This window comes from Alligator mississippiensis, chromosome 1, assembly GCF_030867095.1.
Source record: "Alligator mississippiensis isolate rAllMis1 chromosome 1, rAllMis1, whole genome shotgun sequence".
Taxonomy (NCBI): domain Eukaryota; kingdom Metazoa; phylum Chordata; order Crocodylia; family Alligatoridae; genus Alligator; species Alligator mississippiensis.
Genome location: NC_081824.1, coordinates 366,738,147 through 366,882,325, shown reverse-complemented (window position 1 = coordinate 366,882,325; position 144,179 = coordinate 366,738,147). Strand labels below are relative to the sequence as shown.

The 144,179-nt window shown below is 43.8% G+C and overlaps 1 long non-coding RNA gene across 1 annotated transcript; it reads left to right on the top strand.

Moving 5' to 3' along the window:
• Nucleotides 1-28,869: 28,869 nt before the first annotated feature.
• On the top strand, nt 28,870-140,850 carry LOC132247783 (uncharacterized). Its single transcript, XR_009459216.1, has 2 exons — nt 28,870-28,996; nt 134,841-140,850. It is a non-coding gene; the product is annotated as an uncharacterized LOC132247783 (long non-coding RNA).
• The last annotated feature ends 3,329 nt before the right edge of the window (nt 140,851-144,179 follow it).

Below are 144,179 nucleotides of genomic sequence, written 5' to 3'. Positions count from 1 at the left end.
TGTAAATTGCCCTGTTTTCTTTCTTGTGTAGTAAACTCAGGTACTCTGTGCCAGAGAAGTGATCAATTTTTTATATCAAAGTCTAAGTTGGTGCTCCTTTAGCAGTTTTACTTACAGAGTGAAATTTGGGAGGAAAGAGAACCATTTCCTGTTTACCCTCATGAATCCAAATCTTAAAATTAGCCTTAAAATCCAAGATATAGTCATTTTCAAAATCAGGCTGTTTGGCAGCTGGCTGCAATCTTACTTGGGCTGTTGGCTGATGGCAATGTACCTCTGAAGAATGAATGAGTAGCTCAGATCTTCCATACTGATTGCCTGACACTTTTGTAAATATAAGCCTTAAATGGCTGATAAATGAAAAAAATGCTGGGTCTAACAGTGAACTGCCTGTGTTCCTGATGCCACTGGGAAGTCCTAGCTTAGGTTGAAGGTTAACAGTTGTAAAAATGACTGTAGACTCTGACTGAAGTAGACTTCCAATGATGATGCAAGGAAAACCATCTGTCCTGTAAATGCATTTAAACATTCTATTTTTTTTACCTCCTTAGAGAGCTTATTGTCAGCTCTTGCCATCCTCTACTCTCCATTCACCAAATCAAACAGAAAACTAAAATAAAACTCATTTTGTGTCCCATAATGGATAGACGCTTGTAAAAGATTACAGGGGTGTAGGTTGTAGCTGTGTTGGTCTAAGAACATAGGCAGACAAGGTTCCTTGGGTGAATTTGATATCTTTTATTAGACCAACCCAGATAGTTGGAGAATAGTTATTAAGCAAGCTTTCAAGTTCAAAAACCCTTCGTCAGGCTAAGGAAGTTTCAGCAGTTGGTGTGTGCTCTTCCTGGATGGAATGAAAAGTAAAGAAGCCAGGGGCTGGGCTGGGGAGTCAGTTGCCAGGCAGATTATAATGCATCAAAAATCCAATGTCTATGTTTAGTCCATGATCTCTAGTATCCAGGAGGTTGATGAAATGGAGCTCATAGGCTCGTCTCTGGGAAGTGTTGTGTAAGTTTCCCTTGAGGATCAGGACTGAGAGATTGGAGAGAGAGTGGCCCTCCTGTGAGAAATGTGCCCCCACCGGTAATTGGGTATTTCTGTCTTTGATAGATTTCCGGTATGCATTCATTCTGGTGCACAGTTGTTGTTTGGTCTCTCCTACGTATTTTCCAGCAGGGTATTTGGTGCATTGAGATATATTACATTTCTGGAGGTGCAGCTGTAAGATCCAGGAATGCTGATGGCTCTGTTGTGGGGTGTAGTAATAGTGGGGGTGGTGGAGATGTGTTGGCAGGTTTTGCATTTCTTGTCATGGCACGGTCTGGATCTAATAAAAGATATCAAATTCACCCAAGGAACCTTGTCTGCCTATGTAAAAGATTACCACACTTGTATGAATGAGAATTGGTGATTTAGTAGAACAGTAATATTATTTGCTTTAGATGTTAGAAAAAATATATAACTGCATCAACAAGCCATCACACTAGCAATAATAATAATAATAATAATAAAGTAGATCTTGCAGGGTCAGGTGCTTTGTCTGCCAGAGAATGCATGGTCATTTTGCATCACTGGAAATGCAAACAATATACATGTGCACACTAGGAGTACTAAACTGTATGTTGGTTTGTTCCCAGTGAAGTCAAGAGCACAAGTCCTTTTGACTTTATTAGGAGCAGGACTGACTCCTAGTACAGCCTTCTGTATTTTCTTTCTTGATTGACAATAGTATCAGCTTCCATAAATGCCTATGAACTAGCTCCATCCCCTTTCAATGATAGGCATACTAGCAGGAAGAAACTAGTACCTGCTCAGTTTAAGCAAGTGTTTTTTAGTGTCATGTAGAATGTACAGACACTTGAGAATTGTATTACTTCACACGTTTAGGATCCTCCAGTCTTCTCCTCTCTGACCTTGTAGTCAGGTAATGAAACTCTTATTTTTTTCAGCAGTTCTGCTTGGCTGCAACAGAGTCCTGTGGCAATTTGAGGAATGGTTTGCCTGTTCTCTGATCAAAGCTTAAAAAGAGACTTTTCAGGTCATCTTTTCAGTTGACCTTCCTTTAGCAAAATTGCTACCCAGAGACTACTCTCAAGCGCTTTGTCCAGTCTAGCTTTAAATTACTCAGTTGATAGTTTCGCCAACATATCTCTTGGGAAGTTCTTCCATTTTAATAAAGTGTACTGTTAAGAAGTATTTTTGATACTTGGGAAAGCTTGATAAATATGCCACTTTGATGTACTGAACAGAAATCCTTTCACTCATTATTGTTGTTAACCTTTCAAAGTCAGGAATGATGAGATCATTTTCTACTTTAATTACCATTAATTTCTTTTGAATCAGCCCATCTGAACCTTTAATATTTTTTTCCAATTAGGACTTTTCTATGGTTTGGTTTGTCTATGTTTTCCTTTTACCGTGATACCATATTCTGTATTATTTTATTGTATTGCTTTAGACATAGTGTCACAAACCCAGAGAGAGAGGAAATATCCTCATATTTGTGCATGGCATGTGAAGGCCAAGGCTACACTGGCTTTCTCTGCATGGTTGTTTGTAGAGCTGAACATGATAGGATCATCAAAAAGCCTATTTGATTTTATATACCAAAACTAGGGTACACAAACACACCTGTACAGTAGCTTAAATCAGCACTGTTATGAAGTTTTCATGAGACGGACAAATAGTCCCTTCAAGAATCAGATGCCACCAGCCCCAAGGAAGACAACCTCCCAGCAAAACAATATGAGTCAATGCGATGCTGCTTCCTCCAAGAAAACCTAAGAACTAGTTTCTTCCTCGTCAGCTGATATATTGTGAGTTCAGCAACAACACTCTGGACACTGCTGTGTTGAACTATCAGTTATTTATTATTATAACTCTCTGGAATCATATCCAGGGTGGATCTTCAACAATTGCCCTCTGTATATGTATGCAAACCTTATACTCACTCTGTCTCTGACCTCGGCCCGGCCCAGTCCTGCTGTGTGAGAGGAACCAACAAAATGCCCCCCTGACTCCTCACAGCAGGGAACAAGGAGTCACGGGTGCTACAAAACTGCCACAAAGCAAACTGAACCCTACAGTGCTGAAAATGAGGGCTTTGGCTTTAAATGGGCAGTACAAAGAAAATACAATAAGACACAACATCAACATTTTCTGAGTTAGGTCCTTTTCTTCTGTCAGCTGTTGATGCTGACTAAAACTTTCAGAATTTGGAATCCTTTTTTTTTTCATTCAGGTTTTCATTGAGGAAGGATCGATGGCCAACTTTAGTTGCTCTGCTGAAGTTATCCTCTTCTTTGTTCAGACTGGTGGAAGTGACTCAGGAGCCCTTGGTAGGCTTAGGGTACCTTAGTCTCTCCCCCTCCCTCCTCCCAATTCCCAGAAAACCTCAGAAGCAGCAGCAGCAACCAGCTGTGCGGTCTGAGACAAGCTGCAAGCTAGAGACTCAGAAAGTAGCAGCAGCGGCAGCATTATGAAGTAAAAGAACTAAATATAAACTGGGGGGTGCAGACAGAAGTGACAACTTTTACCTGATCTGGCCACAGAAAGCAGTCTATAGCCATGACCAAACACAAGTACACGACTGCAGACTGCTCCAAAAATGGCCAATCAGAAGAAGATCTGAACCCTCATTGTATGAGGGTTCAGATGAAGACATTTCAAAACACATCTTCTGTAACTTGTGTCTGCCTGCTTGCTAGTCTCTGAGCTGTTTTCAGAACTGAAGGAGAGAAAGGGAGCAGAGGGAGTATGGTCTGGGCTTTTTTGGCTCTGCTGAAAGGTGGGGTGGGTGTACTGGAGCCCTCCAAGGTCGGGGGGGGGGGTGTCCATTTTACTCACCCGAACCTCCAGTACCTCCTGGGACACCCCTAGAATGAGCTCCCTCTGCTTCCTTTCCCCGCTCCCATTCTGGAAACAGCACGGGCTGGCAGGGCGGAGGGCTGCTGCTAGAAGAAACTGGCTGTAGGGTCACAGCCAACAGCTAGATTTCCCTTCCCCCTTGAACAAGCAGTGAACTTCTGTTTGGTCCATGGGGTTGTTGTAACTCAGAACATTTCCTGCAAAGTGTTCTCAGTTACAGTGGGGAGGTGCACTTCTATCTGCGTCCCAAGTGCTTTAAAAATGTCTCCTATTACTAATCCATGTTAGATTGGAAGTTGTGACACTTTTCTCCTCATCAATCAGTATTTTCTTGGCCCTTTTATTTTATCCTGATTGTTTACTAATGACCAATACGAATCACAATACAAAAGTGCCCACAGCAATATTTCCACAGTGAGTCATGAAATAGATGCACGTAGTATAAGTTCTGCTATGCAATCCGGTACAGGTTTGCTACATATGAAGCCCTTTTATGCTAATGTTCTGAAGAATAAAATTCAAACACTTGCTTTAATTGGAATTATGGCAGAGCATTGCTGTTTTTCAGGTGTTTCCTTTTTTAGTCATGGTTGTAACCTTTGTTCTACTACTGTAAGTCTGAGCAGCTTGTAGTAGTCTTGGACAATCCTCCTAGAGGCAATGTCAGGATGCAGGAAAATCATTTCTGATTTTCTCTGGCTTTTGTAGCCTACACTAATTTTGATTTGTTTTGAAATGGATTAAGACTAATTTGAAGTGAAGCGCCTTTCAGTTAAATAAGTGAAGGACTCGGGGTGAAAGGATCCAATAACACCAGAAGCTAAGAGGGCTGTTAAATTGAATAACTTATGCAAGAAGTTCTACAGCATTGAATCCCATTCCTGCAAACAATCATTCCATACAGTCCTTGAGAAGAAAGCCTGAGGATACTGAAACCATAAAAGCAAGAAAGATGAACACTTCAGCCAAATCATTGGAAAGCATAAACATGCAATGTGAAGCTGTGGTCATAGGGTCTAAAACAAGACCCAGGCTAGGAACAAAGACTGAACTAAAAAAAACTGGTGTGTAAGGAGGAACCAAAGGGGTCACCATCCTTTTTAACCAGTGGAGGTAATCTGAAGGATTGATATAAAACAACCCAGTCATGGGTCACTGAAGACGAAAAAATAAACACCACACAGAGACTTTGGTTTTAAAAAAGTTTGAAGTAAATGGCATGTTCAGCAAGAAAATTTATTGAAAACTGAACTAGAGAACAAAGGGGACTAGGGTAAGCGTACTGATAGTAAAAGTGAAAGTTGTCTAGCCCTTGTTCAAACAATATAGTACCACATTCAGTTGCCTACCTGATTTACATTTGTCATGTATAATTCTTTCTTCCTTTTACCCTTTTTCACAAAGGAAAGGTGGAATTACACCCTATTCCCATATCTTGTTCCTTTCTTTACAATTTTTATAGGCTTCTGAAGGCACTATCATGTTCCTGAATCAAAAGGCAGTGAAGTTTCTGTGTTACTTTGACCGTGTTAGAGTCCATCTCACAGCTTTGACTGGCCTCCAAGGAAAGTTTTGTCATGCACAGAAAAACTTTAACCGTGCTGTAATCATTTAATCCCCTGCCTAAATGGTAAGAGTTTGAGCAAATATAAAACTCCACAATTGGTTAAACTAAATAGGGTGTGTCTAGATGAGTGGGAACATGTGTTTACCCGGGAACAAATTGTTCAGTGGCACATCTTGTGCCAGCCAGGTTCCTGTTTTGGCCAGTGCATGCTGCCACCATGTGTGCCATACTGCTTTTTTTTGGCATGGGATTTTTTGACCCTGGGATCTCCTAGGGTTAATCCCCTCTGCCCATCAACCCTCCCCCCCAGCAAAGTAGCAGCATGGGGAATGCCTGCATGTACGGTGTGTGACACCGCATACAGGTCTGTGGCACCACATACCACACATCCACACTTGTCTGGACTGGCTATAGAATCTTATGTGATAAAATGGGTAATTAAGTAGACTTCGAGTTAGTCAAGATTGCCTACCTGGAAATGCATTGGAAGTTGTAGTCCATTGTAATCATCAGTACAAGTTGTTGTTGTGTCTTTGGATCTTCAGGCTTTAGAGCTGAAGCACTGTTTGGGCATGTCCACATAAGAAGCTTGTGGATACCATTTAATCTACATAATATAAACTAAAATAGTTTTAAAAGGAATTGTAATAAATTGGTGCTAATTATATGTATGGGCCAGACTTTATTTTGTATTTTTGTTACCAACTACCACCCCAAAGTGGGACAACTGCTGTTGGAGAAGACATTTTCTCTATCAATAATTGGACCTCTTTGGGAAAGTTTGAGAACTTCTGTTTTAGGTTATGCTGAGAATAATTATGTCTGTTCACCTTCAGGTGCTCATTATTTCACATCTGTAGCATTTTACATTTTTAAGGATGTATGAAGGAAAATAACACCCCGCTCAAGAGGGCTCTCATGATGAATGTAGGATTAGTCTGAGTAGGTATAATAAGGCATCATTTTGTCCTTTGAGGAAGAGATGGAGGGGCAGATTAAGGCCAGCAGATGGATAGCTGTGCACTAAGTGGATTAGCTCAGTGTAGCTGGCAGCAAGGCCAAGACGTAAATGATACCTGATCACCCAACTGCCAGATATCAGCCAGAAGGCTATTGTAGGAGGGCAAATCAAAAGCATAAGAATGTAGCTAAGCAAGGACACTATTAAAATTGTGGGTTGCCTTTTTTTTTAAATTTTTTTTCTGGTAAAGTGTAAATATGTATCCCCATGAGAAAGTAAGTGGCTTGTTTTGTTTTTTAATGTAGTCTTTCTGCTATAGACACCTTTCACAGCCATTTGGAAGATTTTCCTGTATACATTCAGTCATTTGTAATTTGACTTTATGAGAAGTTGAACTTTGTTTTCGGTGCATGTTTTGAAACTGGGTAATTTAGAAAAATCCCAGCTTCTTCCTCATGGAATACCAGTGTCTCCTTGCAAAGTGTTTCCTACTCCAGAAGCTGGTGATAAGTAAGCAAAAGGATGTTTGAGAAACTGAATCAAATAATATTTTGCAAAGATTACAGCAGCAATTCTGTATCTCTAGGCATGTCTACGTATACATTTAAAGTACACCTACATTTAATGTGCATTAGCTTAATGCGCGTTAAGCAGATTTAGGCAGGCGTCTGCACCTACAGGCATTAAAACTCATTAAGCGCATTTGCAGGTATCAAATTTAGGCACAAATAGCCTAAATTTTCCATTTTAAATGCATGTTCAGGGTGTACATGTATAGACACACACCCTTAATGTGTATTAACTTAGGGTAATGTACATTAAAGCATCACGTGTAGCCCTCTTTGTACCAGAAAAATTCAGATGTGTCTAGTTGTGAGTGGTACCTTATACCTTAGATTAAATGCGATAGAATAGATCAATTAATGCAGTTAATAGGTTATATTAAAAAGCTCAGGATGAGGTAACATTTATATGCTTTAAAATATTCTCAACTTTTGTTGTGATTAGTAACATAACTCCTTACTCCTTACTGTTTGAGAACCTCTGTCTTAGATTTCCTGTTCACTTGCAGGTGTTCAAAGTCTATGATGACAACACCTTTAGACTATGATTCCATTAGATTACTTAAGCTAAGCATTGTACAACTAACTTAATATATCTATGGAAAATGTGTAAGGAAAAACTCAACTATTTCACTAGGTGATACTGGTTATTTAGTATGTGGTACTTATTCAAGACCTGGTTGGGAATATTTTGCAGCATTTTTTATTAGAAAATTAGATTATTGATCACAAGCAAAACTTTTATTTATCAAGATAATTTTTTTTTATGTCTAGTGTGGAATTCTGGTCCAAAACAAGAGAAAGAGAATTCCTAGAATAGCCACTAGCTAAGTAGATAGGGCAATCACCTGATATGTGGAGAACTTGTTACATGGTAATTTTGGATGGGTCCTGGAGCTCTTAACCCCTAGATTGTCTTCACAGTAACGCCTTAAAGTGGTTTTAAGCACTTATTATGTGGTTCAAAGTTATGCCACTCCAGACGATTATCGCTCATCTGCACTACTCAGCTTCTGTTTCATTAAGGTGTAGCCATTCCCCACAAATGTGCTGCCCAAACTGAAGTCCTCCCTCCAGTATCCCAGCTTCTCTCACACCCACAGCAGGGTTAGAAGCTTGTCCTGGATCACCTGCCCTGTAGTGGCAATTCACAGCTATAGCTTCTAGTCCTGCCCCTGCTCTCCAGGCCTGTAGTGGCAAGTCACAGTTGTGCAGGTAGGAGACAGAGAAGCTTTGAAGCAGTCACACTTAGGGGTGTGACTGCTTCAAACTCCAAGATAGCACTAACACTGATCAATATTTGTGTGGCTCACAGCCTACGGTGTAACAAGGCCCTGGGAGACCCATCTTCAAGTTCTTGTTGTACCAACTACTAGGCTTTCTGTAATTCTGGAGTGTTTCTCCTGTTGGCACTGTTTCATTTTGCATAAATATTCATTGGGGTAGGAACTGGAACTTTGATCTTGCAGGTAAGCAGTCTAACTGCTGGGCTATGCAATTAGTCTCTTGGACAAAGCAGAACATCTCCAACAGAAAAGTTACTAATTTCTCCAACTCAGAATGTGGCATGGGCCATTGGGGAAGGTCATGTCCAGGGACTGGCTCCTTCAGGCAAAGTGCAGGGACTAGGTTCACAGGAACCCAGGAAAACCAAATGAGGCATAGTAAATCAAGAGTGGAGGCTGAAATTCTAGGTAAACCACGCACCTAAGCTGAAGTCAGGATGAGCCAGAAGTCAGAGTTGTGCAGGCCTCGAGCGATCTGGGCCCTTTTTCGCGCTGCGCGGGCTGTGGCCAGCAGCCTGGGCACGCTGGGTCAGAGAAAACAGGCGACACGCTAGAATTAGTTACGGACGCTTAGTGGTTGATTTAAAGATTGTTTACTTACACCGAAGATGGTCGCAGTGTAGGCTGGACAGTTTCCCAGGCACAGCTCCGCTTAAATCCTTGTTTGAGGACTCAGACAATATTCGATCACTCTCACAGAGTTGTTGCGGCTCCATGGATCCTTTTGCGCGCAGGGAGAGGGATACGTCAAGGATTGCGAACGGCGACGGGGAGAGGCTAGAGGCTGATCAGACCTCTGTTGCCTGCTTGAAATGCGCTGGGTCCGATAGGCTCCGCAGCGCTTAGAGATCTTCACACAGCATGAAGTCTCCTCCTCCTGGTGTTCATGGAGTCCTCCAACTTGGGCGGAAACCACTCAAGCTTTTTATACGGCTAGCAAGCCAATCACTAGCTGCCACGTGTAAATAATTTCACGCAAGCCAATAATGGGGCTCGAATTATCATACAAATGGCGGGAACTCTTTGCAACGAGCATTTCTTAGCTGCAAAGAAGAAATGCACACTGCAAAGAAAGCTACAATTTGGCGGGAAAATAATTCAGTGGTGCCAAAGCACACACAAAACAAAAATCACACCCTTGGGTTGTGACATCCCCCCTTGCTGAAGGCACAGCTGAATTATGCTGTATGTTTGTCATTCGAGTGATCCAGAGCTTTATCACGAGTCATCAAACGAACAAACAAACAAACAAACATAAAATTCCCCAACATAAAATTCGCTCTCCTGGGATTGAGTTGCATAATAACCAACACAAGTACACATAATTATATTCATAACAAAAACTACACGATCAGGGCTTCAGTGGGCATCATGGCGAAGTCGTACGTCAGGCCCTCACTTCTTCTGATCATGTTATCCTTCTCAGGGCCTCTCTTCACCACGCATTCTGAATTCCGGATCTGTAAACAAAAAACTCTCAAAAAAAAATAGGTTAACACATCTCAACATATTTACAAAGTTTCCATGGAACTCTACTATAATACAAGTATTTATCACCCTAAACTACCCTAATTTGTACACTCAACTAGATGAAATTGTCGAGGAGCCGTCGTCCAGCTTTTCTAGATAACGGAAACCTAACTCATAGGCCAGTTGCCATTGACCTGCATTCCCTAAAATCCGAAGTTGCCGCTTATTGAGTCCAGAACGCTGTAGAAGAAATCCAAACATGTATCGCTCTTCTGGTGTTCTCTGTGGCAATGATGGAAGATCGGATTCATGATGTCTTGTGCCTTGAATCTCGGTTGGGTGTCGACGGTCCCGATCAATAGATAATCTTGGCTCCATCAGGATACGCAGTCATGACAACTGACGAAGGAGATTACACACGGGTTGGTTCACCATTGGGTTGAGCAGAATCCAGAGGACGATGATGTTCTTTCGCCCATAAACTTCAAGACAACAATCTATGCTGTGAACGGTTACTGGAACGGTTCCAGGGTCTCGCAGATGATGGTGAGGCCATGGTCTTATTCGCTGGAGTGATGTCAGTCCCAGCGCACATGCTCTGGGGTTCCAGGCACAGTACAAGACTCTGATGATTGCTAGCATGAGATGTTCTGCGCCGGTATGTTCTGGCCGTCCTTCATGCCATACATGGGCTTTTTGACCAATCAGTCCTGCAACAAGCGCTGGCAATGGAATAGGCCAGTGAACGTTGACCGGTATCATGTCGATGTCAGCGACATGTCCTCTACTCCACAAAGCTTGTCTGACTAAGACGCTTGCTTCTTCCTGGTTCAGCAGGTTGGATCCAAGTTCCACGACTAAACGTCCCAGCCATACAGCTAGAGTCTCTTCAGGTTGGATTCTTGATTCTCTGCACAAATCCTGTAGTTCAGTTCTGGTGCGAGCATAGTAGGCAGTAGCAACTCGATTAGTCGCTGTTGTAGGCTGAACTGCCACTGCGGGAGTCACTGTTGCTGTTACTGCTTCAGGCAGGAGGGGCGGATGCACTCCTCCGCTTGAGTCTCTCTTTCATCGGCAGGAAGGCGTGGTCAGCAGAGGCGTTGCCACGTCGCTAGGCGGGGTTGCCAGAGACGACGCTGCGTCGATGGGCGGAGTCGCTGACCGAACTCTCGCGGGTTCCTCCGAAGCTCCGCCCTTCTCTTCCGGTTCTTCTATGCGGTCTCCCTCTTGCTCGGCGCCATCTTGGGCTGGCGTTTCAGGATCCCTTCTCTCAGCCGCTTCTTTGACCGCTTGAACAGCCATACGCAGCTGGGCCTTTAAACTTAAATTCTTGTTCATTAAATCAGCAATTGTACAGAAAGTTGCACTTAATTCTCCCCCCTTGTCGTACCGCGGGGCCACCCTCTCATCTGCGGCGCGTTCCTCCATCTCCAGATCTTTGCGGAGCTCGGATGGAAGCTTGCGACCCCTTAATCTAGACGCCATGAGGGGAGGGAACCGGCCGATCGGCACCGGCTCTTCACTTTCCCAAGCATATCGTAGGCATCGGGCACACTCCTGGGTGAGGGTCGGGTTCACTGCGCCTGCCTGGTTGACTCTGGCGAGGGACACAGTATCGAGGGGCCTGAACAGGACCCACTCGTCACTCATTATACACCCAAACGCTGCAGGGAGCAAATACACTTCTCTCTCTCTCGGGGCTCCGTCTTCGGAGGCTCCCTCTTCTCCCTTCAGCAAAAGGTGTCCGCTGACAAATCTCTCACCCATTCCGCCCGCCTGGTGGTAAGTGATATGCGCCTGCAGCTCCTCAAAACTTTTCACCTGGCGTTTGTTATTGCGCCAAGGGCAGTTCTTAACTAATTCTAGCTCTAGCGGGTTCTCTCCTGAACCCATCCTCGTTGCCATGTGAGGGCCTTGAGCGATCTGGGCCCTTTTTCGCGCTGCACGGGCTGTGGCCAGCAGCCCGGGCACGCTGGGTCGGAGAAAACAGGTGACACGCTAGAATTAGTTACGGACGCTTAGTGGTTGATTTAAAGATTGTTTACTTACACCGAAGATGGTCGTGGTGTAGGCTGGACAGTTTCCCAGGCACAGCTCCGCTTAAATCCTCGTTTGAGGACTCAGACAATATTCGATCACTCTCACGGAGTTGTCGAGGCTCCGTGGATCCTTTTGTGCGCAGGGAGAGGGATACGTCAAGGATTGCGAACGGCGACGGGGAGAGGCTAGAGGCTGATCAGACCTCTGTTGCCTGCTTGAAATGCACTGGGTCCGATAGGCTCCGCAGCGCTTAGAGATCTTCACACAGCGTGAAGTCTCCTCCTCCTGGTGTTCGTGGAGTCCTCCAACTTGGGCGGAAACCACTCAAATTTTTTATATGGCTAGCAAGCCAATCACTAGCCGCCACGTGTAAATAATTTCACGCAAGCCAATAATGGGGCTCGAATTATCATACAAATGGCGGGAACTCTTTGCAACGAGCATTTCTTAGCTGCAAAGAAGAAATGCACATTGCAAAGAAAGCTACAATTTGGCGGGAAAATAATTCAGTGGTGCCAAAGCACACACAAAACAAAAATCACACCCTTGGGTTGTGACAAGAGTTAATCAGGGTGAGCAAGGGGTCAGAGCTGGAGTTCTGATTGATGGATAGAAAATGGTATTTAGAGGTTTGCTTTTGGGAATTGGCTTGTAGGTAAAGTAGATATGCACTAGACCAGGGGTTCCCAAACTTTTTATGCTGTGGATCAGCAAACCACAGACTGGAAATGACCGTGGACTGGAAGTGACTGTAGACCAGAAGTGGCCACAGACTGGCAAACTGTGGACCAACAGTGACTGGCATACTGTGGGCAGGCAGCCAACCCTTTTATATACTCAGTATACTCAGTATATAATTTATATACTCAGTATATAAAAGGGTTGGCTGCTGGTCCGCAGCACGCCAGTCACTTCTGGACTTCCAGTCCAGCAGCCAACCCTTCTGCAGACCGGTAGACAACACTTCGCGGCCTGGTACTGGTACCAGGCTGTGGCCTGGAGGTTGGGAAGCCCTGCATTAGAACAATGGTCTGGGGCAACAGCAAGGGTTAATTTATTTATTGAAGCCTCTTTGTGAGTTTCCTTCAAGGCCCACTGTGACTGTCACAGGCAAGCAGCAAGCAGACACACAGGCTGGGAAATTGAAGACATGTACCACAGTGTTCCATAACAGAGATAAGGGACTCTGCTGTGTTGGCCAGGTCACAGTGACCAACCGCAGGGCCCTTAAGATTTCTAGCTTTGAGGAATAGACCAAATTAGGATATGTGCATGTGATGGGCTTGTGAAACAAAGGACTATGCTGACTGGACAGAACGTGGACAGTATGATGACTACAGAGAAACCAATCAGTGATCCCCAGAGATCAAGAGCCATCAGGAGGGGAAAAGAATGCAAAAGGAGGGATTTTAGAGCAGCAAACAGTCCCTGAGAGGGGATCATGAGGCCACCATGGACAGAAGGCACAGCACTAACCCGTTTCACTCACCCCACTGGGGAAGTAGAGGGCCTCAGCATCTAACCTTCAGGCTTCTGTCATCTGACATTCAAGAGAGAATTCATAGATTCATAGATTCATAGATGTTAGGGTTGGAAGGGACCTCAATAGATCATCGAGTCCGACCCCCTGCATAGGCAGGAAAGAGTGCTGGGTCTAGATGACCCCAGCTAGATACTCATCTAACCTCCACTTGAAGACCCCCAGGGTAGGGGAGAGCACCACCTCCCTTGGGAGCCCGTTCCAGACCTTGGCCACTTGAACTGTGAAGAAGTTCTTCCTAATGTCCAATCTAAATCTGCTCTCTGCTAGCTTGTGGCCATTGTTTCTTGTAACCCCTGGGGGCGCCTTGGTGAATAAAACCTCACCAATTCCCTTCTGTGCCCCCGTGATGAACTTATAGGCAGCCACAAGGTCGCCTCTCAACCTTCTCTTGCGGAGGCTGAAAAGGTCCAGTTTCTCTAGTCTCTCCTCGTAGGGCTTGGTCTGCAGGCCCTTAACCATACGAGTGGCCCTTCTCTGGACCCTCTCTAGGTTATCTGCATCCTTCTTGAAGTGTGGCGCCCAGAATTGCACGCAGTACTCCAACTGCGGTCTGACCAGCACCCGATAGAGGGGAAGTATCACCTCCTTGGACCTATTCGTCATGCATCTGCTGATGCACGATAAAGTGCCGTTGGCTTTTTTGATGGCTTCGTCACACTGCCGACTCATGTTCATCTTGGAGTCCACTAGGACTCCAAGATCCCTTTCCACCTCTGTGCCACCCAGCAGGTCATTCCCTAGGCTGTAGGTGTGCTGGACATTTTTCCTCCCTAGGTGCAGCACTTTGCATTTCTCCTTGTTGAACTGCATTCTGTTGTTTTCTGCCTACTTGTCCAACCTGTCCAGGTCTGCCTGCAGCTGTTCCCTGCCCTCCGGCGTGTCCACATCTCCCCATAGCTTTGTGTCATCTGCAAACTTGGACAGAGTACATTTGACTCCCTCGTCCAAGTCACTGATGAAGACATTAAAGAGTATCGGTCCAAGGACCAAACCCTGCGGGACCCCACTGCCCACACCCTTCCAGGTTGAAACCGACCCATCTACCACGACTCTCTGGGTGCGACCCTCCAGCCAATTCACCACCCACCGGACTGTGTAGTCATCCAAGTCACAGCCTCTTAACTTGTTCACCAGTATGGGGTGGGATACCGTATCAAAGGCCTTCCTGAAGGCTAAGTATACGACATCCACCCCTCCTCCTGTGTCCAGGCGTTTCGTAACCTGGTCATAAAATCTCAGAGTAAAGCTCATGTACTGGCCAGACATACCTTGACTCTATGAATCCTGGGACCAGTAGATATGGAATTGTTTGCATTATTCTTATTTGCTATTGCTATGTATCAATAAAATTCACCTGTTATTGAATGGAGAGGTTGTGGTCAGTCTGAGGGTTTGGGTCCATCCAGAACAAGGTATCCGGGTCATAAATCCAGTGCCAACACTAATAAGCAAGTCAAGTATTCACAGAGGGGTCAGGAGCAAGCACCAGAGTCTTTGCCTAGACAAGGTACTGCTGTCTCAGGCCAGCTTTTATAGACTGGAGTGGGTGGAGCCTGTTGCCTGTGGTGGTAAGGGATTGGTTGCCCTGGTTACTTAGTTGCGACTGGCCAGGCTCAAGACACTGATCTGGGCTTGCTGCATTTGGGACCTGTTTTTTGTGTAGCTTTAGCAGTTCGGTGGCCCTGATCATTCAGTTGGGACTGGTGAGACCCTTATCTGAACTTATTACAAGAATAGCCAGCATTCTGGTGGTCAGGGCACTCTCTTGGTATGATGGAGACCCAGGTTCAAGCCCCTCCTTTCTATCAGAATGAATGGGAGTGTCTACAGGTGAATTTAAGCAGGCTTAAATTTAATGCACATTAAGTGTTTTTTGGCAGGTGTCTACACATGGTGGGACTTGGGACTATAGTACCAGGTCAGTCCAGCTCTGCCATGTGCCCATATGACCACTGGAAGGAGCTCCAGCCTCTGGCCACGTAGCTGGCAGAACTTGGCAGCCAGACTGAAGCAGAGCCAGCTGCCAGCTCTTGGTAGCCATTTTAAAAGCACACCTTCCACACTATGACCTCTGGGCTGATGCTTTCTGTGTCAGAGCAGCAGCATGGCAGAGACACAGGCCTCACATGCCTGCTCTGCTCCTGCTGCAGCTGTGCTTCCCATCCCTGGCTGTCCCAGCTCCTGGCTCTAGTGCCCAGGGACAGGGTGTCCTGCTCCTCAGGGCTGCTGCAGCTATCCTGCTCTCCCACTGCTGTTCCAGGTCCTTGCTGCTTGGCCACCTGATTCCACCACCTGCTCCAGTCACCTGCTGGATTACTGGTACATAGCCTTCTGGGGCCCCCGCTGCTATGAATCTGCTCCCACCAGCCCTGGCGACTACAGGCACCAAGATGCCACTACTGGGACTGCTATTGCCCTCCTGTCCCACCAGCCCCACTGCCTCTGGGCCCGCCGCACCAGCCAGCACTGATGGCAGCTCATTGTGCTGAAGAAATGGGATAATGACCAGTGGGTCAACATGTTCTGGGTGACCTTTGAAGACCTGCTGCACTAGCTCTGGCCCCACCTGGAGTGCTAGAACATGGAGAAGCACCTAGCCATCTCTGCCGACACTCCAATGCCCACAGACCCCCTACACCCCTGCCCATCCCCCAGCACCACTCCAGGACATGCACATGTTCGTAAGGAAAACCATTATTACCCTCACAACCCTCACCCACATCCCACCCCACCCCGCCCCTTCAACCTGCCAATAAAAACCCCTCCTGCTGACACTGAAAACATCAGTCTCAGTCTTTCTCTGAGTCCTGGAGTTGGGGGCTGTGTGGTAGGGGTGCCTGGGGTGCATATCCTAATATCAGGTGGCTAACACCCTGACCGCAGACAGTTCCCTGTAGGTTCAGTGGTTACAGCAAACAGCAGGGGCTCTTGTGGGTGGGAGGCTGTGGATGCCAGTTGCTTCAAGACCCAGGTGGAGGCTTGATGTGGGGTGGTGGGCAGGACCCAGGGGCCCTGGCCAGTTGCTGCTGGAGCATCTCCACACAGTGCTGCTCCAGGCAGCCAGACCCAGTGTGCCCACTGTGCTTGGTCCCATGCCTCCTCCTGTGTGGTCTCCCAGGCAATGTCTTCATCCCACCAGGCCACCTTCTGCTCCTGCTGCTGTACTTGCTCCCACACCACACAGTTCTCAACTGCCACCACCAGCCGCTGGAGCAGGAGTGTCCAGTCTCTGGTGCACCACATCTGGCCAGCTCTGCTGGTGGGTGGTGGTGACCTTGCTGTGGCACTTCCGCAGTGCCCTGCAGTGTCTCTCCCACATCCAGATGTTGGCCCTGCAGAGGCAAGAGACAGAAGCCTTTTGTGCAAGTTTGCAACATAGCGGAGATAAGATGCTCTGCACCAGAGGCCCTATGCTGCCTGGCCTCAAATGGTTGGTAGGCTGCATGCAGATGCTCAAGGACCAAGGTAAGCTGTCCGGGCAGGGCTGGACCCAGCCAGCTGCCCACCAAGCTCCCTGGCCGCACTTGCTCTCCTCAGGCTGACAGCCTACTGGGTGCTGGCCAGAGGCAGCCTCCCTTCCCTGCCCCCATCCCAGGGTGGGCCAGGCCAGGCTGCTGGCAGCACCTGCTGCCACAGCTCCAGATCCCACCCCCTCACTCCCCCTGCAGGCCAACTGCTCTTCTGCGTTGCCGCTCACCCCAAGGTGCCTGGGCTCAGGGCATGCAGGGTTTCTGGACAACTGGTGTGAGGAGCTGACTGTGCCCCCACCCTTCCTTCAGGGGGCCTCTCTGGAGAGGCACCATGGGGCCAGCCCCCCCATGCCACCACTATGGCTTGTGCATGCCCCTGCTGCATGTGCCTTAGGTGGTGCACAATGAGCTGTTTGTGCAGACAGAGGGCTGCCCAAGCCACTGTGCCCTGCTGCTGCTGAACCTGCTGGTGCCCCTGCAGTCCTAATTCAGGACTCTGAGCTACAGTGGTGCAGGGGGCAAGCCCACGCTGCCTCACAACCTCCACCACTGCCTGGAGAGCTACCTATCACAGTGCTACACGTCCCTGTCCCCTGCTGTCAAGGAGGACATCATCACTGCCATCAACACCTTCCTTGGTGTGTAAGAGGCCTGCACCCACCCAGCTGCAGGGACACAGACTGCTCAATAAAGTTTTGAACCATGTCCCACCTCTCTGCATGCTATGGAGGGAGAACCTGGGGCCAAGGGAGTGTGGATGGGCCAACGTAGGGAGTGGGGTCTGTGGCAGGGCTGGGGACTGGGAGGGCTCTGCCCTAATGTAGAATTTACCATGTGTCCAGGGCTGGCGAAGTTGGCAGCTCTGTGCGGGGCTTTCTGTCAGCACCGGTGTCTGACTGATCCAGTGTTCACAGCCTGCAGTAGTAGGCTGGTGCCTGGCCAGGGGTCCCCACTGGGGAGAAGATGACACTGCTGGTGGCTGGCAGTGGCGTGGCTGGCCACTCCTCATGGAAGATGTAGGACTGGGCTGAGGGCAAGGTAGCCACTGGGCAGGGCTCCCCGAGCTGCCAGCAGATGTAGCAGCCAGGGAAGTGGGTGGAGTGGGGTGCTGTAGACCTGAGGTCCACTCCTCCAATGATGTATCATTAGAGGCATCAGGGTGAGGTACAGGCAAGTTCAGGCTACCCCTGCTGGTAGCACTTATAGAGGTATGGCCTGTCTCCTGGGACACCAAAATGTGGGTCAGCTCCTGTGCAGAGGGCATGATTTTTTTTTAATGACTGGACCAACAGTTGAAGTCAGTCATGGCCACCCACTGTGCCCACAAGACCTTGGCCTTCACTGCCGCACCATCTGAGAGTGGCCTTGTGCCCAAATCCTACTTGAAATGGACTCATAAATGTAGGTGTTCAAGTGCCCACCCTGAGGTAACTGCCTCTGGATGTTGGCCATGTCTCAGAATACCACAAAGGTAGTGCACCTCCTCCCGGGTCCAGTTGGGGCCCCAGGCACTCAGGATGGGTGTGGCATGTGAACGGGGCTAGGGCTATATGGGGACGATATGCTAGACATGTTCCCCTTGCCAGTCTCTGGGCCCTGTGCAGCTGTCCCTGCAATGCCGGCCCTGGAGGGCTGCCAGCAGCACCTAGGACAAGGGCATGGGCAAGGATGGGGAGCCACATGGCAGAGGCCTGCAAAGAGATGGAGTTGAGGTTGAGCAGGAGCAGGGAGTAGGTGCTGGCCCTGCTGCCATAGAAAGCAGGGCCAGCAGCCCTGGGGGGAATCTCAGGGCTGGACAAGGGACTGCAGCAGGCTGCAGCCCTTGGCAACACCCACCTGTGGCCAAAAACCAGCTCCAGCTGGGTACAAGACAGGCAGAGGCTGCCTGGCTCCTGTTCAGGGGGGCACACAAGGCCTTGTGGGCTCCTGTACACATCAACAGGCTTGTCCAGGCTCCTGGCGTGTGTGTCCCAAGGCACAAAATGGCTGGAGGCTTTTATAATCTGTAGCTAGGGGCTGCCAGAGAGCAGCCCAGCCCTGCAAGAGGAGAGGCAGCCAGCCAGGATCCCTGGGACTCAGCTCTGACCGGCCCCCCTAGGGACTGGGGAGACCCAGTATTGAAGTCCATGTATGAATGCGCATTAACATGTCTACACATTCATTAATGTGCTTTAACTAATCGCACCTAAATTTAATACTTACTTTATACAGGTATCAAATTTAGGCACGATTAGCCTAAAATAGCCATTTTTAAACATGTCGAGGCATGCCCTTAATGTGCCTTAAATTGAGCTAATGCACATTAAATGCTCATGTAGATAGACGCAGTATGAACCAAGTCTTCCACATTTGCAGGTGGGTGCATTAACCACCCAATGTATTCTCCGCGAGTAATTCTCCCTTAAATGTTCCTGTAGGAACTGTTTCACATTGTATATATTTTAAAAACTCAACCTATTCACGAACTTTGTACCAGTACAGCAATTTTAGTTAGTGGTTTGATTATACCAGCACAATCAGTAATATGAATGCTATAAAGGTGTCTTCTATATGCATACCTCATTCTCTTTCCTTTTTGGGAACAATTAATTTAACTATTTTAACTATTTTGATATAGTGAAAATAATACAGGTTTTTATGCAGTCAAATCTCAGGTGTGATCTTTTGTGAATGTGAAACTGAGGTCCTGGCCATATATTGTCAATAGCTCATGTTAACTCAAGTATTCCTGCCAAGTAGTTGTTTTGTTAATTGCATTCTCATTACTAAAAGGCCAGCCTCTGCGGAACTCAGTTTTACCATGCTCATTGACTTTCATGAGAGCAAACTTGGCTCAAAGTACAGAAGTAGAATGTTTCTACCTTGTGACTTATGACTTATTTTTGACCGGTCTCCAGCTAAAGACTCCTTGTTTTCCACTCCTTTTTTTTTAATGGAATTTTTTTTTAATTAACTGAGTCTCTGACATGAAAGTCCATTTAGGTTCTCAGTAGCTTCTGCAAAATTCTACTTACCAAATTTTATGCTCAGTTATTTTTGTGCAACTATTTTATTTTCTTATCCTATTGCTTACATGGAATTGGATTTCAGTGGAATGACTAAGGGCAGAATGTGGCCTTGCAATTAGAGGTATGTTAAATCTGAGGATGATTCATAAGTCTGAATGAAAGCTAGGTCCCCCAGATATAACTGCATTGCTTCTGCAATGCTGATTGGAGTAAAAGTTACTGTAGTCACAAAAGGAAGCAGATGTGACTAGGAATACATACAGGGAGAACAACCGGTGTGTAATAAGGTGCTGCTTTAACATAATTACTTTCCTTTCCTCCTGCAGTTTCACTCTTATCATGCAACTATTGTATGGTGTCACTGTGTTCAGGTAAGCAGATGGTGTATTTCATTGCAGTGGGGACTGCTTATTAGTGATGGATGAAGTGATTCTTCTCTACAGGTAGTAAAAGAGCTGCCTGAAGGTATTTAGCAACTAGAGTTGCTATTTACAGTATCTTAAATAGAAACGGTGGTTAATTTCTGTTTCTTTGTGTTTTGGACATGTTTGCCACAGTGAGCACTTATAAAAATGCAACGTAACATAAATCCCTAAATTCATCTATGGATGCTTGTAGCAGGCTTATGTGCGGGCTGGGTCAGACCCAGGCCCTTTGTCGCGCTGCACGCGGGCTGTGGCCGGCAGCCCGGGCAGGCCGGGTTGGAGAGGGCAGGCGCTGAGCTAGAATTAGGCACCGACACGTAACAGTTGATTTTAAGATTGTTTACTTACACCGAGATGGTCGTGGTGCAGGCTGAAAACTTGCTTGAGTTGCGGTTACAAACAGAAAGAACACGAACAATCACGTGGAGTTTGCTAGGCTCCACGCAGACAGAACTCCGGATGGCCAGGACAAGCACGCCTCAAAATAGAAAACTCGTCAATACGTCTTATAGAAAGTTACCGCTCGAAGACGGGAAGAGGTGGGCGGTGGATCAGGCCACCAAACTCCTCTGAGTAACACACAGGGCTTCGATGACCCTGCCGCGCACCCAGAGTCCCCACAAGATGGATGCGGAGTCCTCTTCGGCTTGGGCGGAAACTGCTCAAGCCTCTTATACGGCTAGCAGGCCAATCGCTAGCCGCCACGTGTGAATAATTTAGAACTAGCCAATAGCGGGATACAAATTTGCATACGAAGAGTGGGAACTCTTTGCACCGTGCATTTCTGTGTTGCAAAGAAAATGCACCCTGCAAAGACAGCTGCAAAGTGGCGGGAACTCTCTCCTTTGCACGCGGGTTCTCTGTGCAGCAGAACTCCACCATGCAATGAAGCTGTAAACCCACGGGGATAATTCTAGTGCCGAAGCACACACAAAAAATCAGACCTTTGGGTCATGACAGCTTATATCCTGCTCAAGTGAGGAGTTGGTGTATTTTATCAATAGCAGGATCTTCAGTATTCATCATGTCAGAGGTATAACAAGGAGGCTCCATGCCATGGGCATCCGCAGTGCATGGGTGTGTGGTGCCTGAGGGGAATAAACCTGAGGGAAATTAATTCCCCTGAGGTACCGGGGGAATAAACTTCCACCCTCTACCTCCCCTGTGCCAATGAAGTTTAATTTCTACCTAGGAGAACTTTTACAATCTTTGAATTGTCCTCAGCCTGAAGAAGGGTGTGTGTACCCAAAAGCTGGCAAAGAAAGAAATTGTTTTGCTACTATTTATTTGGTCTAATAAAAGATATTGCCTCTCACCTAAGAGTTTTATGACTACCTTCCAAGAATTAGATTCTATACATGGAAAATTATAATAAATTTATAAATTTTCCATGTATAGAATCTAATTACTGGGGTGTCGTGTTAAATTCAGAGTCACCTTGGATTCAGGTAAATGTGGTAATAGCTCATTACTGTCAAATTATTTCAAATTCTATTGCTGCAACTCTATCTTTCAGAATATTCCTGCACAATATCAACCTACACAAAATTTCCTTCCCATCCATTCTCCCCACATTTTCTTTTTTCACACTTTGGCTTTTATTTTTGTCTCAAATGTCTAAACTGTTTGAATACTTTGTCATTTTTCATACATTATTGGAATTACAAGCACCTAATTGGTTTCATGTATTTCTCACTTGCCAATGAATGCTAAAGAGTGATTAAAGGAATAAAACCAACATACGCTTCTGCTGAATTTATAGTCCTATGCTGTCCACTGTTATCTTCCTTCCCAGTTCACATAGTACTATCAAACTGGAAGGTGCTGGCAGTGTTCCAGACACAATTGTGACATATTGGTTTACACTCTGTGTCCATATTCATATCATCCTTATATGAATGAAAGAAAACTAGAGTTTTGATTTGTTTGATTTTTGCTTCCTCAGAATGGATAATTATGACAAATATATGAATTACCAATGTATACTGTTTTGGAAAAATGCAGATCCCACAGACAGCTAGAGAACATCAGCTGAGAGTAGGGTTTGCTTCTAGCTTTAACTAATTATTTTATAGAAATGAGAAATCAGAAGAAATGACCCTCACACAAAGTGAGTGTATCAGCATTTAAGCCAAAGAGAGTAATGACTTTTTGCACTAAGAGGTAGCTAATCAGAAGGCAAATGGGCTTATCTACTCCATTACCTTCTGAGAGAAACAAGATTTGGACCAACTTGAAGACAAGCTTTCAAGCTTGAGAAGCCCTTCATCAGGGCTCGGAAACAAGCAGTAGCAATTCAAGTGAGAACAGCTGGTTTAACTTAATTATGTTAATGAACTTGACCACTTGAAACTTCATGTTGCTCTCCCCTTATGAATTTGTATGCCACCACAAGGTCCCCTCTCAGCCTTCTCTTGGAGAGGCTGAAGAGGTTAAGGTCCCTTAACCTTTCCTCGTAGGGCCTTCCCTGCAGGCCTCTAATCAGGCGAGTGGCTCTTCTTTGGACCCTCTCCAGGTTGTCCGCATCCCGCTTGAACTGCTGCATTCAGAATTGGACACAATACTCTGGCTGTGGCCTGACCAGTGCTGCATAGAGGAGGAGAATCACTTCCCTGGACCTGTTTGTGAAGCACCTACGGATGCACGACACGGCGCGATTGGCTCTGCCAACTGCTTCATCACATTGCCGACTCATGTTCATCCTGGAGTCAACAGTGCCTCCAAGATCTTTTTCTCCCTCAGTAGAACTGAGAAGGTCATCCCCCAGATAATCTCAATTATCTTGATCCCAGATAATTTCCTAATTAATATTTAAGGCTTCTAATTTGTACTTCCATGTTGATCTTAAATGGCCCATTTAAAGTTTTCTCTGAATGTGTCATTGAAGTTTAATTTTAATCTTAATTGCTAAAGTGAAAAAAAAAACTTGTTTATTTCACCTATTGAAATACCAGAGATATTTTGTTGTTCCTGCTCTACTGTGACATTATTCCTTGTGGCACAAAGTGACTGATATTACAGCTGGTTATTCCAACATGAATGAGCTATTTCCTTTTGGGTTGTTGGAATTTAAATGGTTGTCATTCATTTTTATTTACATAGTCCCAAATTCTTATTGCTCTTAAATTTGGATTAGATTCATAGACTGTAAGGCCAGAAAGGACCTCGGAAGATCATTGGGTCCAGCCCCCTGCATCAAGCACGAAAGATAACTGGGGTCAAGTGACCCCAGCAAAGTGACTGTCTAGTCTCCTCTTGAACCAGCAAGGTAACTATAAAGTCCCATTAGGGGCTTTATAGCATTTTAGTCACTTTTCCAAGGCTCTTATCACTTTTCTTATATTCCCAAGAGGCTTTTGCCAAGAGTGAAGGTCAGTTGTTTATGGAGCTGGTGGAATCTCCATTACTAGAGGTTTTTAAAAGTGGGTTACACAAATATGTCAGGAACACTGTTGGTATAGTTGATCCTGTCTTCAGGCAGGGGGGATAGACGCAATGACTTCCTGAGGTTCTTTCCATCCCTGTTTTCCATAATTCTGTGCATCAGGTAATTTTTGCTACAGTGAGTCCTCATTGCATCCTTCGTGTAAATCTGTATTTATTTCTTAGAGTCCTCTATTATATCAAAATCCCTAGACCATTGTGATTATCTCTACAGACAGATATCTGTTCAATGATTAATTTATATCTGTTCAATAACAATGCTACCCAGTTGTTTCTCTTATAGATACATGGCTGTTTGACTGTCGGCAGTTACGCTATTAAAGTGGGCCAATTGTATGTAGTGATTGATATATTCTAATGCTCTGCAAGCATTCTTCAATTTCACTGCTATGCATATGCAGAGCCTTCTTCTGCCTTGGGCTCTTTCAGTAATCCTTAACTCTATATGACAGAATGTTTATATTTTAAGCAAGACCCTCACGTTTAGACTTAAAATCATTCATTGTTTATACCAAAGCAGTTCAGAATTTTTAACACTGCAGGCTTTGCAACTAATTTCAGTTAAAAAAGAAATGACTTGAATTCAGTTTGGTTTATACTGTTATATCAAGTCATAGTACGTTAGATTCAGTTAGGATCTTGGGTAGTTATCTTAGTGCTGTGCAGTGGCTCTCAACCTTTTTAGGGTTCTGGTATCCCTCCATAACTCCAGTGAATTGAGCGGCAGCCCAATTAAATAAGTAATTTATTTATTGCTGCACTCAAGTCTTGGTGGGGTTATGGGAGGGAGGAGCAAACACTTAGCTCCCCACAGAGCAATAGGCCAGGGACAGCCATGAGTTTACCTCCCTGCACGGGAGCCAGGACTGATGAGCCTGGGCTTAGCTCTTCATACAGTGAGAGGGGAGAAAAGGCGTGGGTACTTAATTGCTCGCACTGGGGCTGGCAGGGACAACTGTGAGCTTAGCCAGAGATGAACCTACCCTCACCTCCTTGCATAGGGGGCTGGCTGGGGAAGAGTGAGTGCTCATCTCCTTGCACCCTGTAGCATCCTCAAAAGGAGCTTGTAGCACCCCAGTGTGCTGCGGCACCCCAGTTGAGAACCACCGGTGTAACGATTTCTTTAATACAAAAGGCAAGCATCAGAAGTCTGCACTGCCTATAAAGAGGCCAGATTAACAATTTAGATCAAAATAAATTTAAAAGTTCTTGATAATCATTTAATATTTCTTTTATAAAAATACCCAAAGATTCCTATAGTTGCGTATACGCATATGCTCAATAAGAGTGTCAAGCTGGCTTCAAATATGACTGAAAATTGTCACCACTGCAAAAGCATGTAGAATCTGTATCCTCTCTTGGAGACCGAAAATTCCCAATCTGCAGAATCAGCTGCCATTTTGCTTCACAGATATGTGTCCTCAAGAGCAAAAGACGGTGTTACTCAGATTTTTTTCACAAAGCAATTATCATCTTTATACTATCTCTTATACATGTACTTATGAATGTACATATATATGCACAGTAGTAGAAAGCAATCATACAAGCCCTATAAAGGCAGAAAACAACGCAGTGCCAGATAATTTATAGAACACACTTTCTGGCTGCCATCATCTTCCAGGATTGGGTGCTTCTGAACTAGATAATAGCTACTGTGGCTTGAGTCCACCATAAAGAAGGAAGCCTTCTTCCTTTTATGGCCCTAACCTAAGACCAGTCACAAGGTCCTATTCCTTGCATTCCAGTTAGAAACAGCGTAGCAGCATAACAATGGTACAAATCTGAAATGGGAATGGGTACATAGATGACTCCTTTTATTGACACATAAGGCAGTAATGTGGAGGGTATCCTGCATACGGTATGAAGAGCTAATCCCTTTCTGAACACTCACTCTGAAATTGTGGTAGTGAGCACTCCACATGATCCAGACCATTGTTTGCACTATGAGAATAGAGGAAGACATAGCCCTTTGTGCTTGTAAGGAAATACGTGGCATGTTTTATTTGCAACTGTGAATTTCTTGTTTCTACTGAGTATCAGTCACAGTATGGCAGTATTGTATATATTTTGTCTGAATTGACTTGTGTTGACCCATTACTCGCATTCAATATGTGAGTTGACACAGTATTTTTTACAAAAGTACCTTAAAACCTTCTGGTCCTCACCACCTTTATATTGAAGTGTAAATCAGAAATCACTGGCACCTGCACTAGCAAAAGTGAAATTAAATCATGCCTGTGACATAAAGGGTAGCACTGAGAGCAAAATCCAGATTGGCTCTTTGTTGCCTCCAGCTTAGGTGTACGACACCTAAAATTAAATGCTTGGCTCCAGAAGACTGAGAATTATCCAGACAAAACAGGGTCAGACTTCTAGGATTCCTGTTCAGTCAGTGGTGAGATGTAGGTAGTTTTGAAAGATAAGGCAGTTCAGAGAGCGAAGATGCTAAGCAAAGAGGTGTTTAGAAGTAGCCAGTAGGAAAAGCTCAGCATAGGGACATTTCTGAACTACCCCATGCTTTAAAATTTAAGAGCATTTATAGACATGCTCTGGGAGTAGGGGCGGGAGCACTTTAATTAGAGCAACTCTGAGAGGTGTGTAGAGGGCCTCTTGGAGCTGCATTAATTAACGTGCCTGGAGCGCCATGTACATCAGCATCCCCCACTGAAAATGGCGATAGAGGCGCTTTAACTAAAGCTTAAACAAGCTTTAGTTAAAGCTCCCCCGCTGCCACAGTACAGGGATGTTGATGCACATGACGCTGGAGTCTCCTGGAGCACAAGTTATTACCATGCTCCAGCAGACTCGATTAATTGAGTGCTTAGCACATCAGAGCAGCCTCCCTGAATGTGTATAGGTGCTGTAGGTTACTGACTCAGGATCGCTTATTATCAACATGGCTTCATCCACATGGGATCTAGAGCACCAAGCATTCTTGCGAGCATCTGTGTCCAGGAGTGACAGTGCCCACCTTTGGTGTCCTAGTGGCTATATCACTCACAGGGAAGGCTTGGTCTCTAGGCCCTTCTCAGTCTGAGGAGATTAAAAAGTACATCTCCCAACTTGCAGGAGATTCCCTGACTACTATGCTAGAATTATCATTAGAGTAACCACCATCCTTCTATGGAACCTGGGCCACTGGGCAGCCAAGAAACAAAAGTCATAGGTCCAAAAGGAGAGCAAGCAAGACTAAGTTTGAATCTGTAAGGCACACATGAGAGCGCTCTCTGGGCAGAGGCTTCTGGTCTGTATACTGGTCCCTCCTTACAGGACTTTTTGTGCATTTTACCTTAGCCAGTTGTCAGTTAAAAAATGAAGCTAGCCCTGGGAGAAATGCTCTTGAATGCAGTGCACAAGAAATAAAGCAGAAGCCACAGATCAAATGCTGAGTAGCAGGGGATCCAGCAGCAGGAAAAGAGGAGAAGGGATAAGCATTGACTACACACAGCTGGGTATTCAGCAACTGGGTTCTGGAGTTGCATGAAATTAGAGGCCTAGCATCACTGCTACCTGCTTCTCCCCTCTTCCCCTGCTGCTGAATTCAGGGTAGGGGAAGGAGTGAGGAGAAGAGCACATAGCATCAGCTTTCACGTACTAGGCTCTGGAGCTGCTTGAGAGCAGGGCCTATGGGAAGACCCCATGCTGACCAGTGCATGAGCTTACACAGTTTACAGCATATGCAGAGCTCCCAGCAGTTGCTCTGCTGACATGCTGGTAAGCTCAGAAATCTCACTATGCATGAAACGCACAGCCAAAGAAGTGTGCAACTGTGCCGGAGCACCTTACACCCCTCCCCCCCCCCCCCCCCCCCCGCAGCACCTGTCTGCAGGCACCCAGCTCAAGCGGTCCCAGGGGGCAGCACAGCTGCAGAGGGAAGCAGTAGGCCCCCGCGCAGCTCAGGCAGGCAGGCAGGCAGGTTCCAGGGGAGAGAGAAAAAAAAGATCAGGCTTCCTGCTTTTCTTGGGCAGAGCCTGCTTTCCTGAGCTGCTGCCAGGTTGCCTGCAGGGCTTCCTGCACAGCCCCTGAGCTGCACAGAGCCCGGTGCTTCACTCCATGGCTATAGGGCAGCCAAAGTCATGACCCAAACTCATGTAAATGACTCAAAGTCATTTAAGGTGCATTATGTCGCCAAATTTCCTGCAGCGGCTGGAATTAATGCCCAATACACCGCTGAGGTGTGCAAACATTGACACCATTAAAACGGGCAAAAGCATTAAAGTGTCATGCAGACACACCTCTCATTTCATCTATATGTGGCCATAGATGCCAGTGTTGCTGGAGATTTTGTTAGAGACCTGTTGACTAGGACTATGGCACCCACCAATCTGTTGCTGGGTGATAATGATTTTTGCAGTAGAGTAACAAAGGGGGCACTAACCCTGAGGGGAAGAGGGGCAGACATGCAAAAATAGCAGCAGTTGTGCTGCCATCTCTGCTGACATCGATGCAACTCCTTGATGCTGATGCTGATGCTGCCCTGGGCGCAGCTACTGCCCAGAGTGCTCAAGAATCCTTACTACTCAGTTTATATTTGAATCAGGCCCCTAATGGGAAACTGTAACAATGCACATCCTGAGTCAATCAGTTCCTCTTCATTTGTTTCTTAAGAAACTAAACAGATAAGGTACACTATATTAATTAGTCAGTGAATTCTGTTTTAAAAGCATTGGCAAGAGTTTTCATTCAGCCAGCACAGGCGATAAGGGCCATAATGATCTCTTACCTCCCTGCAGGAACCACTCACATCAAAAGACTGGAAACAGCGGGCAGGGAGAGCAGCCTTTGTGGTGCTGCTCTTCCTCTCTCGTGCAGGTGAGCTGATGGCGAGTGAAGAGAACCTTAGATCTGCAGTGCACCATCCTTTCCCAACCTGTCTAGCAGCAAAAGCAGCTATTCTGTGCTTGGTAAAGGGTTGACACAGATAAATATTTCCCCCCTGGAGCAAGCGGAGACTGACTGCTTTTTATTCCTTCATTGGTTCCTAGAGGGCAACAAGCCACCTTCTGCCTCTTCCTAGAGAAGGTAGTGGGGTTATCATGTAGCCCTAAGCTCTTTCTGTTCTCACCCCCCAAAAAGGGTGACCTGCCAAGGTAACCTTAATATTATATCAACTTAAACACTTCAGCAGGTTTAGCCATATGTGCTGAATGCCCCCACCAGCTGCAAACAAAGAAGGGCATTCAACACATAATTACCTTAAAATTAACTTTTTTCTTTTTAGTGCCTATGAGTCTATCCTTGCCATGGCTGGCTGGTTCCCACTGCAAGTGATGGCTCAACATACCCCATACTGGTGATGCTTCAGTGGGCTCAGTGGTGGCTGTAACATGAGACAAGCTGTAGGGGGGTCAGGTAAGTGCCATTCTTCAACTGTATATTACATGTATTTTATTACTTCTTTTAATAAAAGAGATTCTTGCAAAATCACACAAAAATCTAATTTAAAAAAAGGGCACTTACACCTCCCATTCCTCCTCCCCCAACACATACCCCTTGACAGGTTCTCTGCTTACAGATTGTTTGATAACTGTTACTCAGGATGGCAGCTCGCTGCCATGGCTCTGATTATTTTTATTTGAAAAAGAAAGCTAAGTCAGTCGTAATTCATTATAGTCCTAGGCTGTATGTTGCTATTAGTCTAAGGGCATTCAACATGTCTAATTTAGTGGAATGATTTAATTTACCTTTGGCAGATCACCATTCAAAATCATTCCTGTTAATTTATTATCTTTATACTCAGATCATTATTTAAAAAAATCTTGAACTTTTTTTTCTTTGAAAGATGTTGCAAAATACTTGGGTGAGACAATATATGTCAAAATCCATTCTGTAATGATGTTTTACAGAAGAATTAAATCCCTCAATAAGTTTATAATAACATCAGTACAAAGACAGTGCTATAATAAGCTTGACAAGTGGCTGCTGGCTGTGCAGCAGTGAATTACACTGCACTGTGTGGCTTGGGAATAAAGGGTCTCCAGTTCTTGTTCACGGGTATGCTAGGGTCTGAATGCATTACGGAGGAGAAAGGTAACGTTTTCATGCCTGAGAACTCCTTCTTGGTTATCAAGGATATTTTGTAAGATCAAGTCACTTTCTGATGGGAAAGGAAGTCTTAAATATTTCTACATAGATTATGCTGAAAATAATGAGGGGACAAAAGGCCAGCTAGTATCAGCTGATAAAACTTCCATCGTTTCTGGGTGGGGGCGTGTGTGTGTGTGTGCGCGCGCGCGTGTGTGTGTGTGTGTGTGTGCGCATGCCTGCATGCAAACCAGAATATTCAGAGTTGCTGTGGAGATTATAAATGTCAGGACTCTTTGAAACACAGGGAATATTAGAAGACATAGGGAGACCAGCCTAAAACCAGGTGCCTAAAAAGATTTACATTAACAAACAATATTGATTATCCCGTTATATAAGTATTAATCATGTTGTCTGACTTGCAGTATTTATTTAGTTTCCAATGTATGATATAAAACTGAATTGCAATTTCACACAAGAAGTCTTATTGCCATCCTCTGGTGTTAATTAAATTCCTTTCTGATTATTTCAATGTGGAGGTGAACAATGATAAAACCAGGAAAGACAGTTTTCATAGGAAGTTCTCTCTGTTCCCTGTTGTGAATCACTTTTTATTCCAAGTAGGATTTTTAAAAATATTTTTTGAATGCGTTCTTACGATTATAATCCATATTGACAAACTGAATGCTCTTGGGCTCAGTGTTGTAAACTTAACCAGATCATATATGGATTAGCATTTTCTAAATGTTCTTCCAACTACATTTTCTTGTATGGTGAAACTATTATCTACTACAATACAAATACATAATTCCCTGCTTGTATTGGCAGCCTGCAAAATAAATGTCTTTCTTCATATGCCATAAGTTCCTGTACAGCAAGTGAATATCAGTATAATATTTCACTATACTTTCAGTCCCATGAGCCAGCAACTACTGTAAGTGATAATACAGGCATAATACTACAGGATCAATTAATTATTTTTATATCATCCATGCAGAAACCACATCTCCTGAAATGTCACTGAATGACAAGCTGTTAGTAAAATCCTATAATTAAAGTAGAAATTCCACTTAATATAAAGTGTTAGCTGCTGTTTGATCAGCATAATGAATTGAATGAAAGGAGATTGGCTCCATAATCAAGCTTCTGTGCTGCCTAAAGTTCAGTACTATTTCACATAAACCAAAAAAGCCTCTAGGTAGCCATCACTTTGTAAGATCTGTAATAAATCAGCAAGAACTATGTATATCTCATTGTTTGAAATGCAGTAGAAACATAGGGTCTAATTTCGTATGATTTATCATGTTAGTACTTGATGGGTGATTACAGTAAGAGAGTTGTGCACCTTTGAAACTATAGTACTGGAGTGTAATTTGTTCATCAGTAGTACCTGTAAATCATACTGATTTTACTCCCAAACTTCTACCTGAAACGAAGCAAGCAAGTCAGAAGTATGCAAATGCTGAAAGCCTGATTTTGTGCTTTAAAATAATCTTATTTTATTTTAGTGGAAAAAAAGACTGTAATTAAGTGGGTGGTTTTTTTCTTTGTCTAGGTTACAAGTGCCCAGATGAGAGAGAGAGATTTACTTTTTGCTGTTTTGGGGTTTTTTTTGTTTGTTTTTGACAAGTTACAGAGGAGAAATTGTTTTGTGATGACAAGCACAGCACAAGGAATCAGAAAGAATCTAGGTTTTGTTGCTAACTCTGCCACAAGTCTCCTATAAGGCTTTAGGCAAATAACATGTCTATTTGATTGCCTCATCTCTAATAACAATATATAGCTGACAGCAGTTTTGTGAGTCTTAACTAGTTTTTTGATGATCCAACCTGTAAAACAAAGCACAACTTTGGTATCTATTCAGCAACACATAATGACCTGGACAAGAGTGCAGTGGATATAGCAGATAGTGCAGGATTTGGAGATGTGGGTTCTTTTTCCAGCTTTGCCATTGCTAAGTCATTTTGGGGAAATCACTTGGCTGTGCTTGGTCAGGCTTTATTCCACCTAATAGGCATATAAGTGGACATAGGTGCCTAAGAGCACTTCTGTTCCACCCTGCTCAAGTTCCATGCAAAAGGTGGGGGTGTAGGTTCCTCCTCCCACTTTTCACTGCTTTACTGCAACTCAAGTCTTAAAGGTAGGATTGTGGTGTTTTACAAAAGTAGATGTATTCTGGATTTGGGGGATTTGAACATGGTACACTAGAAGGTACTCAAGTCCACTTAGAAACCGAATAAACAGGATAGAATCTGGCCATTTATGCTTCAGTTTCTCTGTCAGTAAAATGCAGGTAATGCTTTTGGCTATTGCAAAATGTTTTGTTTTCTATGGGTAAAACCTGCCACATAACAACTAGGTGTTATTATTATGCATTCTTAACAGAATTTCACTCCTCTGAAAAATTTTGAGATGGGAAAGATTCATCCTGAATCAAGATAAAATGCCAAGCCGGAAGGAAAAATCCCACAATAATTTTTCGCCACACTGCAAAGTTAAGGCGTCACATATTTCCTAAAGAAGTGGGCACTCTGACTCCCTGATAGCTCACCAAGGGGAAGCTGGCAGGAAACGATTTATTTTCTGCCAGAAATGTGCCTGGACTCTATAGGAATTTTCATCAAAATTGACAAGGTCAGTCTCAATGAACACATTTCACATGCTGTCATACTGGGGCTTTTTTTTGACGAAAAAAATGTTCCCATGGAAAATTTCTAACCAGCTCAACACACAAAAAATGTGTTGAGAGCAGGTTCGGGGCCACAGAGGAGGGAAGAGCTTAGCAGAAGCTGAGCCTCTAATAGCTTGTCTGTTACGATTCTGACCAGGCTGTTTCAGTGACTCCTGAGAAGACTACCTGTTTCTAAGTAAGTGGAGGCAAGCAACAGCTTAATTTTCCTGTCAAGCACAAATAAGCATTGTGTATTTAAATACTTCCGTTTAGAGGTATTATCAATTCCAGCAACATCACCCATTCCATAGTAGTTTCATAGATTCATAGTAGGTAGGGTCGGAAGGGACCTGAGCAGATCATCAAGTCTGACCCCCTGCCGTGGGCAGGAAAGAATGTGGAGGTCAAATGACCCCGGCTAGGTGATTATCTAACCTCCTTTTGAAGACCCCCCAGAGTAGGAGTGAGCACCACTTCCCTTGGAAGTCGGTTCCAGATCCTAGCTGCCCTGACTGTGAAGTAGTGCCTCCTGATATCTAGCCTGAAACTACTCTCAGTCGACTTATGGCCGTTATTCCTTGTTACTCCCGGTAGTGCTCGGGGGAACAGGGACTCTTCCAAAGCCTGCTGGTCCCCCTTGGCCAGTTTGTAGATGGCCACCAGATCCCCTCTCAGCCTTCTCTTGTGGAGGCTGAACAGGTTCAGGTCCCGTAGCCTCCACTGATAGAGCTTGCCTTGCTCCCCCGATCATACGAGTGGCCCTCCTCTGGACCCTCTCAACCCTTCCCACATCCCTCCTGAAGTGCAACACCCAGAACTGGACACAATACTCCAACTGCGGCCTGACCAGTGTTGCATAGAAGGGGAGAATCACCTCCTTGGACCTACTTGAGATGCATCTGTGGATGCATGACAAGGTGCAGTTAGCCTTCCTGACCGCATCCCCACATTGGCGGCCCATGTTCATTTTGGAATCAATAATGACTCCAAGATCCTTTTCTGCCTCTGTGCTGACTAGAAGGGAGTTCCCCAGCCTGTAGGTATGCTGCTGGTTCTTCCTCCCTAGGTGCAGTACCTTGCACTTGTCAGTATTAAATCCCATCCTGTTCTCATCCACCCACCCCTGTAACCTGTCCAGATCCAATTACAGCCTGTCCCTCTCCTCCAGCATGCCCACTTCTCCTCACATCTTAGTGTCATCCGCGAATTTGAACAAGGTGCTTTTCACCCCCTCCTCTAAGTTGCTGATGAAGATGTTGAACAGTGCGGGCCCAAGGATTGAGCCCTGGGGGACCCCACTGCCCACATCCCTCCAGGTTGAAAAAGACCTGTCCACCACCCACTCTCTGGGTGCGGCCCTCCAGCCAATTTGCAACCCATCTGACTGTGTAGACATCGATGCCACAGTCGCCTAATTTCTTAATGGGAATGGGGTGAGAGACCTTCCCCAGGACTAAGGTAAGACTAACGGGCCTGTAGTTTCCTGGGTCCTCCTTCCTCCCTTTTTTGAAAACGGGGACCACATTGGCCCTTTTCCCGTCCTCCAGCACCTCACCAGAGCACCATGAGTGCTCGTAAAGCTGTGCCAGGGGACCTGCAATGACCTCTGCTAATTCCCTCAGCACTCTGGGCGGAGATTGTCAGGACCTGCTGATTTGAACATGTCTAGACCCACCAAAAGTTCCCTGACTAGGTCCTTGCTGACCCTGGGCTTGGCAGCGCTTCCCCTGTGTCCGTTGGGGGGGATGCCCCAGTCCCTGCTCAGAAAGATGGGGGCAAAGAAATTGTTAAAGAGGTTAGCTTTGTAATCTGTTGTGACCACCAGATTTCCTAGCGTATCCTGCAGAGGCCCTACATTACCCGGTACCTTCTTTTTACCCCCTATGTATTTAAAAAAGGACTTCTTGTTATCCTTGGTCCGGGTCGCTAGTCCCAGTTCCATCTCCACCTTAGCCTTCCTAATAGCCCCCCTACAGTCTTGAGCAATGGAGGTATAATCCTCCTTGGTGATGGCCCCTCCCTTCCATTGGGTGTACGCCTGGTTTTGAGATGTTTGTGGATGCTTTTGGTGAGCCATGGGGGCTTTTGAGCACTCTTGCCCCCTTTGATCCACATGGGGATTGTCACCCTTTGGGCTTGGAGGATCATCTCCTTAAGGAACGACCACTCTTCCTGGACTCCCAACTCCCCTCCTCTCCGGGACCTCGGTGCCTCCCCAACTAGTCTACTTACCACCCTCCTGAAGTCTAGGGTTCATTGAAATCTGCCCTCCTGAAGTCTAGGGTTGTTGCCTTGCTGCAGGCCTTTGACACCCTGTGCTTGATGGTGAATTCCAGCAGGCAATGATCGCTATCGCCCAGGTGGTCAAGAACTCACAGTCCACTCACCAGGTTGTCACCCATGGCCAGGACCAGGTCCAACAAGGCATTTCCCCTGGTGGGACTGTGCACCTCCTGGGTTAAATGGAGGTCCTGTAACAGCTAGGAACCTACGTGAGCAGTCAGACCTGACTGACTGCTCTTCCCAGCAGATGTTCGAGTAGTTTAGGTCACCCACGATGACCATGTCCCTTGACTTAACTGCCTCCGCAAGCTGACCTGAGAATTCCTGGTCCAGCTCTTCCCCCTGTTTGGGTGGCCTGTAGTAAACCCCTACCGTTAAGTCCCTTTCCTTCTGACCCCCTTGTATACGGACCCAGAGCACTTCAGTCTGCCCTTCCTCTGACCCAGTGCTGTTTGTTGAGGATGTGTATTGCTCTTTGATATAAAGCGCCAAAGTATAGGCAATATCACTGCCATCAGTAATAATTTTGCAACTAGAATGAATTTTGTAATGCACCACAGCAGCAGCTTGGACCCTTGCAAATTTAGTAGCGCATGGTACAAGACATGTTAGGTGGGTTTTGAAACATAAAATAGGTCATGGGTGCCCAACCCATGGTACACATGCCACAAATGGCACAGGTAGCTTCCCCCTGTGGAGCACAGCAGATTGCTGAGGGGACAGGCACCAGAGTGGCAAATTGGGCAAGGAATAGAAAGTGGAGCAGGAACTCAAGTGGGGAGCATGGGCAGGAAGCAGCAGAGCAGCAGCTTGGGCGAAGAGCACAGGGTAGGGAGCAGAAAGCAGAGCAGCAAATTGGGCAGGAGAAGTGGATTGGAGTAGCACTTGTGTAGGGTGCAAGGCTAATTTGTGGCATGCCTGTCAGAAAGTTTGGCACTCTCTGAATAGCCCATAGCCAAGTGGATACTGTACATAGTTTTGCCAGAAAAGCAAGTTATAGTTTCATGTGCCAGCCAAGGTAGAACAGGTTTTGTGCTATAACCATGGTTTTCAACCTTTTTTCATTCGTGGGCCCCTGAAAAATTTTGAATGTAGGTGCAGACCACTTTTGAATTGTAAGTGTGGGTATTCACATACTTTTGATTGATCATAGTCATCTTTTGCAGACCCCTTAGACATAGTCTGCGGGCTGCCAGGGGTCCACGAACGACAGCTTGAAAGCCACTGTGCTAGAAACTAGAATTAGATTACTTGCTCCCAAAGCTGCAGAGTACCTTTGATTTGATTGGACGAAAAATGTCTCTCTCCTACTTTGTTATTCCCTTGCCTTTGTAGGTGCCAGGACCATACGGTTTATCTGTGGCAAATCAGTTATTGATTTACTTTGTATTTTAAACACATTTGTGAAAAACAAATAACTTTGATAAACAAACACAGCTGATTTGCATTTAAAACTGGGGTTAAAAAACATCCGCTTAATCATATGAGGGTAATATTAAAAATCTGAACCAACTGAGAGAAACGCACATTGCATGGACATGTAGGCTAAGCTATGTGAGAAACTTGAGCTGTCCATGGTTTCTAAAAAGTGTGTTCATGATCACTTGGTTTGCAAGTCAGAAAGATTATTTTGTGTAGTTTGGAGGAAGACTAGGAAGCTGTCTCATGAGGTGTGCTATAAGCAGGTGAATTTGAACATACAGTGCTAATAGAGGGAGTCAGGGAAAGAGTTCCCATGATACACCTTTCAATAGGTATTATCTTTGCTAGTCATTCATCCCACAGTGTTTTTAACAAGTAGGAGAGTGGGGCAATGACCTTGCTATTATCTAGTTGGGATACTACTCTGGGGCTATTATTGCAGTCAGCAAAGCCAATGGCTTCCCTTGCATTCCCTAACTGGCAGAGGATGGCCCAAGTGTAAATGATTGAGTGGTAGGTACAAAAGGGCTCCTTTCACTCTTTCTGGTGTTGTTAGTGGAGTTGTTGAAAGATTGGCATTGTTTAGTCCTGCGATTTAGATTCTTATAAAATGCCTGCAGTTCCATGGAGCCAGAGTGGAAGTATTTTTGAGCATTTTTCTGATCTTAGACATTTAGGAAGTTCGGCTGTTTGAAACTTATGCTCTTATTGGAATAAAAGGTTTTAGCACTATAAATAAGGGGCTAAAAGAGATACTGCTGTTATTGAAACCATTGGTAAAACCTCTGCTTGCTTCAAGCAGAGCAGCTCTGTACCAGAACACTTTTTTATTATTAACACTAATCTTAAAAAGCTTACTCATGATTGCTTACAAAACGCTAAAGAAAATTGAGGTTGAAGGTTCTATTAATATAAAATAAAACAACATTTTGGCAGCAAAAGCAACCTTACAAAAGCATACAACTTTTTACAGCTCTGTAGTAAACAGCTAAATGGAAGTCAGTGTTTTGTCATTGACTTCACTGAGAAATGGATCAAACCAGCAAACGTTATAGATTCATAGATCTTAATGCCAGAAGAGACTGTTGGATCATCTGGTTCGACCTTCTGTAGCACACAAGCTATAGGATTTCATCTAGTAGCTTCTATAATGAGCCAAATAATGTGTGTTTGACTAAAGTATATTTTTCAGAAAGGCATCCAGTCTTGATTTAAAGACATCAATAGAGAATACACTATTTTTCTTTTATTCCAAAATCTTAATCACCTTCAGTGTTAAAAAACTGATGCCTTACTTCTAATCTAAATGTATGGCTTCAGCTTCCAGTCATTCCCAGTTCTCTCCTGCACTTGCTGCACAACCAGCACAGCAATGTGCACTTTGGCTGTGTACTCCCTCGCAAATCACCTTTACCAGGCTGCCCGAGTACTGTTTACTACCGTTTCCTCCTCAAAGTATCAGGAGCTGTAGGCTCCCTGTTACAGGCAGCTACAGAGCTTGAGGGTAAATGTTATCAGATGACGCTCTAACTTAGAGATCTTGCCTTCTGGAACCATAACACACAAAATTATCAAATTATCCTGGCATGCTTAGAGGAGGCTTACATTCCTGTCATTACAGAAATTTGAATGCTGGACAGTCTATGTAAACTCTGTGATGTTTCATAGTGATGTTTCATTTTAATCATGGAAAAATGTAGATTTTGGGTTACTTTTTTTAAATCTGAAAATTGGGGATTTTTTTTATCAGAGCAAACCAGGATTCCTGCTTATCAAATAGAGGGCTGAAGCATGTTACCTATTTGCTGTGGTGGGGTCAAAAATGTTCTTCTGTAATATTAGTTTCAATTCATGCTTTCTGCTTTCTAGAAGACTACAATGCTTTCCAAGAGATTTTTTTGACCATTGTCTCCCTACATACATAAAGTAGGATGTATATACTTAGTAATACACACACTGAATTTTACTTCTAGATCATAATGTTCCTGGATTGTGTAATTTTTTTATCGCATTGCATTTTATGTTTTATTGTGCTGCTTTGTAAATAGTTGGGCACTACCATGGATGGATCCAGGAAGTACTTAAGGGAAGCCGCTTAAACCATGGGAGGATGGGGACAAGGTATGACTCAGGAAGCAGGAGCACAATATGGAAGACCTAACCCCCCTCCAGTACTATGCCGCTGTCCCTGGCTGGGGGAGGGACAGGGGCCACAGCTGTTCCTGCTGGTTCCTGCTGGTGGCTAGCATGCATCAAGCACCATCATGCATGGAGAGTGGGCAGCAGTGACATGCAGTTTCCTCCTTCCAGCCTGTGCTCCCTGCCTGCTCCCCTGCCCTGTCTCACCCTGCCCAACCTCCTGAGTGTATACTGCTGGCTGGGAGCAGGTCTGAGCATCTTTGGGAATCCCCATGCCTACATCAGCCTTGGACAGTGGCAGTGGTAGCATGCAGGTTCCTCCTTCCAGTGCCTACTTCCAGCCAGCAGGGGACATCTGTCCGGGGAGGAAAAAGAGGAAAAGCAGGGAGAGGAAGCTGGAAGGAGGTACCTTCATTTATAGGTTCTCTGCTGAGCCTGGCACCCCCCACAGATGGAGCAGTGGCAGGAGCAGCTCTAGAGCTCTTTATGTGCTTAAATCAGCCAGGAACTGAAGTGGTGGCAGTGGCAGGTGGGTGTTACCTCTCCTCTGCCCTCCTTCCCGGCCCCAGCCAGATCCACCCCTGGGCATTACCAAGAAGAACTGATCCCAGTGCACAGGACTAGAAGAGGTTTCCTATGTAATCAAGTCCGGTCCAGTTGACAAGCATACCCTCCTGGCCCCTCTCATATCACCTGTGTACTGGCTTATTGTACTGGTCTGGGCTTTGTTCATTGCACCTTCAGAGACCATAGAGTCCATTTGACATTGTCAGGTAGTTCTAGTTTTTTAATATTTGCTAGCAAAATTAGCGCACGTAAAGTAAAACATTTACAGTTTACATGGTATTTTTGTATGATATGACAGTCCAGATAAATAATTCAGTTTTAATCTCATAGTATGGAAGAACTATGAGGTTAAAACTGACTATAAACAGAGGTTTACAGTTGTTTATCAAGCAATTATAATGGAAGAGTTTACTTGCTTTGATTCCAGGTGTGCCAGGTAAATCCTCTAGTTTCACTCATTCTAGAAAAAAAATCTATCACAATTATACATATGAAAATGCTTCACTGTTCCACCCAAAAGGGGTAAGTTCAGTAGCAACAGATTGCTGCTGCACTCCTTCTTTATTAAAGCATGCTTTACGGTAGCTTGGATCAATAGTTCTCTCTAGCAATCATTGTCAGATAATTTCAACAGCTTTCCAGATTTAATGAACTCTCTGTGTTGATGATAAAAATATAAAGTGATAAGGAAAATAAAACATCATCATGTATTAGGTATTGCCTTAGGCATTGTTTTATGACCGACTTTGTGTTGTGTATTTTAATTATAAAGCCAGCATGCATCAAGCACCACCATGAAATTTTCTATCATTGAAATTCATTGCTTCCCTCCCAAACCAAGGGGATAACTGGCCTTTGTGTAAGGAACTAAATCCAGGTGATGGGGTTGATGTTTTCCCCACACTTGGGTTGTCATTTCCTTATGTAGGCTGGAGAAGCAGCCATTGCTCCTTTTGCCTTCATTAGGGAGCTCTGGCAAATGGATAAATGCCAAATCAATGCTCTGGTCCAGTTGTGCCCCCCAATAGTTTACTCCCTGGAAGCCTTCTGCAACCAGCATAGTTAGGAAAGATGAATGTGTAGTTGCCTGCTGCGTAAAATAAAGTAAGCATCCAATTTAAAATCCAGAACACCATTTTGTTTAGCTTATCCTGGACTGAGAAATAAAACTTCTTCAAAAAACAACCCGTGTATCTGAGACTGAGTGTTCAGGTAATACATGCTATTTAACATGTTTAGCCTTTGATAGGGAGGTATCAAACCATCTAAACAGGGTTAAGAAAGATTAAAAAGTTATTTTTTTCTAACAGTAGGCAATAACAAACAATTAAGTGTCACACTGTGAAAAGTCATTGTTTTGTTTTGTTTTTTTTCTAAATTTCCATCACAACTAAATTGGAAAGCCCATGCAGATCTCAAATGAGATTCATGACACTGAAAACATTTTTCTGCAAAATTAAAGCTAAAATACGTTTCACAGCACATCTATACATTTGTTTCAAAAACTGATGTTCAGAGAGGTGAGAAGATAATTTTTATCTCTTTATTTCCCTTTGCTCTCCAGATTAAAAACCACAAAAAAGCAACAACAACAACCAGACTAACAGCAGTGTCTTGAGAGCGGCACTTATTACAGTCTTCAAAAGTATTTGGGCCTCTTTATAATGTTTTGCCTGCTTGTGTCCTTGTCTATACTATAGCAAACTATAGAGTTTTGCCAACATAGATACATTGTCCAAGGGTGAGAAAAGGTCATATCCCCTACCAGACCTGGCTCTGCTGGCAAAACCACTCATTTGGATACATCTTTTTTTGGCTTAGCATATTCCATTTGGCATGAAGTGCAGTAGTTGGGCCACTTGACAAAAGATATCCTATATACTGTGTAGGTATTACACAAGTAGTGTAGAGAAGCCCCAGGTATACCACTTAGGTCACAGCCATCGCAGTACTGCTACTCATCTGTACTGCCTAGTTTTCTGCTAGTAAGCATGTACAAAGCAGCCTAAGCACTGATGCTAACCCAAAGCTCAGAGCCCAAGCACATGCTAGACCCCTGGAGGTCCTGAAACTGACTTCTCAAAGTAGGCATTCCCTGACTTGTCTCATGAGCATGGCCTGGTCCCTTAATCATACTTATGGCAAAACTGAGGAGGAGGTGACCACATTCTCCAGGCCTGTACTTGAAAGAAGCCTTACTGAGATTGCAGGAACAAACCATCCTGATGTGCAGGAAGAATAGCAAGTATGGCAGAAGACCAGCTTGACTTAGCGGGGAGCTTTTCAGTAAACTAAATCACAAAAAGGAGCTTTTAAGAAGTGGAAACTTGGACAAACAATTAGGGGGGAGCATAAGAGTATTGCTCGGGCATGTAAGAATGAAGTCAGGAAGGCCAAAGCACAGTTGGAGTTAGAACTAGCAAGGGACATGAAGGGTAACAAGAAAGGTTTCCACAAATATGTCAGCAACAAGAAGAAGATCAGGGAAAGTGTGGATCCCTTAATGAATGGAGGAGGCAACCTAGTGACGGAGGATGCAGAAAAGGCTGAAGTACTTAATACCTTTTTCACCTAAGTCTTCACAGGCAAGGTCAGCTCCCAGATTACTGCACTGGGCAACACAGTTTGGGGAGGAGGTGAGCTGCCAACCTGTGGCAAAAGAACAGGTTAGGGACTGTTTAGAAAAGCTGGGCATATACAAGTCCATGGAGCCAGACAGGATGTACCTGAGGGTGCTGAGGGAGTTGGCTGATGTGATTGCAGAGCCACTGGCCATCATCTTTGAAAATTCATGACCAGGGATCCTGGGTATTACTGGTGTTTCATTTTAGTCGTGGAAAATTGTGGATTTGGGGTTACTTTTTTTAACCCGAAAATTGGGGATTTTTTTTTTTATCAGACAAAAACATGATCCCTGCTCACTATGATCAGGAGAGGTCCCAGATGATAGGAAATGGACAAACATAGCGTCCATATTTAAGAAAGGAAACAAGGAGGATCCAGGGAACTACAGACCAATCAACCTTACCTCAGTCCTTGGGAAAATCATGGAGCAGAACCTCAAGGAATCCATTTCTAAGCATTTGAAGGAGAAGACAATAATTAGGAACAATCAGGATGGATTCACCAAGGGCAAGTGATACTTAATAAAGCTGATTGCCTTCTGATAAGATGACTGGCTCTGTGGATGTAGGGAAACCAGTGGATGTGGAATACCTTGATTTTTAGCTAGGCGTTTGATAAGTTGAATGTTGTGGCGTGTCTCCCATGACATTCTCGCAGACAAGCTAAGGAACTATGGGCTGGATGAATAGACTGTAAGATGGATAGAAAAGTGACTTGAGCATTGGTTTCAGAGAGTAGTAATCAATGGCTTGATGTCTAGTTGGCAGCTGGTATCAAGTGGAGTTCCCCAAGGTTTGGTCCTGGGGTCAGTTTTGTTCAATGTCTTCATCAACAACCTATGGCATAGAGTGCATCCTCAGCAAGTCTGAAGATGACAACTAGCTGGGGGGAGTAGTAGATATGCTGGAGGGTAGGGTTAGTATTCAGAGTGACCTAGGCAAATTGGAGTTTTGGGCAAAAAGCAATCTTTTTTGGGCAAAAAGGAGGTTCAACAAGGATAAATGAAAGGTCTTGCATTTAGGGCAGAACAGTCCAGTGCACCAGTAGGGACTGGAGGCTGACTGGCTGGGCAGCAGCTCTATAGAAAAGGACCTGGGGGTTACAGTGGACAATAAGCTGAATATGAGCCAACAGTGTGCCCTTGTTGCTCAGGAAGCTAACAGCATACTGTACTGCAATTATAGGAATATTGCCAGCAGATCCAGAGAAATTATTTATTCCCTTCTATTTAGCACTGGTTATGCCACATCTGGAGTACAGTGTCCAGTTTTAGGCCACCTACTACAGAAAGGATGTGGAGAGATTCCAGCAGAGGGCAGAAAAATTATGAGGGGGCTGAGGCGCATGACTTCTGAGGAGAAGCTGAGGGAATTGGTTTTATTTAGTCTAGAGAACATAAGACTGAGAAGGGATTTAATAGCAGCCTTCAGCTACCTGAAGGGGGTGTTCCAAAGAGGATGGCGCTAGACTGTTTTCAGTGGTGGCAGATGACAGAACAAGGAGCAACAGTCTCAGGTTGCATCAAGGGAAGTTTAGTTTAGATATTAGGAAAAATTTTCTCACTAGGAGGATAGTAAAGCACTGGAACAGGTTACCCAGAGAGGTGGTGGAATCTCCATTCTTGGTGGTTTTTAAGACCCAACTAGAAAACCTTTGGCTGGGATAGTCTAGTTGGGGATGCTCCTGCTTTGAGCAGGCGGTTGGACTAGGTGATGTCCTGAGGTCCCTTCCAACCCAAATTTTCTTTGATTCTTTGATCCTGTGCAGAAAGGGGCATATCTTTGACCATTGAGATGGGTACCTAAGCCTACTAAAATGGACTTTGTTTTCTTGCTGGGTATCTTTGCTAGGAGAAAAACTGTAGTGGCAAGTTTTATACTGGATGCATATACATTGCCATAGAAAAGCTAATGGATTTTACTCGTTGCATAATCCTTCGTACAATAATCAGTGTTTATTCCTGTTTCCATAGAAGTTATCCATGCAGTCTGTGATTAGAATTTTATACATACTCTTAGAATCATAGGGTTGATAAGGACCATAAGGATCATCTGGTCTAGCTCCCTGCACAAATGCAGGAATGCTACTACTAAATCATCCCTATCAAATATTTATCCAAACTCTTCTTGGAAAGCTCCAATTAAGGAAATTCCACAACTTCCCTTTGCAGTATTTTCCACTTTTAGTGTTCTAACAGTAAGAAAATATATTCTCATATAGAACCTAAATCTAATTTCCAGAAATAGAAAGGAATTGCTTTAGTTCCTTCCTTTTGCAGCAAGGGAGATAAGTTATCCTCTCTCTTCTTTATGGCAACCTTTCAGATATTTGAATACTGCTATCATGTCCCTCTTATCACCACTCCTTCTCCAAGTTAATCATCCGTGGTTCTCTCCACCTTTTCTTATATGGCTTGCCTTACCACCCTTTTATCATTTTTGTCAACCACCTCTGAACCAGTGGATCCCAGACCGTGCATAGTACTCTAGATGAGAAGTAACCAGTGCTGAGTAGAGTGGTGCTATCACGTCCTGTACCTTACATCTGCGTCCTTTGGAGATGTTAATATAAATGCATGATTTGGATTAGAGGATTTTTATGCCCAATGTCACAAAATGACATGTCCTGCAGCACCAGGAATGCATGGCAGGATGTGCAACATTAGGAATGAGGGATAAAATTCCTTTGAACCTAATCACGCAACTGCCATTGTGGAAGCCCATCACAGAGATCTGTTCCCTAGTGCCAGGCTCTCTACCCCCTGGCAACTTGAAAGATGAGCCACATGCTAGGATGCACACATGTTTTACCGTGATCCCAGTCCCTGCTCCCTGATTTATTTCTGTTTTTTAAACACTTATGTTCAATGTAAAAGGCACATACACTCCAGAGGACAAAACACAGGCCTGTCACATGCCATCTGAGTGCCCTAACGACTGAGCCATGGAGCCTGACTCCTTCTTGCTTGGTCTCCTCCTGACCCCATGATGCTTGTACTCTTTGAACAACTTCAGAGGAGGTGTGGAGAGAGCCCCTTTCCCTATTTGTTCTGTAGCCTGGTGTTTAAGGATACTCTTCTAAGTGGAAGAAGAAGATGCAAATTCCCTCAAGTTGAAATGGGCCCAGAACCAAGTTTTCCACTTCCTGAGTGATTGCTATAACCACTAGCCATTGGGCAGAAGGTATATGGTACACCACAGTAATATGTTAGTAGTCTTCTGTATAAAAAGGGACTCTATCCTCTGGATCCTTAAATGGACAGAAGCACCTGATGCACCAGCTGCAGCCCTTGGTCAGGTGTCTAAAACCTAGAAAGAGGCAGGAGTTTAGACATACTCCCGTGCTTTGTGTTCCTTTGTGTCACAACCTCTTTCTGGTCTCTCTCTGGAGGTGTCTGTCTTCTTGAACTGACTTTATAGGGAATCTAGGCACCTAATACCTAGCTTTTAGATCACCTTCCAGGCCAGGTGCCTCACCTTTAGGCATTGCAACATCTAACCTAAGGTACTTAGGACACATCCCCGTGAGCATGCATGTGTTTCCCTGGGAACGACTAGCAGCATCACGTATTTGTACCGCTGTTAGTAGTCCCTGGGAAATGCCCCTTCGTGCACACTCTGGCATGTGGCAAATTGCCCTGGGTGGGGTAGGGGAGGGTGCAGCCTTACCTGGGGCACTGGGGGTCTCCCGTGCCTGCAGCAGTGGTGATCTGGGCAGACAAAGCCTGGCCAGCAGCTGGAGCTTGTCTCTGGCCAGCCAGGCTCTAGTTTTGGGCAGCACACGCTAAAGACATGTGCACCACCTTGCTTTTTTTCCCCACACTTTTATTAGATACCGGGATTTCCTAGTATCTAATTTATGCAGCATGGCGAACCAGCTCACGTACATTGTGTGCATTTTGTGGTGCCTCAAAAGCCTTTGAGGTGCTGAAAAGCTTACTTTATCACTCATAGGGACATGGCCTTGGGGTCCAATGTTAGTGTTTGTCCTTTCTTCCGAGGAGCAGTTTTTCAGTGCAGTGCCAGGAGTTATGTTCAAAGGAACTGAAGTGAGACAGGCATCCCAGTCCCATTGAAAGTGAATAGGAGAAGGATGTCTAGTTTTCTTGGCCTCCTCTGACAAGAGCAGCCAAACAGTCTTTTTAGAGATAGAACATGATGGCAAAAGATTCTTAAGAAATAAGGCTACTTTTTTCTAGTAGAGGGCTACAGAACTCAGGAAGTTAACTGCTAGATGCCTGTTCATGGTCTTTTTTACTAAATACTGATACACTAACCTGAGGCTTATGGAGTTGGCTTTGTTTTGCAGCTCTTTCCCTCACATTGGGCAAATTTACATGAGACACTAACCATGCACTCACTGAATAATACTGCACGGTAGACTGTCACAGCACCAACAGTGCTAATATGCTACTGCATAGTATTATTAGGCTACTGGACAGTAGTGTTACTAAAAAGGCATATGTTGGTGCTACTGCACAGTAACTCCAGCTACTACACATTTATTTAGTATATTCAAGATTCTACAAGAACTAAATAAATGCTCAGTAACCACTGCACAGTAGTGTCTCATGTAGATGCACCCACTGATGAAGTTCCAGAGCTACAAATTGAGGGTAGGGTTAAAATGACAAAAAACATGCTATGCAGTTAAGTAGGAATATTATTTCAGGGTAGTTGATTTAATTCCTACTTTTGTGCCTGGTCTCTTAGGGCAGCTTCTCTCTTTTCCTTTTTTCTCTATTATAAACCCCTCCCTCACCATTTTGTATTTTACTCTTTCATTTTCACCCTTTTCTGTATCGCCTAGAAACTGTCCAGCCTTGTTAGATAATGTGGCCATTTGGTAGTTTCAGTGTCAAGACACTGAAGAAATCTACAGCCCTATGTCCTTTGTGATCTTTGAAAGTCTTAATCCAAGAAAAACCATGCGACAAAATGTCACTTTTAAGTCAAACACTTTTGTGTTAAAAAAAAAAAAATTCAGAAAGAACATAGTTGTAATGGGTAAAGTCAATAGCAGTGTTAGAGTGTAAGTAGTGTAAAGAAGAGAAGACTGAGTAGGTATTTGATAAGATTTAAAATAAAAAAGGGTTGCTATAAAGAGGAGGGCAATCAATTGTTCTCTACATCCACAGGGGACAGAACAAGAAGGAACAGGCTTAAATTGCAACAGGAGAGGTTTAGCATGGATATTAGGAAGAACTTTCTAACTGAGGGTGGTTAAAACATTTCTGAGAGAGGTTGTGAAACTTTTTTAATGAAAGGTTAAACAAACATTTTGATGAGATGGTTTATACAGGAATAAGAACATAAGGTATGCATCTACACATGCAATTACTGCAGCTGAATATACTCCAACTCAATTTGAGCTGGAGTAAACTAATACTGGCATCACCAACTACATGTGTATTTAAGCACAGCAATTTACTGCACTGCTAGATACTACTTGTATATGTTGGGACTATCTGGCAGCAAAGTAAATTAGTCTACTGCACCCTAATTTTCATGCATGTGTAAATGGTAGCAAATTAGTCTGCTGTGCAGTAAAGCATCTCATGTAGATGCACCCAAGAAGTTCCATACTGTGTCCATCTAGCCCAGTATTCTCTCTCTTACAGTGGCTGGGGCAGGTGCTTTACACAGAAGAGTTCATGTGGAGTGATCTATTCCCTATTCATTACCAGGGATCCTGGTTTTCTCTAATTAAAAAAAAATCCCTACTTTTCAGATTAAAAGAAGTAACCCCAAATCCACATTTATCCATGATTATAGTGGTGTTTCATTTTAATCATGGAAAAAAATGTGGATTTGGGTTTACTTTTTTATCTCAAAATTGGGGATATTTTTATCAGATAAAACCAGGACCCCTGTTCCTTATCCTCCCTGGCATCCGTCATAATTGGTTTGGAGATGACAGATCTCTGATTTTGCCTTCAGCAAGGGGCTGAACTAGTTGACCTTCCAGCACTTTTTTATTATGCTTCAGCCCCACATTTCCAGAGAAGCCAATGGATAGGGTTGATTGGCTCACAGGTGTTTAGTGGGACAGATTTGACACAAATACACAATTATTTTACATCTATATAACAAATTGCACTGGATTTACCAAACGTAACTTTCTTTCTTGGCACTACTTGTTCAATTTTTTTCTGAATCAAGCAACCTTCCTAGAAATAAAGTAGAACCTGGATACTTCAAAGGTTTGGTCCCTAATCCTCCTGTGAAGATGAGCATTTGCAAAATAAACTGGGCCATACAGAGCCACTGCAGACAACTGTATGGAACCACTGCAATGCTCCCGCTGTCTGCTGCTGCTTTCAGAGGTCACTGCTGCTCCCATCAGTTCCATAAGACTAGTGAAGAGTCCCAGCCAGTTGGAAGCAGCACCTTTTGAAGTAAAAGCTGCTGCAAACATCTCAGTAGCTCATTCTTAATTTGCCAGTCTGTTACAAACCACCCTGATCTGAATGATCCTAGTTCCACTTAACCTGGTTCTTAAAAGGTGTCTTCAGCAGTTTCACCAATTACAGGTCTCATTAGTACCCTCATAAAGAAGTTTTGAAGCAACGCAAAAACATAATATCCCCAACATGGGCAGATACAGGAGAGGGTACAGTGGTGCAATTGCACCCACCCCGCTTTGATTCCTGATCCACCTAAAGTTTAAAACCAACAGCAGCAGCAGCATTTCTATTCAGGCAGCAGTGAGGGAGACACTTGATTTCATGGCTTGTAATAGTCTACCTGATTTCTTCTAAACTGTTCATTCCACATCTGTTAATGACACTGTCTCCTCTTTGAATGGTCTCCCGGCAGTGGCACCAGGCCTTCCTATCCCACTCTCCCCTCCCATGTTGCATCCCACCTGCTGGGCTGCAGAAGCCCCTGGCAGGTAGGCTGCAGGATGGGGCACCCAGATCCCACAGTGTGCAACCTGCATCTCTCTCTGCCCCCTGGCTCAGCTCCATCTGTGCCACCCGCAGGGAAGGGGGAGCTGGGCTCTGCTCTCTGCTCCACTCTGGCCACAGGAGCTGCTGCCTCCCACAGGCAGCAGCTAGGCCTGTGTGAGTCGGCAGTGATCAGATCCGGAGCTCTGGACCGGGTTTCTGCCTCCATCTGGCCCAAGCGGCTCTGAAGCTTCAGAGCTGCCTCGGAGATCCGGCCATAGGGTATAATGGAGAATCAATGAAAAACCTCTAACTTTGTTGTTTCTTGTCCGATTTGGATGAAACTTGCGTAGCCTCTGCTGAAAGCATGAAACTTGCTAAGTTTCAAGAAGATCGGTGCAGGGGTTTGGGGGGAACTGTACCCCAAATTCTTGAAAGTCAAACTCATGTCACGGCTGTGTGTCACACCACAGGAGGGATCAAAACCGCAGGGGTGGTAGTTCTTACTGAGACCACAAAGCCTGCCAAGTTTCAAGGAGCTAGGTGCAGGGGTTTGGGGGGACCTGCACCTCAAGCTGCGGACAAGCAAAACTCGTGCCATGGGTGACACTGCATGTGTTAAGGGACAGCGGGGTGACAGCTGCAGGGAAGGTGGCCCCTGCTGAGGTCACGACGCCTGCCAGCTGTTAAGGAGATTGGTACAGGGGGGTTCTGGGGCCCTGCACCCCTAGCTGCTGACAGGCAAAACTCGTGCCAAGACTGTCTCTATCTTGGGGCAGTTGATTGTCTGTATTGATTCTTTCCTCTCCTTAGCCTGGTTTTGTAGGTGCTAATTGATGCTCGTTAAGTCGTTATGTAGTAGCTAGGTCCTGTGTATTGAGCTGGTCCCTGAGTGAATCATGATTGATTGGTAACTGGTAACACAGTAGCTTAGCAGCCGGGTCTGCAGTAGCATCTCCCCTGCCCCAAGACAGACACAGTCAGTCCCTCAAGCACCCATGTCACGAGTTTTGCTTGTCTGCAGCTTGAGGGGCAGTTCCACCCCAAACCCTGCACCGATCTTCTTGAAACTTGGCAGGCTTTGTGGCCTCAAAAAGAGCTTCCACCCCTGCAGTTTTGACCGCCCCCCCCTGTGTTGTAACACATAGACGTGACAGGAGTTTGGGTTTCAACAATTTGGGGTACAGTTGCCCCAAAACTCCTGCACTGATCTTCGTGAAACTTGGCAGGCTTTGTGGCCTCAGTAAGAGCCACCACCCCTGCAGTTTTTACCCTACTATATTGTAATGCCTAGATGTGACATGAGTTTTGCTTTCAAGAATTTGGGGTATGGTTCCCCCCAAACCCCTGCACCAATCTTCCTGAAACTTGGCAGGATTCATCCTCTCTATAGAGTCTACCATCCCTGAAAATGTCTTCCAAATAAGACACAAATCAACAAAGTTATAGATAGTTTATTGTTTCCCCATTATACCCTATGGCCGGATGTCTGAGGCAGCTATGAGGCAGCTCTGAACTGCTTCGGGAAGCCAAATGAGGCCAGTGCTGTGACCTGGATGTGCTGCTTCAGACCCTGAAGCATCTGAAGCTTCTCCAGATCCAAAGCTCGCACAGCCCTAGCAGCAGCCAGGACTTGGGTGCTGCAGGGGGGAAAGGGTTGTGGGCCCTCACACCCCACAGCTCTGGCAGCTGGGGACCCCTCTGGCACGGCTGGGGTGGGGGGGGCAGCAGGATTCAGGTCATAAGTGAGGGGCACCAGCAGGGCTGGGGGTGGGGGCTTGGGGTTGGGGAGTGAAGGGCTTGGGGTTGGGGAGTGAAGGGCACTGGCCCAGGGGGCTGTGGGTCAGGGGTGGTAAGGGGCACTGGCTGGTCCAGGGAGCTGTGAGTCAGGAGTGAGGGGCACCAGCAAGACTGTGGGGCTTGTGGGTTGGGCGTGAGGGGCATTGGCAGGGTTGGGGTGGGCTGTGGATTAGAAGTGAGGGGTATCAGTAGGGCTGGGGGGCTGCAGGTTTGCAGTGAGGGACCCTGGCAGGGCCAGGTGGCTGTGGGTTGGGAGTGAGGGGCAACAGCATGAGCAGGGGCTGGGGCAGGGCCTTGGCATATCATGACTGTTCAGAGCCACAAAGCAGGGTGGGGACAGCTGCAGCTGGATCCATGTCCTGGTGAAGTAAGGTGGTAGGGGAAGCTCTGATTTTCTATGATAAAAATTCCAAGATCAAATGCCAAAATATATATGTATTTAGAATTTATTTTATTATAATGCTTGAGGTACTGGTAGGCTTCCAATTTGCTTTAAAATGGTAAATATATCAATAAAACATAAATATATCAAGAAAACATTGTGTTCAACCGATATGTGTGTGTGTGTGTGTGTGTGTGTGTGTATATATATATATATATATATATATAGTGGCCTTTCATTTTAATCATGGAAAAATGTGAATTTGGGGTTTTTTAATCAGTAAATTTGGGATGTTTTGTCAGAGAATTTGTTATATTTAAACAGAGCAAGCCAGGATCACTGGTGATGATGCAGCAAATCATCTACACCCCCTTTTCAAAATTGTAGATCCTCCCATGGCCCCCAGTAACTTTTGGCCAGCTCTCTTTAATCAAAATTTTGCTTTTCAAATTTCCTTTTTCTTTCTTTTTTTTTTCCTTCTTGTCATTCAGAGAATTTAGAATCTCTTGAAGTTCAGGAGTCAGACTTACATGTCTGTTTCTTAGTTTTCCAGTATCTTCTTTCTCAAATCTGGATGTCATGGTCCAGAGTTAGAAAACTCTACTATTGATTGTGTTCAGTTGTTTGACCCTTTATTTTTAAATGGCTGGGATCCAGTTATCCAGTCTGGGAGGCTTATCTGTTTTAGGAGCTCAATTGCTTTTCCTCTATGTCTTCTGGCCTGACCCTTGGTTGCAGTAATTTTTTTTATAAAACTTATCTTTGATTCTGGCATATTTCCACCCTCATGGTGAATGTTGAAGCAAAGACTTGACAACAGCTGCCAAAACTTAATTAACAGCATCTCAGAATATCTGATATAACACAGAACTTTACGAGTGTGATTATTTGTTCCGAAGCAGTGTCAAATATTTTGCTTTGCAGTGAGCAGACAGCATTTACATTGCTGTCTTCAACTATAACAGCTAATCTGAAAACTAAAAATAAGACATCATATCTTTTATGGGTGATAACATGCAATCAGTATTTTCATACATTAATACCTAATCTGAGCATTATGTCCGTGCTCAAGGAGGCTGTGCAGTGTCAGTGTCAGCATTTTATGAAAGATAACTTGTGTATTTATTTTTAATGATTCTCTTCTCATAGCCCTAAGGGTATCTATGAAAGAAAATTTAAATGGAGTTTTTAATAGAACAGCAAATGCTTTCCCAGCTCTCTCACAAAAGAACATTTACTTCCCAATGAAAGAAAGTTTGATCATCTTACCATAGAAGCTAAATCATACAACTGAAGAGTTTAATTTGGAACTTGTGAGAACACAGAAGGAAAGGAAAACTGGCACTAACAAAAAAGGCAGGAACTTTTAAAATGACAACATGGGCTAGATGCCACTACATTGAATAGGTTTGCTAATTGTATTTTATTAGTTCACTATTGCTTCTTTAATATGAAAGATTAACAGCATATGTCTTTTTCCATGTGCAAGCAGGGGTTCTCTTAGGAGCCCTAGCCTGACAAAGTCATGCTAAATAACAGTTGTATGAGACTCAATTGGGTAAAATTTGAAGATGATTGATTATATAGTTGCTAATTGCCCGTGGGAATTCTCAAGTTCTCATACATTTGTGGTGACAGTTCTCTCAGCAATGCAGCTGTTGGATTTCTCTCAATCAAACAGTTCCAGAGACCCAGAGTGTTTTAAACATGCCCTATAACAAAAATAGCCATCATGTTCTAAAGATCATTTTACTGTATCTGGGCCTTTATCAAAGTATCTGTTACCCAACTGTATGGTTTTCTTTTGGAAAAACAAAATAATTATCATTAAAAAGCCCAAGCCTTTGCTATTTTATTAGGTGCATCTCATAATACCTCAACCCTACTTAATTAGAGTGGCCAGAAATGGCCTACCTTGGAAACTAACTTCAAAAACGATTTCTACCACTCCTGATTAAGTTACTACATAACATTTCTGGTTGGATAGGAAATTAAAATATTGTGACTAATTTCATTCTGAACAATGAAACCTTTGCACTGACCTTTACAGTATCTGAGATTGAAGCATTAACATATCCAACTTTTATAGATCCTTTTTTAATATATGTGCTACTGAAGATAGCTCTATCCAATTTTTGCTGAGCAAAATAAAAGGGAAATGCTTACAGAAGAACAGATAACTGTAACAGACCATGTAAGGTGACTGAAAGTTTAATAAGGGGGGAAAAATAAGGGAAATTTCATATGAATTGCCCTTCATATAAAACAAAAGCACATTTTGATGCACCCCATGGAACAGGTCGGGAAATGAACAAGATCATTATATAACTCATCAGAACATAGTTTCATAAGCATGTGTTTGATACTGTTAGATATCTCTCTTCATTACAAAATCACGTGTAATAGTGCATATGATACTAAAATGCAGTGTATTTACAGTTGAGATACATTGTTAGTAGTACAGATTGATTAATAAAGAAAACATATTCAGTTTGCTGAAAAATATGCCAGGAGATGAAGCTAGGGTGAAAATAGCTGTTAAAAATGTAATTAATAATCTCTAATTCTTGTAAGGTCCTTTCCATCAGTAGGTCTCAAAGTCCTTTACAAGGGAGATAAGACTCTTTTCCACTTCACAGGTAGGAAAAGAGAGTGAAAGACTTGTTTGTTCAAGGGTGTAGGTTGTAGCCGTGTTGGTCTAAGGACATAGGCAGACAAGGTTCCTTGGGTGAATCTGATATCTTTTATTAGACCAACCCAAATAGTTGGAAAATAATTATTAAGCAAGCTTTCGGGTTCAAAAACCCTTCGTCAGGCTAAGGAAGTTTCAGCAGTTGGTGTGTGCTCTTCCTGGATGGAATGAAAAGTAAAGAAGCCAGTGGCTGGGCTGGTATGCATACAAGACAGGTAGTCAGTGAAAATGTAGATTGAGGAGTCAATGGGTGAGAGACAGGCTGCCGGGGGGGGGGGGGGGGGGGGGGGGGGGAGAGAGAGAGAGAAGGGGGATGAAAGTAGAGAGATACCTGGGGAGTCAGATGTCAGGCAGGTTATAATGTGTCATAAATCCAATGTCTATATTTAGTCCATGATTTTTAGTATCCAGGAGGTTGATGAAGTGGAGTTCGTAGGCTCGTCTCTGGGAAGTGTTTTGTAGGTTTACTATGAGGATCAGGACTGAGAGATTGGAGAGAGAGTGGTTTTCTTGTGAGAAATGTGCCCCCACCGGTAATTGGGTATTTCTGTCTTTGATAGATTTCCGGTGTGCATTCATTCTGGTGCGTAGTTGTTGTTTGGTCTCTCCTACGTATTTTCCATCAGGCATTTGGTGCATTGGATGAGGTATATTACATTTCTGGAGGTGCAGCTGTAAGATGCAGGGATGCTGATGGCTCTGTTGTGGGGTGTAGTAATAGTGTGGGTGGTGGAGATGTGTTGGCGGGTTTTGCATTTCTTGTCATGGTTTTGCATTTCTTGTCATGATCCAAAAGGATCCAAAAAGATCCAGACCATGCCATGACAAGAAATGCAAAACCTGCCAACACATCTGCTGAAACTTCCTTAGCCTGACAAAGGGTTTTTGAACCTGAAAGCTTGCTTAATAATTATTTTCCAACTATTTGGGTTGGTCTAATAAAAGATATCAGATTCACCCAAGGAACCCTGTCTGCCTCTTGTTTGTTCAAGGACACCAAGACAGGCTCAAGGACCAGACGTATAGAACCTTCATTTCACAACTGCCAATCTATTGCTCTGTCTACCAGACCGCACAACTATCAGCCCTGGCTGTCTTCAGGAAGCCCTTGAAAGAGTGGTATATGTCAAAGTATAATACTCATGCATGGTGGCATTACTTTACATTCCTGTGTTTCATGTACTTATAGGGATCTATAAATTGAATTATAGTTCAGCAAAGTGTTTAAGTATGTTCCCTTTAAATACCTTTGTAATTCTCTCCCATTAAAGTAATTGGGGAATTATCTACCAGTAATATTTAAGCAATGAGCTGAATTAGAGTTCTTAAATGAAGAAAAATGGAATGATCAACTAGGCATTTAAGGGACTGCTGTAATATAGTCTGGGTGTTATTTTTTGATAACTTGTTAAGTACAACATAATTGCATGTTATTAGTCTTTTGGAACACTTGTCCTTTGCTTTGTTGACTGTTGTGGAACACCTAGGTTTCTGTTCTAAGAAGCTGCAGATATTTTGCTGCTGTCTGGGAGACGACATTTGACCTAATATTCCCCTCAACCTAAAGAAGCAAAAGCATCTTTTTGTTTTGTTATGCATGGTCCATAGGCTAAGCTCAGTGAAGGGGTGTTGCAACATCTCTTCAGTAGAGGTTACTCCAGCTGGAAGTGTTACAGGGAGTCTGTGGGGGGAGGATAAATAAGAATGAATCATTCAAAACATCACTGATTTTAAAGGATGTACCACAGTCCTTAATCAGACTTGAGAGAGCTGGGATATTGTTTGAAAAGGTCACTTAAAACCTATAGGCAGTTGGCAATTATTAATATTTATTATGTGTCTGAAGAAGTTTGCTTGAATATATTTACCCCTTAAATGTTGACAGTAACAGCAGATAAAGTTACAGGCTTTATCTGTTCAGGTTTTATTTTCCATTTTTAATTTGTTTTCCCTTCCAGAACTTTTGCTTGACATCATTTTTTTTCTAGGTCTGCTGAGTGAACTGGAAGTGAAGGGAATTATTATTATTATTGTTTTGGGGAGCTAAACAATTATACCATTAAGGTTAATTATACTAGCAATTAAAAAACATCTAGTTATTTGGAAGCTGTCAGTTGGGATGAATTGTTCTTTAATGTCTCTACACATGGATTCCTTTGATGGGAAAGTAGGAAATCTGTAGGTCAGTGCAATATTTCTTGTTGCTTTTTGCTGTCAGGAAGCTTTCCCTGCTGACCTTGAAAGGTATAGAAACAAAGGATAAACTACATTATACTACCCCTTATCTTTCTTTTGGGTTTTAGTAACACATATTCTCATTAACTCTCAGTCAATGAGTTATAGACCAGCTATTTACTGTATAGAATTGTAAATTGTCTAGGATTATGTGTGCCCACAGCCTTTTGGCTTTGAAATTTGGCTCCTTTTTGCGCTGTTGCTTGTTTGGAACCAGGGTTTGAATTACACTTTGACTCTCTAGGGGGTCCGCAAAAAAAAATTAAACCAGTTCATTGATTAATAAGTCCACCTAAGTGAAGGAGCAATTCGCTGGAGACCTCACCCCCCAGAATATGACTTTCAAATCTTACGGGGGCAGGGGGAGGGGGGGCTGAGCTCCCCCTTAATTCACACCCTGTTTGAGCTTTAGTAGATATGAACTCATTACACGTTGGTGGACTGTGGTGAGTTGTTTGGTTTGAGTATTTGTTACTTCTTAGCAAATTAAGAATAAAAATCACTCCATCACCCTATCATCTTCTTTTGTTCACACTCTTAAAATTATATTTTTTAAGATAAGTATATCATTTTTGAGGCAAATCTGCATCAGGCTTAATTTAAAACAGCCATATTTTATTTACCTCTCTGTCTGCTTGTACTAAAAAAAACCCAGCAAGCCTTAATTGGGTTTTATGTTATTTGGACATAACAGCCTTAGAGTACAAAGTTTGCTACTGATATTATCCTAATAAGTTGTTCATTTTAACATAAAAAGGGGTATTTATTTGGTGAAATTTCAGCAACTGGACAGCATTTCTGGATTCAGTCAAGTAACAAGCTGATCATTCAGCAAGAAGTTGAACTATGTTGCCACTTTAAGAAAATCAGCTCTTTTTACTGTGACATTTATCATCACAAAGCTTTACCTTTTTATTGTTTTATTCCATTTGGACAAATCTCCAGCATCCAACAAGATTCACTTTGAAAGCAGCAAGGACTGCCATAGCAAGTTTTGTGCTAGTACATTTTAGCATTAGTGACTTTTTGTGATTTTTCAAGCAGATACATGTTCAAAGATTTTGGAAACCTACATATGTGATGAAGCATGCTGCAGAGTCTTCTGTGAAGTTATAACTGGCTTGGATTTTTTCCTTCCCTTCAAAGACATGATAGCATAATAAATCACTACTTTGGAGTCTGTAACTTTGCATGCTACCATGGGAGAGAATCCTCACAAGCTCCAAATTCAGTAACCATTGGTATTGATAGGGCCTGTCTTTGAATCCTACCATAGAAGACTGGCATTCCTGTGGTCCCAACCACTGCTTCCAGTCTGACTGCCAACACAGAATCACAAAATCATAGAAAATTAGAGTTGGAAAGGACCTCAGGAGGTCATCTAGTCCAACCCCCTGTGCAAAGCAGGACTAGATCATCCCAGCCAATTCTCTGTCTACTTGGGTTTTAAAAGCCTCCCAAAGTAGAGAATCCACCACCTCTCTGGGTAACCTGTTCCAGTGCTTTACTACCCTCCTAGTGAGGAAAATCTTCCTAATAACTAACCTAAACTTACCTTGCTGCAATTTGAGACCATTGTTCCCTGTTCTGTCGTCTACCACCACTGAGAACAGTCTAGCTTCATCCTCTTTGGAACCACCCTTCAGATAGTTGAAGGCTGCTCTTAAATCCCCATAGTATTTACAGCGGAGTCATTATGTGTAATTAAACATACACGTAGATGGTGACTGTCAGGTGAATATTGCATCTGGTCAGCCCAGCCAACCAGGGGCCAAACCCCTGGTTCCTGCCAGCTCCTTCGTGGTCCAACACCACCACCTGGAGCCTGGAGCTGCACTCCCCTGCCCCCCTGCCAACTCAGGGGTGCCATGCCCCAGGTCAAATTGCTGGTGTCCTGGGTGCACGTATAGATGCTGCACCTGGGAGTTTACCCTTTGCATTAATAGAATGTGTAGGTGCACCCAGTCTTCTCCTCTCCAGACTAAATAAGTCCAGTTCCCTCAGCCTTTCCTCATAAATCATATGTCCCAGCCCCCTATCTATTTTTGTTGCCCTCCGCTGGACTCTCTCCAATTTGTCTATATCCTTTTGTAGTGAGGGCCCCAAAACTGAACACAGTTCTCCAGATGTGCCCTCACTAGTGCTGAACAGAGGAGAAGAATCACTTTCCTTGATCAGCTGGAAATGCTTCTACTAATGGAGCCCAGTATGCTGTTAGCCTATATCACAACAAAGGCACACTGTTGTCTCATATTCAGCTTATTATCCACTGCACCTCCCAGGACCTTTTCTTCAGAGCTACTGCTTAGTCACTCGGTCTCCAGCCTATGGCAGTGAATGGGATTGTTCCATCCTAAATGCAGGATTTTGCATTTGTCCTTATGGAACCTCATAAGATTTCTTTGGGTCCAATTCTCCCAAAGAACATGAGCTCAAGGATCCATTGGTCATAGTCGCCAGTTTTGCCTTGCCTAAATACATACAATTATATCAATATTTACAACATTCCTCATGCTTCTTTGTATTAAAGAAAGCAGCTATTGAATACTGTACATACTGTAATAAATGCATCAGTTTCTGTTTTCCATAGGCAGTATTGGCAAGATTTCCAAGGATGACCTCAAAAGTACCAATTGCTTCTATTTGTTAGCAAAACCAAATACATTTTTAATATGGTTTAAAATCTAGGCTCTGGTCCTTATGGATTAAATGGTGCTTTAGGCCTTAGTCTAGCAAATGCATGGGCATATGCTTACATATAAGATACTACTCATATACTTTAGAAGTTAAATATGTGTACAAATTAAATGTTTGTAGGGTCAGGGTATAATAACTTTTAGATGATGTTACTAATCCTTTGATGGCACATAATTTGAACAGGAAATAAATGTGTTGAGAAAACTTCAGGCATTTATACATGTGCTCCAGAAGTGGGGGTGGGAGTGCTTTAATAAAGCGGCTCCAAGAGTGTCACATGTAGCAGCATCCCCACACTGAAAAATGGCAGCGGGGGTGCTTTATCTAAAGCTCATTGAATAAGCATGTGTATAGGTGCCCTTAAATACTAACATTTTTTCTACTAACTTTGTGAATTCCATAGAAGGGTTAATTCTCGATAGAGATATAAATATAGATACACACACACAATACCTTGGCAAAATATATATATATATATATATATATATAATCTCTATAGTAATGTACTGTCATACATACCGAAGCATAAACATTTGCTAAATGTGTGATTTTGGTCTCATCAAAGGATCTAAATGGCAAAATGTTGACCATTATGTGTCTTGAGATTTCTGAAGGCCAATTAAAAGAGAAGAGGGAATAGACCTAACACATCTGTGGATGAAAAAGTTGTTTGGAGTTGCAGAGCATGTGGAGAATACAGCTAGAGAAATGGCCCAAAATCATTGCATGCACAAATATAAATTAGGAAATGCAGACTCAGGCACACTGTAGTCCATAAGATGAATATAAGACAACAGTATGCTCTTGGAGAAAAAAAATCCAAAACAACTTGGCAGTGTACTAGGTTGCATTAACAGGAGTGTCACTTGCAGATCAAGGGAAGTGATTCTTCCATTCTATCTGTCACTTATAGGCCTCATCTGAGTCCAGTTTCAAGAAAGATAAGGACAGATTAGAAAGAGTACAGAAGAGAGAGACAAAACTTATTAAAGACCTGGAAAACTTGACTTTTGAGGAAGTACTAAAAGAACTGGGACTGTTTTAGTCTGAAGAAGACTGAGTGAAGATTTGATAATAATATTTAAATACCTGAAAAAAGATTATGGGCACATCTACATGAGACGCTTCGAGTGCAGTTGACTAATTCTACTGCACATTAGCGCAGCCAGCAAAACCTGGGCTAATTATTCTTCTGCACATTAACATTATAAAAAAGTGTGCGCTAGTGCTAATGCACAGTAGCACTGTTTATGATGCATTGAGTTAGTACCTGTAATTACAATAAGGAACATGTAGATGTGCCATATAAAAAGGACGTTAACTGACTGTTCTTTGTGGCTGCAAAGGACAGAATTAGGAGCAATGACCTGAAACTGCAGCAGAGGGAATTTACCATATTTACTCAAATATCAAACAAGGTCCTTCCCCCCTCATCAGCATGGGGGAAAACCTCATCTTAAATTTGCCTACAAGGAAAGCTTATTAAATATATTGTCTATCATTGAACAACTGCCAACCAGCATATGCTTAGTAATGGAATCCAACTGAGATTGATTAAAAGCAGCAGGTTGATTAAAAGCAATACTGAACTAAGCATCACTATAAAATACATGGCCTATACTGGGCAATCATGCTGATTGGAACCTATCACAAGGCTAGGTCAGTGCAGCCTATCTGAATGAGACATATAGTAATGAGTCACTATCAGGGATCTTAGTTTTCTCTAATAAAAAAATCCCCAATTTTCAGATTTTAAAAAGTAACCCCAAATCCACATTTTTTGGTGATTAAAATGAAATGCTACTATATATGTATTATGTATATTAATGGTGTTTCATTTTAATCATGGAAAAATGTGGATTTTGGGTTATTTTTTTTTAACTGAAAAATTGGGGATTTTTTTGTCAGAGAAAACTAGGATCCATGCTCATGAGTGGGGGCCTAATTAGTACATGGATCTGAGCAGTGGTGAGCCGTGGGATCACCATGGCTTGCAATGCTTTTGACTCTGCTGCAAACCACCCCTTTTAACTATATGGTAAATCATGAGCCTTTTAGCTTTGGACTAATACCAAGCATAATATGTACTCTATCTAAGTAGATACAAAAGTGCTACTTAGAAGTCTGTTTATTGAGTATCTATAGTAAAATTTGAAGCAGTTTCAAAAAAGTCAAAGTGCATCAATTCTGGATGCACTGGATTAAAGCTATGGGCATTATATGCAAATTACTACAGGTATTTTTATTACAAATATTTTTATTTTCAAATTTGCCCCTTGCTTTCATGTGCTTAGAGAAAGCATGGTCTAACAGTAAGGAGGTGGGGAAGGGGCTGCAGGGGGTAGAAGTTTGGGGAGGGGCAAAGGGCAAGGGGACTACCTGAGCCCCCAGATTTATTTTCCCTGCTGTAGCAGTGGGAGGGGGACAAACTCAAGGGAAATCTCCAATAATTAGATTCTATACCTGGAATTTTATTTAAAAAAAATCATAATTTTTCCATATATAGAATCTAATTATTGGGGGGTTGTCCTATAATCAGGGTCATTTTATAGTCAAGTAATATCTCTGTGAAGGGAAGAGAGTGGGGCAGGAGAAAAGCCACAGGAACTGTTAACATGAAGTACTTACCGTAGGTATGGGGGGAAAGCCCAGCTGGAGCATGAAGCATGCTGCCTCATTTTTTGGCAGAAGGAGCATGAGGACAGGTATTTCTTGCCCCAGAGAGGGACAGCCAGAGAAGGACTATAGCTGATGGAACAGAGAGATGCCAGGGGTCCTTCCAGCTAACAACATCCCATGGACAGCTGTGGGGAAAGCAAGTGAGCCCACTGGCCAAGATGGTCGAAGGACTACCAACAGAATAAAGCTGTGCGAATCTTTGGTCCTTGATTCGATTGGGTGGAGATTCACCCCAATTTGGTGGCCAAATTTCTGAATCCGAATTGAATCAGAGGACCCTTTAATCTCTCCGAATTGATTTGGAGAGATTCAGCAATTCAGATGTAGATACAGCTTTAAATGTTTTTCTATATACCTCTAGGTGTCAGGGGCTTTGAACACTGCGGTTCTGGAGCAGATGCAGTGTCCCACAGAAGCATGGAGGGCTCCCCAGTGCGCTCAGCAGCAGACCCAGAAGTGGACCACAAGCACTTCCTGGTCCACCAGGGAGCACACAGGGGGTTCCCCCCGCACCCTCCCAGCTTGGTGACTGGTGCCTCCTAGGTCTTGGGGGGCACCCAGGGTCCCCCTGAGGCCACTTGCTGAGCCAGGGGGACATGGGGGGGCCCCCCGTGAACTCCCTGCCTACCCAGAAGTGGACCAGAAGTACTCCTGGTCCACTTCTGGGTTCACTGTTGAGCATGCTGCAGAGCCCCCCACACTGTTGTGGCATGCTCCATTCGCCCCAGAACCACAGTGTTTATGAGCCACGCTGCTACCTCAAGGTATGTAGAAAAAACTTTTAAAGTTGTGCCTGTGTCCGAATTGCTAATTCTCTGAATCAGCATTGAATCATCAGATTTGGATTCAGCCAAATCAAATTGGGGACAGAGATCCAAATCAATGGATCGAATCACTGTCCCTGATTCAGACTGGATCTGAATCGAATAGGGTCCATTTTGCACAGCCCTATGGCAGAACCCGGGACACACCACACTGGGGAACTGCTTGAGGACAGCCAGGAGGAGACTGAAGCAGTGGAGATAGAAGTCAGAAGCCAGTGGAGCAAGGGAGAGTGAGAGAGCAGCCATCACATGTAGGCCTATGAGCCTTTAAGGGAACAGCCCCATTGATTGTCATTCTTTCTTTGTTTTTTTGTTTTTGTGGGCTGGTGTTCCTCCCTCGATGTGCCAGGAAAACAGCAGGAGGGAAAGCTCATCTCCCTGCACAAGCATGTAGAGGAGGAGCTAAAGCAGGGGATGAATCCCAGTAAAATTGATTTTGAGTTGAGTGACCTGAGTTGAGGGATTAACTTTAGTTGATGGCCTGATGAACCCTTGAAGGACTGATTTAATTTGATTGACCCAGAAACTGAGAATGGATTCATTTCATTTTACTTTCAGATGGTTTGATGGACACTTTTGGGGCTGATTTTGTTTGATTGACCCAGGAACCTGGCTGGAACTGATTTTGATTGATTGTCTAATGGACCCTTAATAGACTAATTGGGTTTACTTAACCCAGGAACCTGGGTGAGTTGATGTGAGGTAGTTGTCTTAGACTCCAAACTTATTTACCTTAGTTGATGGACCTCAGAGCCAGTAATTAATTGATTTAAGAATGGTCTCTGGGAACCCAAATGAAGGAGCTTAACCCTTAAACCTCATTTGGTAAACCAGAAAGTAATGGCCAGCGGCATATTCAGCCGACACAAGATCCAGGCCCAGTCATGTGTCATCTGGGGCATGGTAAGGGTGGAATGTAAGGGAAGGAGGAGCCCTATGAAGAAAACCCTCCCAGGAGACCTGGCAGAGCTATCACCCAGCTGCCATCCAACTCCCAAAAGTTAAAAATAGAAAAAATCATACATCAAGATGTGGTGAGTAGCGACAGTACTATCCAGTTTTTCCCCCATGGCTTATTCAAGATAGGTATCAGGTAGGCGGGGACCACGGCCTTATAGCACCTTTCCCCAACAATCTTCAGGCAATGTGACAGGTATAAAACAACCTAGAAACACCCCTGCTTGAAACAATGGTACCTTCTTGACTATGTCATTGTAAGAGCACATGATCTAAAAGATGTCTATATCATACGTGTCATGAGAGCTGAAGACTGCTGGATCAATCATTGCTTAGTGAGATCAATCCATCAGGGTTGTGTTGAAACATTTAAAGCAACCCAAATCAGTCTGAAGACAGTAGAACATCAAATGCCTTTAGACCCCTACACATCATGAAGCCCTCCAAACACGTCTCAGTAACAAACTAGCTAATTTTAGGAATGCAAATGATAACACTTGTGTTAAAGAAGACTGGCAAGCTCTAAAAGAGACCATCCATGAGGCTTCCACAGAATCAGTTGGCTTTATCACCCAATGCCATCAGGACTGGTTTGACAAAACCAAGAGTGAGATCTGAAGAAGTCCACCAGGTGATAAGACAGATGAAGAACAGCAAAGCATCTGGTCCTGATGGCATACCAGCTGAGATCTTTGAAGTTGGTGGGTAAACTATGACCAACAAGCTCCATACAGTTTTTAAAAATCTGGAACACTGAGGAAATTTCTGCTGACTTAAAGAATGCCGATATTGTTACTATTTTCAAAGAGGGAGATACGTCTGACTGTGGAAACTATTGAGGTATCACCCTTCTTTCCATAACTGTGAAGATCCTGCTCGAGTCTCAATTTGGCTTCAGACCATCAAGAAGCAACATAAGCATGATTTTTGTGGCCCAGTAGATCCAGGAAAAATGCTGAGAACAATGCCAGGAATGGTATATGGCCTTTATCAACTTGACCAAAACTCTTGACTTCACTAACTGTGAAACTCTATGGAAGATCTGATTGAAGTTTGGCTCCCCAAGAAAAAAATTATCACCATCCTACGACTTCTTCATGGGCCAGATGAATGCCTCCATCTCATGCAATGGCTTCATTATGGAGCCCTTTGCCATTTGAACTGGCGCCAAGCAGGGATGTACGATTGACCAACTGTTTTCCATCTTTCTTGTGGTCATCAAGATGCTCACCAGTGACTGTCTGCCACATGGCATCAGTATCAAGTACAGGATGGATGGAAACCTTTTCAATCTTTCCTGCCTCTGTGCCAAAACCAAAGTTACATAGGCCCTGATTGTGGAACTCCAATATGCTGATGATTGTGCTGTTATTGCACATACTGTGAGGAGGACCTACAAATGGCCCTTAACTGCTTCTCTCGAGTACCAGTGCCTGGGACTGACACTTAACATCAGAAAAACAAAGGTGCTTCACTAGTCTGCTCCAGGCCAATCAACTCCTGCCAGCAAAGGTCCTAATGATAGACAGGAGCTGGAGAATGTGTCAGCTCTGTCTTCAGAAGACTGTATCATCGTGTGTTCAATGATCATGACATAGGACTTGAACAAAGCTCCTGTTATATAAGGTTGTGGTAATTCCAACTCTTTTCTATGGCTGTGAAGAGTGGGTGATCTACTGGGATCACCTGGAAAGTCTGGAAAACCTTCACCAGTGCTACCCCCAAAAGATTCTTGGCATAAAGTGGGAGGATCATTGCACAAATACCAATGCCCTCACTGATGCTAACACCACCAGCATGGAAGTGTTGATTAGCAGTGGATAAAGCATTATGTGTACAAGCTTGAAGTATGTTTATTAAAATGTAACCCATGCAGGCACGCTAGGCTGGGTGATGTCCCAGATTTCAGATCCTCAGGGTCCAAGTAGACCTGGGAACCCCCTCAGACAGGTCTGCTGACTGAGGTGTCCCATGGACGGGTGTGTGCCTCACCCTCACTGCCCAAGAATTTACTCCAAACTCAATAAGCACATTGGTTTCTTTATTATGTACAACTATATACAGAAAAGAAACAATTAATCAGGAGAAGAAATATATATATATAATATCAATAGCTAATAATAAGACCAACAATTTGAATAGAATTTACAACTGCAACATTAGGTGAATAATTCCATCCCACTGGGTGGTCCCACTTGTATTAAACAACCTCAATGATTACATTCACCTGGTTATAACCCTTTAAAACAGTTTCCCCCCCATAAGCCAGGTTGCTTTCCCTCTGGTCACAATCCCCTTCCTATAACAATAAATGGTAACACACCTTTAACTATTAGGGGTGTGTGAAATGGGCTGTATTTTATTTGGATTCATCCTGAATCGGGGACAGTGATTCAATTTCTTGATTCTGATTACTGTCCCAATTTGATTCAGCTGAATCCAAATCTGAAGATTTGATGCTGATTCAGAGAACAAGTAATTTGACCATAGACACGGCTTTAAATGTTTTTTCTACATACCTCGAGGTACCAGGCATGGCTTGTGAATGCTGCAATGGTGGGGAGGATGGACCGTCCCAAAGGAGCACGGGGGGGGCCCTGCGTGCTTGGCACATAACCCAGCTCTGCTGCTGAGCACACAGGGCCCCTCCTCCAAACCCCCCTGGCTCGGCAATCAGCCACAGGGGACCCCAGGAGCCCCCCCAGACCCAGGAGGTACCAGTTGTTGAGCTGGGGGTGTACAGGGCCCTCCCCCCCGTGCAATCCCTGGCAGACACAGACTTCCGTGCTTCTGGTCCACTTCCAGGTCTGCTGCCGAGTGCACTGGGGACCTGCCTGTGCTCCTGTGGGATGCTCCATCTGCCCCAACATCTCAGCCTTCATGATCTGCCTGGTACCTTGAGGTATATAGAAAAAACATTTAAAGCTGTGTCTATGTCTGAATTGTTGGATCTGCCAGGGCGCAGCACCCCTGTGGTGAAGCAGGTAACTGAAGGACCTCCTACGCCACAAAAGAGAGACATATAAAGGATGGAAGGCTGGAACCGCCACGAAAGAGGTTTACTCAGCACTGGTCCATACCTGCAGGGAGAGGATCAGGATAGCCAAGGCTGAAACCGAGCTCCATCTGGCTACACACATAAAGGACAACAAAAAGACCTTTTTAAATATGTAGGGAGTCGTAAAAAAAGTAAGGGGAACATTGAACCTCTGCTGAACCAAGCAGGAGAGCTGATAACCAACAACCAGGATATGGCCAACCTGCTAAATGGGTATTTCACATCAGTCTTTCACCAGTCCAATGGGACTGCCCTGACTAGCAAGACATGGGATGGCCAGGGTGAGGATGGATTTATACCCAGCATGGGTGTTGATCTAGTAAAGGATCACCTTGAGAGGCTTGACACCTTCAAGTTGGCTGGTCCTGACAGATTACATCCTAGAGTACTCAAGGAGCTGGCAAGTGTCATAGCCCAGCCATTGGCCAAAATATTCAAAAACTCATGGCGCTCAAGTGAAGTACCTGAAGACTGAAAGCAGGCCAATGTGGTGCCCATCTTCAAGGAAGGGAGGAAAGTAGATCCAGGGAACTATAGGCCCATCAGCCTGACTTCTATCCCAGGGAGGATTTTGGAGAAAGTCATCAACGAGACCATACTAGACCAACTGGCTGAGGGCAACTTCCTGAGGAATAGCCAGCATGGGTTTGTTGTGGGTAGGTCTTGCCTGCCCAATCTCCTCTCCTTCTATGACCGGGTAACATATCACCTCAACAAGGGAGAAGTGATTCACATCATTTATCTTGACTTTAAAAAAGCTTTCAGTCTGGTATCCCATGACCATCTTATGGAAAAACTGGCCAACTGCGGCCTCGGCTACATCACAGTCTGCTGGCTCGGGAACTGGCTTCGAGGCCGGACCCAGAGAGTGGTAGTTGATGAAAGTCAATCATCGTAGTGCGCTGTGACCAGTGGGGTCCACCAAGGCTCTGTCCTTTGGCCTATCCTCTTCAACATCTTCATTAACGATGTGGACATTGGTGTCAGAAGCGAACTAGGCAAGTTCGCTGATGACACCAAACTTTGGGTAAAGCTTCCACACCCAAAGACAGGATGGTGATTCAGGCCAGCCTTGACAGGCTTGGAAAATGGGAGGATATGAACCTGGTGGCCTTCAACTCTGAAAAATTCAAGGTACTCCAACTTGGGAAGAAAAACCCGCAGCATACATATAGGCTTGGCAGTGCTACACTTGCTAGCACCATGGCCGAAAGGGACTTGGGGGTCATGATTGACCATAAGGTGAATATGAGCCATCAATGTGATTTTGCAGCTGGCAAAGTGAGCAAAACTCTGGCTTGCATCCACAGATGCTTCTCCAGCAAATCATAAGATGTCATCCTCCCACTGTACTCGGCCTTGTTGAGGCCACAGCTGGAGTAGTGCATCCAGTTCTGGGCTCCACAATTTAAAAAGGATGTGGAGAAGCTTGAGAGAGTCCAGAGGATAGCCACATGCATGATCAGAGGGCAGGAAATAGGCCTTATGATGAGAGGCTAAGAGCCATGGGACTCTTCAGTCTGGACAAGTGCAGGCTCAGGGGGGGACCTGGTGGTGACCTATAAGTAAATAAGGGGTGTACATCAGGATCTGGGGGAACAGCTGTTCACCAGAGTGGCCCATGGGATGACAAAATCTAACGGTCATAAACTTTTCCAAGAGTGTTTCAGGCTGGACATAAGGAAGAACTTCTTTATTGTCCGAGTCCCCAAGGCTTGAAACAGACTGCCTCCAGAAGTGGTGCAAGCACCTACTCTGGACTCCTTTAAGAGGCAATTGGACATATATCTTGCTGGTATCCTGTGATCTCAGCTGCCTTCCTGCCCTTGGGGCAGGGGGCTGGACTCGATGATCTTCTGAGGTCCCTTCTAGCCCTAATGTCTATGAAATCTATGAATTGATTCAGAGGGTTCCAATTCTATTTGGAGAGATTAAGCGTCTCCTGATTCAATTTGGGTTTGGAGATTTGGCCATTGAATCTCTGCAGGTCCCTGACCAGGCAGCTTTTCCTAGCTCCCAGGTAGCTTACCAACCCCTCCCTACTCTTCCCCCCAGTACCTGTGTCCTTGATTGCATAGGTTTCACCTGGGTGGGGAAATCAACTTCACCTGGGATGACTCAGGCTCTCCTCTGTCCTGATTTCTGCTCCCCAGCAAGCCGTTCCCTCTGCCTGAGGTGGGGAAGGAGGGGCTGAGTCTCTGCCCCTCTCTTCAGGCTGGTGTTGCTCTCCTCCAGCTTCTTTTCAGCTGGTTTTCCCTCCCTCAGTGTTTCAGAGTTCCACAGTAGCCAACCAGAGCCCAGGGTTTGTAATGGGGGCTCTGGTCACAGATCAAATGCTCCAGTAAAAAGCATGTATTATGCACAGCATACCCTCTGTTTGGAAAAGCTATTGTACCCTCTGCAAACTTTTTTTGCCACCTTTCTTGCAAAGTTCTTAGGCACAGCACACTTACTCAGCTTGCAGCCAAGCAAGCCTTTGCAGCTGTTACACAAACAATTGCTATACTCCCAACTCAGACAAAGACAAAGGCCACATGGGGGCCAGAGGAAACACTTCCAGGACACTTTCCAGGGAAACATTAAGAAGTGTGGCATTGACATCACAAATTGGGAAAAACTAGCCCAGGACAGGGCTACACGGCAATGCCTTGTGTGAGAAGGTACATCTTACTTCATCTTGCCCTGGTGGCAGAAGGAAAATCATCTTGGACAGAGTTATTCATTTATACCAAGCAAGGTTCCTTGCCAAGCTACAACTTTCTGGCTTCAGCTGTTGGAAAAAAAAAATCTCTCAAAACTAGTTTGAACCATTCTGGTTCAGATTTTCCAAAACTAAAATCTGGGAAATTTCAGTCCAAAAAGTGAAAGTTTCAGAAAATTATCAGCACCCTAGTCCCCCTACCCTCCAACAAAAAACAAAAAATGAGAATAGGACGAGTTTTATGAAGTGTCTTGCAAACGTAACAATATAACTGTGGGCAGAGGGATGTTTATGTCTCCACCAACCCCTTCCCCCCAGCAAATTTCAACCCATATATTAAAAAAATATTCACAGTACAGAATGGCAAAGACTGTGTCTGAAGCCAAGCTTCAGTCTTCTAATCAGAGCTGCACCTGGAAAACTGTATTAGTCTATACAACCTATGCAGTCACAAAGGCCCTTCTACTCAGGTCTCATTATAGGGCTGGGGATGCAGACTGGAACTTGTCCAAAGCTGGACCCTTGGAATTGGATTGTGATGCTGACCTATGTCTCCCCTGCTTTGTGGTTCACTTAAGAAAATATATTTATCATTGTAGGTGGTGGCTGTTGCTGTTGTCAATATTTTAACATCATAACAACAATTTCTTCTAGGATTTTTAGTGCTCAAACAGGATCTGTTTTCAAATGTTTTGTGAAGTTTCATTTTGTGCCAAATACAAATTCTTAAACCAGTTTTCTTCTTAACCCAAGTTAAATATTTAAAATGTGTTTTATTTTATTTTCCTAAGTAAGATTCAAAATAATAATCTAATAAAACCTATTTATTTAATTTTAATATAACATTAAACTGTTGGTATGAAATAACCACACTTCTTGTGATATCTCTGAAATCTGTTTTAGAAAATAAATGCTGTAATTAGACATTAAAAGTCCTGTTGATTGATATAATACCATATGAGTTGAAAGCAATGAACCTGGGTTGTTTTTTTTTTTAATCACACTTAGTCTCTGCCCAGGGCATCATACTTTGTGAAACTGGCCCTGAGACTATCTATTGCTGTCTTTGTATATACACTGTGGTGTAGTTCATCAAGAACAGGTGACTGATTATACTTTCATTATACTGAGGGAAGGAGAGGGTAAATGGGAAAACATTTAAATAACCACAGGAAACACAATTATCTTGGAAAGTGATTTATGATATTTTCTACCACTTTCTGTAATATTTTTGGCATGGGAATTATTTGTGCATCAGTAGCTATAATTGTAGTTGATTAGATGAGAGATGGGCCTCAGGCAAAAACTCAGTCACAAAAAAATATTGAATTTTGAGAATTAGGGGTTTCAGAATCCTTAATTTCACAGCGGGGTCCTTCATTATAATTTTCCTAACCAAAACCCTGAATCCAAAATTGTCCATATTTCTATGGTTTTCCCTCTATGAGAAGGTTTAGAGCCCGTAACCATCACCCAAATAACATTGTATCTTCATTGCATCTTCATGCCAGTCATGAAGGGCTCCTGCACAGAATGAGGAGCTGCCATCCTGTGAGGTGAAAAAGATGCAAAGTCTTACCTGCCCTTCTTCGTCTGGGGGAGTGAAGCCAACATTATGTGTCTCAGCTTTTCCTTTCTCTTTTTAGCTTCTGTAACTATTATTCAGGGTGGAGGATACTCTCTATTAACTCTGAAAACCATTGATAACGGCTTGCAAAATTACCATTTGTGAAAGATATAACAGGATGGAATTTTTCAATCCAGTGAAAGGGAACAAGAAACTCTCATGATCTCCATCATTTGTAACCAAAGTTATTGAACAGGTTGAATAAACTTCACACAGCTTGATTAAAGTTAATTCAGCTTTTATATTTTCCTGCTCTGTTTTTAGGCATCATTAGAAGCCAAATGTCTTCACCAAGTGGGGACATGTGCAATAAGTTGCTAGTAACAAGAATTGAGTTAGAAGATGACAAGTGATCTAAAAAAACTTGGCACCTATGCTTGTAAGGGTAGTGTGTCATAGAGAGTATTTTAAACCTGTTATTGATTAGTGGAAGATGAATGTGCCTTGAAATAGTAATCTTTGGTATATCATTGATCTTCTTTGAGCCTTACCTATCTTCCCCAAGTGCTTCATTGAGAGAACAATATGTCATAGCCTCTAGCTATTCAGTGATAAACTACACAGCACCATTCTGCCACTGAGAGTTTCCCTCTTTTTAAGACTCCAGGCTAAAACCACCTTATTAGCACTGTTCAGTGAGTGGCTCTTGCTGAAATTCACTTATATATAGATCTTTTTTTTAGTTTTAAATTTTTTTGGTAGGATTGATTAATCAATCACTCTTGGCCTCTGGGTGATGCCACTGAACTCCAGTTTCAGAAGATGGTAGAAAAAAAAATTCTCCCATTTTATAAAATTAGTCAATGACTTGGAAGTTATTGTGCTATCTCCTTTACTTTATTCTTAACTGTATAGGAGATGAAATACACACTAAACCTAAGGATTTGGGCAAGTGGGTTCATTAACTATATGAAATGTATCAGTTACCTCATTGTAAGAAAATGGCATATATATGATCAACAACTGCCAAGGGCAAACAGCATCCAGAAGTGGATTCATCAAACAAATCAACGGGTGTGTGCATAGATTAAACATAAAATGTACTTTTGACTCCATAAAATGATAGTGTGGTAAGAAGATATTTTAAGGATTGTAACCACTAAAGTTTTTCCGAACAGGTTTTTTCTTTTTTATAAATGAACATTTTATTGTAGCTGTCACAGCACATAAATGAACATCATGCAGTAGAACTTGATGATAAATCCATATTGTAATTGTCAGAGCAGAGCTTAGTGGTTGAGTGCCTCAGCACAGTGGAACTTTCTAGCACAAGGCACGGTGAGATTTTGTACGAGGGAATTTCTCGTCACGGTGGAGAACCCCGGTGTGGAAAGGTTCCTGCCACTCATATGCAAATTCACACATTATTATTGGCCGGTTCTAAATTATTCCTACGTGGCGACTACCAATTGGCTTGCTAGCTGTATAAAAGGTTGGAGCAGTTTCTGCCCAAGTTGGAGAACTCCGCGCCCATCTCGGAGTGAATGTGGCGGACTGATCAACCGCTGACAACTCCCCGTCGCCGACCGACCCCGACGTACCCCCGTGTCCTGCATGCTCGTATTAAAGATATCTCGTCTTATCAGAGCTCCTCGGTTAAACTGTAACTGAAGTTTGAAGTTAACTTTCTTCCTACGCTGTACATCTCGACAGTGTAAGTAAAGCCATCTTTGTTTGAACCAGTACGTGTTTGTGCCTAATTCTACTCCAGTGGTCGAAAGTACCCATCTGTACGTGCTGGGTTTGTGGCCACAACCCAGCCGACCCTTTCCCGGATCCCCCTCGGCCCCCACAGTAATATCAAAATAATATGATCAGCTGGGTTGGTTTTTTTGGATTTTTTGTTGTTGTTGTTAAAGCATCTGTCTAGCTCTGATTTTAAATATGCAGTATACTGTAATTAAAAGTATATCTATTTTCACTTTGGGTACCAGTACCTAAAGATTCCAACAGTGATGTGACCCATTGAGTAACAAATATTTTGTATTTTCATAACATTTGTGTGTGTTTATAGCAGAGCCATCCAGCTTCTAAGGGCCAGGGCCTGCATGTACCACAGGTTGCACGGGAGGGAAGCCATCAGGGGGACATGGGTCCCTGGGGCCATACTCTTTGTGCCTTTCTGCACTACATGTCCTACCACTGCACCAGGCTTTCCATTGCTACCACTGTGTCCTCCAAATGCACTGTGCAACATGATGCACACACCAGGGCACCCCCCCCCACACACACACACCAGGGCACCCCCCCAGCTGCTGCACTGTGCATCTGTGCACCTCCCTCACTGCACCATGCACCTGTGCCCCCTGCTACACTGAGAACCTGCCCCTTACCCCTCCACTGCTTGATGCACCTGGATGTTCCTTCTCACCCTCAGCTCCCTGGCCACAGGTGCACCATAGATGTCCCCACTGCACTATGCATCTCAGGTACCCCAGGCCATGAGCTACCTCAGCACTGTGGGCAGCAATCCACTGCATTGCCTCACCCGCCAGTTGGGGAAGGGGAAGCTAGAGGGAAAGGGATCCCCAGCTGTTTCTGCAGCCAGAACAGTGCAAGAAGCAGCAGGTCGGTGGGAACCCAGGGGCTGCAATTGAATCCCCTGATGGCTGCATGTGGTCCAGTGACCATTTGGACGGCCCTGGTTTACAGTACTATGCCCACGCTCTGGATGCAGCTTTTCATTTTAGGTATTCTTCATTTTCTAGCATTTCTTGACAATAGCGAAATGAAGGGTGGGCAAGTTGATGGGGGTGCTAGAATGGTGGCCCCAGAATGGTGGCCCCCCAGGGAGTTTTTGTTGTGGTCGTAGCAATACCAGCCGGCTATGGGTTTGCTGCTACAGCAGCATCAGCATCAGCTGGGGTGTGGGGTGAGCAGAAAGGGATAGGGCAGCACCAGTAAGGGTCTTTGAGTTCTTGGGGCTCAACCCGCCCCCCCCCCATCTCCCTGCCGCCCGTTCTTTGGCACTTGGCAGCTCCTGTTCCATGTTGTTCAGAGTGCAAAGCTTGTTAGTGAGTGTTACCTCTGTTTTTTGGTGTATTCTTTGTTATTCTTGATAATTGCAGCCACGAGCTATGGTATAGTGTGCACTGAGAAACTTATAGATGAGTATCTTGGGTGAATGTTGCATTTTGGGCTATACCTGTGCTATATTTCTAAATGAGAATGCTGAGGATCTATTAATGTTTTTTTCCCCACCTCTAAAAGATAATTAGACATAGACATCCCAAGAATTCACTGCTGAGACTGAGCATATGTCTGTGAAATTACAAGCAAAGCCCAGGAATCAAGAAATAGCTTAGGACAGTCCATATTTAATGCTCCAGGATATTTTACCTTCTTATCATCAATTCTTATATCTATATAGTCTGGAAACACACAAAATATATCTGTGATTTTTGAGGCTTATATTTTATTAGAGGAACTTAATCAAGAATCTGGTTAATTAAAACCTTTATTGTCCTTTGTCTTAAAAAAAAATAGCATTAATCACTTCTTGGGTCAAAGGTGAAATAAGTGATTGTTTTAACTTAACAATAAGTGGCTGGTTATCCACATGATGGCCTTATCATGGCTTGTATTATATGAAATATTCATCAGTCTTAATGAAAGCATTATAATTCCCAAGTTGCATGATAGAGCTGAAATTAGAAAATGTATAACATAGATTCTTCACCTTGGGATTTAAATCTGGTTCAGACTGAGCACATCTACACAAGACTCTTTACTGCACAATAGAGCTAATTACTGTACAGTAAGCAACTGCAGCTACATGTTCAGACACTTACTGTGCAGTAACTGCCTCTAATTGTGAGTAAATTTGCTACCTGCAAATGCAAGTAGCAAATTTAGTCAAAATTACTTACTGCACAGTAGCGCATGTGTATATGCCTGACCAGGAGCAAATGTGCTCCTAGTCAGCTGGGCAGCAGGAGGTGGGAGATTGCTCCCTGCCCCCAGGTGCTGCCTGCTGCCGGGGCAAATTCTGCTACTGGAGTCCAGGCAAGAACAATGTGCCCCTGCCCTGGCAGCAGGGAGCTTTCAGTCCCCGCTTCGCAATCATGGGGCTGGAAGATCCTTATCTACCAGTGCCAGTTCTATCATCACGGAGCTGATGCTGAGAGATTCTTCTTTCCCAGTGCCAGCTCCCTGACTAATCCTTATCTCCCAGAACCAGTTCCGTGACCGTTTGGCCAGCACTGAGAGATCTTTAACTCCCAGCACCAGCTCTGCAGTCATGGGGCTAGTGTTGGGAGATTCTTTTCTCCCAGCACCAGCACCACAACCATGGGGCCGGTACTGAGAGATCCTTCTCTCGCAGCTCCACTGTTGCAGGGCTGGTGCTGGGAGATCCTTATCCCCTGGTGCCAGCTCTGCAGTCATGGGGCTGGTGCTGGGAAATCTTTGCTGGGAGCTCCTTGCTGGGGCAGGGGGACATTGTCCCTGCCTGGGCTTTGGTGTCAGAGCCCACCACAGCAACAGGCAGCTCCCAGGGGTGGGGAGCAATGTCCCAGCCTCCACTAGGAGACAGCTGTCTCCTGACCCCTGGGCTAGCACTCAAGAGTGAACTACTCCTGGATTAATTGCACACGTAGACATGCTCACTGTTATGGAAATTCACTTTAGTTCTAAATGTGAATTCACAAGCAACAACAATGTGTTCTCTTCTGATTGCATAGAGACCAACCATAATCAGTATGGTCTTGCAAGTCAAAAGGAGGACACTTACTAAAAGCAAGTCAAAAGAACACTCGATGAATTGAACAGTAGCAACCGATGAATTCAAATTGAGAACAAAATTGATTTCTGTTAGTGGTCAGTTTATGCTTGGGTAGATCCAAGAGGGTTTACACAGGGGTAGATCCAAGAGGATTGCAGTGACATGGATGCAACTCCATTTCAGTCCACCACAGCAGGGGAGCAGCAGCTGGAACCCCAAAGCAAGTAAGAATCCTCCCCTCTCTTCCCCTCCATGCTCAGCAGTAAGTCTTTTCCCCTCCCCTTCCCTTTTCCCCCCTTCCCTGGCCAACACTCTCCAGCTTCAGAGTTGCCCATTCCAGCTGTACTCCCAACTGAGCTGGAAAACAGCAGTGGCAGGCAGGTTCCTCCTCTCTGCCATGTCTATTTAAGTGTTGCCTACCAGCCCAAGTGCAAACATAGGGGAAGGGACCCATCACCTGTCATTGCTGTCTCTAGCTAGCTTGACTCCACAGGAGCAGCTCTGGAATGAACCCGCCCCTCCCTGCCAGCCCCTGGGTTCTCTGGGGACAGTGGCAGTGGTAGCAGTGGGTGGGGGGGGGAGGAATGAGAGGGGAGGGTACAGACCACTGAGCATGGAGGAAAAGGGAGGGGGAAGGGAAGATTTTTACCTGCTTGAGGAACTTAAAACAGTTCCTTTCTACTGGTCTGTCTTCCTGTGTACTAGTGATGGGTTGGAATCAGGGTGCAGATTCCCCTATAGCACAGGTCGCTGATCCCACAGCTTCCCTGTGAAATTATGGATCCACACATGCCTATAGGCATATGTTTAGGCCCTGGTTCCTGGAACCCCATGATGACATCAGGATCTCAACTAATACTAAACAAAACTTGCTTCTAGCCCCCTGGAACCAGACTTCTGACATGTTTGCCCTTTGTGGTGACATATACATCTGCTAATCTTTGTTATACAGGTGAGTAGACCTAACTGAAGTTTGCATAATTTATCTGATCTATCTAAAGTACTTACCAGATATGCTACTATTACTATGGAATCTGAACGACCATATTTAAATAATATTTAAATATTTAACTAATATAATAAATATTTAAAATATTATTATAATAATAAATATTTAAAAATCGAGCTAATCTCTCTTTCCCTTTGTACCCTGTAGGAGAACCAGCTTGACTGATTCATTGGAGCTGTTCTGCTTGTTTGGCTCTTTGCGTAACAAATGTACTGAGCTAAGTTGAATGAATACTCTTTTCAGTTAGTTTGGAAATTGGTTGGTTTTTTTGGTTTGTCTCCACGGTCTACATGTAAGTTCTGTGAAAGATTTATCTGCTGGACTCGCCAGCCTCCCACTACTCAATGACATGTCATTATTCCAGCAGAATGTAACTGTCATGGGAGGTCAGTATTGTGAGAAGTGGTCTGTCAGGTAGTCAAGTGCAATCCCATAGAAAACTTTGAACATCAGAATAGAGACCTAGAATTGCACTATGGGTGGCCACTGCAGAGTGAGCATCTGAATACTGGGTCCATAGAAACCTGAGTCTTCTTAGCAAAAGGACTGCCTGATTTGTACCAGCTGGGGTGCATGGCTTCTTTCCAACACATGTATGAATTGCATTAGAAGTCATGTATATATGGACCAATAAGGCAGGTGTGAGTCTGATATTATTATGTACAGTCTTCTGTCAGTCACAAATTGAAGTGCATCTTATTTTTTTAATTTATATGCATAAAAGGCTGATTGTAGACTGATCAAGAATTTAGGAGCTCTCTGAAACTGAGGAAAGTTTTCTTAAGGATTCATTAGAGCAGTGATTAGGGTGGCCATTTATCCTGTTTTATAGAGGACAGTCCAGTTTTCTGGTCCTCTGTCCTCAATTGATATGAAACCAGATGCCTTTATGTCCTCTATTTTTCACCTATTGGCACCCTCTCCTGCTGCCGACACTGCTGTGGCCGCCTGTGGGAGCTCCCTGCTCAGTCCTCTGCTGACACCGCCGTGGCTGCCTGCAGGAGCTCTCCGCTCAGCCCACTCCCGCCACCTACACCACCGCTGACACCTGTGGGAGCTCTCTGTGCCCCCTCATCCTTGGGAGGCATGCAACGTTCGTGGTGGTGGGGGACAGTTGCATTAAATGCATTAAATGCAACTGTCCTCTCTTCTTGAGGTACCTCAATGGCCACCCTACCTGGGATGCCATGAGAGCCTTTGAAAGGGGTTATTGGGAGAAAGGAGATAAATAAGATAAGGTTCTGATAAGGAGATAAGTACAGGCCTCTCCTCTTTCTCCCACTTACTTGGCAAAGGGTCTTCCCTGCCAGCTACTCCTTCTCCTTCATGGTTACTCTTCAAGCAGGTAAGCGCTCTAATAAAGAAATTGGTTTCTGAAATGGGGTGCTGCTAAATTTACAAAAGTCACGGACGGGTGCCTCAAGTCTAAAAAGGTTGACAACCACTGGGTTAGAATATTGCATGTGTTTTGGTTTGGTGGTAGATTTCCATTAATGGCTTGTGACTCTGATCCCCTTCCTGTTATATGGCAGAAGAGGGAGAAAAAAGTTCAGAAAATATTGTTTAGTCTGCAAACAGGATTTTGCTTAAAAAAGAAAAATTCTTGGAAAGAGAGGCCATTATTTTCCTGGTCCTCTTTTTGGCTTGTTCTTGGCAGCCTGAGAGATCACCAGGGTTCCTGGTTTTCTCTGATACAAAAATTGGGGATTTTTTTTTTTTTTTTTTATTACAAAAGGAACCCCAAATCCACATTTTTCCATGATTAAAATTAAACACTACCCTGGAGATAACACTATTTATGCATTCTTTATAAAAGTAGAGTGTGCCTTACAGTGAGAGGTGCAGTTTTCTGGGGTTGAATGTAGATAATATGGAATTACATATGATGTATGGAAGAGTTCTGTGGTAATTTCCTGTATCAGAGGAAACTTGGCTTCATTTTTTGCCTTCTTGCTGTCATTGTTTAGAGCACTGAGTGGGGTTTTTTTTTGTTTGCTGGTAGTCTCCAATTGGAGTCTCCAATTGGCTTTAGTACAGTCTGGTCTGGGGCCAAAATCTGCTTTGTGCTGCACTAGAGTCAGTTTGCAGTGGAGCCAGTCTGAGACTCCAGTGAGGTCCCAGGACTAAAAACAAAAATCGGCTGATTTTCAGTCCCAGCCCCAGGATCACAATGGAGCTGGTTGGAGAGACTGATGTAGTCCCAGGGTTGGGACCAGAATCAACTGATTGCTGGTCTCAGCCCTAGAACTGCACCAGAGCCATTTGGAGATGCTGGTGCAGTCCTAGGGCTAGGACAAACAGTCAGTGGATTGTGGGTCTCAGCCCCAGTACCGTAACTGATTGTATTATTTCTATGGAGCAGTTGGACATCAGCTCAATGCATATTACTTAATATGATCTGGAGATACTCCTCACTTGAAAAGGCCTAACTTTGATACAGAATTATATGATGTCAATGTATTTAGCATGCGTTGTCCTGCTTGGACATTCAGACGCTTGCAGTTTAAGTGCATTTAACGCATACTAAGTGTCCCATGTGACATGGCCTTCTATTAGCATTTCAGTCAGCTCTCATGAGAAGCCTGCATTTACAGGTACTTAAAGCTCAGGAGCCTGCCCAGGTTGCCAAGGATTCGTGGATTAAATGCACATATAAGAAGGCTTTTTATTTGGTTTTGAGCCCTGAAGAGAACAGAAAGGCTATTCTGCTTACCAGCACCAGGGTCTGTGGTACATAAAGTGCAGGATGTGGGACAGTGGTATGAAGTAATGCCAGTTCTGTGTATCAGCCAGGATTGTGCTATGCAAACTCTTCACTAAGCTTCTTTATTTTACTTCTGGTATTATAGAAACATTGATTGGGAAGCCTGCGAGTTAGGAACATTCTGCCATGTGGCTCTGCCATTCCTGCAATGAAAAGGAAAGGGAAGAAAATTAAACAAATCACTTATCTAGGTAGTTTTAGCAGAAGAAAAGCATGAGCAGGTGTTCATAACGACACACTCAGGTCTATGACCTTTAGTGTGAAGGATTTATTTTGCATTATTCCTTGCTTTATAGCCTTAAAGATGTAGTAATGAGGTGCTCTCTGTGCATCCTCCTACTCAGAAAAGCTATATTGAGAAGTACAGCTGCAGCCAGCAGGGTGTTAATCACCACTTACCAACAGTCAGGACTTACACAGGCAATTGGGGAGTATAATAATTTTCTATAGGATGCCTGCTTCTCACCATCCTGGCTTCCATTAATAGTAATACATTTTAAACTCTCAGGCATTAGCTCTTTTTACCGTGGAGAATAGATTTATGTAAACAAACATTATTCTGGAGTGAAATTAGCCAAGGTATTAAATTGATAAACATGACTGTGAGTAGTGCTAAGGGTGGGAATGCAGAAATAAACAGCAATCTTCTGTGAAATATGAACACCTCCCACCGTTTGAGATGGTGAAGTTGGTGAGTTGTGGGTTGCTAATGTTAACATGATATTTCCCTGCATTCCATCAAGTTGAAAAGGGATTTACTGTCTTCCTACTTTTTTTGCTTCTGGCTTTGACGGTAGGGAGGTGCAGTGTGCACTGTCATTTTAAATGACTACCATTACAACAGAGGTTATTCAAGATGATAATTAAATCGTCTGTACCGGGCTCCCATCACAATACTGTCTCCAGCAGATTATGTCATCCTTCAGCTCTTCACAATTTGCTCCCTAGTTCAGTAAAAAAAAAAAAAAAATCAGGGATATTACAAACACAAAGGATGGCATTAAACTTGAATCTCACTAATCTTTTCTGAGATTACTTAGAATTTATATCATCTTCAGTACCAAAGGGCCTGTGTGATAGATCCAAGTAACTAATTGTGATGGAATAAGAGTTTATTACATCTCAAAGGATTATTCCTTTCATAAAATTTTATTAAAAGATAATGTATTTAATTTTTCTCTTAAAATAGTCCAAACAGTTTTACAACCACTGGGTATCTGACAGTTCACATAAAGGCAATATGAGTTTTTTCTAAGGAAATATGAATGCACAGGTTCTAGCTTGTTTCATTATATGGTATTTTTGCTTTAGCCTGTGATGACTCAGGTTGGAATATAGGTATTTTGGTACTTGCAATGATATAACTTGCCTTTGAAAATATTTAGTTTAAAATACCACATTGCAGGACATGAGCACATACTAAAGCTGTTTCTTTGTTTTAATTTGTTTAAAGTTGTTTTAGAAGAAGAAGGAAAAAATCTGTTTTTTGAGGGGAGAGAGGAGCAAATAGGTAAAATGAATAAGACCTTTGAACATATATCACAATGTGAGTCTCTGACTTAGATGTGTATGGCAAGAGGCGGGGTGTGGAATTCATACATATGCTTTTCTTAGCTTGCCTTAATTTTCAAGAACAAGTTCATTTTACATGTTAAAAAATCCTTTAGATCCTCTTCAGCTCCCATTGGTTCTCCAAAAGACAGGACTATGTGAAATTTGACAAGTGGCTGCAATGTATGATGATTTTATTATTTCAAAGTATTTTATGTATAGTATACATTCATACTCATCTTTGTATTTTCTGGGTTCTGTTTTGTAGCTGTTTCTAGTTTTATGATCTGTTCAGAAATTTGAGAGGAATAGCAAGCCAACCTTAAGCATTTAAGGGGCGCATCTACACATGCAATTCATGTGAAGCAATAAACTCTGGTGCTTACTGCGCCACAATGTATTGCTCCCAAGAGCCATGTCTTTACTACACCTGGGACTGCAGCACATCGAGCCATGTTGGAGCAGCTGTGGCTGGCAGGGCACTTTGGGGGTTAGCCTGCCAGCCCAGGGCTGCTCCAACCATGTTGCGGAGGAGCTGGCTGGGGGATGAGGGTACTCCAGTGAGGGGCTAACCAGTAGGCCGCCCCTACACTGAAGCACCCTTGTGCCCCAGCCAGCCCCACGGCATCTGTGCATTGCTGCAGAGTAAGGAACTCCTCCGCAGGATAGTACTTGTACATACAAGTAAATGCAAGTACTATCCTGTGCCAGAGTTAACCAGTTTACTCTGTCCTAATAGCGCCACACATGTAGACTGTGATGTTTTACTGAGGAGCTAATTAGGCAGCTCTGCAGTAAACACCTTGTATAGATGCACCCAAGAAGTAGCTTTTTAGTGTTAAGAAGAAAATGAGGGAAAACTAGGTTTAGACAAGTTGCTTTTTTTCTGTATTTCTGGGTTGACATATAAATTCATTAGATGTGAGGTGACACAACATATACATGAACACAAGAAATGTGCTCCTGACCAGCTGTTTGTCATTGGGCTAATCTACAAACAGTACAAGGAAAATCTGCTGGCTATGAATATTCAGTATGTGCTCTTCTACCATTTCTTTTCATCTGGGGACATAAAAAGTACCAACGGATTTTTCAGCCAAAAATAGCTGATTATTTGATTTTTTTTTGGATGAGTTGATGGATAGCTGTGTGGATAAAGACTGGACTGGCACTCAGGAGATTTATGGTCAGATCTAACCTCTACCACAGACTTTCTATGGGACTTTGAACTTAAAGCCATACTCAAAAATAGGAATTAGATCCCTAAAGTACAACTTAGGTGAAATTTAGGTGCCAAAGTCTGTGACCAAGCCATAAAACTTTTCTTAGACCTAAGAGACAGTAGGTGTCTAAGTGTTGACTTTTTTTGTGTGTGCAAAATGTGTGTGTGTGTGTGTGTGTGTGTGTGTGTGTGTGTGTGTGTGTGTGTGTGTGATGGACTGCCAAGTGAACCAGACTGGTCACAAGACAGAACTGTAAAGGTGTGTGTTTATACACACACAATCAACCAGCTTCCAGTTTTGGGCTCCACAATTCAAAAAGGATGTGGAGAAGCTTGAGAGAGTCCAGAGAAGAGCCACGCGCATGATCAGAGGTCAGGAAAACAGACCTTACGATGACAGGCTGAGATCTATGAGGCTCTTTAGCCTGGAAAAGCACAGGCTCAGGGGTGATCTGATGGCCACCTACAAGTTTATCAGGGGTGACCATCAGTATCTGGGGGAATGTTTGTTCACCAGAGCGCCCCAAGGGATGACAAGGTCGAATGGTTATAAACTACTACAAGACCGTTTCAGGCTGGACATAAGGAAGAATTTCTTTACTGTCAAAGCCCCCAAGGTCTGGAATAGCCTGCCACCGGAGGTGGTTCAAGCACCTACATTGAACGCCTTCTAGAGTAAATTGGATGCTTATCTTGCTGGGATCCTATGACCCCAGCTGACTTCCTGCCCTTTGGGTGGGGGGCTGGACTCGATGATCTTCCGAGGTCCCTTCCAGCCCTAGTGTCTATGAAATCTATGAAATCATTATCCCTGTTACAATAACCATACCAGCATGCCCATGTGCCCATCACTATTTTCCTTAATTGTCACAAACATGTAATACCACCTGTGTTCCCTCCACTCTTCCCCCCTCCCATCTTTGCCCCCTCCCATCCCTTCATTTTTTTCCACAGTCCTTAATCCAGAGCTTTCCAAACTTTTCATGTTGGTGACACACTTTTTAGACATGCATCATTTCGTGACACAATAATTCAGTTCCGGGGGAGGGGCCAAGGGAAGCAGACATGAGTAAGGGAGCTCCGCGGTGCCCTTCCGCAAAATTTTCTGCATTTCACGCGACACACCTACACACTGCCGCCGACACACTAATGTGTCGTGGCGCACAGTTTGGAAAGCTCTACCTTAATCTGTCAACTTCATTTTCTGCCTCATCCTTGTTGCTCACCTCCACATTGTCACTGTCATCATTGTCCTCATTGTCATATTCATTGCCTTCTCTGGGGTTCTTGTTGACTTACCCACCTAATGTTCTGCTATTGCACATGCTCAGAAGGGCTTAAATATTAGCTGAACTGAGTATCTTGGTGTCTGTCTCACAGCAAAGGCTATTTGGGATTCACATACTGGATGCCCCTATCAGTAAGCCCCTAAAGGAACCAGTCTGGGAGGCATTCCCTGAGCCTGGCCCTCACTTTGTATTCCCAAAGTAATGGCTTATATACATAAGTCCAATTTTATAATGGTGTAATGCACTAAAATAAGCTACTATTGAATTTGTAAAATTTCCTTCTGTTTTGTTACCTGCCACCATTGAGAACAGTTTAGTGCCTCTTTGGGACCACCCTTCAGGTAGGTGAAGGCTGCTATTAAATCCCCCATTACTCTTCTCTTCTCCAAATTAAAGAAGCCCAGTTTCCTTAGCCTCCCCTCATTTCTCATGTGCCCCAACCCCCTAACCATTTATGTTGCCCTCTGCTGGACAGTACTAAATGACTGTGAAGTAATCTCCAGGACTGTGAAGCCTTGGTGGCACACAGGTGATTTCTGAACCTACTGTGCAGTAGGAATAAGCTACTGAGCAATAGCGTTGGCATCATGGTTCATGCCCACCAACACTATGGTGATGTAACATTTCATGTGGTCCCATTGGACCTCATAAGATTTATTTTGGACCAGTCCTCCAATTTGTTGAGGTCTTTCTGAATCCTAGTGTTACCCTTCAGCACATCTACTACTCCCCCCAGGTTGGTGTCAGTGGGGTGTGGTGTGATGTGTGATGCATGTAGGGATGGATGATCCATGGGCTGAATTGGAGCCAGCATGAAGGATCAGTCCAGCTAGATGTACACCCTCTGTGCAGCATATGTTCCAGTTTCAGCCCTACATGCCTCATGCAGCACTTGTTGATCCCATCTCATGGGGCATGTGCTTCATGAGATGTCCACAACAATCTGGTCTTGTGCTCTGGCTTTGGTGTGCAGGACCAGTCTGTGGGCATGACCTTGCCTGATCTCAGATCCAGCACACCAGGGCCTGGTCTGATATGGGTGCCACATGCAGCGCAAATCCTAGACTAGCCCCACACTCCATGGCACTAGTTGGATAATAGGACTCCTCATGCCAGATCCAGACCAAGGACCCTATGCTCGACATCCTTTGTTTAATCTGAAACTGAACTTCAGGAAACATAAGCTACTTCAAAAAGCAATACAAAGCCCAGCTACTGAAAAGGGTGTTTCTAGTGACCAGGGATCCTGGTTTTCTGTGATTAAAAAAAATCCTCAATTTTTGGATTAAAAAAGTAACCCAAAATCCACATTTTTCTATGATTAAAATGAAATGCCACTAATATATAGATCTATTTTAGGGGTGCACCGATAAAGATTTTTTGGGCCCTTACTGATGGCCAATTATTAATGAGCCATATTGGCCAATACCGATCTGATTGCCAATATGCAAGCCTGGCAGCTTGGAGAGCAGCGCCCTGCGTGTAAGTCTGCTAGAGGGAAAGGGTGGGGGCAGGGGGTGTGTGCAAATCAAGGCCCCCATGGTGAGGGAGTTAGTGGGACTGGGGCTAGAGCTGGCACTACCCACCTGGGGCAGGCTGTGGCACAGAGCCATAAGTGGCTCATCTGAGGAGCATGGGGGGACTCCTGCTGCTGTGCACACCTCCGGGGAGGGCACGGGGGGCATGTACCCCCTGGATCTGTTCAGGGGGGCTGCAGCAAATTCTGGAGTGGCTGTAGTCCACCCTATAGCCCCCCTTCCAGGGCTGCCACCACCCATCCCAAGTGAAGCTCCAGCCCATCTCTCCCCCCACATCAGGAAGAGCCCACAGTGGCAGCCCACCCTACCCCTGTGCACAGATCTGGAACGCACATGATCCCTGTGCCTCCCCCAGGGGGGCATATAGCTATGGAAGCCACTCCCCCCACTCCCTGTGCCCTCTGGACAAGCCGCCGGCTCTGTCCAATGTCCCACTCTGCACCAGCTGGGTGGCTCCTGCCCATGCCCCAGCCCCAGCCCCGCTCCCTCCCTCACTGCGGGGGCCTCAATCTGCCCCCCCACACCCTTTCCCTCCCTAAGTACCTTCCCCACAACAGACTTAACAGCTGGACACTGCTCTCCACGCTGCTAGCCTGCACTCTTGGCCACATGAATGCTGCAACTGTGCCCATGCCTGTGGAGTTGATCAGTGACATTATTGGCCACATCAACCAAAAAAGCTGCTTGCCCCAATGTCAATTTTCCCTTTATCAGTGCCAATACAATATGGACCAATGTATCAGTTCACCTCTAATATATATAGTGGTGTTTCATTTTGATCACAGAAAAATGAGAATTTTGGGTTACTTTATTTAATCTGAAAATTGGGGATTTTTTTTTTAAATCAGAGAAAACCAGGATCCCTGCTAGTGACATCTGAAAATGGAGGCATCGCATAAATGACCAGGTCCTTAAACCAGTGAGTCTCAACCATAGTGCCTTGAAATCCTTCCAAAGATGCTGCAGGGCACCACACAGTGTTACCACTGTTAGATTTGCAAACATGATTCACAAGATATAAACCTAGAGATTTCAAATAAGCATTCATAATTGTGGCCTTTCTGAGTTCCTTGCAACAGAAAGGAAGGCAAAAAAAGAGTGAAAACTAAGAGCTGGCATTTTCTAAGGGGTGCCTTGAGTCTAAAAAAATTGAGAGCCACTGACCTAGACACTTTCAGATATGCAAAGATTTTTCAGGATCTGTGCCTGCTACAGGAGGTTTTGTTTGTTAGTTTGCCAATATTGTGAAACTGTTGCCTTCTAGCAGTTGTCAGAGTGTAATTTGGCATCTCTGCATCTCTAGAGTTTAAAAACAGCACTTTTAACTACTTCTGACTTAGCCTATATTTCAAAACCCATTTCCTCCTAGACAGATGCTAGTGCTGATGGGCTGAGGATAACATTGGCACAAGAACACAAAATACTACAAAGTATGGTGGCTTATCACAGCAAAGTCTAGGTGCTGCTGAGATAAATCATTTTGTCACCAAGAAGGTATTCTGGGTGCTTGTACACATGACAGGGGTTTAGTTACCTAAATTGAAATGGTGGGTTTTTAATTACAATGAAGAGTTGGATCTGGTGGGTGCTGTCTGTGAGCTGTGTCATCAGCACGCTGCCTGGGTGGCCCTGGGGGGCACCACTGCCATGGAGTGAAGAACCAGGCTCCCCTGCAGCTCAGGGGCTGTGTGCTGGCAGCTCACATGGGCAAGCTCCACCAGAAAAAAAAATGGTGAGGGGCCCAATCCTTTTTTTTTTCCGCACAGCCTGCCTGCCTCTCCCACAGCCGTGGGTGAGATGCCAGTGGGCCCTCCCAGTGAGGGCCCCCCGGCAGTCCCAGTCCTTCCTTCCATGATGGCAGTGCCTCTCAGGGCTGCCTGGGCAGGCAGCTAGTGGGCAGGTGCTGCTCCACCTCAAAGGCAGCACCTATCCCGATGTTCAGGGAGAATAGCAAATATGGCAGGCAACCAGCTTGGCTTAGCAGAGAACAGTTTGGGGAGGAAATGAGCGGCCCCCAGTGGTGAAAGAACAGATTAGGGACTATTTAGAAAAGCTGGATGTGTACATGTCCATGGGTCCAAACAGAATGCACTGAAGGTGCTGAGGGAGCTGGCTGATATGATTCAGAGCTGGCCATTATTTTTGAAAACTCGTGACAATCAGGGGAGGTGATGAACGATTGGAAAAGGGCAAATATAGTGCCCATCTTTAAGAAAGGGAAGGAAGATCCAGGGAACTACAGCCTCACTTCAGTCCCCAGAAAAATCATGGAGCAGGTCCTTAAGGAATCCATTTCTAAACACTTGGAGAAGAAAGTGATCAAGCACAGTTAGTATGGATTCACCAAGGGCAAGTCATGTCTGACCAACCTGATTGCCTTCTATGATGAGCTGACTGGCTTTGTGGATGTGGGGAAAGCAGTGGACATGATATACCTTGACTTTAGCAAGGCTTTTGATACTATCTCCCACGACATTCTCGCAAGCAAGCTAAGGAGGTATGGGTTGGATGAATGGACTGAGTGGTGGATAGGCAGCTGGCTAGATCATTGGGCTCAACAGGTAGTGATCAATGGCTTGATGTCTAGTTGGCAGCCAGTATCAAGTAGCATGCCCTAGGGGTTGGTCTTGGGGCTGGTTTTGTTCAATTTCTTCATTAATGATCTGGAAGACAGAAAGGACTGCAACCTAAGCAAGTTTGCAGATGACACCAAGCTGGGAGGAATAGTAGATATGCTGGAGGGTAGGGCTGGGATTCAAAGTGACCTAGGAAATGGAGGATTGGGTCAAAAGAAATCTCACAAGTTTCAACAAGAACAAGTGCAAAGTCCTGCATTTCTTGTCCTTCTCCTCCAAGGGCTTAGAAAAGGATTCCTTGAGGATCCATGATGTTTCTAGTAACTGAGTGAGGCTGACTGGTCTGTAGTTCCCTGGATCCTCCTTCTTCCCTTTCTTAAATATGGACACTATATTTACCCTTTTCCAAACGTCTGGGACCTCTCCCAATCACCATGAGCTATCAAAGATGATGGCCAGTGCCTCTGTAATCAGCCAACTCCCTCAGCACCTTTGGGTGCATCCCATCCGGCCCCATGGACTTGTACATGTCCAGATTTTCTAAATAGTCTAACCTGTTCTTTTGCCACAGTTGGCAGCTCACCTTCTCCCCAAACTGTGCTGCCTGGTTCAGTAATCTTGGAGCTGACCTTGCCTGTGAAGACTGAGGTGAAAAAGGCATTGAGTACTTTAACCTTTTCTGCATCCTCTATCACTGGGTTACCTCCCCTATTAAGTAAGGGACTCACACTTTCCCTAATCTTCCTCTTGTTACTGACATACTTGTGGAAACCCTTCCTGTTACCCTTCATGTCCCTTGCTAGCTGCAACTCCAATTGTGCTTTGGCCCTGCTTGCCTAAGCAATACTCTTATACTCCTCCCTAGTTGTTTGTCCAAATTTCCACTTCTTATAACCTTCTTTTTGTGATTAATTTACTGAAGAGTCCCCTGCTAAGCCAAGCTGATCTTCTGCCACACTTGCTAGTCTTGCACATTGGGATGGCTTGTTCCTTTCTCTCAGTAAACTTTCTTTAAAGTACAGGCAGCTCTCCTGAACTCCTCTCCCCCTCAGACTGGCTTCCCAGGGGATCCTGCTCATGAGTTCCCTGAGTCAAACTCTGCTATTCTGAAATCCAGGGTCCTTACTCTGCTATTCTCCTCCCTTCCTTTCCTCAGGAGCCTGAACTCAATTATCTTGTGGTTGCTGCTGCCTAAGTTGCCATCTATTATTACATTCCCCACCAAATCTTTCCTGTTTGTGAGCAGGAGGTCAAGAAGAGCATGGCCCCTGGTTGGCTGCTCCAGCATTCTCACCAGGAAGCTGTCCCCAACACTCTCCAAAAACTTCCTGGATTGCCTGTGCACTGCTGTATTGCAGATGTCAGGGTGATTGAAGTCTGCATGGGTGATAGAAGTGTTCTACACTGGTGAGGCCACATCTGGAGTACAGTGCCCAGTTTTGGGCTTCCCACTACAGAAAAGATGTGGACAAGTTGGAGAGAGTCCAACAGAGGAGGAAAGGGGATGGCAACAAAAATAGTAAAGGGGCCTGGGGTATGTGACTTAAGAGAAGAGGCTGAGGGAACTGGGTTATTTACTCTGAAGAAGAGGAGACTGATGGGGGATTTGATAGCAGATTTCAACTACCTGAATGGTGGTTCCAAAGCGGACGGAGCTAAACTGTTCTCAGTGGTGGTAATGACAGAACAAGGAACAATGGTCTCATATTGCAGCAAGTGAGGTGTAGGTTGGATATTAAGGAAAATATTCTCCCTGTGAGGGTGGTGAAGCACTGGAACAGGTTACCTAGAGAGGCTGTGGAATCCTTAGAGGTTTTTAAGGCCCAGCTAGACAAAGTTTTGTCTAGAATTATCTAGTTGGGAATGATCCTGCTTTGAGCAGGGGGTTGGACTCCTGAGGTTCCTTCCCACCCTAATTTTCTATGATTCTGATAAAATAAAAAGATGTAAAAAAAGCCCCAGGAAATAAATTAAATTTTCATATTTTAATAAATTGGTGTTTGGGATGGGAGTGTGGGGGTACTCATCATGTTTCCCAGGGTAGCTGGGAGGTGGGAGCATTTAGTGAAGGTACTTTTTGGGAAGCTACTGCCCTGGCCTGGCCTGAGAAGGAAGCCCCAGCTTATTGGGATCCAGTCTAGCTCCCTACCTTGTTCTTCCCTACCCTACATAGACCCTACTTCTGGACCCATCTGTGCCCTGCAACCTAGTTAGCTGGCATGTGCTCTGCAGGTGGTTTGCATGGGACTACCTCCTGCGTGGGAAGGTCACATACCTGGGAATGGGAGGAGGAGTTGACCTGGTACCACAACCACCTCCTGGGTGAAGTTCAGGGTGTGGAAAGTTTGTCCACACTGAACAGAAGGTTGGGGGAGGGGTCACTGCATCCTGGGATGCTGGAGGACTGCAATTTGTCTGTGGGGAGTGACTATACATTAACAGAACATGATCTGGGTAACATGGTTTAGAGATAAACCTGCCCTGGAGTGGCATAACTTTAAGTCACCTAAAGTGTGCTTAAAACTAGTTTCAGATGTTAACAGTCCAGGTGTTAAGAGCTCCAGGAGCCACGTAAAATTAATGTGTAACAAGGCCCTTATCAGAGACTGCACTGAAATAATTTGAGGAATGGTGTAGTGATTTGTCAGGTTTCACCAGGTGACACTGTTACAGTCTTTCAAATCCTTTCACTTAACCTGGAAGCATTTGTAGCTAGGCACAATGTATTTTCTTATTTCATATGATATTCTGGGTATAATCAAGTTCTTATAGAAAAAGAGTGGGGGGTTTTCTGCCTATATCTGTAATGGGAGTTGCTCCCGGGGAACTGGGCATTAATGTGGGGCTGAGATTCTTGGAAGATAAATTTACCTACTTGATGATTGATCACCTCTGCTTCAAGATGGATGCAAGTGTGCAAATTAAAGTTGCATTTAGATACATTCAAACTCCGTCTCTCTAAGTTCTCCACCACAGCAAAGCCAATCTACTACCACTCAATGGTGTTCATAGAAGTTAAAAATGGAAGAACCCTGTTGCATTATCTAAGATTATTTTCATTTTTGCCCATTGAAGTATATTCTTTACACTATGTTCTTGTTTTGTATAGTCTGGTTCCAAGTGACTGAAATTATTAGAGCTGCCACTACTTCTCACCAGAGGCTTAGTCCTTTAGGGCGTTTATACACATACTTTTCTGTCCCATGACATGCCAGAGATCCGCCACTTTGGAGCTGAGTCTGCTTTGCATGCAAGCTGAGGAGAACTGCACTGTGTGCAGTTGTATAAGTGGCAAAAATGGGCATCAGCACACCAGTGCATGAAGACACACCTCCAATGTGTTTTAGTTCAAAAGTGCGCCACCACCATTTTCTCAGTGCTGATGTGCATTTCGCCACTTATACAACTGAAAGCATTGCAGCCCTGGGTGCTTTTATGTGTAAAAATGCCCTTAGGTGTCACCATCTACATCTGTTTTTTTCATTACTTTAAACCTCTCATTGTTTTCATTCTTTTTGTAGTACTGTAATGAATTTCCCTTATGAGTATGCTTCAAATAATTATAGACTCTAATCTGATCATTTGTTGGGGGCTATATTCTATAGCCACTGAAGTTAATACCATAAATTCCACTGTCTTCAGTAATGTAGAAATAGACTTTCATTTAACAAGGCTGTGTGGATTATGAAGCACTTCCTTCTTCATAAATCAGTGCTGCCTATACTTCAGTTATTTCTGTTACTGTTCTCTATACAGTCTCGTATTTACTAGTGTTTTTTTTCAGATTGAGAAATGAGTACTGTAGTTCTGAGGGGGTCTCAGGAATATCACATAGTACAGACCACATAGTAAGGACTACTACCCCCTGCATTTGTAATAAGGTACTTCTGAATACAGGATCTCACATTTCATTGCATTTTGGAGTGGGTTTTTGTAAGCTGATAGGTAGGGCCCAGCTTGCGGCAGGGCAGCTCTTTTAATCTTGGAGTTCCCCTTGCGCCCCCCCCCCCCCCCCCGCTTCACCCCTGAGCTGCTAACTGGTGGAGGGACCACTGCTTGCTGCTCTCTTCTGATGGCCGGAAGGATGGCCAAAGCAGAGCTTCTAACTGATTTCTTTGCATCCATATTCTTGGACACAAATACAAATATACATCCCTTTGGGACCTTAGGTAAGCCCAGTATAGATACCATCCCACCAACTGTTTGTGCTGACATAGTAAATGAGCACCTGGAGGGGTTGAATGTATTTAAGTCAACAGGTCCTGATGATCTTCATCCTAGGGTACTTAGGGAATTAGCTGATGTCATAGCAGAGCTGCTGGCACAACTGTTTGAGCACTCGTGGTGCTCAGGACAGGTCCCAGAGGATTGGAAAAGGGCCAATGTGATCCCTATTTTCAAGAAGGGGAGGAAGGAGTAATTGGGTAACTATAGGCCAGTTAGTGTCACCTCTATCCTTGGCAAGACCTTTGAGAAAATTGTTAAGGATCACATTTGTAGGGGACCAGCAGGTAAAATGATGCTAAGAGGCAATCAGCATGGGTTCATAGCAGGCAGATCCTGCTTGACTAACCTGGTCTCATTTTATGACTGGGTCACAAAATACTTGGATGAAGGAATAGAGGTAGATGTGATTTACTTAGATTTCAAGAAGGCCTTCTACACAGTGTCACACCCAATTCTTTTAAATAAATTGACAGTTGCAATGTAGATTATTACACAGTCCGGTGGGTAGAAAATTGGCTTATGGGACGCACCCAGAGAGTGGTGGTGGACAGGTCAGTTTTTACCTGGAGTAATGTGGGCAGTGAAGTCCCCCAAGGCTCTGTCCTGGTACTGGTACTATTCAATATCTTTATTAGTGACTTGGACGAGGGAGTAGAAAGCACCCTGTCCAAGTTTGCTGATGACACCAAAGTATGGGGAGAGGTACACAAACCAGATTGCAGGGAGCGAATCCAGGTTGATTTGGACAGGCTGGAAATGGGCCAAACAGAATAGGATGCAGTTTAACAAGGACAAGTGTCATGTGTTGCAACTGGGGAGGAAGAATCATCAACACTCCTACAGCCTGGGAGGGACCATTTTAAGTAGCACAACTACAGAAAGAGATCTCAAGTCGTAGTTGACTACAAAATGAACATGAGTCACCAGTGTGATGAGGTAATAAGTGAAGCTAACTGCGCCCTTTCTTGCATAAGTAGGGGCATCGCAAACAGTTCTAGGGAGATGATACTTCCCCTCTATGTGGCATTGGTCAGGCCACAGCTGGTGTACTGCATCCAGTTTTGGACACCACACTTCAGAAGGGATATGGATGGCCTGGAGAGTGTTCAGAGGAGGGCCACTCATCTGGTTAAAGTCCAACAGAAAAAACCCTATGTGGACCAACTGGGAGACCTGAACCTCTTCAGTCTCCACAAGAGGAGGCTGAGAGGTGATGTCATGGCTGCCCACAAACTCATCATGGGGGGACAACAAGAAATAGGGGATACAGTGTTTACCCAAGCACCCATCAGAGTAACTAGAAACAATGGCCACAAACTGAAAGAGCAAATTTAGATTAGACATCAGGAAAAAATTCTTTACGGTGAGGGCCGCTAAAATATGGAATAGGCTTCCAAGGGAGGTGGTGCTGTCCCCTTCCTTGGAAGTGTTTAAAAGGAGATTGAACAAACATCTGGCTGGGGTCATCTGACCCCAGCACTCTTTGCTGCCCAGGGCATGGGGGTTGGACTCGATGATCTAATAGGCCCCTTCCAACCCTAACAACTGTGAAACTATGAAAACCTCAGTTTCAGATATGCCAGTTTTTGCCTCCTGTCCAGTCAGCAGCAAGCAGTGGGAGGCAAAAACTGTAGCTTATTCAAAACTGTGGTTTTCACCTCCTAGCCATCAGGAGCAAGTGGCCAGCAGTGAGGCAGATGGCACCCCTCCATCATTCAGCAATGCAGGGGATGCGTGGGGGTGTTGCAGGGCACTAGGGTGCCCTGCTCCTTTAAAGAGCTGAAACTGCTAGGGGAAGAGCCCTAGCGGTGAGTTGGAAGCCCCCAGCTGCTGGTTACCAGGGCAGCCTGAACAAGCTAGTGGTCCACACCTGCTAGTGGTCAGCTGACTAGAAGGGGCAGGGCCTGGCTCATATATAAACCCCAGGGCTGAGGCCAGGAGGGCAGTTCTCTGCCAGCAGCCAAAGGGAAGGAGCTCTCCCAGAGCAAGCAAAGGGGAGAGGCCTGACTGTAGGAGCAGCTTCTGATACTGTTGAGGGACGGAGCATTCCCCAGTAGGGTTTAAATGATGTTATAACCGGGCAGTTTGAATTTATATTACAACCCAGGGGCTTGTGTTTTATTTATTGTCATATAAGACTGGTGGTTTGGGTAAGGCTATTAGGGGATGGAGGAGGCCTCATATGACGGCCAATGGCAGTGTGGGGATCCCAGCGCCAGGGAGAGCACGGCATTTGGGGTGCACAGATCCTAGGCACCAGAAAGCCCAGGTGCCAGAGAGGCACTGAGCGAGACAGGGCTGCGGAGAGCCCAGGGAGGACAAGGGGGCCAAATTGCAACAAGGCCCAGACCAAACTATGTCGGTACCATCTGTAAGGCTTAGGGCAAGGTAAAGGGGTGATCAGAGCCATGCATAGCCCATAAGGCTAGGGTGCCCCGAAACACCCATCATGACATCTATTTTGAAGCAGGTGGCTCCAAGGGTCCAGGAATCCAGGGGATCCAGAAAATCAGTCAAAACCATGTCCAAGAGGACTTAAAAGGCAGCCTCGCTATCAATCATTCAATCAAAACATGGCGGGCGAGAATTGAGGGTGCCCATTGGGCCAACTTGGCATGGTAAGGGGGCCTTGGGGAGATCACAGCCATCCTGCAGGACCCGTCCCATGACAGGGGAGAACTCCAGTAATAAAGGAGCTGTTGTGCCATGCCACAAGCTGGGCCTGCAATTTAAACCAGTCCCTACTCATAAGAAGCAATGTGTCCATTCTCTAGTTCTGTTAATAACTTCAGATTCCTGAAGCACGTCCCTCACCCTCTGTATGTCAGATCTGAGTTGCTGTAATGTATATGAATTTTCCAGGCTAAATTTAATTTATATCCTGCTCGCAGTCTAATTCTCCAGATATACTCGTATTATATCTCTGATCATGCAGCAGTTTGAAGCACTTTCCAGTTTAGTGTCAGATACAGATTTAATTAATTTGCTTGGTATCTATCTTCTTAGAATAAAAAATTGTTACATTAAATAAATTAACACCTAATAAGCACTGATCCTTGTAGTGCTTGCTGAAAACTACAAGTGGTGATATTCCCTAAATTGAGATACATTGCCACTTTTAACAGCTCGCCAGCTAAATATTAGTTCATCTGATAGCACTGGTGTAAATAGCCAAGATATTTCTGGGGTGGTAATTCAGAGAAGCCACATACATTTACTCTGCTTCTTCCAGATGCCTGGGGTGGCAGTCTAAGTGCCAGGCAGCTGTTAAGTGCTTAGTTTTGAAAATCTAACTACTTTTTACATGTCTACTTCTATGTTTAAAAAAACTTCAGGGTATGTAGACAAACCTAACAATTGCATTGCTACTGATGAAGCTGTTACAATTCAGCTGTTATGTCTGTATGCTTCTGTAGTAATACAAGCATAACAAAACCACTGCAGCTTTAACCCTGCTTCATTCAGGGTAAATCGGGGTGCTTCAGCTAACAAATATCATTACAGCAGGCATGTCACAGACATGGCCTGCTGGTTGAATCTGGCATGTAGAGTCCTAAAGTGGCCCTGAGTCCAGAGATGACTGACACACTGCATGTGGCATGTGCTGGTCTTCCACTGCTCATGGGGCCCAGAACACATACCACATATAGCATGTGCTCTGGCTGGCCTGGGCCCCACACTGAACATGGCTCCTCCCCTCTCCCCTTCACTCATTGGCTGGACTAGGATATATGCCACATGCAGCACCTGTCTCAGCTAGTCCAGGACACATGCCTTATGCCATAGTTTCTCTACCTGTGGTACGTGTACCCCTGGGGGTACGCGAGACAGGCAGGGGGTACATGGGTACCCCAACACTCTGTCTCTCTCTCTTGCCCTCTTCCTCCTCTCAAAACTATGGCAAAAAATTTGGTGCAATTAAAAAAAATTAAATTCCCCAGTAATAATTTGGTGTGCTGTGATTTGCATGGCTCTGGGTTCAGCCCTCCTTTGGCCAAGATCACCTCTAGCTCAGGTACATACTTGAGTTGTATATCCCTGGTGTAAAAGGTGGCAACCTACCCACACCAAATCAGACATCTGTCATATCATGGCCTTATATACACAGCCCTTCTTCCAACATATGGCACACATTAGTCTCTAAATATAAAATCCCCTGGAAAATCGAGTGTTGGGGTACTTATTAACATTTTCAGAAGTTAGGGGGTATTTGCTACTTAAAAGGTTGAGAAACACTGCCTTATGCAGTGCCTACTCTGGCCAATTGGGGACTCACGCTACACATGGTGCAGCCCCAGTCACTCCAGGGCAGATGCCACATGTAGTGTGGATTCCAGACTGGCCAAAGTGGCCACCACATGCACCAGACATCTTGGATCTACTCTGCATGGGTACTGCATGCAGTGCAGTCCTGGAGCAGCTTGAATGAGTGCTACATGTGCTGGATCTGGTATGGGGGTAGGAAAGGGAGTTGCAGGGGCTGGGCCCCTGTGGGGGCCTGATGAGTTTGACCCAAATCCAGACTGTGGGGCCAAAGGAGTTTTGACACAACTGTGCTAAAGGATTGTACACATAGAATCATAGAAAAGTATTGCTGTAGAGGACCTCTGCAGGTCATGTAGGCCAATCCCTTGCCTCAGGCAGGATCATCCCTATCCAAACCATCCTGTGCACATCCTTCTCTAACCTATTACTAAAACTATAAGTCCACTCTGTCCCACAGCTGCAAAATATAGCACCCTTTAGCATGTGGAAAAAATAGATCTTAAGGCTGCTGCACACTCCTGAGTAGCATTTTGTCCTATCTTTTTAAAGCAGCTAAAATGTAACTTTTTTTTCCATACCCACAGTCCTCTCTATTTGAAAACCTTAGCTTCTCCTCCTAACACACTGCAAAAACCACTGTCACATATCAGGCTCATGACTTCTTTTACTAATTGTTATATTCTTTAATGAAAACCTACAGTGTTACTAGATCTAATTGTAAATGGTAAGGGACAAAATATTTTTTTTACATTTAACATACACACTCCAAACCGCATTGTAATTTCTTAGGGCAAGTGACAGCAGGAAACAGATCTTGGCAAAAGCCTAGGCACAAGAAAAGTTTAGAAATGAATTCTATCATCATATATTTTGAATGATATAGCAATAAACCTAATAAACTGAATGGATCACTGAGCAACTAGCTCTCACATCTCAGAAATCTTGGAAGAACAGTGAAATAAGACAACAAGCACTAAATACTTTAAATGTTAAAAAGATCTCCATCTTTAAAAAAATATTTAAAAAAAATGTAACTATGTCATTTTTCCAAGCCATCTAATTTTCACCATCTCTGTGAAAAAAACTTTTTTAGACACTCATTAATGACTATTACACAACTCGATGTTGCTCACAATTTACTAAAACAGTAGAATCAACTCAGAATTACATGAAATAAATTGTTAAGTTAATTTGCTAATGAACCATGGGCAGTGGGCCAAATTAACCTCTGATCTACATGTATTCCACCCTCCTGAAACTGCAGGGGGCTGCTTGCAGTATAAGCCAACATATCTACCTAGAATTTGAACAGCTAGCATGATACTTAGGCCTATGATCAAAGGGGCACATCTACACAAACCATTAATGTACAGCAATAAACTGCAGAATGTACTGCTCCTGGGAAGCTCCCATGTATGCAGTTTACATGGTCACCTGGACCACAGCACATTGAGCCAGCAGGCAGCCCATACACTGAAGCACCCTTGTGTCCCAGCCAGGTGGCTCAATGTCTGTACATGCACTGCTGCACATGAAGAAACTCTGCAGCAGGGTACGACTTGTATTTGAGGGGGGGCATGTAAACACTCCCAGAAATCTGTCATTCTTGACAGGCAATTAGCTAGTAGAATAATAATTTGTTAAACTATATTTACAAGCTTTATTTGTATCTATTCTATATAAACTTTGGTCTGAGATAAAATCATAAATCTAATAATTCAATATGCATATTGTCTAGCTGTTATTCAGCCAATTTGTACATTATGTGTTAGTTAATAGCTTTGCACATTTCTACAAATAATTGAGGCTGCAGTTGAGCAAATTGGTTAACTTAAGTCCATCTCTACATAAACAAAATACATAAGCATGTGTTTAACTGCTTTTCTGAATAGCAAAAGACAAAAATTAGTTTTGTAATTGGGCCTTAAAATCAGGTAGTCATATTTTAATTGCCATCACTTGTATCTAGAGTTAACAGGCTTGCAAAATTGTCCCATAATTATTTGTGGATTTAAAATGATAGGCTGAGTTTCAAAATCAGTTACAAAATTAGCCCAGATTCATTTTTAAAGGACATTAATTTTATGATTGATCTTGGACTGGACAGTAACTTAATTCTGGTATTTCCTAAGTTCAGGTGCTCAACTTTGCCAGTTTGATAACATTATTCTAACAGTGTCTTTTCTCTAGTATTAACATGTAATATTCTTAAATAGTATATTATTTACTTGTAAATTGTTTTCATTAGGTGTAAGATTGAAAGCAAGCAAGAATGTATAGAGTTAAACCCTAGCATATCTAATTTCCAATTAAATACAATATTTTTTAATAAAATGTATAAAATAATTTAAATTTAAAATTAATTAAATATGGATTAAATTATTTGGTATTCTTGTCTGGATTTTTTTTTAAATCTCATGGGAGTAAGGAAGAGTACACCAGATGGAAGAAATGAAGCATGCGTGAATGTGCAAAAAGAATGATTTTTTTTAGTAAAAATTGATGGGGCCAGATCCCTTATGTCAGTTACATGGGTTTAGATACAAACTTAATTGCACTTGTACCCGAGGTGATACTCTGAGTCCAAAACATGGTTTGTAGCCTTCCATTTTCCTGTATTTAATCACAGAACTGCCAGGATCCTGTTTCATGGTGAACATCAGAACTAACTTCTGCATTCCATGTGGTTCTACTTATGTCACTTTTCTTTCAGAATTGACATACTGTTTGATGATGCCTCCTACCCGCCTGTGATAATAATACACCGTCTCTTTGTCATTTTGTAACTGAATGAAAGGTATTCATTTTTACTGCAATAGAGGAAGAACAAGATTTTGTGACACCCACATTACAAGAGCAGTTTTTAAGGAAATAGAAAAACGGATTTCTGATTGTGTGTGAGAGGTTTTTTTAGTCAGAAGTATTGCTTTTAATTGATGGCCAAAATTGTTTGAATATTTTTACCTTCTTTTTGTTTGCTTTGAATTAAGCCATTATCTGAAAAAAATGTATGACCACTGTAAAATAACTTGATATCATGATGCAATCTTTTTTGCAGCTACATGAAAATGAACTCTTCCAAGGCCCTTGGTAGACATTATATTTAAAATGTGATTAGCCTGTTAATCATGCCACAAACAGTAACCTTGCCACACATTCAAGCAATTTAATGGTACTACAAAATGGCAAAAGAACCTAAATTTTTTTTCCACAAAATAGGTGTTATATTTTTGTGGCTGATTTCCATTGCATCTTAAATGGAACATACGGCAGGATAGCCCTGCAATGCAACCTGATGCTGGCTGCACAGCAGGGCTTGGTTGACAGCTTCTCTGTGTTGACCAGCTGACAGCCATGTGGTAAAGTCCTGCATGGGGCTGCACCCCACTGTTGGCAGGGTACCAAATCAAGAGGAGCTCATCAGCTGGGCCATTGTGCTGAGCCACAGGATACCTCAGGGCTCCCCACAAACTGGCAAGTTGACTGCCTTGGCCCACAGTGCCTAGGGAGCTGTTGATCAAGGCACTTGACACATCCCAGCCAGGGGGACCCTTTTTCTGGAACCTTTAACAACTATGTGAACAACCCAGCTACACACATGATTTTCTGACATACCTGGTACATGCGAACCCCAGGATTGGGCAATCTCTTCCAGATCTTGGGACCCCATGTATGGAGAACTAGTTAATCATGCCTTAAGTGAAATGTATAGCAGGGGCCTTAAGATCAGAGGTTAGATCCCACCGTGCCATTAAATGAACATATGCTAGAGGCCTTAGTAGAATCTGCTTTTTATAAACCAAGTGCCAAATTTAACCCTGGTTTAAGGGGATAGGGTTAGATGCTTCATAGACACCAACTCTTTGTGTTGTGGGTGAACCTAAATATCTTAATTTGATTTAAAAAATGAATGTTTCTACTCTTTGTAGTTGTGAAGAATATCTGAATTAAGTGACACAAGTGATGCAGTGGGGTCTACCTGAGTGCTCCAACAACCTAAAGCAACAGATCTGATAGGCATAAACTGCTCTGTACCCAGTGCTGCCCAGACAAGAGGTCATGAATCAGCCAACAGAATAATCTAATTGGTTAAAAATCACAAGATTATAATAAATAAATGTGTAGATGCTTTTATTATTTGACTTCCAGTTTTTGATCTGCAGGAATCCTGATTTATTTGTGATTAAAAATAAAAACAAACAAATTTGGAGATATAAAAACAGTAACCCCCAAAGCCACACTTTTCTGTGGTTAAAATGAAATGCCGCTATTGTGTATGTGTATGTGTTTCATTTTAATCATGGAAAAATGTGGGTTTTTGGTTACTTTTTTATATCTGAAAAAAAAATCCCCAATTTATCAGAGAAAACCAGGATCACTCTTGATCTGTTCAGGCTGATGTTTGGAAGCTTTTATAACTATGGGCCATATCACACATTAGACTTAGAACACATTACCTTCACTTAAAACATGAGACTAAATAATGAGAGGTGAAGGGTGAAGAATAAAAAGATATTGAAAAGGAGGAGGAGCCAGAGAGAGAGACAATGGAGAAAAAATGGAAAATTAGACTGCCAGTGAAAAGGGACAATGGTCAGCTTGCAGCGCACTTTTTCCACAACTCCAAGAAACAAATAAAGATCCTGAAGACCAGCTAGAGAGTGGATCCTCCTTGCTTCCCTGCATCAAGGTCTCTTTGCATGGTCCAGTGCTATTCGATGTCTTCATCAGTGACTTGGATGAGGGCGTGAAGAGCACCCTGTCCCAAGTTCATAGATGATACCAAATTATGGGGCAAAGTTAGCAGACCAGAGGGTAGGGAATGGATCCAGGTGGATCTGGGCAGGTTGGAAAAATGGGCAGAACGAAGGAGGATGCAGTTTCATAGTTTCATACCTGGTAGGGTTGGAAGGGACCTGAGCAGATCATCAAGTCCAACCCCCTGCCTTGGGCAGGAAAGAATGCTGGGGTCAAACGACCCCGGCTAGGTGTTTGTCTAACCTCCTCTTAAAGACCCCCAGGATAGGAGCCAGCACCACTTCTCTTGGAAGTTGGTTCCAGGTCCTAGCCGCCCTGACTGTGAAGTAGTGCCTCCTGATATCTAGTCTGAAACTACCCTCTGCCAGCTTGTGACCATTATTTCTAGTCACTCCTGGTAGTGCTCGGGGGAACAGGGACTCCCCCAATGCCTGCTGGTCCCTTCTGACTAGTTTGTAACAGGCCACTAGATCCCCCCTCAGCCTTCTCTTGTGAAGGCTGAACAGGTTCAGGTCCCTTATCCTCTCCTCGAAGGGCCTGCCCTGCTGACCCCTGATCATGCAAGTGGCCCTCCTCTGGACCCGCTCCAAGTTGTCCACATCCTTCCTGAAGTGCGACACCCAGAACTGGATGCAGTACTCCAACTGCGGCCTGACCAATGCTGCATAGAGGGGGAGGATCACCTCCTTGGACCTGCTCGAGATGCATCTGTGGATGCATGACAAGGTGTGGTTGGCCATCCTGACTGCGTCCCCCCCACTGCTGGCCCACGTTCATTTTGGCATCAATAATGATTCCAAGATCCTTTTCTGCCTCTGCACTGATGAGAAGGGAGTTCCCCAGCCTGTAGGTATGCTGCTGGTTCTTCCTCCCCAGGTGCAATACCCTGCACTTGTCAGTGTTGAAACCCATCCTGTTCTCATCCGCCCACCCCTGTAACCTGTCTAGGTCCAATTGCAGCCTATTCCTCCCTTGTAGCGTGCCCACATCCCCTCACATCTTAGTGTTATCAGCAAATTTGAACAGGGTGCTTTTTACCCCCTCGTCCAAGTCACTGATGAAGACGTTGAACAGGGTGGGTCCGAGGACCGAGCCCTGGGGGACCCCACTGCCCACATTCCTCCAGGTCGAAAGTTACCCATCCGCCACCACTCTCTGGGTGCAGCCCTCCAGCCAGTTATTGACCCATTTGACTGTGTAGGTGTCGATGCCACAATCCCCTAGTTTTTTAATGAGAATGGGGTAAGAGGCAGTGTAGAAGGCCTTCCTAAAGTCCAGAAAGACTACGTCCACTGCTACCCCTGCATCTAAGGATTTTGTGACCTGGTCATAGAAGGCCACCAGGTTGGTCTGACAGGACCTGCCTCTAGTGAACCCATGTTGGTTGCCACTAAGCATAACCTCCCCTGCTGGCCCCTCATGGACATGCGCTATGATAATTCTGTCAAAAACCTTACCCAGGATCGAGGTAAGACTAACTGGCCTATAGTTTCCTGGGTCCTCCTTCCCCCCTTTTTTGAAAATGCGGACCACATTGACCCTTTTCCAGTCCTCTGGCACCACACCAGAGTACCATGAGTGCTTGTAAAGCCATGCCAGGAGTCCTGCAATCACCTCTGCTAATTCCCTCAGCACTCTGGGGTGGAGATTGTCAGGACCAGCTCATTTAAATACATCTGGACCAGCTGATTTTAAATTCATCCAGATCATCAGGACCAGTTGATTTAAATATATCCAGCCCCTCCAGACCCTCAGTTCAACAAAGACAAGTGCAAAGTGCTACACCTGAGCAAAAAGAACCAGCAACACACTTACAGGCTATGGGATGACCTTCTCAGCATCACAGCAGCAGAAAGGGATGTTGGAGTCATAGTTGACTTCAAGATGAACGTAAGTCATAGATGTGGCAAAGTGATCAGCGTGACTAACTGCACTTTATCGTGCATTAGCAGATGCATGATGAACAGGTCCAGGGAGGTGATGCTTCCCCTCTATGCGGCACTGGCCAGACCACATTTGAAGTATTATGTCCAGGTTTGGGCATCACACTTCAAGAGAGATGTGGAGAGTCTTGAGAGGGTTCAGATGAGGGCCACTAGTATGGTCAGAGGCCTGCAGGCAAGGCCCTATGAGGGAAGACTAAGGGACCTAGATCTCTTCAGCCTTCACAAGAGAAGACTGAGAGGTGATCTTGTGGGTGCCTATAAATTCTTCAAGGGAGGGCAGCAGGGAATAGAAGATGCTCTATTTACTATGGGACCTCTGGATTAACTAGGAACAATGGCCACAAATTGACAGAGAACAGTCTTAGGTTGGACCTTAGAAAGAACTTCTTCACAGTAAGGGTTGATAGAACCTGGAATGGGCTTCTAAGGGAGGTGGTGCTCTCTTCTACCTTGGGGGTCATCAAGAGGAGACTTGACAAGCACCTAGCTGGGGTCGTCTAACCCCAGCACTCTTTCCTGCCCAGGGCAGGGTGTCGGACTCAATGACCTGCTGAGGTCCCTTCCAACCCTAACATCTATGAATCTATGAATCATGTTCCATGATTCACAATTTGTCCTTTTAATGCTGGGAATAAACAGCTGGGGTAGGGGAGCTCTAGGAAAAAGCTTTCAGTCTTCTTACAAATGCCCTTAAAAATTTTGTTGGAGAAAGGGAACTAAGAAACTGTCATATTTGCAGAGTTCTGGGCTGATTTCTATGAAGCATTACCTGCTTCGCAGGGAAGCAAAACTGCAAAAAGCATACATTTCTTGTTTGTCAATAAATGTCCATTTCGCACGTTCACACTGCTCTTCCATTTCCACTTAGAATGAATACTGCAGGGGGATGCACTTGCACCCCATTCCCCTACCCCCTGTAATTCCAGGTCCACCCAAAGTTTAAAACCAACTGCCTGGAAATGGCAGCAGCATTTCTAGTCAAGCAGCTAAGGGAGTCACTTGTAGGGTGGCCATCAAGGTACCTCAAGAATAGAGGACAGTTGCATTTAGTGAAATTGTCCCCACCACCAGGAATGTCACGTGTCTCCCGAGGCTGGGGCGAGGAGGCATAGCAAGCTCCCACAGGTGGTGGCAGCGGTGGCGGCAGGGGTATGGCAGCAGTGAGTGAGGCAGCTCCCGCAGAAAGCTGAGGTGGTGATGGCAGCAAGGGCAGGCTGAGCAGTGAGCTCCCGCTGGTGGCCGTGGCAGTGTTGGTGGCGAGGGTGGGGGATGCTGAGCAGTGAAAAATAGAGGACATAAAGGCATCTGGTTTAATATCTATAGAGGACAGAGAACCAGAAAACTGGACTATCCTCTATAAAAATGAATGAATGATCACCCTAATCACTTGACTCATGGCTAATTATAATTTACCTGATCCCTTTTAAACTATTTATTACACTGTTTTTAACAGCTCTTGTAGGGCTAGAAATTAGGCCTGAGGCATGAGGTCACACCTGTACAGTAGTCTGCTCATGAGTATGGGAAAACTAGGTCAAGGGATGATCTAAGAATGACCTTAGACCAGGAATGTAAGTAGTGTGCATAAGTAAGGAGCTAGAGTGCCCTAGATGCCAGTGTTCTTGTAGTTGTATTAAGTGTTCTTTGTTACACTGTTGCTACTTACATTTAATAAACAGATTAATTCATCCCAGTTTTAACTTTTGAGCCTGTTCTTAATTAGCAGTAGCTATAATTTTGTTCCTCTGAGGGGAGGGGCTAGTAAGGTCCTGAAAGATGCTCCTGCTAGTCCTCTAATTAGTTCTCTGACCCAAGATGCATCTGGACCATGGAGTCTTTCACTGGTTAATTAGAGAATGAATTGGTCACTTAATTAATAAATTTGCAGTCCAAAACTCTGTCTTTTTTTAAATCATTTTGATGTTCCACCAATCCAGCTATTCTGCTTTCTGCAATTCTGCTGTTTGTTAGCTGCTCCTGGTATTGAAGCTCCTATTTCACAGCCCTGCAGGTTGTTTTTAACTCATTCCAATGAAGTTATATTTGTTTTTGCTTCAATCTTAAATTGAATAATACAGCCCCAGCCCCCCTAGCATATTGGTAAAGTTTCTAGTTTATTTTTAAGTGGAGAAAAATATGTGTTGTTTTATATATGATGCACCTCATCATCTGTACCATGCTTTTCAGAGTTCTAGATCTGTACACAGAACACTGATTAGGGAAACAGGAAGATTAAAGGAATTAGTAATAAACAAAAGGACCATCTGAACTTTTTGGTCATTTATTTAAATCCAACTCACCTTCTTGGTGATAAAAATCCCAAACTATCTTTGGGATCTTTTTTTAAGCAAAGCTGAACCCTAATTTGATGCTATGAGAACTAGACATGCACATTAAATCACCCAAGCTATTGCAAAGGTTCCCAAGTTTTTCCATTGTGCTGACTATGTCTTAAAAAAGATTGCCTCAGAGGTATATTCACTAGTCTGCTTTGGGGGGAAAGCAGCAATTGTTTCCATGTATATAGTGACTTTGGGAAAGTATGTGCTGTCTCTGAAAAAAATTGTTCTGTGGTCTGCTTTACCTCTTCATTACATCCCCCACTCAATCTGTTTTATCTGTGAGAGGGAAACTAGGAGGAGAAGCCAGCACCAGGTAAACAGGAAGCTTTTGACATAGCAAGAACAATTACTCTGTGAACTCCACAGGCCACTGCTTGGGAACTACTGAACTGTTGAGTTATTCATTTAGTTCAGTGGGAATGAGCTCAGGTTACATTTTCTGCCACAGTGACCCTCAGGAGGGGTTAGGTTCCTAAATTATTCAGATGCTTTTGAAAATGTTGGTGATAGATCTATGTTCCAATACCTAATTTGGTCTAAGTGGCTACTTTGGGTCTGAAGGCAACAGCTCTAGAGTCTGAGCAAAATGCCCTGAGGAACAGTGCTGTCTAGCACTCCTGGCACCTTCTGGTGGGAAATGCATTGTGTGTACCTCTAGGAGCTAGTGAGAAAATGGGAAGGCTTGGTCATTCCTAGCTAAGTTTGGGATACTTGGGACATGATGTAAAGTTATGCTGTTCAGGCTTCCCTCACTAATTCCTACTCTCAGTAATTCTCTACTGTCAGTTTTCTGCTGGAGGGCTGTAAAAAGGTTCTGCCCAAATGGGACCCCATGAGCCTTCTTCTTCCTCCCAATACACTTTCTTTTCTGTTCCAAGTGCAATTTTGGTCATAAATGGCACTTTTATATGTGCTTTGAGGGTGTGTGCACGTGTGGGAGGGGTGCTTTAATTACAGCGGCTCTGAAAGCCGCTCTAATTAAAGTGCCACAGTGTCTCATGTATCAGCATCCCTGCTCTTAAAAATGGTGGCGGGGGCACTTGAACTAAAGGTTGTTCAATGAGTTTTCATTCAAACACTCCCACGGGCATTTTTAAGCATGGAGACACTAATACACGAGACATCAGAGGCTGCTGGAGCACAGTAATGATTACGCTTCAGAAGACTTGATTAATCAAATCTGCTTAGATGTGCTATAATTACAGTGCATTGGGGCAATTTTTATGCTGTGTACAGGCACACACATATTTAACAGTTCTATTGTCCTAGCCAGTAAGAGTTACTGTTCCTGGCCTGTATTGGAACCAGTGTGGAGAAGCATCTGAAATGAGTTAAGGTTATGCATATGTGCTTGCTTTGTTCTTGTTCCATTTCATCTGTGCACAGTATTGTTTTTTTGGTTTAGCTTATATAGTCATTTCCCGGGATGTGCTAGAGCCAAATAACACCTCGTGAGAATTTTGGGATGCATACACCTGAAAAATGCAATATCTCCTTATGTTTGTCATGCAAATCCTTGCCTTTACCAAAAGCAAGAAAAGGAAAAGGGAATAAAAGAGAAGCAAACAACAAAACCAGATCCCTTTGCGTCTTTTCTTACCCATTTCTAGGAGTCAGGTGCTTTTACTTTGATTGTTCCAAAAACACAATAGTAGAAACCTCTTCAAAAAATCAGAAGTTTTGTTGTATGTAAAAGTGTTTAGTATTCAGAATTTATACTGAAGTTGCTTGTAAAAATAATCCATTTCTAGATTTAAGTTTTAAGTAGATTTCACTAAATAGGTTAAAACTAAGGCAAGCAAGCCAGTCAATTGACTGATCAAATATTGTCAGTTGACTGCATATTTTTGACTGGTCAAAGATTATAACTATTTTACAAAAAAACTACATTTTTTGCAGTTTTCTTGATGGAAATATGATTTGTTATTGTTTTGACACATTTAATGGAAAATTTGTGCTTTTTCTGTGTTTTATATGGACTTATTGGCAATTGTTTACAATTTTTGACTGATATTAGACCAGTCAGTTGACCAAACTTTGACTGGTCAAATACTCAACCCTAGTTAAAACTTGAAAATATTTAAGTAATTATGCATGTGGGAATTTTCCTTGATTTTTATTTTTTATAGAATTTCTATCTGATTTTTGGTTTCTTTTTTGTACTGCTATGAGAATGTATTTTTGAAATATTATTGAGATACATAGAATGGAGAAAGTAATATATAAAGTTAATAAGAGTGTCATGCTTATTTTAATTAGAGGCATGTCAACGACCTTTCTTCCATATTAATACAGAAATATATTTCAAAATTATGAAATTGAGGCCCCCACAGTGAGGGAGGGAGTGGGGCTGCACTGGGCTCTTCTCCGCTGGGGGGGTGGGGGAGAGGCCTGGGCTAGGCTGCCCTCAGGGTAGGTGGCAGGGTGGCTCTGGAATGTGAACTAAGGGGAGGACCTTGAGACATCCCAAAATTCACTGTAGCACCCGTTCACTCCCAAAACCACTGCTCCCGCCTGCCCCAAGTGCAGCCCTGGTCCAGCCCCACCCACACCAGAAAGAGCTTGGCACAGCCCTGGTCCCAGCCCACAGTGGCAGCCCACCTTTGCCCCATGTGCAGATTCAGGGTTATGCCCCCCATGCCCTCCCTCACTACTTCCCTCACTATGGGGACCTCAATCTGCCCACCCCCACACCCCTTCCTTCCCTCCATGCCCCTTCCCTCCCCCCATGCCTTCCCCCGCAACAGACTTACCAGCCAGACACTGTTCTCCATCCTGCCGTGCTGCACTCCTGGCCGCCTGCATTCTGCGTGCATGCATGGGTCATTTATCTGCAAAATTATAAGCCACATCAGTCAAAAGAAACCGACTACTGATACTGTAAATTTTCCTTATATTGGTACCGATCCAATATGGGACCAATGTATCGGTGCACTTCTATTCCTAAGCACAGTAACTTTCATAGATTCATAGATTGTTAGGGGATAGAAGGGACCTTGTAGATCATTGGGTCCAATCCCCCTGCACTAGGCAGGAAAAGACAACTGGAGTCAAGTGACCCCAGCAAAGTGATTGTCCAGTCTCCTTTTGAAGATTTCCAGGGTAGGTGATTGCACCACTACTGGAGGGACTTTATTCCATAGTCTGGACACCCTGACTGTGAAGGAGTTTTTCCTTATATTTAGCTGGAAGTGGCCTTCCAAGAGTTTGTATCCATTGCTCCTGGTCTTCCCCAGGGTTGTCCTGGTGAACATCTGTTCACCAAGTTCTTGATGTACTCCCCTGATATAGCAGTAAGCTGCTACCAAGTTCCCTCTCAGCCTTCTCTTCTGTAGGCTAAAGAGGCTCAAGTCCCTCAGCTTCTCCTTGTCTGGCTTGTCTTGCAAGTCCCTGATTATATGGGTGACTCTTCTCTGGACCTTCTCAAGTTTTTCCATGTCTTTGAAGTGCAGCACCCAGAACTGGGCGCAGTACTCCAGCTGCAGTCTCACCAGTGCAGAGTACAGTAGGAGTATTACTTCCTTAGTTTTGCATGAGATGCAATGGTTAATGCATGCTAGCGTGTTGTTTGCCCTGCTGGCCACAGCATCGCACTACTGACTCGTGTTCGTGTGATGGTCAATCACTACCCCTAGGTTCCTTTAGGCCATTGTGCAAGTCAAATTGTCTCCACCAAGCCTGTAGGTATGTTGGGGATTGTTTGCACCCAGATGGAACACCTTACACTTCTAGCTGTTGAACTTAATCTGGTTCTGATCCACCCAACTCTCCAGCCTGTCTAGGTCCACCTGTATCTGCAACCTATCTTCTGGCATGGCTGTGCTTCCCCATAACTTGGTGTCCACAAACTTGGCCAGTGAGCTTTTCACCCCCATATCCAAATCATTGATAAAGATGTTGAAAAGCACTGGTCCAAGCGCGGAACCCTGGGGGACACCACTGGCCACTTATCACCAGGAAGACACAGATCCACTTGTGAGAACTGTCTGGGTCCTACCATGCAGTCAGTTTTCAACCCACTGAACTGTTGAGCAGTTAAGCCAAAATCTTCTAATTTTTCCACAAGGATATCATGGGATACTAGATCAAATGCCTTTTGGAAGTCTAGGTATATAATGTCAACCTTCTCTCCCATGTCTAGGTGGCAAGAGACCTGTTCATAGAAAGAGATGACATTGGTAAGACAAGACCTACCCATGATGAAGCCATTCTGGCTGTCATTCAGAATCTTACCCTCAACAAGTGCATCGCACATAGATTCTTCAATGAGTTTTTCCAGGATTTTCCCTTGGATGGAGGTTAGGCTAATTGGCCTATAGTTGCCCAGGTCCTCCTCCTTCCCCTTTTTGAAGATGGACACAGTGTTGGCTCTCTTCCAATCCTCATGGATCTCCCCTGGGTACCACAATTTCTGATAGAGCTTTGCCAGGGGTTCTGCAATGACCTCAGCTAGCTCCTGCTGACTTATAAATATCTAGCTTTTCTAGTTGGTTTTGCACCAACTCAGCATCCACAGTGGGAAGGCTATCATTCCCACCATGCCCCCTGTGGTCCTTGTCTTGCTTGTCTTTCCCCTTGGTCTGGTGAAATACTGAAGCAAAGTGGGCATTCAGGAGTTCAGATTTTTCCTGAGTGTCCATTACCAGCTGTCCCAAGGTAGGGTCTTCTGTGGGATCCTATTGATATCTTGCATATTATTCCTCTGTCTGGACATACAGGCATTGCAGAAGAGCAGGGGTAGGCCAGCGGGGGATGCAGCAGTGCAGATGCACCCCCTTTCCATTGCCACTGCTGCCACCATGCCTGGCTCAGCCAGGTATAGGGGGAACCCCAGAGCAGCTCCTGCCCCACTCCAGCCACAGGTGGCAGCTGCACAGTGTGGTATGGGGAAAGCAGCAGTAGTGATAGGGTTTCTTTTGTCTGCACCTGCCATTTTCAGTAGTACACAGTTTCCTCCTGCCAGCACGTGCTCCTGGCCAGCAAGGGACACTTGGGAGGCAAGGGTGACTAGGAGCTGGCAGGAGCTGTCAGCAGGAACCTGTACACTGTTGCCACTGTTCCTGGCCAAACCCAGCTCATTGTACCTGGATCCCATATCTGGAGCAGGGCAAGAGTGGCTCTGGGCTTCTGCTGTACTCCAGGTCAGCAAAAGAAAGCAGCAGTGATGGTAACATAGGTCCCCAACCACAAGCAACTGATCCTTGCCCAGCTGCCTGGTGTCCCCCACCAGCCCAGGGCCCCTAGCCACCCCTCACCCCAATTTCTCCCATAGTTTGAGAGGTGATGTGCCCAATCCCATTAAGGTCATTCCAGATCTGCCCTTGTGGTGAAGTGAAATTACTCTGTTAAAACTGACCAGCTATCTCACTGAAAAAATGATTATTGACTAAAAACCTTGGTTTAGTGTTGAGGTTATGTTTCCAATCAGAGCGTTTTTGAATTGTTAACACACTGCTAAGTTTGTATGGCTACAGCAAAGGCAGACCAACCTAATGCCTTTCCTTCCAAGCTTCCTCAAAGGTCAGGCAGCAGTTGTATAAGTCTGAGTCTCTATTTCCTCTTTAGACTCTCTTCTCCAATTGTTTAGTATCTGCAAGGCTGAACTTTGGCATTGCAGTTTACAGAATGGCAGGTAGAAGAAGCTAGTGCTGTTGGGTTTGACTTAGTAACATCTTGAGTCAGTGCAGGGGGTCTTTTACACTTGTTTTTTATTTTTTTCCAATGGTAGGATATAGCAGAGATTAAAAGGAACTAAACCTGGGGTAAAAACTCTCAAGTAAAGCATACAGAACAGTAGGTATCTGGCAAGATATAGGAACAGAGTCTTGAATTCCATGTATGTTATGTATAAATAGCATTAAGAATTAGTAGCTCAAGGCTCCTACACATATTTGCAGAGCCTGCTCTGATGTGCTGGAAATCCAACGTATTGGAGCAGTCTGCTGGAGCACAAAAATTGATGCACTCCAGCAGCCTTCTGCATCACATGTATCAGTATCGCTGCACATCTCACACTAAAAAATGACAGTGGAGTGCATTTTGAAATAAAACATATTCAACGAGCTTTAGTTCAAAGCACCTCATTGCCATTTTTTTAGTGAGGGGACACATGGCAATGCTGATACACATGACATGCGGGCACTTTTAGTGTGGCTCGTTAGGAATAGAAGTGCATCCCGCAGCTCATATAAAAATGCCCTCAGTGCCTGTGAAACATGTGCATGTAGCACAGAAAGCACTGATACTGTCATCGCAGGCTGCAGTGGCATGTAGAGCTAGAACAGATGCCAGAAGCAATCTAACTGTGGCCACTTATTGCTTAGGATGGGCTAATTTATTTTGTGTATGTCTGTGTATGGCTTTCACCTCATTTTGGTTTGTGCTGAAAATAAATGATAAAGTTTAGTCAGAGTTCACTGTGTTTAATGATAGCTTCATTTGGAACATCCACTTGAAATTACAGGTGTAAAGTGATTTACTTTTGAGTTACAACCACACAAAATCAAGCTTTCATGTAAATTCTATCAGTAGCAAAGTTTTAGTTGCTAAAGGACTACAGAATTTATACTTATATCCAGTAATATATTTTAGACCGTAGTGTTGCAGTATAGATCTCTGGCAATCACTTCCCACAGGTTTCTCCTCTTACTTCCTTTATAGGTGTTTGGGAAGATAGGAGAGCCACCTTGTGGCTACACAGAGTGTAAAAACAAAATGGAAAGCAATGTGTTAGCCTCCCTCTACACATTACAGGTATCAAACAATTAACTGGTTGATTGCACAGTTACCCAGAAACCAGCTACATGTGCAGAGTATTTATCACCCCATAAAAAGCTGTAAAGTTGGACCTCAGTAAAGACCTCATTAGTGCTATACAATTTTAATTAGTATGTGTAGCAGGGTCTCCTCTGCATCTGGGAGCCCCACCAGCCAAAAGGGCTCCCAGCTTCAGGGTTGCACCATGCCCAGCTGGGGCCAGGAGCCCTGCAACTCAGGGGACTTACAGCCCCAACAGCTGCTGATTCTGGGTCCTGGCAGCACCCCACAGCTCCTGGGACCTGGAGTTCTGCAGCTGCAGACACTGGGTCCTGGCAATGTGCCTTCTGCTTCTGGGACCCAGCTGGGTCCCAGTAGCTGAGGGATGCCACTGCAATCTCCAAGCCCAAGGAGTGTGTGGAGCCCCTGGGGCTGGGATATTGCAGCAGCCATCCTTTTCCAGCTTCAGGGGTGCATGAAATCCTGGGGCTGGGAGATTGCAGTTGCCACAATCTTTGAGCCCCATGGGTGAGGGGGGCACCCCCATAGTTGGGATCCCCTCCCATATGAGGGGGTTCCCAGCTGCAAAAGCTTGCTTCTTCCTGGTATAGCCTGGGATTGGACTCCCCCTGCATCAGCAATAAGTAGGGATCTCTGTAAATCACACTGGAAGTGCCCCCTGAAGTGGCTTCTTTATTGCTTTTCATTTCAACACTTGATTGGTGGAGGGGCCCTTCCAGTTGGGCCGTTTGCCACTGATTGTTGGTGAAACAAACTGTTGTTTTAAATATGCCGTGGTTTTCACTTCCCCGGTGATCAGTGAGTGGCAAGCAGTCCAGTTGGCAGGGCCCCTTTGCCAATCAGGGACAGAGCAAGGAGCAAGAGATGAGAAAATATTAAAGGAGCTGCCTTGGGAGGGGAACTTCTGGTGTGATTTACGTAGATCCCTAGCAGTAAGATGTGGCATGGAAGGAAGCATGGTTGTGTGGATTGCATATTAGATTCCATTACACCTTTACCTGCATGCACAGAGGGGGCGTTATTGAAGAGGTCAGTGGATAAGAGATTCAATTATGCTTTTACTTTGAATTCTATTTTTCATACTAAAGTTATTCAACTGCAATTAGTTATTTTCATGTAGTATAGTGAAAAGAACAGAAAATGCAGGTTAAACAAGGCAAGCCAATAACCTCTTTTGTAATTATTAAATACTGGAGCAACCTACCTACTTAATGCAATACAGGAAAGAATTGCAGAGTCACATCACATCATTAAAACTTCACCTGATCTCTAAGGATTTTCTCTGTTCTTAACTTTGTTCTTGTTTGATTGAACTAATAGGCAAGTCCATCCTAGCAATGTCTGCTTTCATACAGTAGTATAGAAGCACTTAGTATCCATATTATTGTGGTTTCCACTTTACAGTACAGGTAAGCATGCACAAATTGCTACATTGTGTGTGTATGTTTCAATTTACCAACAAGCCAAACAACAGCCCAAAAGACAAAACAAACAAGGACTGCCCTGATGCCTGAAATATGTGAAGAACATTTATAAAAAGGCCGTGGTCCTTGAAGTCAGAATTAATAAAGACCCAAAGCAAAGTTTTTAGAAAGAGTACATTTTCAAAGTGATTTCAATTAGGTTGTCTTGATATTGTTAATTGCTTTATTAATTAAGCAGAATTATGACAATACTTCAAAACCCATTACAGTGAAAAATCCCATTGAACCTTTATTTGAGCAACTCAGCCTTAGAAGAGCCTGACACAGATCTTTGAGAACTCCTGGCTCTCTAGCGAAGTGCCCGAAGACTGGAAGAAGGCCAATGTGGTGCCTATCTTCAAGAAAGTGAGGAAAGTGGATCCAGCAAACTACAGGCCCATCAGCCTGACCTCTATCCTGGGCAAGGTCTTGGAAAAGATTATCAAAGAGACCATCCTTAACAGACTAGCTGATGGCAATATCCTGAGGGATACCTAGCATGGGTTTGTTGTGGGTAGGTTGTGCTTCACCAATCTCATTTCCTTCTACGACCAGGTGACCTATCACCTGGACAAGGGAGAGGAGATTGATGTCATATATCTTGACTTCAAAAAAGCCTTTGATCTGGTATCCCATGATCACCGCTTGGCAAAACTGCCCAACTGCGGCCTCGGGTCCACCACGATCCTCTGGCTGGAGAATTGGCTCCGTGGTCAGACCCAGAGGGTGGTGGTTGGTGGAAGTCAATCGTCATGGTTCCCTGTTACCAGTGGGGTCCCCCAAGACTCTGTCCTTGGACCTGTATTGTTCAACATCTTCATTAGTGATGTGGACATTGGAGTCAGAAGTGGACTGGCTAAGTTCGCTGATGACACCAAACTCTGGGGTAAAGCATCCACACCTGAGGACAGGAGGGCGATCCAGGCTGACCTTGACAGGCTCAGGAAGTAGGCGGATGAGAACCTGATGGTGTTTAACACCAAAAAATGCAAGGTTCTCTACCTTGGGAGGAAAAACCCGCAGCATCCTTATAGGCTCGGCAGTGCTATGCTGGTTAGCACTATGGATGAAAGGGACTTGGGGGTCATGATTGACCACAAGATGAACATGAGCCTTCAAAGTGATGCTGCAGCTAGTAAAGTGAACAAAACATTGGCTTGCATCCATAGATGCTTCTCAAGCAAATCCTGGGATGTCATTCTCCCATTGTACTCAGCCTTGGTGACCAAGCCATAAAACTTTGCTTAGACCTAAGAGACAGTAGGTGTCTAAGTGCTGACTTTTTTTTGCGCAAAATATGTATATGTGTGTGTGTGTGTGATGGACTGCCAAGTGAACCAGATTGGTCACAAGACAGAACTGTAAAGATGTGTTTTTATACACACACACAATCAACCATCAACCAGCATCCAGTTTTGGGCTCCACAATTCAAAAAGGATGTGGAGAAGCTTGAGAGAGTCCAGAAAAGAGTCACATGCATGATCAGAGGTCAGGAAAACAGACCTTACGATGACAGGCTGAGAGCTATAGGACTCTTTAGCCTGGAAAAGCTCAGACTCAGGGGTGATCTGGTGGCCACCTATAAGTTTATCAGGGGTGCTCACCAGGGTCTGGGGGAACAATTGTTCACCGGAGTGCCCCAAGGGATGACAAGGTCGAATGGATATAAACTCCTGCAAGAACGTTTCAGGCTGGACATAAGGAAGAATTTCTTTACTCTCCAAGCCCCCAAGGTCTGGAATAGCCTGCCATCAGAGGTAGTTCAAGCACCCACATTGAACGCTTTCAAGAGAAATTTGGATGCTTATCTTGCTGAGATCCTGTGACCCCAGCTGACTTCCTGCCCCTTGGGCAGGGGGCTGGACTATGTCTATGAAATCTATGAAGAGAGCTTCTCTGCTTAATTAGTGGAGATTAAAGAGATCTTGATTAGGGAGGGACACTGGGTACAGTGCAGTCTAGCTCTCCATTAAATTCATTTATGGAGTGGTATGGGGATATGTTTACACTATTTTTCTTACCTGGCCAGAAAAGGAAACAGAAGGTGAGAGCTCTTGGGGAAAGAAGGTAGAAAAACAAGAAGAGAAAAAGAAAATATTTTGTTTTAAAATAGTGGTGCTCAACCTTTTGACCCGCCTGCCAGTTGATTGGGCAGGGCCCATCTGTAGGATGGATTGGGCCCTGGGGCCTGGCACCATCCCCTCTCACCCACTGTGCATTGGGATTGGTTCTCAGGGACCAGAAGCTGTCCCCTGTCATCCCCTATGCATTGGGATTGGGTCCTAGGAGTTTGGAACCAGCCCTTCCCATCTCCTAAGTGCAGGAATTGGGTTCCAGGGGTCCAAAGCTGCCCCTTACCTCCTGTTCACTGGGATTGGGTCCTGTGGGCTTGGCACCTCCCGTATGTTGGGCCAGATGCCAGATCCAGCATGAAGGGCCTGAGGCTCTCCATGGGTCCAGAGATTTGGCAGCAGGGGAGCAGTGATATGACTACCCTGCTGCCAAATTTTCAGAGATATGGGGAGTTCTGTGGGCCACAGGTTGAGCACCCCAGGTTAAAATGTAAATAGTTTAAAATACAAGTATTTAAGCACTAAAGAGCTCAGATGACCTATTCCCTCATCATCGTACATATGGAACACTGGATGGAATAAAGGCTGCACATGTGCTCACATTAGCAGAGATCGGGTTTTGGTTTTCAGGTTGCATAGGCATATTTTACATGTAAATGTTTCTATGCCACAATTTAGGGCATGTGACCTATATAGTGGTATACCTTTCTGCTTTCTTGTCAAGCAAAGTTTTACAAACATCTTTAATATAAGATTTACTTTTATATTAACAAATAAATAAAAAAAGTTAAAAAAAATAACATGCAAATTTAAAACCTGGTTTAAATATATTTACACAGGATTTACTGATTGCTAAGTTAGATGCCACCCAAACATGTGTACATTTCATCAGGGTAGCTCCCATTAGCATTGCCCCTGTGCTTGGATTTTTTAAAAGAATTATAGTAAAAAAACTGGATGTTGTTACGGCTTAAATTCCCCTTATGGATCTGCTTTGATGTTTTGCCCAAATTCATTAAACTGGATTATAAAAGGAAGATATTTTCAGTTTTAAATGTAAATGAAATACGTCATTCTTCTTAGTTAGCTATCTTAGGAATTTTCAAAAGAAATATTAAGGAAAAATATAATTTTATAAAAAACATTTTATAAATTTATGAAAAACATTTTATTAATCTCTATAATCTGGGTTCCTTCAGCCCAGTGTTTTTGTTTTACTATTCATTATATACAATGTTGCTAACCTAAAAACATCTTTCCCACTCCCCGCGACTGCCCTCCAAATACTGTCAGCTCAAAGATGCTTTATGCATCCCCTTAAATGCAAATAGAATGACTAAACCAAATACAAATCTCAAGGGAATTCTTTTGGTTCAGTTTGTTGTCCCCCCCCCCCCCCCTTCCGGTTCCCCGTATTGCCTTGTTGTCTATCCATACGTTCTAGAATACAGAAATTGTCCCTGCTTACATTTCTGTGTTTTTGCACCTTAGAATCCCTCCAAGCAAGTCTGTTGTATGGTTGCCAGCCAATAATTTTTTTTAACTGATAATCTGCAAACTTTCTAATGATACCCAGACTTTTTTTACTGACACATGGTTTTCCTAATACATTTATACAAAATAAAACATGTAACTCTTCTGCCAGGCTTTGCTCTTCTGACAGGTCCCAGGTAGAAGGGCTGGATTTATGTTTAGGGTTTTAAAATCAACCATAGTAAAACAGTAAAAAAGTTTGGTTGCTGGTAAAATGTTTTGAGGTTTTTTTTTTTTCTTTTTTGGAGGGGGTTGCAGTCCTGTTTGACTGCAGTAATTGTTTTACGCTCTGCTGTTTCCCTCCCTAAGAGCTCCCTATTTGCCCCCACAACCTGGTGCCCCTGACTGGACCTGGTACTATGGTGCCCCCCCACCCATTCCATACCTCAGCCATACCCATGCCAGCCCCACTACCTCTGTCCTGGCATAAACCCCCCAAAGAAACATATCTGTGACCCAGGAGTATTACAGGCAACTTGGGATGCAACAGCAGCAGCAGCAGCAGCAGTGCATGGCTGAGAGAACATTTGCTCAAGTGCTGTACTCTCAGTCAGACACCAGATGCTGCTGCTGTGCTCTGTTTGTTAGCACTTCAATTAAGCTGTGGCTGCTTAGTGTTTTTACTGATAGCTAAAGATTTTTATGGACATTTCTGACTTTTTAACTTGATTTTTTTTTTTACTGACAGTCAGTAAATTTATCAACAGTTTGCAGCCCTGCTGCCAGCCTTCCCTCAGACCACTATAACCTTTCAGTGAACATGCTCTAGGACTAATCCTTTGAGGCAGACTTCCCTTATACATAGAGTCAAATCAGCAGGGACAGAGAGTTAGCACAAAGCAATTATTTTACTGCAGAAGGAGTGGAGGACACCTTTTCTAGCCCTTCCCTCAGCATATAGTGACACTCTTTCACACCTCTTTCTCCTCCTATTTCTGTCTCTTTCTCACCCTTCACTGTTCTCTATGCACACAACAATGGATCTCTCATTTTCTCATTGTAACTCTTTTGCCACCCTGCTAAAAGCCAGATACCACCTAATTCCAATACTATCTCAGGTCTTCCTTCACCAAATATTCCTAGATGGTAAGTGGGACATGCAGGCCCATATTGGAGAAAAAATATTCACTATAGTGGGGAGGGGACTAATGCTTTACTTGGTATTTTGAAGCCATGGTTGGGAATAACATAAAAATGGGTTTTTAATGGCTGAGATGAGAGCTAAAATCTCTACCCCACTTCTGCAGAGTTGCACCTGTCCTGCCACTTCCTTTCTTGCTTTCCAGCCATCTTTCTTGTATCTGCCATTTTCCTTCCCTGTAATCTGCTACTATGGATTAACAGCCCCATTTGTCTTTCCTTTTCCTACAAGGTCTCTTTTATAATGGTGTAGTTACTATCCTTTCCTATCAAGCAAGTATGAGAGAGGGCTCCAGGGAGACAAGAATAGGGTATGAAGGAATAGAGCCCCATTTCCTCTCCCCTTCCAGTCGGTAAAATAACAAAACGCCAGATAGGAGAGGGTAATATTCTTAAAGTTGTCACAGGATTTTCAGCATATACCCTTTGCTTATCTTAGTTACAATACTTCCATGTAAGAGATGCTTGCTCTTCTTTGTAACCCCAGCAATAATGTAAGCACAGTGGGGGCGAGGCAGAATGAGTTCAGAGTGAACAAGCAATTTTCTCCTTTCTTTTTCCTAGGCCATTAGGGATTTATTATCCTGTCTGCTACATGGATGTGTATTGTCTTGTTTAAATAATTTTAAAAATCTATGCAAGTGGGGATAGTATTGTTATTATTTATTATTACTGAATCTTATTACTGCCTGTGCATGCAAACTATTTTTTCAAGATATGTTTTTATGAATCTGAATGCCTGATAGCAAAACCAAATCCTTAATATTGTATCTCACTGCTCTGTTTTGTTTTTACATTTATTTCAACAAGAGATTGGCTGCATTAGTTATTGTTAGCTCATTTTAGCAATTTAAGGAACGCTTAGAACAATTGAGCTCTATGTAATTTAGGAAAGAAATAAAAATACGTAGAGGGAACTTTGCAAGATTTCTATCTCATCAAGAAATGATTCAGAACAATTTTTATCATGATAGTTTGATGGAAAATGGTATATTTGATTTTCCATCAAATTGGCTGATTTGTATATTTCCATGTAATTCCTCTTCACACTGAAGTAAATTGTCAGCTCCCTGTCTTAACCTTCTGTGTATTTATGTGTGCATAAAAACTATGCCCATAGTTTTCAAACTTGTATGTTTGAAGTGGTGTTTAGGGATGTAAATACCTGATTGCTGTTTGAGAAGAAAACAGCACAAGGGAAATGCAGTATATCTAATCTATTGGTCTCAGTAAAGCATTTGGTATGGTTCCATCTGGGAAATTTATTATTTAAACTGGAGAATATAAATTAGGTAAGTAACTGCTAAAGAGTAATGGGTAATGCTGAACTGGGTGTCTGTTGGCTTGTAGGGAGTTAACTGTCACTGTTCCTCTCAACTGTTGGGACCAATTTTTAGAAATATTTCATTATTGACCTTGGCAGAAAACTAAGAGTGATGACAAAAGTAGCAGTGCTGATGATACAAAGTTGAAACACAGTGCCAATTAAAAGGAGGATCTGAATGCAATGCAGAAGAACCAGATGACCTTGAAGACTGGTGTACACAGTGCAAGGTCATGCACTTAGGGACTAATAGGAGGAATTTCTGTTATATTCTGATAGTTTATCCATTGAAAATGACTGAAGAGGAGAAAGACCTGAGTATTTTAGTCTATCACAGGAGATCCTGTAATGTTCCACTGTGAAGCAGCTATGAAAGACAAATGTGATTCTAGTAGGGGTGCACCAATACAGATTTTTGGGGTCAATACTGATATCTGATTTTTAAACAAGCATATCTCGATACCAATATGATTTCTGATATAGCATGGAGAGCTGCATTCAGCTGATAAGCCTGTTTTGGTGGAAGGGGAGTAAGGATGGAGGGGGTGTGGGGGGCCAGATCCAGGCCTTCGCAGTGAGGGAGGGAGTGGGGCAGAGATTGGGACAGGCACGGCAGAGTGGGGCACAGGATGGAGCTATAGCTCATCTGGGAGGTGTGAGGGTGAGGCTCCTGCCTCTGCATGCACCCTGGGAGGGCACGGGGGGGGGGTGCCCCTGGATCTGCGCGGGGAAGGGTAGGCTGCAGCTGCAGCCTGGGGCTGGGCCTGCGCCGGGCTGTGTTCAGTGTAGGTGGTGGTGGCGCTTGTTAGGAGGGCTACGGGGCAGGCTACAGCCCCCCAAAATTCACCATAGCCCCCTCCCAGCACCGCCCATTCCAAGTGCAATCCCAACCCAAACCAACCCCCCACTCCCTGCACTGGAAAGAGCCCAGCGGAGTCTCAGCCCCAGCCTGCAGCTGCAGCCCACCCCGCCCATGCCCCATGTAGATTCAGGGGCACATGCCCCCCCCCTGCCCTCCCAGGGTGCACACAGCGGCAGGAGACACCCCCCCCACATGCCTCTGGATGACCCTAGGCTCTGCCTCACACCCACCCTACCCTGGCTGGGCAGCACTTGCCCCAGCCACACTCCCTTTCTCACCATGGGGGCCTTGATTTGCCCGCTCATGCCCGTTCCCTCTCCCCTCACCCCTCTCCCCTCTTCTCTCCTCTTCCATCGCAACAGACTTACCAGTTGGACACAGCTCTCCAGGCTGCCAGGCTGCACACATTGCTGCCTATGTGCTGCACTGTGGCTGCACACATGCGTGGGCATTTGTTGACAAAATTATTGGCCTCCCATCAGGCCAATTTCCAATACAATCAATATTCTTTATATTGGTGCTGTGCTGATCCAATATCGGACCAATGTATCAGTGCACCTCTAGATTCTAGAAGTGGAGTATTACTGCCATTGTGTAAAGCACTAGAGAGTCCTTATCTGACATACAGCAAACAATTCTGGGTCCCTGTTTTCAAGAAGGGTTAAATCAGACTGGAACAGATGGAAAAGCAGACTATTAAGATAATTGTGGAGTGGACAGCCCAGCTGATCAGAGGAGCTTCTCTTTACTAATCAGGAGTAAGTGAGTAAAAAATAAGCATGAATGAATTTATTTTGGAATTTTAGGGAAGGTTTGGGAACAATTTTTCAGTAGGAGCACAGGGAACAAGTAACCCAACTATTTCTAGGATGAAGCTTGACCAGTTTAGGAAAGGCATTTCATGATATGGCTGCCTGCTGCAGCTGGGAACTGTGCTCTAAACCAGAAGTTCCTAAAAGTGATTTTTAGAAGTGTTTAAGTTTCAATTGACTGCTGCAGATGCTTCTCATCCACTGAAATCAGGACACTGTTATTTACATCCCTAAGTATGGCTTTGGATGCATAACTTTGGGCAACCTGTTCGAATGTTGTTTCTTCATCAGAGCAGCTCAGCAAGCAGTAAGAACAGTATGTTAGGATTTTTTATTTTGTATGTTCACCTCTTTTATCATACACTACCTGCATGTTCTTCTAGATATGCTGGAATTAAAGCCACATGTGATTGGATCATCTCATGAGCCTAGTAATTGCTCACAGCCTAAACTTTATACCTGTGAAAAGAAATTGCATCACTGGGGACATATAGTAGCCTTTTCTCATCCTCTGCCACAATTAGAGTGTCTCTGATGTACAAATTATAGGTTGAATGAAAATTCATGAATATGCTAAATAATTTAGAGTAGAGTGACTTGTAATAATAACCAGACCTACAACCATACAAAAGAACCTGATATAAAAGGCAAAGCACCTGAAATAGTAGTCCAGTACTCTACTGTGTGTTGCTTTACATTTATTCTTGCATAATCATTGCAGAACAAGCGAAAGTAAATGTGATTATGTAGCGAAGTGATTCTGTGTTGCTGCCTTTTTCTCGTCAGTGCTGTGTATATAGTGACAGTTTCATCCTGCAGAGTAATAATCCCCCTTAAAAATATTTAATTTAAATACCCTTTTAAATACCTATATTTTTCACATACTCTGAGCCCTCAAATAAGACCCACATACCCACCGGGGGGGGGGGGGGAAGGAGGGGGGAGAGGGTTGTGACTCAATCTTAAGGGCCAGATGATGGTGTATTACAAAAGTAGATGCATAAATGGATTGTCGGGGACTGGAACATGGTGGAATAGATAGTTCGCTTAGATGCCCAATAGGTAGCATAAAATCTAGCCCTAACGAAAGAATTGTTTCACCTAGTAGATAACCAAAGCTTGTCACCAAATCTGAGTTATCTGACTATTGTGTGGGAGTGGTTCTTCTACCCCCAGACTTTCCTTAGGTTCTTCTGATTTCATAGACATCTAACCTCAATTTGATACTTCAAGGATTAGTAAAAAAAAAAGGACTGCATTGCACATATTGGATGTAATAACTAAGATTTATACACACAGACAGACATATGTATTTATGTAGATGTGTGTGTATTTAGATAGAGACAGACAGCTATTGATATAGATGTATAATGTATGTACGTATGGCAGAATTCTGTTTCCCTTTGTGCACCTAAATGGCAGTTTTCTATCCACATACCCATTTTCTAGCTGTTTTTGTTCCTACCTCTGTACTGTGGATGCATACAGGTGATCACATTAAAGGAGCATGCTCAGTCAGCTATGCATTAGCCAGGTACCCATATATGTGCATGCCTGAGAATAAGTTTGGAAACAGTAGAGAAGAGGGCAATGCCAGGTTTTGCAAAATCCATGAAATTGCCATTTCAGTATGTCCCTACTTATTGGTGTGTAAGAGGTTTTGTCTGTAATGCTTTGTGTAATTTGGTTGACAAAAGCAGGCTGGTCACTGGTTAACCTTCTCTTGCCCCGAGATCCCAGGATTCCAAGTACAGAAATAAATTCAGAGCTGTTGATATCGGAGTGAATCCTAAGAGTGTGCAGTACGAATTAGCACAAAATTGTGTTCCAAGATAGTGACAGCTATAGGAATGCTCTCTCTGAAACTACAAAGTGGTAGGCAATGCAATTCATTTAGGAACCATACCTTTCATTTTCCTGATCTTCAGCAACTTCAGTCTGAGACCTAGACTTTGCCTTTTACAATAATATGCAAGTTACCCAAAATCCACATTTTTCCATGATTAAAATGAAACAACACCATATATAGATCTATGTATAGTGGTGTTTCATTTTAATCAAGGAAAAATGTGGAATTTGGGTAACATCTTTTAATCTGAAAATTGGGGATTTTTTTAAATCGGAGAAAACCGGGATCCCTGGTAATAAGCTTTACCACATCTTTCACTTCCCTTCCAGCAGGAAGAACCAGAACCTAGGATTTGAAATCATGTCAGTCCTTCACTCTCCTTGCTGCTAGGATTGTGATTACAAATTCTCCAGTGCCTTTCTCTTCTTTCTCTGCTACCTCAGATTCCTCCATGTCTTCTTCAGTTGATACTTTTGTCTTTTCTCAAGCCCATCACTCTTCTGGGATAAGGTTCCAACTAGCTTCTTGACTGAGGAGGTTAATCTTACATTTTGCCAGCACTGGTGTTCAAAGCCTCTGAGAGCTCTGCTAGGGCTCTCCTGAGCACTGTCTGCACAAGAGAAGAAAGATGAGGAGTGGACAGTGGATATGTCACCATTCTTGTTCTCAAATTGCAGTGCTCATCACTTGCTTAGAAAATCTCACTTGACTGCAATGTCTATTCCAAGGGACTAGGTGAGGCAAAATGCACCAGCACTGAATCTGCTCCTCTGACATTTTTTACATTTTTCCCCAAAATGACAAACAATTAATAAAAGAGTTTATAAGGTGAAATAAGTCACCTTAGAGACTAATTAGTTCTCAGAGGCATGAGCTTTCATAGGGAACAACCTACTTCATTAGCAAAGATTTACAGTGTTTATATAAAGATATTTTATTAGATTAAATAAATGCTGTTAGATCATAAATAGAAGCTAATTTTAAATGACATGTTAATTAAATATTATCAGTGCATGATAATATCACTAGAATTACCAATGGAAATGATGCCTTTTGAATTAGCAGGTATGCCTTTTGTCATAAAATAAATGCTAATGTTTCAGATTCACAGCATCTCAGGCTAGTAGGGGCACAAGAATTACCAGCATTCATCTTCAATACACTGGAGTCTGGATTGTGCCAGGTCCTTATAACATACATGCTTCCCACTGAACACCTAGGATTTCCTGGAGGCTTGTGTCTTCTTATGCACTGTCCATCTCACAACCACCTTGCAGTTTCATACCATTAGCTGTATACGAATTGCACAGTCTAACTATTTAAGTTTATACCATACATCCAAATAAATTATTCCAGAGCCATCCAATGACTTCTGTGGATTATGCTAAGGAGAGCTTTGGTCCTGTATCTGTCCTGGGAAAGGCATCAGTTTTTTGCAGAGAAGGAAGTATAATAAATGAGACGTTGGGGCTGGAATAATGTTTGTTTTGAAGGCAAGTATAACAGCCTCAGGCAATCCACTAGTGTCTGATACCATGGTGGTCACGGTCCCCAGTCACCTCTTTCTGCCTCCTACCTGTCTCCACAACTTGATCTTTAGGGTTTTTTAATAAGGGAGGCTGCTGCCAGACATTGGGTAGCCTCTTCCTAGGTGTCTTTTCTCAGGGTGCGATCCTCTGGGTTTCTCTGACCCAAATTCTATGGGGTGAGCTTCTCCTTGAAGACAACCCTAGTTGAGCTTTAGGGGCAATAATCATGGATTCCAGCTACCCCCATAGTTATTCCCATGCTTTGCAGACATTATTGTGCGGGCCGACCGGGGGCGAGCTGAGGCCCATCTTTGCGCATGCGGGCTGTGTCCAGCAGCCCAGGCACGCGGGGCCGGAGAAGACCACGGCGAGCTAGAATTGATTATGGACACGTAGTGGTTGATTAAAAGATTGTTTACTTACACCAAAGGATGGTAGTGGTGTAGGCTGGACAGCTTTCCAGGCACAGCTCTGCTTGAATCCCCGTTGGAGGATTACGACAAGTCAGCTCTTTTCCCCGGAGTTGTCGAGGCTCCGTGGATTCAGTTCCCCCGGAGTTGTTAAGACTCCGTGGGTTCGGTTCCCTCCAGAGTGGCTGAATCTCTGTGGGTTTGTACGGCACTAATCTTCCCCAGAGTTATTAAAGCTCCGCAGGCTTGGTTCGGTTCCCTCTACCACGGAGTTGTTAAGGCTCCGAGGATCCGGCTTGGGTTTATAGGATAGGGATACGTCTAGGATTGCGCTCGGCGACGGGGAGAGGCCAAAGGCTATTTAGACCTCTGTTGCCTGCTTAAGAGAGGCGCGTTGGGTCTGTAAGGGTCCACATCGCTTAGAGATCTTCACACAGCGCGAAGTTTCCTCCTCCTGGCAAGTTTTCTCTCTCACCAGGTTTCCTCTCTCTCCGGCTTGGGCGGAAACCACCCAAGCCTTTTGTACGGCTAGCAAGCCAATAGCTAGCCACCACGTGTGCCTTTATTCAGAATTGGCCAATAATGTGGCGCGAACTCCCATACAAATGGCGGGAACTCCTTTGCACCGTGCATCTCTGAGATGCAAAAGAAATGCACCATGCAAAGAAGCTGCAAATTTGGCGGGAAATTCCCCGTTGCACCGGAGTTCTCTCCTGCAGCAGAGAACTCCGCCGTGTAAGGAAGCTGTAATTTTAGCGGGAACATAATTTAGCGTTGCCGAAGCACACACAAACAAAAACTCACAACTTTGGGTTGTGACAATTATCAGTCTCAGGAGGCATTTTGCCTCAATATATATTTTCTGGCCTGCTTGGGCCTCCAAGCCCTTGTCAGGGTCTCAACCTTCCCAGGTTCCACCCCCTTCCTGTAGCTTAGCTCCTTTAGCCTAGGCCCATTGCACCGGATCCTAGCTTATGAGCTCCAGCCCTGCTCAGATTCTGGGCCCCTGACCCGTGGTTTTGCCCCTCTTGGGATATGCCCCCTGGCTGTCTCTGGCTTACATCCTGCCCTTGCAGAACTCTAAGCCTTGATGTGGTCCGCTGGCACTGTCCTGTGGTCTCCTCATTTGCCCTTTATAGCCACTCCCAGTCCACCTGTTAACTTTAACACAAAGGTAAGTTGCTGCTTGAACGGAAACTCCTTTTCTCACCAGGTAAACAATACATCAAAAGAAAACGAGCTGCCACTTTCACAGAAACCTTCTCACACTAAATAAACCTGCATCACAGGAGAGAGTGAACTGTCCTGATATGTAACACTTTCTGAGCTCTCAGTCTTGCCCTACTGGAGTACTCTGGTGCCTATAACACAAAAAGCAGCTGGCTCACTGCCCTTCCCCAGAGGGCATCATCCCCCAACACTGCAAAGCCTCTGTGCCTCCTCTGGCTTCTGCCCAGGGCTTACATGTCTGAGAGCCCCTTTTCCTATCCAATTGCCTGTTTTGTCCAAAGCACATAAAGGGGCTTTTAATCTCTCAATTAAAGGGCAGCCTTTACTCTTGCTGCTCCATCTTCTTGAAGTGATAGGACCCCAGCTCTCTGACATGGTTCTTCCAGCCCAGACAGCATGTCCCAATCTCTGTTTCTCTCTCTCCTCCTCCTCCTCTCAGCTGAGTAACAGAGTTTGAGTCCTCTGTTACAGCAAGCTACAGTAATTAATGCATATCTCTCTTCTATCATGTCATGACATTACTAGTCATTACGAGTTCCATTGGCAGACACACTATGCAGTTATTATGACTGTATTCATGTGTTGACACCAGAAGCTTATATCCAAATTCCCACTTAGTTAACATACTATTTTTAAATTCTTAACATTCATTTGAAAGGTACAAACAAAGTGTCTTTTCATTAACATATCAAAGCACATTCTGATTGTTCAGGTTCTCAAGGCTGAGACTCTCTGCATTAGTGACTTTTCGATGCAGGTGGTAGACCTTTGGAATAAAGAATGAGGAGAGTACAATGAATATCAAATACGATGACAGCAATTAATCATTTGTTTTGAATCTCCAGCAGTGGGTAGCACTACAGAAGGTAGTCACATTAATGGGGGTAGGCTTGAAATAAGGCCCAGCGGTGTTCACCCCATCCAGCATGGTGGGCCAGATGACAGGCACAGAGCTTGTGTGTGAGCTGAATCCTGCATGTGGTATCAGTCTACAAGCCTGATCCAGAAGGGGTTGGGACATGGTGCCAGTCCATGGGTGCAATCCAGTGTATTGGCTGAAGAGTGACACCCTTGTGCCAAATCTGGCTGCATGACCCCCAACCCCAGATGCCATATCCAGCTATGGAGCAAGCCTTTATGCCAACCCAAACACATGCTGGCATGACCTATTATGCAGGGCTATGGCATCCAGGCTGTGAGGCTCCTCACAAATCCAGGCATTTGGCAGCAGAGGAGCAGAAATTAATGCTGCTACCACTTCCTTGTTGCCAAATTTATGGACCTGTGGGGAAACCCATGAGCTGGCAACATAGCTCCTTTGGAAGGATCTGACCTGAAGACCAGAGGTTGAGCACCCCTAAAGGCAGATCCTGGTTGCACCCCACCCTCCATTGATTCTTGCTGCACCCAAACTTTAAAACCAACTGCCTGAGAGAGTCAGTGGTGTTTTTAATCAGGCAGTGCGTAATAAAAGCCAAATGACTTAATGGCTCATTGTCATCTTCCTGATTCCTGCTAATCTCTCTCTACTTCACAGTGGTTAAGGACTTGAACACTTCTTTATAATAGTCTTGGTGTTCCAGTCTTCGAACTATCCTTTCTTCTGTGTTAGCTGGCTCAAAGCCATTCCTGGTAATGTCTCTTTTCTATTTCACAGCCCGGCAGACTGTTTTTAACTTTAGCAAAAACCTTAACTTAGGTGTGGTAATGTTAACCTGGTTGTAGAAATAACCTACAGGGAAGTATTGGAGGCACTGTCAAGATACTCAAGGAGGCTAGATTTTGTTTTATGAATCGGAATAAAAGCTGTATATTTAACTATAATGACCATGGGACTAATGGCACAGCATCTTTTGACTATTTTGACTATCTTTTGCCAGGTTTGTAGTGTTTGTTAAGCTTTACAAATAATCTAGCTAATTAGTGCACATTCCAATATTTACTTTTGTTTTTGCTTTGATCTAAAACTGAATACTACAGTGCTAGCCCCCCCCTCACATATTAGTAAAGCTTCTAGTTTTTCTTTAACTGGAGAAAAATGCGTTGTGTTATATGGGATAATATGCCACACCATTTGCCCCGTGCTCTGCATTTCAAAATCCTAGATCTGCCCATGAACACCCCTATATTAGCCCATACACTTACATTTTACATCTGCCTTTCTGCTTTTGCATTTTTAAAACAGAAATATCAGTATTCTAGGATGATAACATTACCCCTTCTCAGGGATAGGAAGATCCTTGAGAGCAATGTCACCTCTGATGCAAAAGATCTTCCTTCCCTCTCAACTGGTTTTCCTAAGAGAGGATAATTTTGAGGCATAACCATGTGCAGATCCCCCAAAATAACCTAATTCTCAAAGCATCCAACCAACCCCCATTTCTCCATGAAGAAAGAATTCTAAAGTAACTCCTTGAATAGGATCCTCATGAGGTATTTTGTTCCCTATGGATGTGTCTACATATTGCCCTATGGCAATGTTGTTACTGTGCCATGTTTTACTACTTCCTTTTGGAAGTACTAAATCATGAAGAAGTAACTGCCCATACTGTCCTGATACACGGTGTGCTGTTATTTTTAGCAGCTACTTTGCCATAGTGGCACACTATAATGGGGACTGCTCTGCTACGGCAAAGTATTTGCTGGTCACATGTACGCTATGTTGCTGTAGTGCATTGTTACAGTGATGTATCATCACATGTAGATGCACAAAAAATGTAGGGAAGACCCAGATATTGGGGATAATAGGGCTCCTAATTATCATAGCATCAAAAATGAAACAGGTTTCAAGCTATTGGTAAAGATCTATTGCCTACCAGCCCAACTGGCCATTAAATCTTGCATTCTCTGATTCATAAATTACATTTTGCTAACTTTACATTTCATCCCAAAGACGCAACATTCTAGAAACACATGCAAGCAGTAAATCAATTAATGCAAGAACAAAACATATATACTTCAGGGATGGGAACTAAAGGTTCAGAGTTTAAATAAGTATCCCCAAACCTGGATGATTAAGTAAACTGGTACACTGTGTAGCAATCTTGATAGTCATTTATGTAGTGGTCAATAACTGACTGTACACAGAGACTGAACTGCTATCTCACTTAAAATAATGGTCATTCCAAGTTTGGACAAATATTCAACAATACAGCAGTGTTTGTTGATGAGCATTTTGTGTTTCAGTGATAAAACAGAGAATTTCCTGTGAATGGTCATCTCTCTGTCTGCCCCCATCTACAGGATTTAAATTCAAGAAATACTGAGAGAAAGGGAGTTAGTTTTACAAGCCAATGAAAAGTTACATAGTCATAAGGTAGAAACAATAAATGCTAGGAGAAAGTTTCTTGGTCTGCCATAAGAAAATTGGAGTTAGACAAAGAGATGGTTCCTCATTTCACTGCATTTGTATTAGATTCTGCTTTTCATCTTATATTCTATTACTGAGCAGCATATATATCTGCATATCCAATAATGAGATAGAAATGATTTATGCACAGGAAGGATTGTTTTTGCTAGTTGTCATTGCCCCAAGACATACCAAAATGAGAGCACTGTAGGTTGGTTGGGAAAGGCAACAACATTATTAAAGGCATAAATATCTATCAAGAGCAATTGTTAACATGTACTTTAACATCTAAAACTATCCCAGGAGAGGGAGGGGCATCAGCTTAAAAAGCACTGTGAAATAATACAAATTTTCAAACTGCCTTTCAGTGTTCTTAGCTGTTTCATAGATTCATAGATTCATAGATGCTAGGGTCGGAAGGGACCTTAACAGATCATCGAGTTCAACCTCCTGCCTAGGCTGGAAAGAGTACTGGGATCAGATGACCCCAGCCAGATGCATATCCAGCCTTCTCTTAAAGACCCCCAAGGTAGGGGACAGCACCACCTCCCTTGAAAGCCCATTCCAAATTTTGGCCACCCTTACTGTGAAGAAGTTCTTCCTGATGTCCAGCCTAAATCTGCTCTCTGTCAGGTTGTGATCATTGTTCCTTGTCACCCCAAGAGGTGCCCTGGTGAACAGAGCATCTCCAATCCCTTGCTGCGTCCCCCTAATGAATTTGTAGGTAGCCACAAGATCACCTCTCAGCCTTTTCTTGTGGAGGCTGAAGAGGTCCAGGTCCCTCAGTTTCTCTTTATAGGGCTTGTCCTGTAAGCCCATAACCATACGAGTGGTTCTCCTCTGGACCTTCTTGAGTCTATCAACATCCTTCTTGAAGTACAGTGCCCAAAACTGGATGCAGTACTCCAACTGCGGCCTGACCAATGCCACATAGAGGGGAAGCATCACCTCCTTGGTTCTGTTTGTCGTGCATCTGCTGATGCATGATAAAGTGCGGTTAGCTTTGCTGATGATTTCATCTCACTGACAACTCATGTTCATCTTGGAATCCGCTATGACTCTGAGATCCCTTTCCGCTTTTGTGCTGCTGAGAGGGTCACTTCGTAGCCAGTAGGTGTGCTGGATATTTTTGCACCCTAGGTGCAGCACTCTGCACTTGTCCTTGGTGTACTGCATCCTATTGTGTACTGCCCACTTTTCTAACCTGTCTAGGTCTGCCTGCAATCTTTCCCTACCCTCCGGAGTGTGCACTTCACCCCACAATTTAGTATCATCCACAAACTTGGACAGAGTACACTTCACATCCACATCCAAGTCACTGATGAAGATATTGAAGAGTACAGGTCCAAGAACCGAACCCTGTGGGACGCCACTACCCACATCCTTCCTGGTCGATACCGACCCGTCTACTACCACTGTCTGGGTGTGACTGCTAAGCCAATTTGCCACCCACTGGACCACGCAAACATCTATATCACAGCCTCTTAATTTATTTATGAGAATGGGATGAGATACCTTATCAAAGGCCTTGCTAAAATCCAAGAAAATGACATCCACCTCTACTCCTGCATCTAAGCATTTTGTGATGCTGTCATAAAATGAAACCAGATTGGTCAGGCATGATCTACTTGCTATGAATCCATACTGGATTCCCTGCTGCATTATTTTTCCTGCTGGACTCGCACAGATATAATTCTTCATAATCTTTTAAAGACCTTTCCAAGGATGGAGGTGAGACTGACTGGCCTATAATTATTCGGATCCTCCTTCCTCCCATTCTTGAAAATAGGGACCACATTGGCCCTTTTCCAGTCCTCTGGGACCTGACCTGAGTGCCATGAGTGCTCAAACAGCTGTGCCAGTGGTTCTGCTATGACACCGGCCAATTCCTTCAGTACTCTCAGATGCAGCTCATCCGGGCCTGCTGACTTAAACACATCCAGTCCATCTAACTGACTCTGCACCAAGTCAGTGTCGACAGTTGGTGGGCTGGTGTCCCCCTGATGCCTGTCTAAGAGCACATTAGGAAACTTATCTTGATCCCCGTTAAAGAAAACTGAGGCAAAAAACTCATTGAATAGCTCAGTCTTGTCCCCCCTCTCTGTCACTAATTGCTGATTCCTGTTTAGTAGGAGTCCTATGCTGCCCTGCACCTTCCTTTTATTCCCTACATACCTAAAATAAGACTTTTTGTTTTCTTTAATTTGTGTTGCCAGCCTCAGCTCTGTAGTTGCTTTGGCCTTTCTAACTGCCTCCTTGCAAGCATGGGCCAAGTAGGCATACTCCTTCTTGGTAGCTTCCCCCTGCTTCCACTGCCTATATGCCTTCTTTTTTGCCCTTAGGCTCCCCTGGATTTCCCTGTTTAGCCAAGGAAGTTTTTTGGCTCCTTTCCCCCTTTTCCCTCATGCTGGGAGCGTCTCCCTCTGCGCCTGAAGGATTGCCTGCTTTAGGAATGGCCACCCTTCCTGGACTCCCATCTCGCCAATACTCCTATCTTGCAATGTGTCATTGACTACGCTCCTGAGCACACTAAACTTAGCCTTCCTAAAGTCAAGCACTTCCACCCTATGCCAGATGGTGAATTCAGTTCATTGGTGGTCACTGTCCCCAAGGTGACCACCAATCTGCAGCTCCTCTACTAGGTCCTCCCCCGTAGCCAACACCAAGTCCAGTAAGGCATTTCCCCTAGTGGGACTGTATACCTCCTGCATTAGGTGAAGGACCTGCATGCAGGTTAAGAACTTATGCTAACAATTGGATTTGGCTGACTGTTCCTCTCAACAGATGTCAGGGTAGTTTAGGTCCCCCATGACAACCACATCCCTAGACTGTACGGCCTCTGAGAGCTGCCTCAAGAATTCCAAGTCTAGCTTTTCCTCTTGGTGTTGTGGTCTGTAGCAGACCCCCACCACCAAGTCCCTTTCCCCTCGACCTCCATGTACCCTAACCCACAATGCCTCAACTTTCTCCTCCTCTGATCCCATTTTGATTAGGGTAGATGTATAATTCTCCTTTACATAGAGAGCAACCCCGCCCCCTTTTCTCCCTACTCTGTCCCTTCTATACAACTTGTAGCCCACAATGTGTACTGCCCAGTCATGGGTAGGGAAACAACCAGGTGTCTGTTAGCCCCACTAAATCGAAATTATTACCTGCAAGCAGAAGTGCGAATTCTTCCTGATTTGTTCCTCATGTTCCTAGCATTAGTATAGAGGCACTTGAGCTCTCCGAATGGTGCCTTTGGTGCCCCCCCCATTCTGATGCCCAAAACGCCCCTTGGTACTTTCCTGGGGGGTACTGCTGCATGTCTCACAGTTTGTAGGTTCTAGACTCTCTCCATCTCCTGCCTCCCCATCCCCCGTCATACTTAGTTTAAAGCACAGCGTAGGGCTCTTGTGCACCTTGACTGCCTGGAGCTGTTTTCTGAAATATTCCTGCCAGTGCATTGGCTTAGAAATGCTGAAGGTGCAAATGCTATCTTAGGTTCAAAACCTTTAGTATAAATTTCTTATGCACAAAGCTGTTGAGTGTTTGAGAAGGATCTGAATTTCCTTGGCTACTTGACTGCATACCACTTGGAGAATATACACTTCTTCTCCTGTTTGCCTGACAGCACATCTTAATCTTCTCTCAGGAATGTAAGGCAAAGTCAAGGTGGAGAAGAACATTTTGTGTGGGATGGAAAATCATTGCTCAGTCTTGCTTTTTGGGGAAATCACTGGCCTCTGCAGTGGAGTATAGTGGCAGATCAAGGGAAATCATTTCTACTACTCCTAAGTTTATAGGAACTCTAAGAGATGATTTGGGGAATTTCCATTTATGAATGGTTGTGTAATGCTCAGGGACAATGAGGATGGGTAAAAAGATAGAAAAGCATGATTGGACTACAACTGGATATAGTGTATCTGGCAAATAGACAACCTAGCACAAAAGAACAAAATATTTGTAAAATACAGTCCTTCCTAAACTTGAACAACATGTAGTCAAAGTACACCCTGGAACACAACCCAACATACATTTCTCCTTATTCCAGAAAATTTGCAGCCACTCTACTGTGAAATCATACAACATAGAACCTGTCAGAAGATAGTACGTAGAGAAGAGATGTTGTAGCAGTGAGCAGTCAGCACTTTTGACACTGGAACCTCATTCTGGAACAGAGTTTACAGATCTTGAGGATGGAAGTCACTAACTTGGGGGAGGGGGGGGGGGGGGAGGGATACCTGAATTTTTAGCAAGATTTGAGAACATCTCTTTCACAATTGATAGCTGAAGTATCTGAAAAAGCACAAAGGATTCTTCAGTGTTCAGAAAATGGGTGACATATTTTGATCTGGATAGGAATACCATTGTACCCAGCAACTATAAATAGTCAGATTTTTCATTCAACTGCAGTGTGATTTCCTATCAACTTGTTTTCAGTGCAGTGTTAGCTTGTTTTCAGTGCATCATGTTATCAATATTGCTCATTTTTCTGAGTGTCAGCCAGGGTCAATAAGAAGCATCTTGAGATCATAACTGTCTGAAGAAATCTGAGGATACGATCAACAGATCAGAGGTTGCAGACTCATAATTTATTTATGTATTGTTCACTGTCGAATGAGTCATGCAAACCTCTATTTTTATACCATGCCATCTGGGTTAATTTCACTCCTGGGCTTTTTTCTTTTGCTATTGCAGCTGACAAAAATCATAAGATTGTTAGTTGTGCCCCTAGACTACAATCCTAATATTTAGATTTTTCTTGAATAACATCTTTTTTCAATTACAAATTCAGTCCATGAGAGACTGTTCTGAGTATACTCAATTTTAACCCATTTCAGATTGCCAAAAACTTCCATACATCAACTAAGAGACAAACTGTCAATATGAGGTCTGCAGTTATTTATTCTATTTCAAAATACAGTAAAAGCTCTGTTATTCATCATCCCCTGGGAATGGGGGATGGTGGATAACAAAATATTCCGGTTAATTGAGTGGCCCTGGCTGCCGCTTCTCCCGCCGCGTCTGGGGTGTCCCTCCGCCCCTCCTGCCACATCACCGTCTATCCTGCTTGCCCCATGGAATAGGGAGGTGGGCCCCTCACAGGCCTGCACAGCCTGTTATGCCCCCGGGCCATGGGGGCTCAGCAGCGCAGGCTGCTTTGCCCCGGGCCTTGGGGGCTCGGAGAAACTGGAAGCGCCACAGTGGGTACTTCCAGTTTCACTGTATCTTACAAACCAGCATGCCAGTTAGTGGAGCATGCTGACTTGTAAGATGCCAGATAGTGCAGCTTTTACTGTGTATGGATTTTTGGCCTCTCTCTGATATTTCAGATAGGTAACATCTGAATAATGTTAATTTTTGCATTCAACAACACATCCTTTTAATCTTTGTGATTGTAACTAGTTTTAATCTAGATTTTGTCTCAAATCAAATCATATAAATGGGTTTCAGTTTGGTCATTATTCTTAGTCGAACACATTTAATGATACATTTGTTCAAATCAACAGCTTATGCCAAAATCTTCCATGTGACATTACTGACAGCAGCTGGAGCAACTGGTTGGTGCATGCTACTCATATAATCTGACCAAGTATTATAAAGATTATCAAATTGTATGAATGTCTCAGGCTAGAAGAGAGGTAGCAGGATTTTATTTTCTCATTGAGTTAGATTCATTATGTGCCAAAGAATGGTGAGGGAATGCAGATCTTTTTGCTGTGTAATCTTCATCCCAATACATTTCCAAAACGCTTACCAGCTGTTTCACCAGTTCTCTGTTTTGTCTTTCAAATGGTGTGAATATTTTTCCCGTTGATTCTGATAGTGCTAATACTGGTTTATTAACAGTAGTGTGGATTTGTGAAGTCCCGTGTAAATTAAAGATGGCTGAACAGGTGGTCATTTGAGGAAACTTTATAATTAAATCCAAAGAAGTATCCCTCTTGTATATTCACTGGTCATTTTTTGTGGTATCTCTTTCAATCCCAACCTGCCTACCAATTATTTACAGTATTAATCATTTTTAAGATGTGTTCTCTGTTTTGCTATACTATTCACTAGGATTTAAGGAAGAGGTAGTTATTGATTTTTTTTTTCAAGTAGAACTTGTAAGAACTACAGAAACTGTAATGATAAAAGATGTTTAGATGAAAGAGTTGGGTAAAAATATTGCTTCAGTCCACATTCTTGGAAGTATTTTGACTATTGTAAGCTGCAATTAATTTTATCATCTGAGGGTCATATTTGAAAGGAATATATTATTTGGTCATGTTTCACTTTCAAAAGCTAAAAGAATAACATTGCCTGGTAAGCATTTTGTCAGAGAAATAAAATAAATACTAATGAATCCTAAAGCTTATTTTAAAATGTTGTTTCAGGAACTTCTATTACATCACAATGTTGAGGGATCCGGTGTCACGGTACTTGAGTGAATGGAAGCATGTCCAGAGAGGTGCAACATGGAAAACTTCCCTTCATATGTGTGATGGAAGAAGTCCAACACCAGACGAGCTGCCTACCTGTTATGAAGGAGATGACTGGTCTGGAGTCAGTTTACAGGAATTTATGGACTGTAGTTATAATTTAGCCAACAACCGCCAGGTGCGTATGCTGGCAGATCTCAGCCTAGTTGGATGTTACAATTTGACTTTTATGAATGAAAGTGAAAGGAATATGATCCTATTACAAAGCGCCAAGAACAACCTGAAAAACATGGCCTTCTTTGGACTCACAGAGTTTCAGAGGAAAACTCAGTATCTCTTTGAGAGGACATTCAACCTGCAGTTCATTTCCCCATTCACCCAGTTCAATGTTACACGAGCCTCGAATGTAGATATCGATGAGGGGGTACGGAAACGCATAGAGGATCTGAATTTTTTGGATATGCAGCTTTATGAATATGCTAAGGACCTATTTCTTCAACGTTTTCAGTACTCTAAGCAAGAGGAGCACCAGAAGAACCGGCAAAAAAGGCGAGAGGAGCGGAGGCTGCTGCGGGAGCAAAGGGCTCACCAGTGGTCAAAGGAAGAAACTGCGGAAGAAATCACTGTTACAGAAGATTACAATAGTCAGGTGGCAAGATGGTGAAACTCTTCAGTCTCAGCCAAAAGAAACACAGATTGGAAAGGTTGTGTACAACTTTGGTAACTCACAGATTAGACAAGAAATGACTATTGTTTGGTAAATAAGACAAAGTCTAACCATAGGCCTTCTTTGTCTTAGTAGTTCTTATTTTCTGTCAGCTAGAAGAATATTATTCTTCCTCAATGCACATTAATTAATGTTACTAAATGGCGATAGCATAGATTCCTATTCAAAATAAACTTCCTACAAGACCATAAGCTCTGAGAATAGCTTGACCAGGTAGCTCTTTCCTTTGCTTTAACAGATGTACTCTTCATAATTTGAGCTACTGAAATTTGTGAAAATGTGAATAAAAAATTGAAGAAAAAATTTGAGTCTTACTACACTGTTGAAGATGGTCTATGTCATACTATCCATTGTAACTGTATTATGTAGCTTTGCACTAAGTGAAACAGAGAAAACCATGTTGCTCTTGAAACACTTACAAGCTGTGTTTTCAATAAGAAAAAAAAGTAATTCATCCAAGTGATTTAATTACATCAAGCACTAAGTGGCACACAGGCTTAACATGCTGATTTTTCTCATGTGAAAGGCTATAATCACTCGTGTTTTAGAAGAGAAATGAGTTAGCTAGTTTCTACCTAATTCTAGCAGATGTTGGTGCATATTACCAAATCTGCTAGTAGGCAACCTTCGTTCTGAAAGCTTGGCAGAGGAATGGGACAGTTGCTGTAACTGAGAATTTCTGCAGACCAGGCTTTGCTTAGATTACTTGACTGAAGGTTATGATATCTGCTTTGACTTTCACAAAAGGTGAAATCTATGAACAGGATAAAGGGAAAGATTAAAAAAAGGGAAAGAGAAGAGGAGAAAAAGTTTCAGTATGAATCTGACATTTTCCAAATCTGCTCTAGAAGCATTGTCTATAAAAAGGTTCTTTTATATTGAGTGACAAGAACTAATATGGTTTTCTTTCTAGAGACTGCATTGGTAATGATCTATCAAATTTAGATTTTTTTTAAAGGATACAAAAGGTGTGTGAACAAATCTTGCAATTTGTTACTAATATTAATGTGCTATCTTCTCCTGTGCACGGTTTTACAAATGTATATATCCCAATGCTTGAGTTGAAAATATTCTAAAAGTCTATAGCTTTCCTGTGCAACAGATCTTTATCTGGGTTTTTTTAAATGTTGACTAGCAAAAGATTTATAATAATTGATTCTTTCTTCATATTTTAGGTTCTTGGGACTAAAATAGTATGTCTAGTTCAGAGTTTTCTGCTGTTTGTAATGGTGTATATGCAAAAATAATTTTTGAGATACATTTTTCCCTTGTTGCATAAATCTAGCATTATGTGGGCCATTTTTCAAAGTGGTTTCACCATCTGTACACCTCCAAATTTAGTTTTGCATTCATGAATGGTTTTTTGCTTATCCCCCCAGTTACTAAAATCAAACTACTCAATCTAGGTTCACAGATGTGAGGTTTAGGGGACAGTAAAGAAAAGTTATTCCAAAATTATTTTGCACAGAGAGAGACTGCTTTTGAAAACTTGTCACTACATTTCCAAATGTTGTCTTGTTTTCAGGGTACACTGATATTTTAGACTAACAAAACACTTGTCAAAACATCAGTGGCAGTTAGTGCATACAAAAATGTATTGAAAACAGGAATTCCTACAAAGTGAGTATAACTAATACTAAAGGGGAAAAAAGACTACCAACTTGCCTTGTTAGCTGTAGAGTGCAAGATTTTGTTTGGTAAGACAGCAGCATTTCAGTCCATGTTACTTCATCTCCCTACATCTCCACCTGGGCAGCTGGTCATGAGAAGCTAGGCCACATCCACAATATCACAACCCTGTAGAGTGGCTGATGCTTTGCAGGCAATATTTTGCTACTAGGCTCCAGACAGAGCTGGTGCTTTTCTTTCAGAGGTAAGAGTCTGACTTTTCAGTGTATAGTGCTAGAGCACAGGGAGAAGAAGGACCAAGGGAACATGAGTTTGTGTTGTACTTCCCTGCTTCTTCAGACCCAACAGCAACTAAGTAAGGATAAGGAAGAGTGGATCCCTCTGACACTGTGGTGGGTACTAGGTAGGAAGGAGAAATGATTCTGAATCTGAAGATGTGTTTTCTGCTTTGCAAAGATGGGGGAGGCTGTGTTTATAAGACCTGGAGGAGTAGGAAGGAAGACGAGGATGGAGCCAAACTGGTGCCATTAAGAGAGGTGGTCTGAGTTTGAAGATGCCAGGGGGAGGGGTAGGAGATGGAGCAGATGATGGTGTTGGGAGGAAAGGAGCTTACTTTCTGAGCTGGGAGGGTAAAGGGTGCTTTTGGTTGGGTTGAGTGCAAAGTAGAGCAGTGTCAGCTGATGTGGGCTGGTGCAGGTAGGGTGGAAGGAAGGGTAAGGGAAAAGAAGAGTTTAGAGAGGTTGGAAAAAAGAGAGAACAGAAAGGAGATAAACAGTTTTCTTCCCACCTGCCTTTTACTGCCAAGTGACCCTTACTTTTCACTCTGAAAGCAGGTGGGTGCTCTTCTCCTTTCTTCCCTGCTGTTCTTTCTTTTCACCTAATGAAATTCCTCCCTCCTCCTCCCCTAGCCACAGTGATCCAGTGTTTCACTTTGACAGCATTGCCATCCCGGGTGAGGGGAGAGGGATGCTGGGAGCTTGCTGCCTGCAGCAACACCTATGACTATGCATCCAGCACCCCCTCTCCAAACTGCTCCTGCTGTGTGACATGGAGCAAATTCTATCAGGGACAATGAAAGCAAAGCCTCCGGGTGGCTGAAAAATTTGTTTTAAAAGTCTGGCCGTACATTAATATTAGGCCTAACCTTTTAGTCAGTTATCTCCCAGAAGGGAAAACCCAGTCTCTGATGGCTGCTAGTGTGCAATGGCATTTATGTTAACAAGAGGCATAATGCCTGAGAATTAGTTAAAGTTCATTCTTGCTGAGCCTTCTTTGCACATACAGGTGTTTGCACAGGAACAACTGAGCCAGTCAGGCAGTCTCTAAAGGTCATCAAGACTAAAGACTGCATCCAAAGCCTTCCCAATGACGTCAGCAGCTTCAGAAAAACCCACAGTCAGTTCACCTTGAGTATTATTATTAGCAGACGTTCCAAAATAATTTATGCCACTAATCAGAGGAGCAGGCTGGATTCATAGCCCTGTACTCCAAGCTTACATTTCTGTAACTCCACTGATTTTCATTGTAACTATGTTGCTTTAAATGAGTTCAGAATTTATTTTAGTGTGTTTATTTCCAAAACTTCACAAGCACTATTTAAAAAAAAAACAAGCAAAGATATTGGATCGCTCTTCACATTCATGGCTTCTTTTATTATTGAATGGAGTAAGAAAACTGTTGCCTCCATTCTGCTACTGTGATGCTCCATTACTCACTTTCCTGTAATGCAGATGTTGTTGCTATTCTTCCACATCATGTATTCACTACTTGCAGCATATTTCCAGATACACTTGAATGCAGGGTCATGCTAGGAAAAAATCCTGCTGATATGTTGAGATTTGGTAGTTTTGTTTGGTGTAAGTGAACATATTGTCTGTGGCCTGTATTTTGTCAAAAGATGAAAATCAAGTCTATCTTCCCTGCATGCCAGAGTGTATACACACACATTATCACACACACAACTTTGTACCAATACAGTATCTTTTTCTCTGCCCCAGTGCCATTCCTTACAACAGCCTGTGGCAGTGATGAGAATGTAAAAAAATGCAAGAAAATCTCCTTAGTGACATATGTTTTTGGTGGTGGTTAGTGATGCATTGAATCTAGAAAACTGGATCCAATTCCTCTGATGTTTGTGAAGGTTTGTTTCAGAGCCAAACCTCACAGCTGTGCTGTATCTGTAATAGGCAAAACAGAACGTCAGGTTTGAACTTTGGGGAAATTCCTATATTTGGTTTCAGACTTGGCAGCTTGGCCCCATTTCTGGATTTCAGCCTCTTCCATTCCTGTCATCAAGTAATTGGGCCAATAGAGCAATGATATAAGCAGTGTGATAAGTGACACATGGGCTAAGTACAGACAGTCAAAAAGCCCAAGGCTGGATCAATTCAATCTTCACAGGTTAGTCTAAGCTGTGTAGATTGAGCTGGTAAGAAGGTAAACAGACATTCATTTTTTATTTCAGAAATCCAGCCATGTGCCTGTAGTGGCCCAGGCCACAAGCTGGGGGGTGCTATGACATCTCTCCCTGCTTGGCTGAAGCAGACGGCTTGGGCCAAAGCTAGCCTGCCCGCCCTGCGAGAGGAGGTTTGTGGGGAAGGTGCAAAGCATCCTGGGATGCTGGGGAACTAAGAGTTAACTTGAATCTGGGGGGGATCTGGGACAGAACTTCTGTAAACCAATTTAGTAATAGAAGTAACACCCACTATAGGCCAGATCTGAATTTGTTCCGTAAGAGTGTTTCAGTCTCTGGTGTCAATTAGCGTGGGAGACCTTCCCAGTGGTTAACCTTCTTGCTATAAGCACTCTTTCTGCTCCATTAATGACTTGTTTCTCGGACCCAGAGCAATTCTGATTAATGTCCATGTTGTACATTACACATTAAATACTATATGGATGCAAAATGCTCTCTGCATGGATTCATGAACTCCCTTGTGTTGGTTTTCCACCACTGCTATGTGAATGACATCCCTTGAAGTCCTTTTGATTTTAACCAGGCTAAATGAGATCAGAATGAAGTCCCCAGTGAATCCCAAACTTCTGCAAATTAAGACGATGGAAAGTACTGTGCTGTTCAGTCAGAAAAAGAGAGCTGTTGTGACGGCACTGAAAACTACTCTTCCCTAATAACAGCAACAAGGTACTCAGGAAAGAGATCTAGAATTGTGTTTAAATGCCTCTTCTAGTTTGGTTTTGCAATTTTTTTTCTATGGATAGCAGTCAATTCTCTGGGTTATAACAAACTTCACTTCTTGGCCATCTCAAGGAGTTTTGTGATTCGCTTGTCACATTTCATAACCTGTCATTCTCATGTGAATTTCAAACTAATGCTGGAAGGAAAACCAGGACTTTTCCATCAATTGTTGTGTTTAAGGTGAAAGGATAATTAATAGATTTTAAATCCCTAAGGGACTCTTCTTCTTTGTTTATGTGCAATAATGTGTATGAACTCTGCTGCTAAAAGATTGTATTGTGAGTGGCCATATCTACTTTTATTGCTCTTTAAAAGCTAGTTTGTAGAAGTGAAGATTTTTATTGGTGTAAAGCACAATTTAATGGATTACTTCATGTGTTAAATCATTGTGATGTCAAAATAATTGTTTCCCCTTATTTGTCAGTGATTTTCTGGAACATGTTACTAAACGTTTAAGAAACCTGTAAAAAAATAAATATGGAGAAGAAGTTTTGTGGAATAGTGCTGGTTCATGAATTAGTTATGAACAGCGGAAAAAAAAACCTGATGGCATTTAGAAATGTTATAGACTCAGTACGCCTGAAATAAGGGACTGTAAAGGGAATATCTGGTGAGCACTGTCACAATTATTCTCAGAATTACAAGAGGTTGATGTCCATAATCATAATTATTTAACAGAACACAGAGGAAAACATGATTTTAAAAGTATTTCATTCTCTTAGGACCTGATCTTAGTCCCATGGAGATCAATTCAATGATTCAGTGTTTTGGGGATCAACTTTTTAATATTACATAGGTGGGTTAGAATTGCATTGGGCCACTAATTTCACTGATGTTAACTTGGAATAACTTCAGTGAACTCTGCTGAACTAATATAGATTTTCACTGGCACAGCTAACAGCAGAAGCTAAAGCAGCACATACAGCATTGCTAACCTAGTGATAGTGCTACAAGATGCCATGTGGGAGTTCAGAGTCTACGTCTCGGGTCAGCTCTTTGCTTCTGGCCTGGCTCAGCAAAACAGACACAAGATGCAGAGTTGCTTCCTGTAGCAGCCACTGCTGGATGCGTGGAGTATTATTGGGCACTAGAGGGAGCCCATTCCATCTATACTCTGTCCGTGGGAGGGTGGCTGCAATGCCTGGGGCCTTTGGAGTGGACAGACCAGAAGGTGGCAGGAACATGGGGAATCCTTTGTGCTCTTGGAAAGCTGCAGGTGCCCATATAGGGACAGGTGATAAACAGATGAACTCTGAGCTTTTCCTGGTTCAGCAACATTGGAGCATCCTTCTTCCTTCAATTCATGATTACTTTAAATTGTTGTGATATCTTGATTTCTAACCATGCAGTTCTTGTTACACTTTCACTTGAAGTTAATCTCATTAAGAACCAAGTCATACTCTTGTAGACTAACTGATACGGCATTGAGTGACCAGAGCTATCCATTTCTATTCCATTTCTTTTCAAAACCAAGCCACTCATACTGCCCTCATTGGGAAAATTGTCAAAATAAAGTTGAAGGTCCATCCCAAGCCTAAGTGGTCCATCAGGTTAAGGCAGGCCAGTTTCTTCACCCAGCATTGCACGATGGTTGGCATCACATTCAGTTGCCTTGGACTCCCCAGCCAAATGCATGCATTCCCATTTACATCTGGGTTGACAAGCCTAAACTTGTGCCTTTAGATCCTGCTCTGCTTCCCTGATTTGAATGGATGCCATTTATGTTTATGACTCTCCATTGTCCCTGGTTTGGGAGTGAGGTGACACCAGCCCTAGGAGAAGGTAGAGACCATAACCACTGAACCATTCTGAGGTACTTAGGATTCATAAGTCTATACAAAAGCATCACAATCTCACAAAATGAGTGGGAGATCTGAATGGGATGTGACAAGGCTTGTTTAAATGCTCTTTGATTTTGCATTCTAACTTTCAGAGAATTTATCTCTGCAATCTAATTGGGACTCAAGAGACACGTCTACACATGCCCCTATGCCACTGTTATTAGTGCGCCATCATTTAGTACTTCCTGATGGCACAGTAACAGCCCATACTGTACCATGCCAGCAGTGCAGTTATTTTTAGCTGCTATGTCACCCTAGCAATGCGCTATACCAAGGGAGCACATTGCTATGGTGACGTAGCAGTAGCATCACTGTTTTTGCCCACACATGCTATGTTGCTGTAGCACATTGCTATGATGACACAGCATCACGTGCAGATGCATCCAAAGACAGCTAGTAATGAAGAGTTGCAATTTATCTCAGGCTTCAGTTAGGAATAATAGTACTGTTTTTCCCCCCTTTTATTTTGATCAACTGAGTTAGCACTGTAGGCCATGGATTGAATTTTTGACTGCTGGTTCTGACTCCTAGCCAATGCTTCCTTTGCCAGATTTAGTGAAGAGACATTTCTAACATTGTTTAACACATGCATCCAAACTGTTCATAAATAAGCAACTTTAATTCAAATGTAAAATAAAATCTCATAAAATATGATCACAATGGAATAACTATTCTGGGAGGAAAATGTAAATTACCTTAGATCATAATCTTGTGGCTCTCGTGTGAAATCCTGTAGCCTCACATGTTTGTCAGGTGGGCTATATCATTTCCATGGCATTCCTGAGTGTGCCACTGAAAAGCAGCCCCCCCCATCCCATACACTCCTGACCTACACATGCCAGACCACGAAACAAGATGATAAAACTGCCTTTGGGGTGTTCCCCTACCACTGCTCTCATGCCGCTGGAGACTGACATCTTTACAACAATGCTGGGTAGTTTCATTCTGGGTTCGTTCTACCCAATGCTGGGTAGTACCTCATTTCTGGGTTCGTGTGCAGGGATGGATGTACTTCGCAGCAGTGCACTCAGAAGTGCTTTGGGACAGGAGTGGTGTTGTAGGCATGATGGTCATAGGCAGAGGTAGAAAAAAAATTGGGGAGCGCTGAGAATGTGTGTGCATGCTTGTGAGTGTGCCCCGTCCTCCCCCCCCCCCACCAGCAGATAAGTCTGTGGGAGGCCACGGGGATGAGGGAGGGAGTGGGGCAAGGGCTGGGGTGAATGGGGCCTCAACTGGGTGGCGTGGCAGGACAATTGGAGCCTGGGCAGCTCATTCAGGGGTGCCAAGGGGCTCCTGCTGCTGTATGCACCTTGGCAGAGGTCTGGGGGGCACGTGCCCTGCATCTGTGCATGGGTCGGAGGCAGCTGCCACTGTGTGCTGGGCTCTGTGCCTACCCACTGCCCCGCATTTGGCGAGGCTGAGCTCCATTAGCCCCAGCCTTCTACCACCTATGATGATGGTCCAGGTAATAGATAAGAAGCAGGATTTCTTTGGCAATATCTTTTATTGGACCAATTGTAGGAGACTGAGGAAGGGCACTTTTTGCCCCCCAATTTATCTAACGTCTTTTCCACCTATACAGATATTACCTAAAAAACCTTGTCTCATGGACATAGTATCCATAATACCCTATTTTGTTCAAAGAGCTGTGTATCTATATTTTTCATTTTGTTGGCAGGGAGAGGAAGAATCAGATTTTCTAAGAAAGTGGTCAGCATCTTGCAGAGCTGGACACCTTGTTGGAAAGGCTTGATGGCTTAGATTTATTTCCTTGGTTTTTTTTTTTAAACATCTGAGCTATGCAAAATTGGAAATTTCCCAATTCATTCTCTGTAAATTATATTTTAACCTTGAAGCCCTGTTTTCCATTTACCTTATATAGGCCAAGGTGCTCAGGTTGGGGA